Raw genomic sequence first — 120,559 nt, 5'->3', positions numbered from 1 at the left:
GATGTGCATGCGAAATGGGGGCGGCTGGTGGTTTTAGAAGCACAAAGGGCCGAGACATGCCTGACCGGGAGGCAAGGACTGGAAGTGCTGCTGAGGGGTGCACAGCCCAGGATGCTGCAGTTTATAGCAGCACAGACAGAAAAGGAGATAGTGTGGCCTGGAGAGCTCACTGAAGAACAGACTGCAATCTCTCTGCTCTGAGACAGAGGGTGGGAAATGATCTCTTCTGCTCTGACTCTCAGAAGAGACTCAGAGCTGCCAGGGAAAGCTGCCAGAGAACAAAAGCCCCAAAAAACTGGTTCCCACAAAGACCATCCCCCACCACAGGGGGCAGGGCATCTTTGCCCAAACAGGATTGCCTGAGTAACAGCATGGCAGGCTCATGAAAGAAATTGAAGAAGACACAAAAAGATGGAAAAATATTCCATGCTCATGGATCGGAAGCATAAACATTGTTAAAATGTCTATGTTACCCAGAGCAATCTATACCTTCAATGCCATCCCAATCAAAATTCCAATGACATTTTTCAAAGTGCTGGAACAAATAATCCTAAAATTTGTATTGAATCAGAAAAGACCCAAATCACCAAGGAAATGGTGAAAAAGAAAAACCAACCTGGGGGCATCACGTTGTCTGATTTCAAGCTGTACTACAAAGCTGTGATCACCAAGACAGCATGGTATTGGCACAAAAACAGACATATAGACCAATGGAGCAGAATAGAGAACCCAGATATCAACCCTCAACACTATGGTCAAATAATCTTCGACAAAGCAGGAAAAAATATGCAATGGAAAAAAGACAGTCTCTTCAATAAATGCTGCAGGGAATATTGGACAGCCACATGCAGAAGAATGAAACTCAACCATTCTCTAACACCATTCACAAAGATAAACTCAAAGTGGGTGAAAGACCTCAATGTGAGACAGGAATCCATCAAAATCCTAGAGAAGAACATACGCAGTAACCTCTTTGACATTGGCCACAGTAACTTCTTTTAAGATACATCTCCAAAAGCTAGTGAAACAAAAGCAAAAATGAAAATTTGGGAACTCATCAAGATAAAAAGCTTCTGCACAGCAAAGGAAATAGTCAGCAAAACAAAGAGGCAACCCACAGAATGGGAGAAGATATTTGCAAATGACATGACAGATAAAGGGCCGGTATCCAAGATCTATAAAGACCTTCTCAAACTCAACACCCAAAAAACAAATAATCAAGTCAAAAATTGGCAGAAGATATGAACAGACACTTCTCTGAAGAAGACATACAAATGGCTAAGAGACACATGAAAAAATGTTCATTATCATTAGCCATGAGGGAAATCCAAATCAAAACCACATTGAGATACCACCTTACACCAGTTAGAATGGTAAAAATGGACAGGGAAAGAAACAACAAATGTTGGAAAGGTTGTGCAGAAAGGGGAATCCTCTTATACTGTTGGTGGGAATGCAAGTTGGTACAGTCAATTTGGAAAACAGTGTGGAGGTTCCTCAAAAAATTAAAAATAGAGCTAACCTATGACCCAGCAACTGCACTCCTGGGCATATACCGCAAAGACACAGATGTAGTGAAAAGAAGGGTCATATGCACCCCAATGTCATAGCAGCAATGTCTGCAATAGCCAAACTGTGGAAAGAGCAGAGATGCCCTTCAACAGATGAGTGGATAAAGAAGATGTGGTCCATATATACAATGGAGTATTACTCAGCCATCAGAAAGGATGAATACCCATCTTTTGCATCAACATGGATGGGACTGGAGGAGATTATGCTAAGTGAAATAAGTCAAGCAGAGAAAGTCAATTATCATATGGTTACACTTATTTGTGGAACATAAGGAATAGCATGGAGGACATTAGGAGAAGGAAGGGAAAAATGAAGGGGGAAATCAGAGGGAGAGATGAACCATGAGAGACTATGGACTCTGAGAAACAAACAGGGTTTTAGAAGGGAGGAGGGTGGGGGATTTGTTAGCCCAGTGATGGGTATTCAAGAGGGCACATACTGCTTGGAGCGCCTGGTGTTATATGAAAACAATGGATCGTGGATCACCACATCAAAAACTAATGATGTATTGTATGGTGACTAACATAACATAATAAAATTTTATGGAAAGAAATTTTTATCAACAACTGTATGCCAACAAATGGAGCAACATGGATGAAATGGGTGCTTTCCTAGAATCCTATAAACGACCAACACTGAAACAGGAAGAAATTGACAACTTGAATAGACCAATAACCAGTAATGACACTGAAGCAGGGATCAAAAACCTCCAAAAAACAAGAGTCCAGGGCCTGATGGATTCCCTGGGGAATTCTACCAAACATTCAAAGAAGAAATAATACCTATTCTACTGAAGCTGTTTTTAAAAATAGAAACAGAAGGAAAGCTTCCAGACTCATTCTATGAGGCCAGCATTACCTCAGTCGCCAAACCAGGCAAAGACACCATCAAAAAGGAGAATTTCAGACTGATATCCTTGATATATATGGATTCCAAAATCCTCAACAAATCCTAGCTAATAGGATCCAACAATACATTAAAAGGATCATCCACCACGACCAAGTGGGATTTATCCCTGGGATACAAGGGGGTTCAACATTCTCAAATCACACAATTTGATAGAACACATTAATAAGAGGAGAGAGAAGAACCATATGGTCCTCTCAATTGATGCAGAAAAAGAATTTGACAAACTACAGCATCCTTTCCTGATTTAAACTCTTCAGGGGGTGGAGCAAGATGGCAGAGGAGTAGGAGACCTGGATTTCGTCTGGTCCCAGGAATATAGCTGGATAGGGATCAAACCATTCTGAACACCTATGAACTCAACAGGAAATCGAAAAAAAGAATAGCAACAACTCTCTGAACAGAAAAGCGACTACTTTCTGGAAGGTAGGATGTGTGGAGAAGTGAATCTGAGGCGATATTCGGGAGGATAGACAAATGATAGAGCGGCAGAGCACAAAATCAGAATTTTTAGAAGTCTGCTCCGCTGAGGGACGTCACTCCAGTGGCTAAGCAGGGGTGGGGGTGGGGGTGGGGGGTGGAACCCTCACGGGACAGTGTGATCTCAGGACCCTTGGGGTCACAGAAAGACCGGGGGTGCCTGAGTGCGGCAGAGCTCCCAGGTATGGGAACGGGGAAGCTGGCTGCCTAGATGGAGCTGAGGAGTGGGCTCTCAGCTCAGGGTTGCCATAAACCATGATCTGCGGCACAGTTGGGCCACTGCTTCTCCAGCAGGGACCCAACAAGCGACCGATCCAGGGAGACTCCCTTTCCTCTCCTGGGAGGAGTGGCGCGGGAGCGCACTGCAGGGATCTGCTGGGTTTGGAGAATCCAAACCAGGTCGGGTGCCAGAGATAGAAACGCTCCCTCACAGGCCGGGTGAGCACAGAGTGCGCTGGAGACCGGGGAGATGGGAGTGACTGACTGCTTTTCTCTGGGGGCTCACTGAGGAGCAGGGCCCCGAGTTCTCGGCTCCTCTGGGTTGGAGATTGGGAGGCTGCCATTTTCACTCTCATCCTCCAAAGCTATTCGGAAAGCTTGCAGGGAACAAAAGCTCCTGAGAACAACCAAGCAGATTACTTAGCCTGGACCGGCAAGGGCGGGGCAAGTCCGCCTCTGGCAAAGACATTTGGGAACCACAGCAACAGGCCCCTCCCCCAGAAGATCAGCAAGAACAGCCAGCCAAGACCAAGTTTACCAATCAATGAGAACGGCAGGACTCCAGCGCTAGGGGAATTCTGCACATAGAATTCATGTCTTTTTTACCATGATTCTTTAGTCTTTCAAAGTTAATTTTTTTAACCGTCTTTTTTTTTCTTTTTCCCTTTTTCAACCAACATCTTATCAATCCCTTTTTTTTATTCTTATGTTAATCCCCATACATTACATCATTAGTTTTAGATGAAGTGTTCCATGATTCATTGTTTGTGCATAACACCCAGTGCTCCATGCAGAATGTGCCCTCCTCAATACCCACCACCAGGCTAACCCATCCTCCCACCGCCCTCCCCTCTAGAACCCTGTTTGTTTTTCAGAGTCCATCGTCTCTCATGGTTCATCTACCCCTCCGATTTCCCCCACTTCATTCTTCCCCTCCCGCTACCTTCTTCTTCTTCTTTTTTTCTTAACATATATTGCATTATTTGTTTCAGAGGTACAGATCTGAGATTCAACAGTCTTGCACAATTCACAGCGCTTACCAAAGCACATACCCTCCCCAGTGTCTATCAACCAGTCACCCCATCCCTCCCATCCCACCCCCCACTCCAGCAACCCTCAGTTTGTTTCCTGCAATTAAGAATTCCTCATATCAGTGAGATCACATGATACATGTCTTTCTCTGTTTGACTTATTTCACTCAACATAATACCCTCCAGTTCCATCCACGTCATTGCAAATGGCAAGATCTCATTCCTTTTGATGGCTGCATAATATTCCTTATCAATCCCTTTTTTTAAAAATCTTTTTTATTTTTCATTTCTAGAGTCATATTCTATCCCTTCATAGTAGTTACCCTTATTTTTGGTATGTATATATAAGTTATCTCTTTAAAATTTTGAGACACACTTTCTTCTAACAGATCAAAATATACCCTAATCTCTAGTGTATGGTTTTGTTCTGCTCTCCTGCCTGATCACATTCTCTCCCTTTTTTTTTAATCCTCTTCTTTCAACCAACTTCTTATTAATTCCTTTTAGAAAATCTTTTACAGCTTTCATCTTTACAGTCATATTCCATCCCTTCATCATATTTACCCTTCTTTTTGTATATATATAAGTTTTTCTTTCTTTAAAATTTTGGGAGGCACTTTCTTCTAACAAACCAAAATATGCCCAAAATCTAGTGTGTGGCACTGGTCTTTGCACCAGCCTGTTCATAGTTGATCATATTGGCTTTTTTTTTGTTTTGTTCTGTTTTTGTTTTTATCTTTTTCTTCTTCTTTTTTCTTTCTTTCCCTTTCTTTTACCCCAGCTTCAGGTCTTTTCTGATTTGTTTAGAGTATATTTTCTGGGGACATTGTTACCCTGTTAGCATTTTGTTCTCTCATTCATTTATCCTCCTCTGGACAAAATGACAAGATGGAAAAAATCATCTCAACAAAAAGAACAAGAGGCAGTACCGACTGCCAGGGACCTACTCAATACGGACATTAGTATGATGTCAAGATACTAGCTGGGCTTGAAAAAAGCATGGAAGTTATTAGAGAAACCCTTTCTGGAGAAATAAAAGAACTAAAATCTAACCAAGTCAAAATCAAAAAGGCTATTAATGAGGTACACTAAAAAATGGGGGCTCTAATTGCTAGGATGAATGAGGAAGAAGACAGAATTTTTTTTTTAAATATGGAATGCTTCACGAATTTGCGTGTCATCCTTGTGCAGGGGCCATGCTAATCTTCTCTGTATCATTCCAATTTTAGTATATGTGCTGCCGAAGTGAACACAGAAGACAGAATTTGTGAAATAGGAGACCAAATGATGGAAAATGAAGAAGGTGAGAAAAAGAGATAAACAACTAATGGATCATGACGGCAGAATTTGAGAGATAAGCGATACCATAAGATGAAACAACATTAGAATAATTGGGATCCCAGAAGAAGAAGAAAGAGAGAGAGGGGCAGATGGTATACTGGAGCAAATTACAGCAGAGAACTTCCCTAAGTTGGGGAAGGAAACAGGCATCAAAATCCAGGAGGCACAGAGAACCCCTCTCAAAATCAATAAAATTAGGTCAACACCCTAACATCTAATAGTAAAACTGACGAGTCTCAGAGACAAAGAGAAAATCCTGAAAGCAGCTCAGGAGAAGAGATCTGTAACCTACAATGGTAGAAACATCAGATTGGCAAAAGACCTATCCACAGAGACCTGGCAGGCCAGAAAGGACTAGCATGATATATTCAGAGCCCTAAATGAGAAAAATATGCAGCCAAGAATACTATATCCAGCTAGGCTGTCATTGAAAATAGAAGGAGAGACAAAAAGCTTCCAGGACAAAGAAAACTAAAGGAATTTGCAAACACAAAACCAGCCCTACAAGAAATATTGAAAGGGGTCCTCTGAGGAAAGAGAGAGCCTAAAAGCAGCATAGAGAGGAAAGGCACACAGACAATATACAGTAATGGTAACCTTAAAGGCAATACAATGGCACTAAATTCCTATCTTTCAATAGTTACCCTGAATGTAAATGGGCTAACTGCCCCAATCAAAAAACACAGGCTATCAGATTGGATTAAAAAAACAAGACCCTTCGATATGCTGTCTGCAAGAGACTCATTTTAGACCCAAAGACACCTCCAGATTGAAAGTGAGGGGGTGGAAAACCATTTACCATGCTAATGCACAACAAAAGAAAGCGGGGGAGGCAATCCTTATATCAGACAAATTAGATTTTAAACCAAAGACTGTAATAAGAGATGAGGAAGGACACTATATCCTACTTAAAGGGTCTATCCAACAAGAAGATCTAACAATTGTAAATATCTATGCCCCTAACATGGGAGCAGCCAATTATATAAGCCAATTAACAACAAAAGCAAAGAAACACACCAATAACAATACAATAATAGTGGGGGACTTTAACACCCCTGTCACTGAAATGGACAGATCATCTAAGCAAGAGATCAACAAGGAAATAAAGACTTTAAATGACACACTGGACCAAATGGACTTCACAGATATATTCAGAACATTCCATCCCAAAGCAACAGAATACACATTCTTCTCTAGTGCACATGGAACATTCTCCAGAATAGATCACATCCTAGGTCACAAATCAGGTCTCAACCGGTACCAAAAGATTGGGATCATTCCCTGCCTATTTTCAGACGACAATGCTTTGAAACTAGAACTCAATCACAAGAGGAAAGTCGGAAAGAACTCAAACACATGGAGGCTAAAGAGCATCCTACTAAAGAATGAATGGGTCAACCAGGAAATTAAAGAAGAATTTTAAAAATTCATGGAAACCAATGAAAATGAAAACACAACTGTTCAAAATCTTTGGGATACAGCAAAGGCAGTCCTAAGAGGAAAGTATATAGCAATACAAGCCTTTCTCAAGAAACAAGAAAGGTCTCAAGTACACAACCTAACCCTACACCTAAAGGAGCTGGAGAAAGAACAGCAAATAAAGCCTAAACCCAGCAGGAGAAGAGAAATAATAAAGATCAGAGCAGAAATCAATGAAATAGAAACCAAAAGAACAGTAGAACAGATCAACGAAACAAGGAGCTGGTTCTTTGAAAGAATTAACAAGATTGATAAACCCCTGGCCAGACTTATCAAAAAGAAAAGAGAAATGACCCAAATCAACAAAATCATGAATGAAAGGGAGAGAAAACAACCAACACCAAAGAAATACAAACAATTATAAGAACATATTATGAGCAACTATATGGCAGCAAATTAGATAACCTGGAAGAAATGGATGCACTCCTAGAGATGTATCAACTACCAAAACTGAAACAGGACGAAATAGAAAACCTGAACAGACCTATAACCACTAAGGAAATTGAAGCAGTCATCAAAAATCTCCCAACAAACAAAAGCCCAGGGCCAGATGCCTTCCCAGGGGAATTCCACCAAACATTTCAAGAAGAATTAATACCTATTCTTCTGAAACTGTTCCAAAAAATAGAAATGGAAGGAAAACTTCCAAACTCGTTTTATGAGGCCACCATTACCTTGATCCCAAAACCAGACAAAGACCCTATCAAAAAGGAGAATTACAGACCAATATCCTTGATGAACATGCATGCAAAAATTCTCACCAAAATATTAGCCAATAGGATACAACAGCACATTAAAAAGATTATTCACCACGACCAAATGAGATTTATCCCTGGGTTGCAAGGTTGGTTCAACATTTGCAAATCAATCAACGTGATACAATAACAAAAGAAAGACCACGAATCATATGATCCTCTCAATAGATGCAGAAAAAGCATTTGACAAAGTACAGCATCCTTTCTTGATCAAAACTCTTCAGAGTATAGGGATAAAGGGTATGTACCTCAATATCATAAAAGCCATCTATGAAAAACCCACAGCAAATATCATTCTCAATGGGGAAAAACTGAGAGCTTTCCCCTTAAGGTCAGGAACACGGGAAGGATGTCCACTATCACCACTGCTATTCAACATAGTATTAGAAGCCGTGACCACAGCAATCAGACAACAAAAAGAAATAAAATACATCCAAATCGTCAAAGAAGATTTGCACATGATATGATACTTTATGTGGAAAACCCAAAAGACTCCACCCCAAAACTGCTAGAACTTATACAGGAATTCAGTCAAGTGTCAGGATATAAAAATCAATGCACAGAAATCAATGGCATTCCAATACACCAACAACAAGACCAAAGAAAGAGAAATTAAGGAGTCGGTCCCATTTACAATTGTACCCAAAACCATAAGATACCTAGGAATAAATTTAACCAAAGAGGCAAAGGATCTCTACTCAGAAAACTATACAATACTCACGAAAGAAATTGAGGAAGACACAAAGAAATGGAAAAACGTTCCATGCTCATGGATTGGAAGAACAAATATTGTGAAGATGTCAATGCTACCTAGAGCAATCTACACATTCAATGCAATCCCTATCAAAATACCATCTACTTTTTTCAAAGAAATGGAAGAAATAATCCTAAAATTTGTATGGAACCAGAAAAGACCCCGAATAGCCAGAGGAATGTTGAAAAAGAAAGCAAAGCTGGCGGCATCACAATTCCAGACTTCAAGCTCTATTACAAAGCTGTCATCATCAAGACGGTATGGTACTGGCAGAAAAACAGACACATCGATCAATGGAACATAATAGAGAGCCCAGAAATGGACCCTCAACTCTATGGTCAACTAATCTTTGACGAAGCAGGAAAGAATGTCCAATGGAAAAAAGACAGTTTCTTCAACAAATGGTGTTGGGAAAATTGGACAGCCACATGCAGAAGAATGAAACTGGACCATTTCCTTACACCACACAGAAAAATAGACTCAAAATTGTTGAAAGACCTAAATGTGAGACGGGAGTCCATCAAAATCCCAAAGGAGAACACAGGCAGCAACCTCTTTGACCTCAGCCACAGCAACTTCTTCCTAGAAAAATCGCCAAAGGCAAGGGAAGCAAGGGCAAAAATGAACGATTGAGACTTCATCAAGATAAAAAGCTTTTGCACAGCAAAGAAACAGTCAACAAAACCAAAAGACAACCGACAGAATGGGAGAAGATATTTGCAAATGACATATCAGATAAAGGGCTAGTATCCAAAATCTATAAGGAACTTCTTAAACTCAACACCCAAAGAACAAAGAATCCAATCAAGAAATGGGCAGAAGACCTGAACAGATATTTTTCCAAAGAAGACATCCAAATGGCCAACAGACACATGAAAAAGTGCTCAACATCACTTGGCATCAGGGAAATCCAAATCAAAACCTCAATGAGATATCACCTCACACCAGTCAGAATGGCTAAAATTAACAAGTCAGGAAACAACAGATGTTGGCGGGGATGCAGAGAAAGGGGAACCCTCCTTCACTCTTGGTGGGAATGCAAGCTGGTGCAGCCACTCTGGAAAACAGTATGGAGGTTACTCAAAAATTGAAAATAGAGCTACCCTATGACCCAGCAATTGCACTACTGGGTATTTACCCCAAAGATACAAATGTAGGGATCTGAAGGGGTACATGCACCCCGATGTTTATAACAGCAATGTCCACAATAGCCAAACTGTGGAAAAGCCAAGATGTCCATCGACAGATGAATGGATAAAGAAGATGTGGTATATATATACAATGGAATATTATGCAGCCATCAAAAGGAATGAGACCTTGCCATTTGCAACAATGTGGATGGAACTAGAGGGTGCTATGCTGAGCGAAATAAGTCAATCAGAGAAAGATATGTATCATATTATCTCACTGGTATGAGGAATTCTTAATCTCAAGAAACAAACTGAGGGTTGCTGGAGTGGTGGGGGGTGGGAGAGATGGGGTGGCTTGGTGATAGACATTGGGGAGGGTATGTGCTGTGGTGAGCACTGTGAAGTGTGCAAGACTGTTGAATCACAGATCTGTACCTCTGAAACAAATAATGCAATATATGTTAATAAAAAAAGAAGAAGAAGAAGATAGTCAGAGGGGAAGAATGAAGGTGGGAAATCGAAGGGGGAGACGAACCATGAGAGACGATGGACTCTGAAAAACAAACTGAGGGTTCTAGATGGGAGGGGGATGGGAGGATGGGTTGGCCTGGTGATGGGTATTAAAGAGGGCACGTACTGCATGGAGCACTGAGTGTTATATGCAAACAGTGAATCATGGAACACTACATCAAAAGCTAATGGTGTAATGTATGGTGAATAACATAACAATAAAAAATTAAGTAAAAAAACCTCTTCAGAGTATACGGATAAAGCGAACATTCCTCAAGTTCATAAAATCCACCCATGAAAAACCCACAGCAAATATCATCCTCAATGGGGAAAAGCTGAGAGCTTTCCCTTAAGATCAGGAACACGTCAAGGATGCCCACTCTCATCACTATTGTTCAACATAGTACTAGAAGTCCTAGCAACAGCAATCAGACAACAAAAAGAAATGAAAGTTTTCAAATTGGCAAAGAAGAAGTCAAACTCTCTCTTTTCACAGATGTGACATGATACTTTATGTGGAAAACCCAAAAGACTCCACCCCTACATTATTAGAACTCATACAGCAATTCAGTAATGTGGCAGGATACAAAATCAATGCACAAAAATCAGTTGCTTTCTTATACACTAGCAATGCAACTATAGAAAGAGAAATTAGAGAATCAATTCCATTTACAGTAGCACCAAAAACCATAAGATACCTCGGAATAAACCTAACCAAAGAGGTAAAAGATCTATACTCTTCAAAGATATCTATATATCTATATCTATATATATCTATATATCTATATATATAGAACACTCATGAAAGAAGTTGAAGAAGACAAAAAGATGGAAAAATATTCCATGCTCATGCATCGGAAGAATAAACATAGTTAAAATGTCTAAGCTGTCCAGAGCAATCTATACTTTCAATGCCATCTCGATCAAAATTCCAATGACATTTTCAAAGTGCTGGAACAAACAGTTCTAAAATTTGTATGGAATCAGAAAAGATCCCAAATCGCCAAGGAAATATTGAAAAAGAAAAACAAAGCTGGGGGCATCACGTTGCTCGATTTCAAGTTGTATTACAAAGCTGTGATCACCAAGACAGCATGGTACTGGCACAAAAACAGACATATAGTCCAATGGAACAGAATAGTGAGCCCAGATATCGACCCTCAACTCTATGGTCAAATAATCTTCAAAAAAGCAGGAAAAAATATGCAATGGAAAAAAGACAGTCTCTTCAATAAATGGTGCTAGGAAAATTGGACAGCCACATGCAGAAGAATGAAACTCGACCATTCTCTAACATGATACACAAAGATAATCTCAAAATGGATGAAAGACCTCAATGTGAGACAGGAATCCATCAAAATCCTAGAGAAGAACATAGGCAGTAACCTCTTTGACATCGCCCACAGCAACTTCTTTCAAGATACATCTCCAAAGTCTAGTGAAACAAAAGCAAAAATGAACTTTTGGGACTTCATCAAGATAAAAAGCTTCTGCACAGCAAAGGAAACAGTCAACAAAACCAAGAGGCAACCCACAGAATGGGAGAAGATATTTGCAAATGACACTACCAATAAAGGGCTGGTATCCAAGATCTATAAAGACCTTCTCAAACTCAACATCCAAAAAACAAATAATCAAGTCAGAAAATGGGCAGAAAACATGAACAGACACTTCTCCAAAGAAGACATACAAATGGCTAAAAGACACATGAAAAAATGTTTATGATCATTAACCATCAGGGAAATTCAAATCAAAAGCACATTGAGATACCACCTTACACCAGTTAGAATGGCAAAAATTGACAAGGTAAGTTACAACAAATGTTGGAGAGGTTGTGGAGAAAGGGAACCATCTTACAATGTTGGTGGGAATGCAAGTTGGTACAGCCACTTTGGAAAACAGTGTGGAGGTCCTCAAAAATTAAAAAATAGAGCTACCCTATGACCCAGGAATTGCACTCCTGGGTATTTACCCCAAAGACACAGATGTAGTGAAAAGAAGGGCCATATGCACCCCAATGTTCATAGCAGCACTGTCTGCAATAACCAAACTGTGGAAAGAGCCAAGATGCCCTTCAACAGATGAATGGATAAAGAAGATGTTGTTCATATATACAATGGAATATTACTCAGCCATAAGAAAGGATGAATACCCAACTTTTACATCAACATGGATGGGACTGGAGGAGATTATGCAAAGTGAAATAAGTCAAGCAGAGAAAGAAAATTATCATATGGTTTCACGTATTTGTGGACATTAGGAGTAGGAAGGGGAAAATGAAGGGGGGGAAATCAGAGGGAGAGATGAAGCACGAGGGACTATGGACTCTGAGAAACAAACTGAAGGTTTTAGAGGGGAGGGGGGTTGAGGGATGGGTTAGTCCAGTGATGGGTATTAAGGAGGTCACATATTGCATGGAGCCCTGGGTGTTATAAGCAAACAATGAATCATGGAACACTACATCAAAAACTATTGATGTATTGTATGGTGACTAATGTAACATAATAAAATTAAATTAAATTTAAAAAACAAATAAACCAAGCCGGAGATGAGAAGTAATAAAAATTAGAGCAGAAATCAATGAAATAGAAAGCAGAGAAACAGATATTCGAAAGCATTAGAACAGATATTCGAAACTAGAAGCTTGTTATTTGAAATAATTAATAAGATGGATAAACCTCTGTCAGACTTATCGAAAAGAAAAGTGAAAGGACCCGGATTTATAAAATCATGAATGAAAGAGGAGAGATCACGACTAACACCAAGGGAATGTTGAAAAAGAAAAACAAAGCTGGGTGCATGATGTTGCCTGACTCAAGCTATATTACAAAGCTGTAATCACCAAGACAGCATGGCATTGGCACAAAAACAGACACATAGATCAATGGAACTGAATAGAGACTCCAGAAATGGATCCTTAACTCTATGGTCAACTAATATTTCACAAATCAGGAAAGACTATCCTATGGAAAAAATACAGTCTTCTCAATAAATGGTACTGGGAAAATTGAACAGCCACATGCAGAAGGATGAAACTGAGCCATTTTCTTACACCATACACAAAGATAAACTCAAAATGGATGAAAGACCTAAATGGTGAGACAGGAATCCATCAAAATCCTAGAGGAGAACACAAAGAGTAACCTCTTCGACCTCGAGTGCAGCAACTTCTTGCTAGACACGTCTCCAAAGGCAAGGTAAACAAAAGCAAAAGTGAACTATTTGGGCCTTCATCAAGATAAAAAGCTTCTGCACAGCAAAGGAAACAATCAACAAAACTAAAGGGCAACCTATGGAATGGGAGAAGATACTTGCAAATGACATGATAAAGGGGTGGTATCCAAGATGAATAAAGAACTTATCACACTTAACACCCAAAAAACAATCCAGTCAAGAAATGGGAAGAAGACATGAACAGACACTTCTCCAAAGAAGACATACAAATGGCCCTCAGATACATGTAAAATGCTCAACGTCTCTTGTCATCAGGGAAATACAAATCAAAACTACAATGAGATACCACCTCACACCAGTCAAAATGGCTAAAAGTAACAAAACAGGAAACAACAAATGTTGGCAAGTATGTGGAGAAAGGTTAACCCTCTTATACTGTTGGTGAGAATGCAAGCTGGTACAGCCACTCTGGTAAACAGTATGGGGGTTCCTCAAGAAGTTAAAAATAGAGCTACCCTATGACCCAGCAGTTGCACTACTAGTAATTTACCCCAAGGATACAGATGTACTGAAAAGAAGGGGCACATGCACCCCAATGTTCATAGCAGCAATGTCCACAATAGCCAAAGTGTGGAAGGCGCCGAGATGCCCTTCAACAGACAAATGGATAAATAAGCTGTGTTGTATATATACAATGGAATATTACTCAGCTATCAGAAAGGATGAATACCTCCCATTTACACTGACATGGATGGAACTGGAGGTTGTTATGCTAAGTCAAATAAGTAAATCAGAGAAAGATAATTATATGGTTTCACTCATATGTGGAATATAAGGGATATTGCAGAGGACAAAAGTGGTGGTGGGGGGAAATGAATAGGAAGAAATCAGAGAGGGAGATAAACCAAATGAGACTTTTGATTCGGGGAAACAAACTGAGGGTTGCGGAAAGGGAGGTGGGTGGGGGAATAGGGTAATTCAGTGATGGGCACTAAGGAGGGCTCGTGGTGCATTGAGCACTGTGTGTTATAAGCAACTAATGAATAATTGAACATTCTATCAAAAACTAATGATGTACTATACCTTGCCTAATTGAATTTAAAGAAAAAAAAGAACATACATAAAAATTAATTCAAAATGGTTCAAAGACCTAAATGTAATGGCTAAACTATAAAACCCTAGAAAAATAGGAGAAATTGGATCCATGAAAAATTCATTAAATTGGATTCAGCAATGATTTCATGGCTATGACACCAAAAGTACAGACAACAAAATAAAAACTAGATTGAAATATATCAAAATTAGTTCTGTGCATTAAAGGACACAATCAACAGAGTGAAAAGATGAAGTAGGAGAAAATATTTGCAAATCATGTATCTGTTATGGGGTTAATATCCAGAATACATAAAGAACTCCTACAACTTAATAAATCAACAGCAATCACCACAACAACCTTTTAATGAGCAAAAGTTAGATAGATGATAGATAGATGGTGATGATAGATAGATAGATAGATAGATAGATAGATAGATAGATAGATAATTGATAGATGATTGATAGATGATAGATAGATGATAGATGATAGATAGAGATAGATAGATGATAGATGATAGATAATAGATAGATGATAGATAAATGATAGATGATAGATGATAGATAGATGATAGATAAATAAATAATAGATAGATGTTAGATAAATGATAGATGATAGATTGATAGATGATAGATATAGATAGATAGATGATAGATGATAGATAGATGATAGATAAAAGATAGATGATAGATAGATAATAGACGATAAATGATAGAGAGATGATAGATAGAGATAGATGATTGATAGATGATAGATAGATAGATAGATAGATAGATATAGATAGATTGATAGATAGATAATCTCCAAAGATATACAAATGGCTAACAACCATATGAAAAGATGCTCAATACCACTAATCATTAGGGAAATGCAAATCAAAACCACAATGAGATACCACCTCACATGCATTAGAATAAATATTATTTTTTTAAAAACAGGTATGCTTCCTGTTTCCTCCTTTTTTTAATTTAATTTTATTATGTTATGTCACCATACAATACATCATTAGTTTTTGATGTAGTGATCCACCATTCATTGTTTTCATATAACACCCAGTGCTCCATGCAGTACGTGCCCTCCTTAATACCCATCACCGGGCTAACCCATCCCCCCACCCCCCTCCCCTCTAAAACCCTCAGTTTGTTTCCCAGAGTCCATAGTCTCTCATGGTTCATCTCTCCCTCCGATTTCCTCCCCCTCATTTTTCCCTTCCTTATGTTCCACAAATAAGTGAAACCACGTAATTGACTTTCTCTGCTTGACTTATTTTACTTAGCATAATATCCTCCAGTCATATATACAGAAGAATGAAACTCGGCCATTCTCTAATACCACACACAAAGATAAACTCAAAATGGATGAAAGACCACAATGTGAGACAGGAATCCATCAAAATCCCAGAGGAGAACATATGCAGTAACCTCTTTGACCTCCAAACTGAGCTGTTTGGAGCACAGCTGGGCCTCAGGATTCCTGCTGTCAGCCATCTCAGAACTCTTCCTTCAGGGCCTCTAGACACGAAACATGGCAGAACTACATTTCCCGCTTGGCTACTGCGGCTGTAGAGGTGCAATCTTTCTTCCGAAGAGGCTGCCAGCCTCTATGTCCTCCTTTGTCCATGTCTTTGAGGGCACGTACTGCATGGAGTACTGGGTATTATAAGCAAACAATGAATCGTGGATCACTACATCAAAAACTAATGATGTATGGTGACTAACATGACATTAAAAAAAACTAATGATGTACTATACAGTGGCTAACCAAAGAAAGAAAGAAAGAAGAAAGAAAGAAAGAAAGAAAGAAAGAAAGAAAGAAAGAAAGAAAGAAAGAAAGAAAGAAAGAAAGAAAGAAAAAGAAAAGAAAAGAAAAGAAAAGAAAAGGCAAGGCAGGTGCTCATTCTCTCAGCACTCCTTGTAAGCAGGGGGTGGAATTTAATCGAATCATGGTCCACAGGATCTAAGGGGAAATCTGAAGGTTTGGGAAAGATTTATCTCCCTAATAATAAACATGTGAGGAGAAATTGTGTTGGTTTGCAACCTTGGGAATTCCAAGGGTGAACTCTGAAAATGGTCCTTGTGCACGGAGGGCAAGGAGAGACTAAAGAAAGAGATAGGCTGTTCCTGACTGGTAGGTGGCAGGATTAATAAACAATGGAACTTACAGAGGTTGTTTTAGGTGCCCATAGGACAAGTAGATCTCCACTCCCACCTGCCAGGATTTTAAAAGTTTATATACAGGTCTTGGACTCTCCAGCTGGCTGCACTGGCCAGAACACCATTACTGACACCAACATACCTCCAAGTACCAGTGGATTATGGGGTGTTGGGATATCAGTTTCCTCTTTTAACTAATTTTTAAAAGATTTTATTTATTATTTACTTATTTATTTAATTTGAGAGAGAGTGTGTATGAGCAGGGGGAGGGGCAAAGAGAGGGAGAGAGGGAATTTCAGGCAGACTCCACATTGACTGCAGAGCCCAACATGGGGCTCAATTCCACAACCCTGAGATCATGATATGAGCTGAAATCTAGAGTCAGACACAACTGACTGAGCCACCCAGGCACCCTGTTAACTAATATTTTTTATAGCAATGATGTTCTGTCTCCTTTCTGATCATAACAGTTATGCATGTTGATAATTCTCTTTTTTAAGATTTTATTTATTTATTTGAGAGAGAGAGAATGAGATAGAGAGAGCATGAGAGGGGGGAGGGTCAGAGGGAGAAGCAGACTCCCTGCTGAGCAGGGAGCCCGATGCGGGACTCGATCCTGGGACTCCAGGATCATGATCTGGCCGAAGGCAGTCGCTTAACCAACTGAGCCACCCAGGTGCCTGATAATTCTCTTTTTTAATAGAACAAAGTGAATGATGCCAGAATATCTAAAAAGTGCCATAAATGAGTGAAAATTCTATTTTATTTATTTATTTATCTTCAGAATATAAGACTTTATTATCTCTTCAATTTTTTTAAATTTTATTTTATTCTTATGTTATGTTAGTCACCATACAATACCCTCAATACCCTTAATACACATCACCAGGATAACCCATCTCCCCACCCCCATCCCCCCTAAAACCCTCAGTTTGTTTCTCAGGGTCCATAGTCTCTCATGGCTCATCACTCCCTCCGATTCCCCCCATTCATTTTCCCCTTCCTTCTCCTAATGTCCTTCATGCTATTCCTTATATTCCACAAATAAGTGAAACCATATGATAATTGACTTTCTCTGCTTGACTTATTTCACTTAGCATAATCTCCTCCAGTTCCATCCATGTTGATGCAAAAGATGGGTATTCATCCTTTCTGATGGCTGAGTAATATTCCATTGTATACATGGACCACATCTTTATCCATACATCTGTTGAAGGGCATCTCAGCTCTTTCCACAGTTTGGCTGCTGTGGACATTGCTGCTATGAACATTGAGGTGCATGTGGCCCCTCCTTTCACTATATCTGTGTCTTTGGGGTAAATACCCAGGAGTGCAATTCCTGGGTCATAGGGTAGCTCTATTTTTAACTTTTTGAGGAACCTCCACACTGTTTTTCAAAGTGGCTGCACCAACTTGCATTCCCACCAACAGTGTAAGAGGGTTCCCCTTTCTGCACAACCTCTCCAACATTTGTTGTTTCTTGCCTTGTCTATTTTTGCCATACTAACAGGTGTAAGGTGGTATCTCAGTGTGGTTTTGATTTGAATTTCCCTGATGGCTAATGATGATGAACATTTTTTCATGTGTCTCTGAGCCATTTGTATGTCTTCTTCAGAGAAGTGTCTTTTCATGTCTTCTGCCCATTTTCTGACTTGAGTATTTGTTTTTTGGGTGTTGAGTTTGAGTTCTTTATAGATCTTGGATACCAGCCCTTTATCTGTAGTGTCATTTGCAAGTATCTTCTCCCATTCTGTGGGTTGTCTCTTTGTTTTGTTGACCGTTTCCTTTGCTGTGCAGAAGCTTTTTACCTTGATGAAGTCTCAAAAGTTCATTTTTGCTTTTGTTTCACTAGACTTTGGAGATGTATCTTGAAAGAAGTTGCTGTGGGCGATGTCAAAGAGGTTACTGCCTATGTTCTCCTCTAGGATTTTGATGGATTCCTGTCTCACATTGAGTTCTTTCATCCATTTTGAGATTATCTTTGTGTATCATGTTAGAGAATGGTCGAGTTTCATTCTTCTGCATGTGGCCGTCCAATTTTCCCAGCACCATTTATTGAAGAGACTGTCTTTTTTCCATTGCATATTTTTTCCTGGTTTGTCGAAGATTAGTTGACCATAGAGTTGAGGGTCCATATCTGGGTTCTCTATTCTGTTCCATTGGTCTATATGTCTGTTTTTGTGCCAGTACCATGCTGTCTTGGTGATCACAGCTTTGTAATATACCTTGAAATCAGGCAACGTGATGCCCCCAGCTTTGTTTTTCTTTTTCAACATTTCCTTGGTGATTTGGGGTCTTTTCTGATTCCATACAAATTTTAGGATTGTTTGTTCCAGCACTTTGAAAAATGTCATTGGAATTTTGATCGGGATGGCATTGAAGGTATAGATTGCTCTTGGTAGCATAGACATTTTAACAATGCTTATTCTTCCGATCCGTGAGCATGGAATGTTTTTCCATCTTTTTGTGTCTTCTTCAATTTCTTTCATGAGTGTTCTGTAGTTCCTAGAGTATCGATTCTTTACCTCTTTGGTTAGGTTTATTCCTAGATATCTTATGGTTTTTGGTGCTATTGTAAATGGAATCGTTTCTCTAATTTCTCTTTCTACAGTTGTGTTGTTAGTGTATAAGAAAGCAACTGATTTTTGTGCATTGATTTTGTATCCTGCCACATTACTGAATTGCTATATGAGTTCTAGTAATTTGGGGGTGGAGTCTTTTGGGTTTTCCACATAAAGTATCATGTCATCTGCGAAAAGAGAGAGTTTGACTTCTTCTTTGCCAATTTGAATACATCATATTTCTTTTTGTTGTCTGATTGTTGTTGCTAGGACTTCTAGTACTATCTTGAACAATAGTGGCGAGAGTGGGCATCCTTGACATGTTCCTGATCTTAAGGGAAAGGCTCTCAGCTTTTCCCCATTGAGGATGACATTCGCTGTGGGTTTTTCACAGATGGATTTTATGAACTTGAGGAATGTTCCCTCTATCCCTATACTCTGAAGAGTTTTAATCAGGAAAGGATGTTGTATTTTGTCGAGTGCTTTTTCTGCATCATTTGAGAGGACCATATGGTTCTTCTCCCTCCTCTTATTAATGTGTTCTATCACACTGATTGATTTGAGAATGTTGAACAACCCTTGCATCCAGGGGATAAATCCCGCTTGGTCGTGGTGGATGATCCTTTTAATGTATTGTTGGATCCTATTAGCTAGGATTTTGAGGATATTGGAATCCATATTCATCAGGGATAACTGTCTGAAATTCTCTTTTTGATGGGGTCTTTGCCTGGTTTGGGGATTAAGGTAATGCTGGCCTCATAGAATGAGTTTGGAAGTTTTCCTTCTGTTTCTATTTTTTGAAACAGCTTCAGGAGAATAGGTATTATTTATTCTCTGAATGTTTGGTAGAATTCCCCAGGGAATCCATCAGGCCCTGGACTCTTGTTTTTTGGGAGGTTTTTGATCATTGCTTTGATCCAGTTACTGGTTATTGGCCTATTCAGGTTGTCAATTTCTTCCTGTTTCAGTCTTGGCAGCTTATAGGTTTCCAGGAAGGCCTCCATTTCATCCAGATTGCTCAGTTCATTGGCATATAGTTGTTGATAATAATTTCTAATAATTTTTTCTATTTCCTTGGTGTTAGTCGTGATCTCTCCTCTTTCATTCATAATTTTATTCATTCGGGTCCTTGCTCTTTTCTTTTGGATAAGTCTGTCCAGTGGTTTATCGATCTTATTAATTCTTTCAAAGAACCGGTTTCTAGTTTCATTGATCTGATCTACTGTGTTTCTGGTTTCTAAGTCATTGATCTCTGCTCTAATCTTAATTATTTCTCTTCTAATGCGTGGCTTAGGCATCATTTTTTGCTTTTACTCTAGTTCTTTAAGGTGTAGAGTTAGTTGGTGAATTTGGGATTTTTCTTTTTTGAGTGATGTTTGGATGGCTATGTATTTCCCCCTTAGGACTGCCTTTGCATTATCCCATAGATGTGTTTTTGTTCTCATTGATTTCCATGAATTTTTTAAGTTCTTCTTTGATTTCCTAGTTGACCCAAACATTCTTGAGCAGAGTGGTCTTTAGCTTCCAAGTGTCTGAATTTCTGCCATATTTTTCCTTGTGATTGAGTTCCAGTTTTAAAGTGTTATGATCTGAGAATATGCAGGGAATAATCTCAGTTTTTTGGTATCGGCTGAGACCTGATTTGTGACCCAGTATGTGGTCTATTCTGGAGAAAGTTCCTTGTGCACCTGAGAAGAATGAGTATTCTGTTGTTTTAGGGTGGAATGTTCTATATATATCTATGAGGTCCATCTGGTCCAGTGTGTAATTCAAAGCTCTTGTTTCTTTGTTGATTTTCTGCTTACTTGATCTGTCCATTGCTGAGAGTGGAGTATTGAGGTCTCCTACGGTTAATGTATTGTTATCAATATGACTCTTTATTTTGGTTAACAGTTGTCTTTTGTAGATGGCTGCTCCCATGTTGGGGCGTAGGTATTTACAATTGTTAGATCTTCTTGTTGGATAGACCGTACAAGAATAATATAGTGTCCTTCTGTGTCTCTAACTACAGTCTTTAGCTTAAAATCTAATTTGTCTGATATAAGAATCGTTACCATAGCTTTCTTCTGAGGTCCATTGGCATGGAAGATGGATCTCCATCCCTTCACTTTCAGTCTGGTTGTATCTTTAGGTTCAAAATGAGACTTTTGTAGACAGCATATGGATGGGTCCTGTCTTTTTATCCAATCTGCAACCCTGTGCCATTTTATGGGAGCATTTAGGCCATTCATGTTGAGAGTGATTATTGAAAGATATGAATTTATTGTCATCATGTTGCCTGTGAAGTACTTGTGTTTATAGATATTCCCTGTAAATTTCTGTTATATATCACTCTTGGGGTCTTTCTTCTTTTATAGAACCCCCATTAATATTTCTTGCAGGGCTGGCTTAGTGGTCACATATTCTTTCAGTTTCTGCTGTTCTTGGAAGCCCTGCATCTCTCCATCCATTCTAAATGACAGCCTTGCCAGATAAAGTATTCTTGGCTGCATGTTCTTCTCATTTAGTACCCTGAATATGTCTTGCCAGGCCTTTCTGGCTTGCCAGGTCTCTGTGGATAGGTCTGACATTATTCTGATGTTCCTCCCTCTGTATGTAAGGAATCTCTTCCCCCTAACTGCCCTTAGGATGATTTCCTTGGTTCTAAGATTTGCGAGTTTTACTATCACATGCTGGGGTGTTGGCCTGTTTTCCTTGATCTTGGGAGGGGTCCTCTCTGCCTCTCGGACATGAATGTTTGTTTTATTCCCCAGATTAGAGAAGTTCTCAGCTATGATTTGCTCAAATATATGTTCTAGTCCTCTCTCTCCAACCCCTCAGGGATTCCAAGAATTCTAACATTGGAACGCTTCATGTTGCCACTTATTTCTCTGATTCTATTTTCATGGATTCTGGGTTGTTTTTCCCTGGCCTCCCCTTTTCCCTTTTTCTCTATTTTGTCTTCTAGGTCGCTAATTCTTTCTTTGCCTCCCTTACCCTAGCTGTTAGATTATTTAGATTGGATTGGATCTCATTGATAGCATTTTTAAGTTCTGCCAATTCAGCTTTCATTTCTGCCCTTAGAGACTCTATGTTGCCATTAATTGATTTCTCCATTCTAGCTATTGTCTTCGCAATTGCTACCCTGAATTCCATCTCCAACATCTTGGTTATATCTGAATCCATTTGTAAATCTGTGGCATAAGTTATAATCTCTGATCCTTTCCTATTTTGGGGGTTCCTCCTCCTAGTCATTCTGTTGAGGGGTGGTTGAGGGAATGTATAGAGTCCAAATTATTGACCAGAACCCAAGAAAGATGCACCTGTTTTCTAGGGACCCTAGGGTTGCTGGCCTCTTTTTTTCCCAGCCTGTCTTCTGGGGGAGGGGCCTGCTGTGCTGTTACTCAGGCAACCCTGTTTGGGCAGAGATGCCCTGCTCCCTATGGTGGGGGATGGGCTCAGTGAAAACCGGTTTGGGGGGGCCTTCGTTCTCTGGAGTCTTTCCCTTTTCCCTTTCTGTGTCTCTTGGAGAGTCAGAGCAGAAGAGACTTACCAACCCTCTGCCTCAAAGCAGAGAGATCGCAGTCTGTTCTTCAGTGAGCTCTCCAGGCCACACTATCTCCTTTTCTGTCTGTGCTGCTATAAACTGCAGTCCTGGGTTGTGTGCCCCTCAGCAGTGCTCCCAGTCCTCACCTCTAGGTCAGGGCACATCTCTGCCCTTTGTGCTTCTAAAACCTCCAGCCACCCCCAGTTCACACCCATGGCCCTGCTGCTCTGGGTTTCCATCCAGGGGGCTGCCCTAAAGTCCTTTCCCTGCCGTTACTGCTCTGGGAGTCTGTGCCCAGTCCCCAGCGTAGAAGGCTATTGCTCACTGGTGGTGTAGGATCCCAATGGCTCGGCTCCCTCCCCCTGCCCTTTATCCCCCTATATCTGCCCACAGAATCACAGCTCCCTGCTTTATACCTCCAAACCAAGCACCTGTGATACTCTGTTTGTAAAGATCCAGAACTATCTTCTTACATCTCAGGCTGATTTCATGGGTGTTTAGAGTGGTCTGGTAGATATCCAGCTCATTTCCGGGGACTGGTCTGGATAGGGTCCCCTAGTCCTCTGCCATCTCCACCCCCCTCCATCATTCTATTCTCTTCAATTTAAGGTAGAGCTACACCAGTCTAGATCAGTTTCCTTAGCAAGATTACACATCTCAAGAATCTTCATTCTACTTCCTTATACTTTTCTCCATTTTTCAAAATGCGTAATGTAGTAAATAGGATTAAGTGTGGCTATTACAGCATGACTTAAACAAGAGATAAGTTATTTCTCTCACATAAAGTCCAGAGGTAAGTAGTTGCAGTGCCTTCTCTGTCTGAACAGCAACAGTCATCACAGGTTTGGAAGGACATTCACACTCACAGGACCCAATAGGCCTCATGGGACTGAACCCAGGACCAGACTCACTTAACTTCATAGGAAACAGCACAGCAGCATGAAGCTTGTTTCAACAGGAGGCTTTACTCTGGCGCCCAAATGTCAGTTCAGGTGTAAGGAGACAAGATCATTTGGGTGGGTACAGAAGCTATGCTGGCTTAGAAACTTCAGGCTTCTCAAGAACCAACATCTCTTGAAACAGCCATGAGTGTAGCTTTCAAGAATTTTTGTAATAAGAAACACAGTGCTTGGGCGCCTGGCTGGCTCAGTCAGTAAACCATGCGACTCTTGATCTCAGGGTTGTGACTTTAAGCCCCACGATGGACATGGAGCCTACTTAAAAATACAAACAAACAAACAAAAAATACATGGTGCTTAAGTCCAAAGTCCATATTTTCCAATGGGCATTTATAGCTGTCATAGTCTTCCTGGTTTAGACACAGTTTACCAATAAGGGGTCTTTTTTTTTTTTTTAAGTAGACTCCACATACAGCATGGAGCCCAACACAGGGCTTGAACTCACAACCCTGAGATCAAGAGTCAGACACTTAACCAACTAAGCCACCCAGGCACCTCAATAAGGGGTCATTTTTAATCACAAACAATATTGCCTAACATCACAGTTGATATTCTATTATTACCCTCTCTAGTAGATTTCCAGAGAAACAGTACTAAAAGGTAAACTTGAAGTCACTTTACCAGGGGGCAAAAGAAAGGATATATTAACCCTTATTCTTGGCAGTCCAGGGCAGCATCACATCAGGATCCAATCTTCTATATAGTTGCTCTGCCACTCATGGCTTCTGTTGCCAAGGTTTCTTTACAGTCCAAAAAGCCTGCTGAAGCTCTAGCCACCACATCCATGTTCCAGAAGGAAAAAAGAGATGAACTGGCCCATCTCCCTTTATGCCTTAAAGTTTAAGGAAACTTTCCAGAAGCATCCATCACTCAACACTTATAATTCCATGTCACTGGCCAGAACTTAGTCATATGGTTACATATATACATATATGTGCACATTGCTAATCTGAATAATTCTGGGATTGTTACAAAATAAAAAAGAAAGAACAGATACTGGACCAGGTAATTCGCAATATGGGTCAGACACAGGATGATGGAAGAAGGAAGAGATTTACTGGCTTTGAAGAGAAGAGGACCATAAACCAAGGAATGTAGGCAGCCTCTTGAAGCTGGAAATGGCCCTCAGATGACAGCAAGAAAATGGAACACTGATCCTTCAGTGGCAAAGAATTGAAATCTGCCAATAACTGAATGAACAAGGAAACAGAGTCTCCCCACCCCCAACCTCAATAAAGAAATGAAGTCCTGCCACCTTGATTTTAGCCCAGTCCATGTCAGAAAGTCAACTTACAAAACTATAAGATACTACACTGTGTCATTTTAAGCCACTAAGTTTCCAGTGATTTGTGATGACTGCAATAAAAAACTTACATACTTACCTTAATAAAACTTCCATTTAAAGAAATTTAAAGAAGGGTCCCTATATTCATTTATACCAGATTTTTAAAAATTTAATTCATATCAGGTCCTTAATGACTCTGGTATATTAAGCTGTGCTATAATCAGAAATGCATGTATAGCCATCAAAACTAGTAAAATAATGAGCTGAAAGCTACACAGTCGATTATTTTATATAAAAACTCCCAAAAGTTCATCACTAGTTATGAGAAACATTTCATCTAGGAGTGATTTCCAGGCAGTATCTTGAGTTTCCATAAAAACATAACCTTCTGTCTCAGAAGAAGGGATATCAATAAGAGCACCAGAATTCTCTACTTCCCTGTTCAGTGATTTCGCCTGTTCATAACACAGGTTTGAATTATCTTTCATTTGAATGTCTTCCAACTCCAAAGATTTATCTGAGCCTGGAGCCACAATGTCGTCATCTTCATTTTCATACAGAAAGCTACAAATCATATTGGGTCTAAAGGAGAAATCATTGTCCTTGATTTGCAGCCATTCCACACCACCCATTGCCTTTTTTTATTATTATTATTTATATTAATCACCATATATTACATCATTAGTTTTTGATGTAGTGTTCCATGATTCATTGTTTGCATATAACACCCACTGCTCCATGCAGAACGTGTCCTCTTTAATACCCATCACCAGGCTAACCCACCCCCCAGCCCCCTCCCCTCTAGAACCCTCAGTTTGTTTCTCAGAGTCCATAGTCTCTCATGGTTCATCTCCCCCTCCAATTTCCCCCTCTTCATTCTTCCCTTCCTGCTATCTTCTTCTTCTTCTTCTTCTTTTTTTTTTTTAACATATAATGTATTATTTGTTTCAAAGGTACAGGTCTGTGATTCAACAGGCTTACACAATTCACAGTGCTCACCATAGCACATACCCTCCCCAATGCCTGTCACCCAGCCACCCATCCCTCCCACCCTCCACCACTCCAGCAAGCCTCAGTTTGTTTCCTAAGATTAAAATTCCTCATATCAGTGAAGTCATATGATACATGTCTTTCTCTGATTGACTTATTTTGTTCAGCATAATACCCTCCAGTTCCAGCCAGGTCATTGCAAATGGCAAGATTTCATTCCCTTTGAAGGCTGCATAATATTCCATTGTATATATATATATATATATATATATATATATATATATATATATATATATATATATATATACTACGTCTTCTTTATCCATTCATCTGTCGATGGGCATCTTGGCTCCTTCCATAGTTTCGCTATTCTGGACATTGCTGCTATAAATATCAGGGTGCACGTACCCCTTCAGATCCCTACATTTGTATCTTTGGGGTAAATACCCAGTAGTGCAATTGCTGGATCGTATGGTAGCTCTATTTTCAACTTTTTGAGGAACCTCCATACTGCTTTCAAGAGTGGTTGCACCAGCTTGCATTCCCACCAACAGTGTAGGAGGGTTCCCCTTTCTCCACATCCCTGCCACATCTGTCGTTTCCTGACTTGTTAATTTTAGCCATTCTGATTGGTGTGAGGTGATATCTCATTGAGGTTTTGATTTGGATTTCCCTGATGCTGAGCGATGTTGAGCACTTATTCATGTATCTGTTGGCCAGTTGGATGTCTTCTTTGGAAAAATATCTGTTCATGTCTTTTGCCCATTTCTTCACTGGATCATTTGTTCTTTGGGTGTTGAGTTTCATAAGTTCTTTATAGATTTTGAATACTAGTCCTTTATCTGATATGTCATTTGCAAATATCTTCTCCCACTCTGTCGGTTGTCTTTTGGTTTTGTTGACTGTTTCTTTTGCTGTGCAAAAACTTTTTATCTTGATGAAGTCCCAGTAGTTCATTTTTGCCCTTGCTTCCCTTGCCTTTGGTGATGTTTCTAGGAAGAAGTTGCTGTGGCTGAGGTCAAAGAGGTTGCTGCCTGTGTTCTCCTTTAGGATCTTGATGGACTCCCGTCTCACATTTAGGTCTTTCAACCATTTTGAGTCTATTTTTGTGTGTGGTGTAAGGGAATGGTCCAGTTTCATTCTTCTGCATGTGGCTGTCCAATTTTCCCAACACCATTTGTTGAAGAAACTGTCTTTTTTCCATTGGACATTCTTTCCTGCTTTGTCGAAGATGAGTTGACCATAGAGTTGAGGGTCCATTTCTGGGCTCTCTATTATGTTCCATTGATCGATGTGTCTGTTTTTCTGCCAGTACCATACTGTCTTGATGACGACAGCTTTATAATAGAGCTGAAAGTCCGGAATTGTGATGCCGCCAGCTTTGCTTTCTTTTTCAACATTCCTCTGGCTATTCGGGGTCTTTTCTGGTTCCATACAAATTTTAGGATTATTTCTTCCATTTCTTTGAAAAAAGTAGATGGTATTTTGATAGGGATTGCATTGAATGTGTAGATTGCTCTAGGTAGTATTGACATCTTCACAATATTTGTTCTTCCAATCCATGAGCATGGAACGTTTTTCCATTTCTTTGTGTCTTCCTCAATTTCTTTCGTGAGTATTGTATAGTTTTCTGAGTAGAGATCCTTTGCCTCTTTGGTTAGATTTATTCCTAGGTATCTTATGATTTTGGGTACAATTGTAAATGGGATCGACTCCTTAATTTCTCTTTCTTTGGTCTTGTTGTTGGTGTATAGGAATGCCACTGATTTCTGTGCATTGATTTTATATCCTGCCACTTGACTGAATTCCTGTATGAGTTCTAGCAGTTTTGGGGTGGAGTCTTTTGGGTTTTCCACATAAAGTATCATATCATGTGCAAAGAGTGAGTTTGACTTCTTCTTTAAAGATTCAGATGCATTTTATTTCTTTTTGTTGTCTGATTGCTGTGGCCACAACTTCTAATACTATGTTGAATAGCAGTGGTGATAGTGGACATCCCTGCCGTGTTCCTGACCTTAGGGGGAAAGCTCTCAGTTTTTCCCCATTGAGAATCATATTTGCTGTGGGTTTTTCATAGATGGCTTTTATGATATTGAGGTACATACCCTCTATCCCTATACTCTGAAGAGTTTTGATCAAGAAAGGATGCTGTACTTTGTCAAATGCTTTTTCTGCATCTATTGAGAGGATCATATGATTCTTGGTCTTTCTTTTATTAATGTATTGTATCACATTGATTGATTTGCGGATGTTGAACGAACCTTGCAGCCCAGGGATAAATTCTATTTGGTTGTCATGAGTAATCCTTTTAATGTACTGTTGGATCCTATTGGCTAGTATTTTGGTGAGAATTTTTGTATGCATGTTCATCAAGGATATTGCTCTGTAATTCTCCTTTTTGATGGGGTCTTTTTTTTTTTATATTGAAACGAAAATATTATTTTAATTTATTTTATTTTTTTAAATTTTATTATGGTATGTTACTCACCATACAATACATCATTAGTTTTTGATGTGCTCCACGATCCATTGTTTTTGTATAACAGCCAGTACTCCATGCAGTACATGCCCTCCTTAATACCCATCACCGGGCTAACCAATCCCCCCTCCACCTCCCCTCTAAAACCCTGTTTGTCTCTCAGAGTCCATCTTCTTTCATGGTTCATCTCTCCCTCCAATTCCCCCTCCTTCATTTTTCCCTTCCTTCTCCTAATGTCCTCCATGCTATTCCTTATGTTCCACAAATAAGTGAAATATGAAAATTGATATGATAATTTTCTTTCTCTGCTTGACTTATTTCACTTAGCATAATCTCCTCCAGTCCCATCCATGTTGATGTAAAGGTTGGGTATTCATCCTTTCCGATTTCTGAGTAATATTCCATTGTATATATGGACCACATCTTCTTTATCCATTCATCTGTTGAAGGGCATCCTGGCTCTTTCCACAGTTTGGCTAAGGCGGACATTACGGCTATGAACACTGGGGAGCATATGGCCCTTCTTTTCACTACATCTGTGTCTTTGGGGTAAATACCCAGAAGTGCATTTGCTGGGTCATAGGGTAGCTCTATTTTTAAATTTTTGAGGAACCTCCACACTGTTTTCCAAATTGACTGTACCAGCTTGCATTCCCACCAACAATGTAAGAGGGTTCCCCTTTCTGCACAACCTCTCCAACATTTGTTGTTTCTTTCCCTATCCATTTTTGCCATTCTAACTGTTGTAAGGTAGTATTTCAATGTGGTTTTGATTTGAATTTCCGTGATGGCTAATGATGTTGAACATTTTTTCATGTGTATCTTAGCCATTTGTATGTCTTCTTTGGAGAAGTGTCTGTTTATATCTTCTGCCCACTTTTTGACTTGATTATTTGTTTTTTGGGTGTTGAGTTTGAGAAGTTCTTTATAGATCTTGGATACCAGCCCTTTATCGGTAGTGTCATTTGCAAATATCTTCTCCCATTCTGTGGGTTGCCTCTTGGTTTTGTTGACTGTTTCCTTTGCTGTGCAGAAGCTTTTTATCTTGATCAAAAGTTCATTTTTGCTTTTGTTTCACTAGCTTTTGGAGATGTATCTTGAAAGAAGTTGCTGTGGGCGATGTCAAAGAGGTTACTGCCTATGTTCTCCTCTAGGATTTTGATGGATTCCTGTCTCACATTGAGGTCTTCCATCCACTTTGAGTTTATCATTGTGAATGGTGTTAGAGAATGGTCGAGTTTCATTCTTCTGCATGTGGCTGTCCAATTTTCCCAGCACCATTTATTGAAGAGACTGTCTTTTTTCCATTGCATGTTTTTTCCTGCTTTGTTGAAGATTAGTTGACCATAGAGTTGAGGGTCCATATCTGGGTTCTCTATTCTGTTCTATTGGACTATATGTCTGTTTGTGCCAGTACCATGCTGCCTTGGTGATCACAGCTTTGTAATATAGCTTGAAATCGGGCAACATGATTACCCCAGCTTTGTTTTTCATTTTCAACAATTCCTTGGTGATTCGGGGTCTTTTCCGATTCCATACAAATTTTAGGATTGTTTGTTCCAGCACTTTGAAAAATGTCATTGGAATTTTGATCGGGATGGCATTGAAGGTATAGCTTGCTCTGGGTAGCATAGACATTTTAAAAATGTTTATTCTTCCAATCCATGAGCATGGAATGTTTTTCCATCTTTTTGTGTCTTCTTCAATTTCTTTCATAAGTGTTTTGTAGTTCCTAGAGTATAGATCCTTTACCTCTTTGGTTAGGTTTATTCCGAGGTATCTCATGTCTTTGGTACTATGTAAATGGAATTGTTTCTCTAATTTCTCTTTCTACAGTTGCATTGTTAGTGTATAAGAAAGCAACTGATTTCTGTGCATCGATTTTGTATCCTGCCACATTACTGAATTGCTGTATGAATTCCAGTAATTTGGGGGTGGAGTCTTTTGGGTTTTCCACATAAAGTATCATGTCGCCTGCGAAAAGAGAGAGTTTGACTTCTTCTTTGCCAATTTGAATACATCATATTTCTTTTTGTTGTCTGATTGCTGTTGCTAGGACTTCTAGTACTATGTTGAACAATAGTGGCGAGAGTGGGCATCCTTGACATGTTCCTGATCTTAAGGGAAAGGCTCTCAGCTTTACCCCATTGAGGATGGTATTCACTGCAATATTCTGCTTGTAGAGATCCAGATCTTCTTACAATCCAGCTGGTTTTGTGGATGCTCAGAGTGGTCTGGTAGATATCCAGCTCAATTCCGGGGACCAGTTGAAATAGGGTCCCCTACTCTCCGCCATCTTTCCTTCCTCCTTGATGGGGTCTTTGTCTGGTTTGGGGATCAAGGTAATGCTGGCCTCATGAGTTTGGAAGTTTTCCTTCCATTTCTATTTTTTGGAACAGTTTCTGAAGAATAGGTATTAATTCTTCTTGAAATGTTTGTTAGAATTCCCCTGAGAAGCCATCTGGCCCTGGGCTTTTGTTTCTTGGGAGATTTTTGATGACTGCTTCAATTTCCTAATGGTTATACTTCTGTTCAGGTTTTCTATTTCTTCCTGGTTCAGTTTTGGTAGTTGATACATCTCTAGGAATGCATCCATTTCTTCCAGATTATCTAATTTGCTGCCATATAGTTGCTCACAATATGTTCTCATAATTGTTTGTATTTCTTTGGTGTTAGTTGTGACCTCTCCTCTTTCATTCATGATTTTATTTCTTTGGGTCATTTCTCTTTTCTTTTTGATAAGTCTGGCCAGTGGCTTATCAATCTTATTGATTCTTTCAAAGAACCAGCTCCTAGTTTCATTGATCTGTTCTACTGGTCTTTTGGTTTCTATTTCATTGATTTCTGCTCTGATCTTTATTATTTCTCTTCTCCTGCTGGGTTTAGGCTTTATTTGCTGTTCTTTCTCCAGCTCCTTTAGGTGTAAGGTTAGGTTGTGTATTTGAGACCTTTCTTGTTTCTTGAGAAAGGCTTGTATTGCTATATACTTTCCTCTCAGGACTGCCTTTGCTGTATCCCAAAGATTTTGAACAGTTGTATTTTCAGTTTCATTTGTTTCCATGAATTTTTTTAATTCTTCTTTAATTTCCTGGTTGACCCATTCATTCTTTAGTAGGATGCTCTTTAGCTTCCATGTGTTTGAGTTCTTTCTGACTTTCCTCTTGTGATTGAGTTCTAGTTTCAAAGCAGTGTGGTCTGAAAATATGCAGGGAATGATCCCAAACTTTTGGTACCGGTTGAGACCTGATTTGTGGCCTCGGATGTGATCTATTCTGGAGAATGTTCCATGTGCACTAGAGAAGAATGTGTATTCCGTTGCTTTGGATGGAATGTTCTGAGTATGTCTGTGAAGTCCATTTGGTCCAGTGTGTCATTTAAAGTCTTTATTTCCTTGTTGATCTTTTGCTTAGATGATCTGTCCATTTCAGTGACAGGGGTGTTAAAGTCCCCCACTATTATTGTATTGTTGTCGATGTGCTTCTTTGCTTTTGTTATTAATTGGCTGCTCCCATATTAGGGACATAGATATTTACAATTGTTAGATCTTCTTGTTGGATAGACCCTTTAAGTAGGATATAGTGTCCTTCCTCATCTCTTATTACAGTCTTTGGTTTAAAATCTAATTTGTCTGATATAAGGATTGCCACCCCAGCTTTCTTTTGTTGTGCATTAGCATGGCAAATGGTTTTCCATCCCCTCACTTTCAATCTGGAGGTGACTTTGGGTCTAAAATGAGTCTCTTGCAGACAGCATATCGAAGGGTCTTGTTTTTTATCCAATCTGATAGCCTGTGTCTTTTGATTGGGGCATTTAGCCCATTTACATTCAGGGTAACTATTGAAAGATATGAATTTAGTGCCATTGTATTGCCTTTAAGGTGACCATTACTGTATATTGTCTGTGTGCCTTTCCGCTCTATGCTGCTTTTAGGCTCTCTCTTTCCTCGGAGGACCCCTTTCAATATTTCTTGTAGGGCTGGTTTCGTGTTTGCAAATTCCTTTAGTTTTTGTTTGTCCTGGAAGCTTTTTATCTCTCCTTCTATTTTCCATGACAGTCTAGCTGGATATAGTATTCTTGGCTGCATATTTTTCTCCTTTAGGGCTCTGAATATATCATGCCAGTCCTTTCTGGCCTGCCAGGTCTCTGTGGATAGGTCTGTTGCCAATTTAATGTTTCTACCTTTGTAGGTTACAGATCTCTTCTCCTGAGCTGCTTTCAGGATTTTCTCTTTGTCTCTGAGACGCGTAAGTTTTACTATTAGATGTCAGGGTATTGACCTAATTTTATTGATTTTGAGGGGGTTTTCTGTGCCTCCTGGATTTTGATGCCTGTTTCCTTCCCCAAATTAGGGAAGTTCTCAGCTACAATTTGCTCCAATATACCTTCTGTCCCTCTCTTTCTTCTTCTTCAGGGATCCCAATTATTCTAATATTATTTCATCTTATGGTATCACTTATCTCTCGAATTCTGCCCTCGTGATCCAGTAGCTGTTCATCTCTCTTTTTCTCACCTTCATTTTCCATCATTTGGTCTTCTATATCACTAATTCTCTCTTCTGCCTCATTTATCCTAGCAGTTAAAGCCTCCATTTTTTATTGCACCTCATTAATAGCCTTTTTGATTTTGACTTGGTTAGATTTTAGTTCTTTTATTTCTCCAGAAAGGGTTTCTCTAATATCTTCCATGCTTTTTTCAAGCCCAGCTAGTATCTTTAAAATCATCATTCTGAACTCTAGTTCCGACATCTTACTAATGTCCATCCTAGGTAGGTCCCTGGCAGTCGGTACTGCCCCTTTTTCCTTTTTTTGAGGTGATTTTTTCCATCTTGTCATTTTGTCCAGAGGAGAATAGATGAATGAGAGAACAAAATGCTAACAGGGTAACAACGACCCCAGAAAAATATACACTAAAAAATTAGAAGAGGGGCGCCTTGGTGGCTCAGTCGTTAAGCAGCTACCTTCAGCTCAGGTCATGATCCCAGAGTCCTGGGATCAAGTCCCATATCGGGCTCCCTGCTCAGCGGGAAGCCTGCTTCTCCCTCTCCCACTCCCCCTGCTTGTGTTCCTGCTCTCGCTGTCTCTGTCTCTGTCAAATAAATAAATAAAGTCTTTTTAAAAAAAAAATCAGAAGAGACCTGAAACCAGGAGAAAAGAAAGGGAAAGAAAGAAAAAAGAGAAGAAAAAGAAAAAGATAAAGAAACAAACAAACAAAACAGAATATGATCAAATATGATCAGGCTGGTGCATAGATCTGTGCCACACACTAGATTTTGGGAGTATTTTGGTTGTTAGAAGAAAGTGCTTCCCAAAATTTTAAAGAAAGAAAAACATATATGTACAAAAGTAAGGGTAAATATGATGAAGGGATGGAATATGACTGTAAAGATGAAAATTATAAAAGATTTTACAAGAGGAATTGATAATATAAGAAGTTGGTTGAAAAAAGAAAGAAGAGGATTTAAAAGAAAGGGGGGAGAATGTGATCAGGCAGGAGACTAGAACAAAGCCATACACTAGAGATTTAGGGTATATTTTGGTGTGTTAGAAGAAACTGTATCCCAAAATTTTAAAGAGAGAATAACTTATATATATATATATATACCAAAAATAAGGGTAACTGCTATGAAGGGATAGAATATGACTCTAAAAATGAAAAATAAAAAAGATTTTTTAAAAAGGGTTTGATAAGATGTTGGATGAAAAAGGGAAAAAGAAAAATTAAAAAAAGAAAAAGAACAAAAGAGAGTTAAAAAAAATTAACTTTGAAAGACTAAAGAATCATGGGGGAAAAGCCATGAATTCTATGTGCAGTATTCCCCTAGCACTGGAGTCCTGCCGTTCTCATTGATCAGTAAACTTTGTCTTGGCTGGCTCTTCTTGCTGATCTTCTGGGGGAAGGGCCTGATGCCATGGTTCTCAAATGTCTTTGCCTGCAGCGGAATTGCCCCACCCTTGCCGGGTCCGGGCTAAGTAATCTGCTCCGGTTTGCTCTAGGCAGCTTTTGTTCCCTGCAAGCTTTCCGTTCAGCTTTGGAGGATGAGAGTGAAAATGGCAGCCTCCCAATCTCCGCCCTGGAGGAGCCGAGAGCTCTGGGTCCCCACTCCTCAGGGAGCCACCAGAGAAAAGCAGTCAATCACTCCTGTCTCCCTGCTCTCCAGCACAGGCCAGGCTCACCTGGCCTGTGACCGAGCATTTCTATCTCTGGCACCCGACCCTGTGTGGAGTCTCCAAACCCAGCATATCCCTGTAGTGTGCTCCCGTGCTGCTCCTCCCAGGGAAGGAAGGGGTGTCTCCCCGGATCTGCCACTTGCTGGGTCCCTGCTGGAAGAGCAGTGGCCTAACTGTGCCACAGATCATGGTTTATGGCAACCCTGAGCTGAGAGCCCACTCCTTGGCTCCGTCTCTGCAGCTGGCTTCCCTGCTCTGATACCTGGGAGCTCTGCCACACACAGGCACCCCTGGTCTTCCTGTGATCCCAAGGGTCCTGAGACCACACTGTCCCAGTGAGGGTTCCACCCCCCACTTAGCCTCTGGAGCGATGTCCCTCAGCGGAGCAGACTTCTAAAAGTTCCAATTTTGTGCTCTGCTGCTCTATCACTTGCCAGTAGCGGCTGTCGGAGGCCCCCTCCCCCACGAGCTATCTTCCCAAATATCACCTCAGATTCACTTCTCCACACGTCCTACCTTCCAGAAAGTCGTCGCTTTTCTGTTCAGAGACTTGCTGCTATTTTCTTCGATCTCCTGTTGAGTCCGTAGGTGTTCAGAATGGTTTGATCCCTATCTAGCTGAATTCCTGGGACCAGACGAAATTTAGGTCTCCTATTCCTCCGCCATCTTGCTGCTCTCATTCCTGTTAGATTTCTGGTTGATTAGAACAGGATGTAACTCAGATGATGAGATTGGGAGGGCCAGGTCTAGAGCAGCTTTTCTGTTCTCAACATTGGGGTGCCCAAATGCTCAAGTGTCCATAACCTAGGGTAAGCCACATGAACTTTTCCCATGCTGAACCTAGCTATCCATGGCTTTAATGGTCATATTTTTAGGACCTTTCCAGTCAGCAGTTTGATAGGCATCCTGTGTAGTTTGATTGACAGAAAAAGAATACCCATGCCCAGTATTACTGATAGTGTGTGCCACAGGCCAGATTTCTACGTCAATATTGGTAATATCAGATGAATTAAGAATACTAGTCTTAACTTGTTTTTCCTCAATGTACTGTTTTAGGGTCCTCCAATTCCCTCCCTGGAGTGGTGGTACTATGGCAATCCCGATAAGCTAAAGAAGGGCAGCTGCCCGCTCACTCACAGTTATATTGATTCCTTTGTCAGTATATGAGTGCATCCATTGTAGAAAAGTATTCCATCAGTTGCCCATCTTGTGACAAGACACCATAGGAGCAGCAGAAGTCTAAGATCAAAAAGACAGATATTTAGTAGGAACTTGTATGGGAAGGTCTTCCCCTTCTATAATAATTACAGTTGTCTGCTCTTTAGACGTTAATGTAGCTGCAGCTTTAGGAATTTGACCTGGTTATGTATACCATACATATTGGCAAGGGAAAGCAATATTGTCAGGTGTGAGGAGATTAACTGGGGGCAGGAAATGCCAGACCCCCCATTGGGATCCCCATCTTCCCCCCTCTTTTTATGGTGCTTGTTCCTTTTCAGGTATAGTGTATTTCCATAGGTCCAGCTTGCCACAGGACAACAGAATCCCAGTGGAGATTGAGCAAACCACACTAAGCAGCCAGTGACCAGGTTAACCACCTTCAGCAGATGTCTCTGACCCTATGCTGAGGTGTTAGGAGAAGGTAATGTCACCTGCCGGGTCCTTTGTCCCCAGAAAGGCAATTCCACTTCTCTCAGATGTGCTCCAAGAGGGAGAACTGTCTCTCTCAGTGCATCTCAGGAGATCCTCATATTGTGCCTTCTGCACCCCCTCCCCCCGCCAAGGTACCTGCCTGCCTTCTCTACAGGAGCACTGCAGCATCCTCAGGGCTCTATACCAGGCACAGCATGGACTTCTAAAATTCCAGTCTTTGAGTGCCACTGTTTGAAAAAACTCATGAAAATCAGCCCCTCTCATTTTCCCAGTCAATGGCTTCAGGGAAGTTTTTTCCTTGTGCAATCACCTCTTCACTCCTCTCTCTGTCTCTCTGTCTCTGTCTCTCTCTCTCTCACCAACCTAGGATCCCTCCCCTCTGCAGTACCTACAATCCATTTCTCCCCAAAACCATGTCTCTGCACCTCCTACCTTCCACAGTGTGGCCTCTTCTCTCCCTCCAGTTGTGCAGTCTGTTCTGTCAGTACTCAGATCAATTTTGTGGGTATTCAGAATGATTTAATATTTATCTAGCTGAGTTGGAGGGGTGAGGCAAGCCTCCTACTACTCTGCCACTTTAGCTCCTCAATCCTCTAGTGTATTTTTAATTTCAGTTATTGAGTTCTTCATTCTGATTAGTTCTTTTTCATATTTTCTATCTTTATTGAAGGTCTCACTGAGATCCTCCACTCTTTTCTCAGGTCCAGTATCTTTATGACCATTACTTTGAATTCTTTTTCAGGCATTTTGATTATCTCCATTTCATTTAGCTATTTTGCTGTGGTTTTGTCTTGTTCTTTCATTTGGGATATATTCTTATGTCTACTCATTTTGTCTAATCCTCTGTGCCTGTTTCTATGTATTTGGAAAGTCAGTTACATCTCCTGGTCTTAAAAGTAGTGGCCTTATGAAGAAGAGGTCCTGTGGTGCCCTGTCACACAATGTCTCCCGTTCATTAGATCCACAAGCTTCAGGGGTGTCTCCTATGTGGGTCTTCCTGGTGTTGTGGATGAGCCTCCTTTGCTCAGTCCACTTGGCTGCAATGGCCCACTTTGCCTGTTGTGGACCAAGTTTGGTCTCTGTGTTATTAAAGGGTTAGCCTGGAGCAGCCATAAGATTGTAATTGGGTGGTGTCGGCCGTCAGACCAGATGCCTGCCCCCAGTCTATAGGATGAGGCTGAAGTAGCACTTAGCTTCAAGGGCTCTCCCTGTCCTGCCCTCTGAGAGTTTTGCTGGTGGACAGGGCTGGTAGTCAGACCAGTTGCCTTTCCCCAATCCATCTGCTGAGACTACAGATACACTGATCATCAAGGCACTCTCTATATATTGCCAGGTCTCAGGTTCAGCTGTTGAGGCTGTGGTTTAAATGGCATGTGTGGTTATCTTTCCTTCTTCCCAAAGCACAAGACACTTTGGAGTGGCACCAGTTCCTTCCAGGACTGCTTGCAGAATGAGACATAGCAAGAGCCACTTCGGAGGGCCTCCTGCTAACTGATATAGTTTGAATGGGACAGATCTGAAGGAGAATGTGGGGGGCAGGGAATATGGTGTTACCAAGGTAAATGGAGAGTGTCTGTGCTTGTTCCCACAAGTGTCCGGATATTTAGGCTGTGAAAGTGGGCAGGGAAATGGTATCCAGCAGCTTTTTTGTTCTTGGAAGTCTTCTAAAGATCCCTGCCTCTCCGGCACACATTCTGAGATTAGCAAATAAATCTCCGTCATATAGCCCTAGACACTTTTCAAACTTCTGCTTCTACACAGTATCTTAGCAGTGTTGTTTGTTATGTTGTCTCTTTAATGACTGGCACTCGGGTACTTATTGCCCTCTGACCGTCCCAGAGCCAAACCCACTAATTTTTAAAGTACTCAGAAATAAGCCCCACTGGTTGTTTAAAAAAAAACTTACAAAGTTGAGCCCACACTGGTTTTCTTTTATTATTATTATTATTATTATTATTATTATTATTATTATTATTATTATATTATTATTATTATTATTATTATTATTATTATTTTATGTTAGTCACCATACAGGACATCATTAGTTTTTGATGTAGTGTTCCATGATTCAGTGTTTGCATATAACACCCAGTGCTCCATGCAATACATGCCTTCCTTAATACCCATCACCAGGCTAACACATCTCCCCATACCCCTCCTCTCTAAAACCCTCAGTTTGTTTCTCAGAGTCCATAGTCTCTCATGGTTCATCTCCCCCTCTGGTTCCCCCCCCTTCATTTTTCCCTTCCTTCTCCTAATGTCCTCTATGCTATTCCTTATGTTCTACAAGTAACTGAAACCATATGATAATTTTCTTTCTCTGCTTGACTTATTTCACTTAGCATAATCTCCTCCAGTTCCATCCATATTGTTGCAAAAGTTGGGTGTTCATCTTTTCTGATGGATGAGTAATATTCCATTGTATATGTGGAACACATCTTCTTTATCCATTCATCTGTTGAAGGGCATCTCAGCTCTTTCTATAGTTTGGCTATTGTGGACATTGCTGCTATAATCATTGGGGTGCATGTGACCCTTCTTTTCCCTACATCTGTATCTTTGGGGTAAATACCCAGTAGTGTAATTGCTGGGTCATGGGGTAGCTCTATTTTTAACTTTTTTTTAAATTTCTTTCTTTCTTTTTTAAATTTTATTAGGTTATGTTAGTCACCATACAATACATCATTAGTTTTTGATGTGGTGATCCACAATCCATTGTTTTCTTATAACAACCAGTGCTCCATGTAATACATGCCCTCCTTAACACCCATCACTGGGATAACCAATCCCCCCTCCCCTCTAAAACTCTGTTTGTTTCTCAGAGTCCATAGTCTCTCATGGTTCATCTCTCCCTCCGATTACCCACCCTTTCATTTTTCCCTTCCTTCTCCTAATGTCTTCCATGCTATTCCTTATGTTTCACAAATAAGTGAAACCATATGATAATTGACTTTCTCTGCTTGACTTATTTCACTTAGCATAATCTCCTCCAGTCCCATCCATGTTGATGTAAAAGTTGGGTATTCATCCTTTCTGATGGCTGAGTACTATTCCATTGTATATATGGACCACATCTTCTTTATCCATTCATCTGTTGAAGGGCATCCTGGCTCTTTCCACAGTTTGGCTATTGTGGACATTGCTGCTATGAACATTGGGATGCATATGGCCCTTCTTTTCACTACATCTGTATCTTTGGGGTAAATACCCAGGAGTGCAATTGCTGGGTCACAGAGTAGCTCTATTTTTAACTTTTTGAGGAACCTCCACACTGTTTCCCAAAGTGGCTGTACCAGCTTGCATTCCCACCAACAGTGTAAGAAGGTTCCCCTTTCTGCACAATCTCTCCAACATTTGTTTTTTCTTGTCAATTTTTGCCATTCTAACTGGTGTTAGGTACTATCTCAATGTGGTTTTGATTTGAATTTCCCTGATGGCTAATGATGTTGGACATTTTTTCACGTGTCTGTTAGCCATTCATATGTCTTCTCTGGAGAAGTGTCTTTTCATGTCTTCTGCCCATTTTTTGACTTGATTATTTGTTTTTGGGGTGTTGAGTTTGAGAAGTTCTTTATAGATCGTGGATACCAGCCCGTTATCTGTCATTTGCAAATATCTTCTCCCATTCCATGGGTTGCCTCTTTGTTTTGTTGACTGTTTCCTTTGCTGTGCAGAAGCTTTTTATCTTGATGAAGTCCCAGTAGTTCATTTTTTCTTTTGTTTCCCTTGCCTTTGAGAACGTATCTTGGAAGAAGTTGCCGTGGCTGCTGCCGAGGAGGTTCAATTTTTGTAAATCAATCAATGTGATAGAACACATTAATAAGAGGAGAGAGGAAAACGATATGGTCCTCTCAATTGATGCAGAAAAAGCATTTGACAAAATACAGCATCCTTTCCTGATTAAAACTCTTCAGAGTGTAGGGATAGAGGGAACATTCCTCAATTTCACAAAAACCATCTATGATAAACCCACAGTGAATATCATCAATGGGGAAAAGCTGAGACCTTTCCCTTAAGATAAGGATCATGACAAGGATACTCACTCTCACCACTATTGTTCAACATAGTACTAGAATTCCTAGCCACAGTAATCAGACAATAAAAAGAAACAAAAGTATTCAAATTGGCAAAGAAGAAGTCAAGTCTCTCTCTTCACAGATGCCATGATACTTTATGTGGAAAATCCAAAAGACTCCACCCCCAAATTACTAGAACTCATACAGCAATTTAGTAATGAGGCAGGATACAAAATCAATGTTATGTACAGACAGAAATCAGTTGCTTTCCTATACACTAACAATGTAGCTATAGAAAAAGAAATTAGGGTATTGATTCCATTTACAATAGCACCTAAAACTGTAAGATACTTTGGGATAAACCTAACAAAAGAGGTAAAGGATCTATACTCTAGAAACTACAAACACTTCTGAAAGAAATTGAAGAAGACACAAAAAGATGGAAAAACATTCCATGCTCATGGATCGGAAGAAGAAACATTGTTAAAATGTCTATGCTGCCCAAAGCAATCTATACTTTCAACACCATCCTGAATAAAATACCAATGGCATTTTTCAAAGTGCTGGAACAAACAATCCTAAAATTGGTATGGAACCACAAAAGACCCTGAATCGCCAAGGAAATGTTGGAAAAGAAAAACAAAGCTGTGGGCATCACGTTGCCTGACTTCAAGCTATATTACAAAGCTGTGATCACCAAGATGTGATCACCAGCATGGTATTGGCACAAAAACAGACATATAGATCAATGGAACAGAATAGAGACTCCAGAAATGGACCCTCAACTTTATGGTCAACTAACCTTTGACAAATCAGGAAAGAATGTGGAAAAAAACACAGTTTCTTCAATAAATGGGGCTGGGATAATTGGACAGCCACGTGCAGAAGAATGAAACTGGACCATTCTCTTACACCATACACAAAGATAAACTCAAAATGGATGAAAGACCTCAATGTGAGACAGGAATCCGTCAAAATCCTAGAGGAGAACATAGGCAGTAACCTCTTCAACATCAGCCACAGCAACTTCTTTCAAGACATGTCTCCAAAGGCAAGGGAAACAAAAGAAAAAAATGAACTTTTGAGACTTCATCAAGATAAAAAGCTTCTGCACAGCAAAGGAAACAGTCAACAAAACAAAGAGGCAACCCATGGAATGGGAGAAGATATTTGCAAATGACATTACAGATAAAGGGCTGGTATCCATGATCTATAAAGAACTTCTCAAACTCAACACCCCAAAAACAAATAATCAAGTCAAAAAATGGGCAGAAGACATGAACAGACACTTCTCCAAAGAAGACATATGAATGGCTAACAGACACATGAAAAAATGTTCATCATCATTAGCCATCAGGGAAATTCAAATCAAAACCCCAATGAGATACTACCTTACACCAGTTAGAATGGCAAAAAATAACAAATGTCGGAGAGGATGTGGAGAAAGGGGAACCCTTTTATACTGTTGGTAGGAATGCAAGTTGGTACAGCCACTCTGGAAAACAGTATGGAGTTACCTCAAAAAGTTAAAAATAGAGCTATCCTGGGCGCCTGGGTGGCTCAGTTGGTTAGGCGACTGCCTTCGGCTCAGGTCATGATCCTGGAGTCCCAGGATCGAGTCCCACATCGGGCTCCCTGCTCAGCAGGGAGTCTGCTTCTCCCTCTGACCCTCCTCCCTCTCATGCTCTCTGTCTCTCATTCTCTCTCTTGCAAATAAATAAAATCTTAAAAAAAAAAAAATAGAGCTATCCTATGACCCAGGAATTACACTACTGGGTATTTACCCCAAAGATACAGATGTAGTGAAAAGAAGTGACACATGCACCCCAATGTTCATAGCAAAAATGTCCACAATAGCCAAACTGTGGAAGGAGCCAAACTGCCCTTCAACAGATGAATGGATAAAGAAGATGTGGTTCACATATACAATGGAATATTATTCAGCCATCATAAAGGATGGATACCCACCATTTGCATGGACATGGATGGAACTGGAGGGGATTATGCTAGGTGAAGTAACTCAAGCAGAAAAATACAATTATTATATGGTTTCACTCACATGTGGAACATAAGGAATAGAACGGAAGACTACAGGGGAAGGGAGGGATATCTGAGGGGGTAGAAATCAGAGAGGGGGATGAACCATGAGAGACTATAGACCCCAGGAAACGAACTGAGGGTCTCAGAAGGGAGGGGGGTGGGGAGATGGGGTAACAAGTGTGATGGGTATTAAGAAGAGCACATGTTGTGATGTGCACTGGGTGTTATACATAACTAATGAATCACTGAACACTACCTTAAAAACTAATTATGTACTATACAGCGGCTAACTGAACATAATAAATAAATAAATAAATAAATAAATAAATAAATAAATAAATAACACAACACAATAGCAAATCTGTAAATATGCAAAGGGAAAATATGTGAAAATAACACCTGTTGCTTTCATTTTACACAAGAACCCACTCCAGTCCTTGGAGTCCATGGACAACCTTTAGGAAGATAATACGAAGGATATAGCAAGTTTTCTATGAAAGTCACCATTTGTGATGAGCACTGGGTGTTACACACAACTAATGAATCATTGAACATGATACCAAAGACTAATGATGTACCCTATGTTAGCTAATTGAATTTAAATAAAATTTTTAAAAAATGAAAGTCACCATTTCGAATGTGTGAGATGTATTATGGGTTAAAAACTGCTTCTTGCAGTTTTTTTCTCTAAAACTTACCACTTAGGAGACCACCAGAGACCACCAGTGATTCATGGAACACATTTTGAGAAACAACAATCCAAAGCTGGGTTCTCATAAAGTCTATTCTGGAGCCCTACTTAAAGCTACTGCATAATATTTGGTCCTTCTGGAGACTCCAAAGGGATTTTGGACCCTATGATGATGAAAGGAGACACTTTTGGGTGCCTGTGAAGAGCCATTTTCCAGCTTCCCCTATAATCACATGATCAACTGCCTCCCTTTCTGTGTTTCTAATTAGAACATCCACATGACCCAAACCCCTTGGAGGTGGCAGGAGCAGTGGGATCACTCCAGGGCAGAGAATGGCCTGCTATGTGTTGACACCCAGCTCAGTGCCAGGCACCACTTTGAGCTTTATGCTAAGATGGGTGGCATAATAGCAACAGTGACCATATTGGGGGCAGCAGATCTCTGATATAGGACTTCAAAGTGCCTGCCAATCACTAACCATATGCAAACAATGTCCCCTTCACGACCTCTTAAGATTTGTAAGAAACACCAGTGTATTGCTTCACTCTAAAGACCTTTCCACCTGAGGCCATTTTCTTGTCCTATCCCCACCTGCCACAGCCCCATTAGCTCCCCATCAGTGATAGCTTTGAGAATTGAGTGAGTAGAATAAGAAGTCAGGTTACCCCAATATAGGGACGTAATAACCTCCCCTCTATTTAACTTTCTTGTCCTGGCCCCAGGATTCAGGGCTGGCCAGCACCCAACATTGGTTAAGGCACACCATGGGCATCATTGTACAGGACCCACATCCCTAAAAGGCCCGAATTTTAGATCTTTGACTTATTTCCCAATAAATGTACATATGTTGGTTTTGTGTAATGTATTAATTTGTTAAGGCAAACATTTACATACACATTTTTTATAATTATGTCTCAGCATTTCTTCATTTACTGTATTTGCAATCTCAAAAAATGGAAGTGTCCTGGGCCTCTTGATCTCTGAGAGTTGCTAGAGCTAGGTGAGCCAAAGTGGCATTGGGGCAATACTCCTGCTGGGTTCTATTTCTCCCTCCCAGCTAGCAATGCTGACAAAGCCTGAAAGCCAAGTTTACAAATTCCAATGTGTAGACATTTTATTCCCAGTTCAGTTTGGGAAATCTGGACTGAAATCCTTGACACAAAGTGCTGATAGTGACAGTATTTTACTAGGAATAAGGGTGATAGGGAAGCACAGAACAAATCATGGTATGTACATCAAAGCCCACCCTCTAGAAATGGAACAGGAATCCTAATATCAATCTGGAGAGTTCAGATGTCAACCTGAAAATTATACGGAGCCACTAAAGATAGATGAGGATTGTGGCTTGTTTAGTACTGTATTTTAGAAAGATCATGGGTGGCAAGTGAAGCAAGAGAGACTGGAGCCTGAAGCTATTGTTCATGTATTTCTAAGTAGAAATCCAAATCAACTCCACCCAGGGGCATGGTTAGGGTCCTGTTCTGGGGTTTCCAGTTACAGCCTTGACAAGACAAATGGCCCTTCCCAGGCAAGGCACTTTGTGTGGATATATTGCATCCTCCCAAAGGAGAAAGCAGCCTCACGTGGAACATTTCTCCCCCTGCAGACCTAACTTAGTTGGGAGTAAGAGGGCCAGGAAACCTCTCAGAGGATAACAGGTCCAAGGGACAATAGGAGGTAGTTTCTTATTGGGCAACTTGAGGGTCTGAAGTCCCATTTTCTGGGACAGACTGCCCATTGGTTTCCACCATCATTTCCTTATACTGACGTTTGAAGAAGCCAACCTGTGGGGGAGGAAGGAAAAGAGAATTAGGAAATCCAGTGGAAGAGAGGAAAAGGGATGGCTGGGGGGAGAGGGATCACCATTTCTGGAATGCCTACTATGTTCAAGCACTGCACTAGAATCTTTAGATACACTGGGTCATTTAGTGAACCGGGTGGAATCACCTTCAGCATGAGAAATCAAGGCCCAGCCTTGAACAGACACTGCCTACAGTCACAGACAGAATCATTGTTGGTGTCAACACCTAATCCAGGCCACTGTTTTTATGTTATAATTTGCCATGAAGGGAAACATGTAGCGAGGAAGATGAGAGTACAAAAGACAGGAAGAAGAAGAGAGTGGAAAAGACAGGGAGAACAATTAAAGGAGGCCTGAGAATCAGATAGGAAGGCATGGACATGGGGGACAGTTGGGGACCAGTGATGTCATAGATGAATGGGGATCTCTCACATGCAGTGACTTAGCAAGAATGTGCACCTATATCCAAGGTGAGCTCTTTGTTACATTATAGAAAGAATGGGATCAGGGTGCCTGGGTGGCTCAGTTGGTTAAGCAACTGCCTTTGGCTCAGGCCATGATCCCGGAGTCCTGGGATCGAGTCCCACATCGGGTTCCCAGCTCAGCAGGGAGTCTGCTTCTCCCTCTGACCCTCTCCCCTCTCATGCTGTTTCTCTCTCACTCTCTAAATAAATAAATAAATAAATAAATAAATAAATAAATAAATAAATAAATAAATAAAATCTTTAAAAAATAATAATAAAAAAGAAAGAATGGGATCAAATTGCTGGTGGTGTCAAGAGCAGAATGGAAACACTCACCTTGTACAGGATGGCTGTGATGAGAGCCAGCAGTAGCAGCCCTCCCACAGAGCTGCCCACAATAATGGGGATGGGGTTGTAGACCTCATACTTCTCCAACACCGTCTCCACCTGGAGTGGAGGTGACCTCATCAGAAAGAACCAGAACTCTTGCTACCCCAGATTCTTCCTAGGTTTACCAATTTTAACTCCCTCCCCTCCTTCCCTTTCTCCAAAGGGTGGGACATAGAAACACTCATGGGCTTAGGGATAACTCTTCTGCTGATGGACCTTCATCCTCCCTCCCTCCAGACTTCTGAGCCTCCCACACAACACTGGAGATTTAGGATTAGGAGCCCTCTTACGAGGTTGGCCACTCCTACCACACAGTCACTACCTGAGCTCTCAAGAATGCCTCCTGTCCTGGAAGCTGGGAATACACGGATCTGTTGAATGTGATTTCAGCCACAGTCGTTACCAATACCTTCTTCTGCAATGTCTGCAAGACAGAGGGGCAGAACTGGGGATTAGCTCTGGGAAGGCTCAGAGTTCAAGTAAAGTCCTGGTTTGAGGGTGGCCACAGACACATCTGTTACCACCTGAATTCAAGGGAGAGACACTGCTGTTGGGCCCACACACCTGGCTGACCCAACCAAAACTGAGGTTGCCCTTCAGAATGAAGTCAAGTTCCTCCTGAATGCCAAAGGAGGGGAGGTCACAGCAGAACCTCAGACAGTCAGCAATGGAGCAGTCCTAGGAACAGAGAAGTAACATTAGGCCATAGAAAGGTGGTTTTAAAGGCAGAAGACAGCATTAAACTGACTGATATGCGAGGAGCAGCCACATTTGAATTCAAAAGGGCTATTCGGCAGACAGCCATCTGAGTGTAATACTGATTCTTGAATTAAATTCCTCTCATGTGTGGCTTAAAGTGGAAATGTCCCGGAGCCCTCCTTACCAGCACAGAATTTTTCTGAATGTGGGTCAGGAAGTCAGACTCTCTGTGCACTATTCTCTCTGAAGAACACTGAATGGAGGGATTCTAGGAAAAGACACAGCAAGCATCTCAGTGGGGCCATCAAGGATTCATGAGGGACAGAGAGAATCCAGGTAAAGGGCATGAGCTGTACACAGTCCTGGAGTACCTGGGGGTGGAAGACCTCTAATTCTCTCCACACAGGTACCCCATTCAGCTCCATAGGCACGGAGAAGATGATGCTGATAGGCAGGTCCCTCTGTCCCAGGTTGTTCACCTGCACAGAGGGCAATGAGGGCAAAGACCATGCCAAAACCCACATCCCTCCCTAATTGCTGGCTCCCAGCCCCCTGCCACAGCCCCTGCTCTTGAGTCAGCATCACCTACCTGGTATCTATGCTGAGCCTGGCTGCTTTCCTCCTGGTCTGAGGCTGAGAAGTTGAGGTACTTGGTGGACTGTTCATGGCTGGTGAGAGAAGAGGCATGGATGGATTTGAAGTTCCATGGGGGCCTCCTAAGAGGTTCTGGCTAGCAGCATGACAGGATAGGTAGTCAGTGGGGCCTTGGGGTAGCCCGCAATGAAGTCTATGGTTGATGTTGGATAATGGGAGTGTTTATGAAGCAGGGCTGGGCTTCAAGCTGGGTGTAAGGTTCTTGCAGAAGCTCCCAACAGAGGAAACTGCCCAGGGGACTGGGCAGAGACTACAGTGAAAGGGACCCAGAGCTATGCCATTGACTCATTGGAGGCAGGGGCCGGGCCATCCGCTTTCATGGGCACAGAGGATACCGGATATGCATGTGAGACACAGAAGAGCTTTAGAGAGACTTGGGCTGATGCTGTTGACAAATGTGTTTACCCCTGTCTGGCCTCCCACAGGCCTTCTCTCCTGTCCTGTTCCCTTGGCTTTTCTGGCACTGGGGCTTAGAGGTGAGGGAAGGTCTAACAGTAGACTGTTGACTGGATCTCAGTGTAACAATTCCTCCTGAGACCTTCTCAGACCCATGTGTGGAGACCCAGTGGCCAGCTTGGCCACTTGAACAGGTGGGTGGTCTCACCTCTGCCCCTTCCTGCTCCACTGCCTAAGTACCTGTCCTTTGCCTGTACAGTCCAAATTCTAGACCACTTTTACTCTGAACTCTCATCCCTCCTCTGTGAGGAATTCCCCCAAAATGCCCCAGACTCATCCTATGGGCCTCTCAGAATGTCCCCACCCATAGAGTCAAATCAGCAGAGCACAGCTTAACTGTAGAGCCACATACATCTAGATGTAGTGTGCCCTGCTTATGGGTCCCCAGTGCACACTCTAGCAAGCAAGCTCAGAGCATGCACCTGGCTGGGCTGCTGAGAGCTCCTGGTGTGGAGGTATGAATTAGAGTGTGAGACTGGGAAGGGAGAGGATGTCCAATGAGTCACAAGGGCAGAACTAGTACAGGGGAATGTACCCAGACTAAGCCACATGGACTTGTTGTACATCATGAGTGTACACATTGCACAAGGGCAGGTTGTTATGTCCGGTTTTGATTATACATAATAATGTCAAATGAATTTATAGAAAGCAACTATAGCCCTGTGCTTAGAACATAGCAAATGCTAGGAAAGTATTTACTGAAAGAGGGTATATGCTCAAATATATGATTTGACTCCTGAATTTTAAACACCTCATCTATTATCCCTCCTGGAACGGCATTTTAAGGTCTTTTTCTTTTATCTAGCTTCTCCCTGATACTCAGCCTCTGCAGCAAGCAGCTCATTTCTACCTATACCTCCCAAAGGGGACTGGGAAAGGAAGAATAGCAGTTCTAAAAGCCCTATAGGGGGCGCCTGGGTGGCTCAGTTGGTTAAGCGACTGCCTTCAGCTCAGGTCATGATCCTGGAGTCCCGGGATCGAGTCCCGCATCGGGCTCCCTGCTCGGCAGGGAGTCTGCTTCTCCCTCTGACCCTCCTCCCTCTCATGCTCTCTGTCTCTCATTCTCTCTCTCGCAAATAAATAAAATCTTAAAAAAAAAAAAAAAATTAAAAGCCCTATAGGGTGAAAATCTGTTTCTTGCAATGAGGAATTGTCTCACCCAAATGCCAAGGGCTCCTTTGAGACTCACTGGCTAAGCTCAATGCTATGGACTCTTCAACATTCAGCTGAAGCCTCCCCTGAAAGGAGTCTCTAGCTGCTCTTGGAAATTCATAATAGCCTTAGGGTACAGAACCACAGAGAGGTCCTTGATGAGATTCTGCCTTGGATCAAGGTAACCTCACTCCCCAACAAAGTTGTAAGAACCTCAAGACAGGAAAATGTCTCATATTTCTCAGGAAACCCAGGACAATCTTGGTGCTTTTAAGAAAGACTTCTAAGAACCATAACCTCAGGGCACCCAAGTTGCTCAGTCGATTAAGTGTCTACCTTCGGCTTGGGTCCTGGGATCAAGCCCCGCATGGGGCTCTCTGCTCAGTGGGGAGCTTGCTTCTCCCTCTCCCTCTGCCTACACTCTGCCTACTTGGGCTCTCTCTCCATGTGTCAAATGAATAAATAAAATATTTTTTTAAAAAGAACCATAATCTCTATTAAATGTATGATGTAATGATAATATCACAATTATTATTATAGCTAGCCCACAATAAACACTCCATACTTGATTAGTAAGTGTTAGCAGTATCATCTACCAATAGAAAAGGTAGTGATAAAACCTGAATGTCCCAGGTGTTCAACTGCTGCAGGGACTGAAAACCTTGCCTAGACCGATCAGAATGATGGAGAGGTCATGGTATGGTACCTGCTGATCACGGTGTAGATGGCATACTTCACCATGAGCTCCATCTGAAAGGTGCTCTTGCTGGTCCTGGGAGTGTTATTTTCACTGGAGAAAGAGGAGGAGCCTAGTTGGCAAGGACCCCAGAGGAGGAGGCTAGGGGGCAAGGAGGTCTAAATACCCCCAGCTCACCTGCTCACATTAGCTGTCAGAAGCAGCCGGTCTCCCAGCATGGCCTTGGGGGAGACATCAAAGGTGACCAAGAAGGTGACCTGAGGAAGAGGCAGTAATGAAGGAGGTCACCAAGAAGTGAGGTAGGGTGGGGGGAAGGGAGCTGGGGGTGGACAGAAGAAAGGCTGACCTGGGCACCCTCAGGGAGGATGAAGTGGTTGATGCTGCAGCGGGTGCTCTGAATACCCTGGCCCTGGGCTGGGGTGCCATCACAGGTCAGGTGTGGGGAGTGTGGCTGCAGCTGGCTCCAGGCAAGGGCAGATGAAAAAAAGGCAGGTGAGCATTTGTTCACGTTCCGAAGAGACTCCATGAAGTAGTGACAGTTTCCTGGTATCTACCTTAAGATTATGTTTTTTAGGGCGCCTGGGTGGCTCAGTTGGTTAAGCGACTGCCTTCAGCTCAGGTCATGATCCTGGAGTCCCGGGATCGAGTCCCGCATCGGGCTCCCTGCTTGGCGGGGAGTCTGCTTCTCCCTCTGACCCTCCCCCCTCTCGTGCTCTCTCTCTCTCAGTCTCTCTCTCAAATAAATAAATAAAATGTTTAAAAAAAAAAAAAGATTATGTTTTTTAAAAAATCCTCAGACTGGGCGCCTGGGTGGCTCAGTTGGTTAAGCGACTGCCTTCGGCTCAGGTCATGATCCTGGAGTCCCGGGATCGAGTCCCGCATCGGGCTCCCTGCTCAGCAGGGAGCCTGCTTCTCCCTCTGACCCTCCCCCCTCTCATGTACTCTCTCTCTCTCTCATTCTCTCTGTCTCAAATAAGTAAATAAAATCTTAAAATAAATAAATAAATAAATAAATAAATAAATAAATAAATAATCCTCAGACCTAAAAAAATAAAATAAAAATCCTTAGACACTATCTGGTAAAACTTCATCCTAGTAGAAATGCCAGATTTATTAGAGTTTACCCCTTTTTTATTTACTGTTCTTTAAAAAAAAAAAAAAAGCATTTTATTATGGAAATTTTGAAACATACTCAAAAGTAGAGAGAGACTAGGTAAGTCAACCCCCCCCATGTTCCCATCACTCAATTTAAATTACCAACACTTTTCTACTCTTGTTTTATTCAGCTCTTTGCCACTTTTTTTCTGAAAAATTTAAAGCACGTTCTGAATATCACATCATTTTGTCCAGAAATACCTCAATGTATGCCACCAACAGATAAGGGTATTTTTGTGCATTTCTTTTTTTTTTAAATTTTTTATTTAAATCCAATTTAGTTAGCATATACTGTATTATTAGTTTCAGGGGTAGAATTAGGTCATTCATCAGTTGCATATAACTAACCCAGTGCTCATTACATCAAGTGCCCTCCTTAATGCCAATCACCCAGTTACCCCAACCTCCCCACCAACCTCCCCTCTAGCGACCTGTTTGTTTCCTATAGTTAAGAGCCTCTCATGGGAGGGAGACAAACCATAAGAGACTCTTAATCTCAGGAAACAAACTGAGGGTTGCTGGAGTGGAGGGGGTGGGAGGGATGGGGTGGCTAGGTGGTGGACACTGGGGATGGTATGTGCTATGATGAGCACTGTGAATTGTGTAAAACTGTTGAATCACAGACCCATACCTCTGAAACAAATAATCCATTATATGTTAATTTTAAAAAATAAAAATAATAATTATAATTGGGAAAAAAGCAGCCTTTCATGATTTGCTTCGCTCTCTGTTTTCATCTTATTTTATTTTTCCTTTCCTTCCCCCATATTCATTGGTTTTATTTCTTAAATTCCACATATAAGTGAAATCATATGGTATTTGCCTTTCTCTGACTTATTTCGCTTAGCATAATACCCTCTAGTTCCATCCACATCATTGCATATGACAAGATTTCATTCTTTTTGATGGCTGTGTTATATTCCATTATAAATATACCACATCTCCTTTATCCATTCATCTGTCACTGGACATCTGGGCTGGCTCTTTCTATATTTTGGCTATTATGGACATTGCTGCTATAAACATTTGGGTGCAAGTGCCCCTTCAGATCACTAGGTTTGTATCCTTTGGATAAATACCTAGCAGTGAAATTGATGGGTCAACTTCTTGAGGAACCTCCATACTGTTTTCCAGAGTAGCTATACCAGTTTGCATTTCCAACAACAGCGAAAAGAAGGTTCCCCTTCCTCCACATCCTCACCAACATCAGTTTTTTCCTGACTTGTTAATTTTAGTCAGTGTGCCTGGTGTGAAGTGGTATCTCATTGTGGTTTTGATTTGTATTTCCCTGATCCAAGTGACGTGGAGCATTTTTTCATGTGTCTGTTGGCCATTTGTATGTCTTCTTTGGAGAAATGTCTCTTCATGTCTTCTGCCCATTTCTTGACTGGATTTTTTGTTTCTTGGGTGTTGAGTTTGATAAGTTCTTTATAGATTTTGGATACTAGCCCTTTATCTGATAAGTCATTAATGAAAATCTTCTCCCATTCCATAGGTTGTCTTTTAGTTTTGTTGACACATGTATTTTTTTTTAAACATACATATTTAACTTTATTACATCATTTTAAGGGGTGCATGGGTGGCTCAGCTGGTTAAGCATTTAACTCTTGTTTTCTACTCAGGTTATGAACTCAGGGTCCTGGGATTGAGCCCCAAGCTGGGTTCCACATTCAGTGGGGAGTCTGTTTGAGGATTTCTCCCTCTGCCCCTGCCCCCACTCATGTTTGCTCTCTCACTCTAAAATAAATAAATAAATTTAAAAAAATAAGTAAAATCTATGAAATAATATTTTAAAAGGCTTGATTTTTAAAAATCCTGCCCAAACAGGATTGCCTGAGTAACAGCATGGCAGACCCCACCTTCAGAAGACAGACTGTGAGAACAAGAGGCCGACATCCCTAATGTCCCTATAAAACAGGTACATCTTGCATCAGTTGTGTTCAATAATTTAGACTCTATACATTCCCTCAACCACCCCTTAACAGAATGACTAGGAGGAGGAAAGACTCAGAGACTGTGACTTCTGCCACAGATTTACAAATGAATACAGATATAACCAAAATGTTGGAAATGGACTTTAGGGTAACAATTATGAAGATGATACCTAGAATGGAGAAATCAATTAATGGCAACATAGAGTCTCTAAGGGCAGAAATGAAAGCTTAACTGGCAGAACTTAAATGCTATCAATAAGATCCAATCTAATCTAGATAATCTAACAGCTAGGGTAAGGGAGGCAGAAGAACGAATTAGTGATCTAGAAAACCAATTGATAGAAAAGAAGGAAAAAGACAAGGCCAGGGAGAAACAACTCAAAATTCATGAAAACAGAATAAGAGAAATAAGTGACATCATGAAACGTTCCAATGTCAGAATTATTGGGATCCCTGAGGGGGTGGAGAGAGACAGAGGACTAAAAGATATATTTGAGCAAATCATAGCTGAAAACGTCCTTAATGTGGGGTATGAAACAAGCATTCGTGTCCGAGAGGCAGAGAGGACCCTTCCCAAGATCAAGGAAAACAGGCCAATGCCAGGGATGTAATAGTAAAACTCACAAATCCTAGAACCAAGGAAACCATCTTAAGGGCAGTTAGGGGGAAGAGATTCCTTACATACAGAGGGAAGAACATCAGAATAACGTCAGACCTATCCACAGAGAACTGGCAAGCCAGAAAGGGCTGGAAAGACATATTCAGGGTATGAAACGAGAAGAACATACAGCCAAGAATACTTTGTTCGGCAAGACTGTCATTTAGAATGGATGGAGAGATGCAGAGCTTCCAAGATCAGCAGAAACTGAAAGAATATGTGACCACTAAGCTGGCCCTGCAAGAAATATTAAGGGGGAGTCTATAAAAGGAGAAAGACCCCAAGAGTGATATACAACAGAAATTTACAGGGACAGTCTAAAAAAATAACATCTTCACAGGCAACATGATGACAATAAATTCAAAGCTTTCAATGATCACTCTCAACGTGAATGGCCTAAATGCACAGGGTTGCAGATTGGATAAAAAGACAGGACCCATCCATATGCTCTCTACAAGAGACTCATTTTGAACCTAAAGATACACCCAGACTGAAAGTGAAGGGATGGAGATCCATCTTCCATGCCAGCAGACCTCAAAAGAAAGCTGGGGTAGCAATTCTTATATCAGACAAATTAGATGTTAAGCTAAAGACTGTACTTAGAGACACAGAAGGACACTATATCATTCTTAAACGGTCTATCCAACAAAAAGATCTAACAATTGTAAATATCTATGCCCCCAACATGGGAGCAGCCATCTACAAAAGACAACTGTTAACCAAAATAAAGAGTCATATCGATAACAATACATCAACTGTAGGAGACCTCAATACTCCACTCTCAGCAATGGACAGATCATCTAAGCAGAAAATCAACAAGGAAACAAGAGCTTTGAGTGATACATTGGACCAGATGGACCTCATAGATATATACAGAACATTCCACCCTAAAACAACAGAATACTCATTCTTCTAGAGCACACATGTAACTTTCTCCAGAATAGACCACATACTGGGTCACAAATCAGGTCTCAACCGATACCAAAAGACTGAGATTATTCCCTGCATATTCTCAGACAACAATGCTTTAAAACTGGAACTCAATCACAAGAAAAAATTTGGCAAAAATTCAAACACTTGGAAGCTAAAGACCACTCTGCTCAAGAATGTTTGGGTCAACCAGGAAATCAAAGAAGAACTTAATTCATTGAAATCAGTGAGAATGAAACCACATCAGTCCAAAACCTATAGGATACTGCAAAGGTGGTCCTAAGGGGGAAATACATAGCCATCCAAGCCTCACTCAGAAAAATAGAAAAATCCCGGATTCACCAACTAACTCTACACCTTAAAGAACTAGAGAAAAAGCAACAAATGATGCCTAAGCCACACATTAGAAGAGAAATAATAAAGATAGAGCAGAGATCAATGAATTAGAAACCAGAAACACAGTAGATTAGATCAACAAAACTAGAAGTTGGTTCTTTGAAAGAATTAATAAGATCGATAAACCACTGGCCAGACTTACCCAAAAGAAAAGAGAAAGGACTCAAATTAATAAAATTATGAATGAAAAGGGAGAGATCACAACTAATACCAAGGAAATAGAAACAATTATTAGAAATTATTATTGACAACTATATGCCAATAAACTGAGCAATCTGGATGAAATGGAGGCCTTCCTGGAAACCCATAAGCTGCCAAGATTGAAACAGGAAGAAATTGACAACATGAGTAGGCCAATAACCAGTAATGAGATTGAAGCAGTGAGCAAAAACCTCCCAAAAAACAAGAGTCCAGGGCCTGATGGATTCCCTGGGGAATTCTACCAAACATTCAGAGAAGAAATAATACCTATTCTACTGAAGCTGTTTCAAATAATAGAAACAGAAGGAAAACTTCCAGACTCATTCTATGAGGCCAGCATTACCTTAATCCCCAAACCAGGTAAAGACCCCATCAAAAAGGAGAATTTCAGACCGATATCCCTGATGAATATGGATTCCAAAATCCTCAACAAAATCCTAGCTAATAGGATCCAACAATACATTAAAAGGATCATCCACCACGACCAAGTGGGATTTATCCCCGGGATGCAAGGGTGGTTCAACATTCGCAAATCAATCAATGTGAAAGAACACATTAATAAGAGGAGGGAGAAGAACCATATGGTCCTCTCAATTAATGCAGAAAAAGCATTTGACAAAACACAGCATCCTTTCCTGATTAAAACTCTTCAGAATATAGGGATAGAGGGAACATTCCTCAAGTTCATAAAATCCATCTATGAAAAACCCACAGTGAATATCATCCTCAATGGGGAAAAGCTGAGAGCCTTTCCCTTAAGATCAGGAACACGTCAAGGATGCTCACTCTCACCACTATTGTTCAACATAGTACTAGAAGTCTTAGCAACAGCAATCAGACAACAAAAAGAAATAAAAGGTATTCAAATTGGCAAAGAAGTCAAACTCGCTCTTTTCACAGACGACATGATACTTTATGTGGAAAACCCAAAAGACTCCACCCCCAAATTACTAGAACTCATACAGCAATTCAGTAATGTGGCAGGATACAAAATCAATGCACAGAAATCAGTTATTTTCTTATACACTAACAATGGAACTGTAGAAAGAGAAACTAGAGAAATGATTCCATTTACAATAGCACCAAAAACCATACGATACCTCAGAATAAACCTAACCAAAGAGGTAAAGGATCAATACTCTAAGAACTACAGAACACTCATGAAAGAAATTGAAGAAGACACAAAAAGATGGGGAAATATTCCATGCTCATGGATCGGAAGAATAAACATTGTTAAAATGTCTATGCTACCCAGAGCAATCTTTACCTTCAATGCCATCCTGATCAAAATTCCAATGACATTTTTCAAAGTGCTGTAACAAACAATCCTAAAATTTGTATGGAATCAGAAAAGACCCCAAATCACCAAGGAAATGTTGAAAAAGAGAAACAAAGCTGGAGGCATCACGTTGCCTGATTTCAAGCTGTATTACAAAGCTGTGATCACCAAGACAGCATGGTATTGGCACAAAAACAGACACATAGACCAATGGAACAGAATAGAGAACCCAGATATGGAACCTCAACTCTATGGTCAACTTATCTTTGACAAAGCAGGAAAAAACACGCAATGGATAAAAGACAGTCTCTTCAATAAATGGTGCTGGGAAAATTGGACAGCCACATGCAGAGGAATGAAACTCGACCATTCTTTAACACCATACACAAAGATAAACTCAAAATGGATGAAAGACCTCAATGTGAGACAGGAATCCATCAAAATCCTAGAGCAGAACATAGGCAGTAACCTCTTTGACATCAGCCACAACAACTTCTTTCAAAATACATCTCCAAAAGCTAGTGAAACAAAAGCAAAAATGAACTTTTGGGACTTCATCAAGATAAAAAGCTTCTGCACAGCAAAGGAAACAGTCAACAAAACCAAGAGGCAACCCACAGAATGGGAGAAGATATTTGCAAATGACACTACCAATAAAGGGCTGGTATCCAAGATCTATAAAGAACTTCTCAAACTCAACATCCAAAAAACAAATACTCAAGTCCAAAAGTGGGCAGAAGATATGAAAAGACACTTCTCTGAAGAAGACATACAAATGGCTAAGAGACGCATGAAAAAATGCTCATCATCATTAGCCATCAGGGAAATTCAAATCAAAACCACATTGAGATACCACCTTACACCAGTTAGAATGGCAAAAATGGACAGGGAAAGAAACAACAAATGTTGAAGAGGTTGTGCAGAAAGGGGAACCCTCTTACACTGTTGGTGGGAATGCAAGTTGGTGCAGCGACTTTGGAAAACTGTGGAGGTTCCTCAAAAAGTTAAAAATAGAGCTACCCTATGACCCAGCAATTGCACTCCTGGGTATTTACCCCAAAGACACAGGTGTAGTGAAAAGAAGGGCCATATGCACCCCAATATTCATATCAGCAATGTCCGCAATAGCCAAACTGTGGAAAGAGCCAAGATGCCCTTCAGCAGATGAATGGATAAAGAAGATGTGGTCCATATATACAATGGAATATTACTCAGCCATCAGAAAGGATGAATACCCAACTTTTACATCAACATGGATGGGACTGGAGGAGATCATGCTAAATGAAATAAGTCAAGCAGAGAAAGTCAATTATCATATGGTTTCACTTATTTGTGTACATAAGGAATAGCATGGAGAACACTAGGAGAAGGAAGGGGAAAATGAAAGGGTGGGAATCAGAGGGAGAGATGAGCCATGAGACACTATGGACTCTGAGAAACAAACAGCGTTTTAGCGGGGAGGGGGGAAGTGAGATTGGTTAGCCCAGTGATGGGTATTAAGGAGGGTACGTACAGCATGGAGCATTGGGTGTTATATGAAAACAATGGATCGTGGATCACCACATCAAAAACCAATGATGTATTGTATGGTGACTAACATAACATAATAAAATTTAAGAGAGAGAGAGAAAGTGAAGGGATGGAGAACCATCTATCATGTTAATGAACATCGAAAGAAAGCTGGAGTAGCCATACATATATCAGATAAATTGGATTTGTGGGGGGTTAATTTAAATTCAATTTAGTTAACATATAGTGCATCATTAGTTTGAGGGGTAGAATTTAGTGATTCATCAGTTGCATATAACACCCAGTGCTCATTAAATCAAGTGCCCTCCTTAATACCTATCACTCAGTTACCCAATCCCCCACCAGCAACCCTCAGTTTGTTTCCTATAGTTAAGAGTCTCTTATGGTTTGCCCCCCTCTCTGTTTTCATCTTATTTTATTTTTCCTTCCCTTCCCCATGTTCATTGGTTTTGTTTCTTAATCTCCACAAATGAGTGAAATCATAGGGTATTTGTCTTTCTCTAACTGACTTATTTCGCTTAGTATAATACCCTCTATTTCCATCCATGTTGTTACATATGGCAAGGTTTCACTCTTTTAGATGCTGAGTAATATTCCATTGTGTGTGTGTGTGCGTGTGTGTACACATATACATATATCACATCTTCTTTATCCATTCATCTGTCACTGGACATCTGCGCTCTTTCCATATTTTGGCTATTGTGGACATTGCTGCTATAAATATTGGGGTACAGGTCCCCTTCAGATCACTATGTTTGCGTCCTTTGGATAAATACCTAATAGTGCAGTTGCTGGTTGTAGAGTAGTTCTATTTTTAACTTTTTCAGGAATCTCCATACTGTTTTCCAGAGTGTCTACACCAGTTTGCATTCCCACCAACAGTGCAGGAGGGTTCCCCTTTCTTCATATCCCTGCCAACATTTGTTATTTCCTGAGTTATTCATTTTAGCCATTCTGACTGGTGTGAGGTGGTATCTCATTGTTTTGTATTTCCCTGATGCTGAGTGATGCTGAGGACTTTTTCTTTTTTTTTTTTTTCTTTTTATTTTAAGATTTTTATTTATTTATATGACAGAGAGAGACAGCGAGAACAGGAACACAAGCAGGGGGAGTGGGAGAGGGAGAAGCAGGCTTCCCGCTGAGCAGGGAGCCCGATGTGGGACTCGATCCCAGGACCCTGGGATCATGACCTGAGCTGAAGGCAGACGCCTAACAACCGAGCCACCCAGGCGCCCGCTGAGGACTTTTTCATGGGTCTGTTAGCCACAGACAAACTAGATTTTAAACAAAAGATTGTAATAAGAGATGAAGAAGGACACTATATCATAATAAAAGTGTCTATCCAAAAAGAAGGTCTAAGAATTATAAATATTTATGCCCCCAACTTGCTAGCAACCAAATATATAAATCAATTAACAATAAACATAAAGAAACTCATTGCTAATAATACAATAATAGTGGGGGACTCTAACACCCCACTCACAGTAATGTACAAATCATCTAACAGAAAATCAATAAGGAAACAGTGGCTTTGAATGACACACTGGACCAGATGAACTTAATAGAGTCCGTGTTATATTCAGAACATTTCATCCTAAAATAGCAGAATACACATTCTCTTTCAGTGCACATGGAACATTATCCAGAATAGATCCCATACTGGGTCACAAGTCAGCCCTCAACAAGTACAAAAAGACTGAGATCACACTGTGCATATTTTCAAACTGCAACACTATGAAATTTAAACTCAATCACAAAACACCAAGTGGATCACCCTATTTGTCCACCTGAGAGATTATATTGCACCCCCACCACCTTTTTTTTTCTTTTATTCCTTTCTTTTTTTGGTTTCTGACCTCTTCGGATTTGTCTAGTGTGTATTTCACTTGGATTGTGGTTGATATTTTTGATTTTGTACTCTCGTTCATTCATTCCATCTGGGCAAAATGACTAGAAGGAGGAATTCGTAAAAAAAGAAAGAACTAGATTTAATGGTTCTTTGCCACAGAAATAATTGATACAGATATAAGTAAAATGTCAGAGCTGGAATTCAGGATAACAATTATAAAGTTAGAGCTGGGCTTGACAAAAGCATAAAAGACACAAGAGAATCTCTTAGTACAGAAATGAAATCTAATCGGGCCAAAATTTAAAAATGCTTTAAGTGAAATACAGTCTAAATTGGATGCTCTAACAGCTAGGGCAAATGAGACAGAAGAGAGAGTCAGTGACATAGAAGTCAAGTTGATAGAAAGGAAGGAAGCTGAAGAAAAGAGAGAAACTAACAGATCATGAGGGGAGGCATCAAGAAATCAGCAATACTATAAATGAAACAATATTAGAATTATTGGGGTCCCAGAGGAAGAAGAAAAAGAGAGAAGGAAAGAAGGAATATTTGAGCAAATCATAGCTGATAACTTCCCTAATCTGGGGAAGGAAAAAGGCATTCAAGTCCAAGAGGTAGACAGAACCCCTCTCAAAATCAATAAAAACAGATCTACACCCAACATATAGTAATGAACCTTGCAAATTTCAGAGATAAAGAGAAAATCCTGAATGCAGCTCGAGGCAAGAGCTCCTAAATCCTACAATGGTAGAAACATTAAACTGGCAGCAGACCTATCCACAGAGACTTGGCAGGCCAGAAAGCACTGGCATGATATATTCCGTATACTAAATGAGAAAAACATGCAGCTAGGAATACTTTATCCAGCATGGCTGTCATTCAGAATGGAAGGAGAGATAAAGAGCTTTCAGAACAAACATAAACTAAAAGAATTTGTGATCACTAAACCAGCCCCACAAGAAATATTAAAGGGGATCCTGTAAGTGAAGAGAGAGCCCAAAAGTAATACAGGCCAGAAAGAAACAGAGACAATCTACAGAAAGAGGGACTTTACAGGTAATACAGTGGCACTAAGTTCATATCTTTCAATAGTTACTCTGAATGTAAATGGGCTAAATGCTCCAATCAAAAGACACAGGATATCAGATTGGATAAAGGAGCAAGACCCATTCATATATTGTCTACAAGAGACTCATTTTAGACCTAAAGACACCTCCAGATTGAAAGTGAAGGGGTCGGGATGCCTGGGTGGCTCAGTCAGTTAAGCGGCTACCTTCAGCCCGGGTCATGATCCCAGGGTCCTGGGATTGAGTACATCGGGCTCCTTGCTCAGCAGGGAGCCTGCTTCTCCCTCTCTCTCCCTCTGCTTGCGCTCTCTCTGTCAAATAAATAAAATCTTAAAAAAAAAAAAAAAAAAGAAAGTGTAGGGGTGGAGAACAATTTATCATGCTAATGGACCTCAAAAGAAAGCTGAGGTAGCAATCCTTATATCAGACAAATTAGATTTTAAACCAAAGACTGTAATAAAGGATGAAGAGGGACACTATATCATACACAAAGTGTCCATCCAACAATAAGATCTAACAATTATAAGTATTTGTGCTCCTAACTTGGGAGCAGCCAATTATATAAACCAATCAATAACAAAATTAAAGAACTACATTGATAATAATACTATAATATTAGGGGACTTTAACACCTACTCAAAGCAATGGACAGATCATCTAGGCAGAACATCAAGAAGGAAACAAGGGCTTTGAATAACACACTGGACCAGATGGACTCCACAGATATATAGAAGATATCATCTGAAAGCAACAGAATACATGTTCTTCTCCAGTGTGCATGGAACATTCTCCAGAATAGATCACATCTTGGGTCACAAATGAGGTCTCAACCAATATCAAAAGATTGGAATTATTCCCTGTGTATTTTCAGACCACAATGCTTTGAAACTAGAACTCAATCACAGGAGGAAATTTGGAAGGAACTCAAACACATGGAAGTTAAAGAGCATCCTACTAAAGAATGAATGGATCAACCAGGAAATTAAAGAAGAATTTAAAAAATTCATGGAAACAAATGAAAATGAAAACACAACTGTTCAAAACCTTTGGGATGCAGCAAAGGCAGTCCTAAGAGGGAATTATATAGCAATACAAGCCTTTCTCAAGAAACAAGAAAGGTCTCAAAGACACTACCTAAACTTACACCTAAAGGAGCTGAAGAAAGAACAATAAACAAAGCCTAAACCAAGCACGAAAAGACAAATAATAAAGATTAGAGCAGAAATCAATGAAACAGAAACCAAAAGAACATGAGAACAGATCAATGAAACTAGGATCTGGTTCTTTGAAAGAATTAATAAGATCGATAAACCCCTAGCCAGACATATCAAAAAGAGAAAGGACCCAAATAAATAAAATCTTGAATGAAAGGGGAGAGATCACAACCAACACCAAGGAAATACAAACAATTTTAAGAACATATGAGCAACTATATGCCAACAAATTAGGCAATCTGGAAGAAATGGATAAATTCCTAAAAACTTATGAACTACCAAAACTGAAACAGGAAAAAATAGAAAGCCTGAACAGACCCATAACCAGCAAGGAAATTGAAGCAGTAATCAAAAATCTCCCAACAAACAAAGTCCAGGGGCAGATGGTTTCCCAGGGGATTTCTACCAAACATTTAAAGAAGAGCTAATACTATTCTTTTGAAGCTGTTCCTTTTTTTTTTTTTTTTTTTTTTTTTTTAGATTTTATTTATTTATTTGACAGAGAGAGACATAGTGAGAGAGGGAACACAAGCAGGGGGAGTAGGAGAGGGAGAAGCAGGCTTCCCCGCGGAGCAGGGAGCCCGATGCGAGGCTTGATCCAAGGACCCTGGGATCACGACCTGAGCCGAAGGCAGACGCTTAACAACTGAGCCACCCAGGCGCCCCGAAGCTGTTTCAAAAAATAGAAATGGAAGAAAAATGTCCAAACTCATTCTATGAGGCCAGCATTATCTTGATCCCAAAACCAAAGACTCCACCCAAAAGGACAATTACAGATCAATGTCTCTGATGAACATGGATGCCAAAATTCTCACAAGATCCTAGCCAATAGGATCCAACAGTACATTGAAAGGATTATTCACCACGACCAGTGGGATTTATTCCTGGGCTGCAAGGTTGGTTCAACAACCACAAATCAATCAGTGTGATACATCACATTAATAAAAGAAAAGACAAGAACCATATGATCTTCTCAATTGATGCAGAAAAGGCATTTGGCAAAATACAGCATCCTTTCTTGATTAAAACTCTCCACATTGTAGGGATAGTGGGAACATACCTCAATATCATAAAAGCCATTCTAAAAAAATCCTACAGCGAATATCATTCTCAATGGGGAAAAACAGAGCTTTCCCCCTAAGGTCAGGAACGGGACAAGGATACCCATTCTTACCACTGTTGTTCAACATAGTACTAGACAACAGACAACAAAAAGAAATAAAAGGCATTCAAATTAGCAAAGAAGTCAAACTCTCACTCTTCACAGATGACATGATACTCTATGTGGAAAACCAAAAAGACTCCACCCCAAAACTGCTAAAATTCATACAGGAATTCAGCAACGTGGCAGGATATAAAATCAATGCACAGAAATCCATTGCATTTCTATACACTAACAATGAGAAAGAGGAAAGAGAAATTAAGAAATTGATCCCATTTACAATTGCACCACAAACTATAAGATACCTAGGAATAAACCTAAACAAAGAGGTAAGGGATCTGTACTCTAAAAACTACAGAACACTTATGAAAGAAATTGAGGAAGACACAAAGAAATGGAAAAGCATTCCATGCTCATGGATTGGAAGAATAAATATTTTGAAAATGTATGTGCTGCTCAGAGCATTCTACACATTCAATTCAACCCCTATCACAATACCATTGACATTTTTCACAGAGCTAGAAAAAACAATCCTAAAATTTGTATGGAGCCAGAAAAGACCCCAAATAGCCAAAGGAATGTTGAAAAAGAAAACTAAACCTGGTGGCATCATAATGCAAGACTTCAAGCTGTATTACAAAGCTGTAATCATCAAGACAGTATGATAGCGGCACAAAAGTAGACATAAGGATCAATGGAACACCATAGAGAACCCAGAAATGGACCCTCAACTCTAAGGTCAGCTAATCTTTGACAAAGCAGGAAAGAATATCCAATGGAAAAAGGACAGTCTCTTCAATAAATGGTCCTGGGAAAAGTGGACAGCCACATTATGAAGAATGAAACTGGACCATTCTCTTACACCATACACAAAGATAAACTCAAAATGGATGAAAGTTCTAAATGTGAGACAGGAATCCATCAAAATCCTTGAGTAGAACACAGGGCAGCAACCTCTTCCACCTCAGCCACAACTTCTTCCTAGACACATCGCCAAAGGCAAGGGAAGCAAGGGCAAAAATGAACTATTGGGACTTCATCAAAATAAAAAGCTTTTGCACAGCAAAGGAAACAGTCAACAAAACCAAAAGACAACCAACAGAATGGGAGGAGATATTTGCAAATGACATATCAGGTAAAGGGCTAGTGTCCGAAATCTATAAAGAATTTCTCAAACTCAACACCCAAGGAACAAATAATCCAATCAAGAAATGGGCAGAAGATATGAACAGATATTTCTGCAAAGAAGACATCCAAATGGCCAACAGACACATGAAAAAGTGCTCAACATCACACGGCATCAGGGAAATACAAATCAAAACCACAATGAGATATCACCTTACACCAGTCAGAAGGGCTAAAATTAACAAGACAGGAAACAACAAATGTTGGTGAGGATGTGGATAAAGGGGAATCCTTTTACACTGTTGGTGGGGTTGCAAAATGGTTCAGTCACTCTGGAAAACAGTATGGAGGTTCTTCAAGAAGTTAAAAATAGAGCTACCCTATGACCTAGCAATTGTGCTGCTAGGTATTTACCACAAAGGTACAAATGTACTGATTTGAGGGGTACCTGCACCCCAGTGTTCATAGCAGCAATGTCCACAATAGCCAAACTGTGGAAAGATCCAAGATGTCCTTCAACAGATGAATGGATAAAGAATATGTGGTATATATATACACTGGAATATTACTCAGCCATCAGAAAGGATGAATACTTACCATTTACATTGACGTGGATGGAACTGGAGGGTATTATGTTGAACAAAAACAGTCAATCAGAGAAAGACAATTATCATATAGCTCCACTCATATGTGGAATATGAGAAACAGCACAGAGAATCATAGGAGAAGCAAGGGAAAACTGAATGGGACGTCATCAGAGAGGGAGAAAAACCATGAGAGACTCTTAACTATAGAAAACAAATGGAGGGTTGCTGCAGGGGAGGTGGGTAGGTAATGGGATACCTGGGTGATGGGCATTAAGGAGGGCACTTGGTGTAATGAGTACTGGGTGTCATATGCAACTGAGGAATCAGTGAATTTTAGTCTTGAAATTAATAATATAGTATATTTTAACTAAATTGAATTTTAATTTTTAAAAAAAGGAAAAAAAATCTCAAATACACAACCTAACCTTACAAGTAGAGGAGCTAGAAAAGGAACAGTAAATATTAAAGATTGGAGCAGAAAAAATGATATAGAAACAAACAAACAAAGAAAAAAAAAACAGTAGAACAGATCAGTGAAACTAAGAACTAGTTCTTTGAAGAATAAAATACCTAGCCAGACTTATCAAAAAGAAAAGAGAAAAGACCCAAATCGATAAAATCACAAATGAAAGAGGAGAGATCACAACCAACACCATAGAGATACAAACGATTATAAGAGAATACTATGAAAAATTACATGCCAACAAACAGGGCACTCTGGAAGAAATGGGCAAATTCCTAGAAACTTACAAACTACCAAAACTGAAACAGGAAGAAAGAGAAAATTTGAACAGACGCATAACCAGCAAAGAAATTGAATAAGTAATCAGGCAACATGATGCCCCCAACTTTGTTTTTCTTTTTCAACATTTCCTTGGCGATTCGGGGTCTTTTCTGATTCCATACAAATTTTAGGATTGTTTGTTCCAGCACTTTGAAAAATGTCATTGGAATTTTAATTGGGATATTATAGATTGCTCTGGGTAGCATAGACATTTTAACAATGTTTATTCTTCCGATCCATGAGCATGAAATGTTTTCCCATCTTTTTGTGTCTTCTTCAATTTCTTTCATGAGTGTTCTGTAGTTCCTAGAGTATTGATCCTTTACCTCTTTGGTTAAGTTTATTCTGGGGTATCTCATGGTTTTTGGTGCTATTGTAAATGGAATTATTTCTCTAATTTCTCTTTCTACAGTTCCATTGTTAGTGTATAAGAAAGCAACTGATTTCTGTGCATTGTTTTTGTATCCTGCCACATTACTGAATTGCTATATGAGTTCTAGTAATTTGGGGGTGCAGTCTTTTCGGTTTTCCACATAAAGTATCATGTCATCTGCGAAAAGAGAGAGTTTGACTTCTTCTTTGCCAATTTGAATAACTTTTATTTTTGTTGTTGTTGTTGTCTGATTGCTGTTGCTAAGACTTCTAGTACTAAGTTGAACAATAATGGCGAGAGTGGGCATCCTTGACGTGTTCCTGATCTTAAGGGAAAGGCTCTCAGCTTTTCCCCATTGAGGATGATACTCGCTGTGGGTTTTTCATAGATGGATTTTATGAACTTGAGGAATGTTCCCTCTATCCCTGCACTCTGAAGAATTTTAATCAGGAAAGGATGCTGTGTTTTGTCAAATGCTTTTTCTGTATCAATTGAGAGGATCATATGGTTCTTCTCTATCCTCTTATTAATGTGTTCTATCACATTGATTGATTTGCGAATGTTGGACCACCCTTGCATCACGGGGATAAATCCCACTTGGTTGTGGTGGATGATCCTTTTAATGTATTGTTGGATCCTATTAGCTAGGATTTTGTTGAGGATTTTGGAATCCACATTCATCGAATCATGGATCACCACATCAAAAGCTAATGATGTGTTGTATGGTGATTAACATAACATAATAAAATAAAATTTAAAAAAAAGAAATTAATTAGTAATCAGAAATCTCCCAAGAAACAAGAGTCCTGGGCCAGATGGCTTCCCAGGGGAATTCTACCAGACATTTAAAGAAGAGTTAATACCTATTTTCCTCTAACTGATCCAAAAAATAGAAAAGGAAGGAAAACTTCCAAACTCATTCTACAAAGCCAGCATTACCTTGATTCCAAAACCAGATGAAGATCCCACTAAAAAGGAGAATTACAGGTCAATATTCCTAATGAACATGGATGCAAAAATTCTTAATTAAATTCTAGCAAATAAACTTCAATAGTCCATTAAAAGAATTATTCCTCACAATCAAGTGGGCTTTATTCCTGGGCTGCAGGGTTGGTTCAATACTTGCAAATCAATTAATGTGAGACAGTACATTAATAAAAGAAAGGCTAAGAACCTTATGATCCTCTCAATAGGTGCAGAAAAAGCATTTGACAAAATTCAGCATCCATTTTTTTTTCAGCATCCATTCCTGATAAAAAAAAAAAAAACAACAACAGAGATACATGGAACATACAAAGTAGAGATACATGGAACATACCTCAACATCTTAAAGGCCATATACAAAAGACCCACAGCTAATATCAATCTCTGCGGGGAAAAACTGAGATCCTTTCCCCTATGGTTAGGAACAAGGTAAGACACTCTTACTATAACTATTTGTTTCTAGTGTTTTGTGGTGTGTGTGTTTTTTTTTTTTACATCCTCTCCAATGGAATTTTATTTTTTTAATATTTTATTTAAATGCAATTAGCCAACATATAGTGTGTCATTAGTTTTTGGTGTAGTGTTCAATGATTCATTAGTTGCATATAACACCCAGTGTTCATCACATCACATGCCCTCCTTAATGCCATACCACCCTGAATGCACCCAATCTCATCTCACCATGACTATTTAACATAGTACTGGAAGTCTTCGCCTCAGCAATCAATAACAAAAAGAAATAAAAGGCCTCTACACTGGCAGGGAAGAAGTCAAACTTTCACTATTTGCAGATGACATGATACCATGTAGAAAATCCAAAAGAGGGGCTCCTGGGTGGCTCATTCGTTAAGCGGTTCAGGTCATGATCCCAGTGTCCTGGGATCGAGCCCCACATCAGGCTCCCTGATCAGTGGGAAGCCTGCTTCTCCCTCTCCCACTCTCCCTGCTTGTGTTCCTGCTCTCGCTATCTCTCTCTCTGTCAAATAAATAAATAAAATCTTTAAAAAAAAAAAAAAAAGAAAACCCGAAAGACTCCACCAAAAAATTGCTAGAAGTAACACATGAATTCTGCAAAGTTGAAGAACATAAAATCAATGTGCAGAAATCTGTTGCATTTCTATACACTAATAATGAAGCAGCAGAAAGAGAAATGAAGGAATTGATCCCATTCGCAATTGCACCAAAAACAATAAGATACTTAGGAATAAACCTAACTAAAGAGGTAGAAGATCTATACTCTGAAAACTATAGAACACTTATGAAAGAAACTGAGGAAGACACAAAGAAATGGAAAAGTATTCTATGCTTATGGATTGGAAGAACAACCATTGTTAAAATTTCTATACACCCAAAGCAATCTACACATTTAATGCAATCCTATCAAAATACCACTAGCATTTTTCACAGAGCTAGAGCAAATAATCCTAAAATCTGTATGGAGCCAGGAAAGATCCTGAATAGCCAAAGCAATCCTGAAAAAGAAAAACAAAACTGGAGGCATCACAATTCCAGATTTCAAGCTATAATACAAAGTTGTAGTGATCAAGACACTATGGTACTGGCACAAAAACAGACACATAGATCACTGGAAACGAATAGAGAACCCAGAAATGGACCCACAACTATAAGGTTAACTAATCTTCAACAAAACAGGAAAGAATATCTAATGGAAAAAAGACAGTGTCTTCAATAAATGGTCCTGGGAATAGTGGACAGCAACATGCAGAAGAATGAAACTGCACCACTTTCTTACATCATACACAACAACAAACTCAAAATAGATGAAAGACCTAAATGTGAGACAAGAAACCATCAAAATCCTAGAGAAGAACACAGGCAGCAACCTCTTTGACCTCAGCCATAACAACTTACTAGACATGTGGCCAGAGGCAAGTGAATCAAAAGCAAAAATGAACTATTGGGACTTCATCAAGATAAAAAGTTTCTGCACAGCAAAGGAAACAATCAACAAAACTAAAAGGCACCTATGGAATAGAAGATATTTGCAAATGACATATCTGATAAAGGGTTAGTTTCCAAAATCTATAAAGAACTTATAAACTCAACACCCAAAAAATAAATAATCCAATCAAGAAATGGGCAGAAGACATGAATAGACACTTTTCCAAAGAAGACAGTGGTTAACAGACACACTACATCAAAAACTAATGATGTGCTATATGCTGGCTAACTGAACATTAAAAAAAGAAAGAAAGAAAATATGCTCAACATCACTCAGCATCAGGGAAATACAAATCAAAACTATGATGATGTACTGTTCAACAATTCATTAGTTGTGTATAACACCCAGTGTTCATCACAACACATGCCCTCCTTAATACCCATCACTCAGCTACCCCATTCTTCCACCCCCCTCCCTTCTGTAATCCTCAGTTCGTTTCCCAGAGTCCAGAGTCTCTCATGGTTTGTCTCCCTCTCTGATTTCTATATGCTGGCTAACTGAACATAATTAAAAAAACAAAAACAAAAACAAAACATGATGAGATACCACCTCACACCTGTCAGAATGGCTAAAATTAACAACACAAGAAACAATAGGTGTTAGCAAAGATGTAGAGAAAGGAGAACCCTCTTGCACTGTTGGTGGGAATGCAAACTGGTGCAGCCACTCTGGAAAACAGTATGGAGGTTCTTCAAAAAGTGAAAAATAGAAATACCCTCTGATCCAGCAATTGCACTACTAGGTCTTTACCCAAATGATACAAAAATACAGATTCAAAGGGGTACATGCACCCCGATGTTTATAGAAGCATTATCAGCAATAGCCAAACTATGGAGAGAGTCCTAATGTCCATCAACTGATGAATGGATAAAGAAGATGTGGAATGGAATGGTCCTGGGAAATGGAATATTACTCAGCCATCAAAAAGAATGAAATCTTGCCATTTGCCACAACAATGGTTGGAGCTAGATTGTATCATGCTAAGCGAAATAAGTCAGAGAAAGACAAATACCAATACCAATGATTTCACTCATATGTGGAATTTGAGAAACAGAACAGATTAACATAATGGAAAGCAGGGGAAAAGGACAGAGGGAAACAAACCAGGAGAGACTCTTAGCAAGAGAGAACAAACTGAGGGTTGATGGAGGGAGGTGGGTGGGGAATGGGCTAGATGGATGATGGGTATTAAGGAGGGCATTTGTTATGATTAGCACTGAGTGTTGTAAGTAATTAACCACTGGATTCTACTCCTGAATACAATATTGCAGTGTATGTTAACTAACTAAAATTTAAATTAAAGAATTTTTTAATTAAAATAGAATAAAATAAAATGATCAATATGATGTTATGGGACAAAACATATCTGGACATTCAAAAGAAACTTCAAAGCTGGAGAGTGCATTGGGAATGCCTTTCAAAAATTGTTTAAAACCACCTTTAAAGATTTTAACAGCAGAGACAAAAGCAAGAAATAAAAGAGCACCAGAAAATGAAAACAGCAGGTTGCCTTGTTAGCTGCTGCCTTAACTCAAGGAAAGCTAATACCAGGCCAAGGACCACTAGAGGATGAGATCAACACCAGGTAAGAAATTCAGGTTTCTTGGACCCTGAAGGATACCCTGATTTAGGGTCTCATCAATGTGCCTATTGTAAAAGAAGAGGGCCATTGGAAAAGAGAATGCCCCAGGCTCATGAGGTCTCTTAAGGACAGAGTCCCATAATGCCCAACAGATGCCTGACTTGGTTGATAGTCACCAAGAATGAAGGGGCCCAAGGGCTCCTTTAAACCTTGTAAATCCTGTCGTCATATCCCACAAGGAACCCGAGTAACAATGGCAATTGGAAATAAACTCATAGACTTTTTGGTTAATACCAGGGCCACATATTCAGTACTGAACACTTGGCTCTCTCGGCCCACAAATCAAACTATAGCTGTACCAGGAGTTTCAGGAGAAGTATTGACTAAAACCTTCCTACAACCACCAGACTGTCAAATGGTACAAACTCACCTTAAACACAGCTTTCAGAATATGCCTAAATGTCCCATCCCTTTACTGGGATGTGATCTGTTAACTAAACCGAATGCTGAAGTCAGTTTTGCACCTGGACACTGGATATAAAGGTACCACCAGAGCAAGCTTATGCCTTTCAAGCATTGCTTCTACATCAAGGTAAAGAAGCTCTATTAGAGCTCCCTGAAGAAATCATCTGAGAGAGGGCGCCTGGGTGGCTCAGTTGGTTAAGCGACTGCCTTCAGCTCAGGTCATGATCCTGGAGTCCCAGGATCGAGTCCCGCATTGGGCTCCCTGCTCAGCAGAGAGTCTGCTTCTCCCTCTGACCCTCCTCCCTCTCATGCTCTCTGTCTCTCATTCTCTCTCTCTCAAATAAATAAATAAAATCTTTAAAAAAAAAAAAAAAGAAATCATCTGAGAGGTTAAGATCAGATGTTTGGGCAGATGGGAAGCCAGAACGAGCAAAATCAGGGACACTTGTAAATGTTAAGTTTTGTGATGGGGTTAAGATTCCAAACCTCAGACATTAAAGAACAAACTAAAAGAGGAATTCAGCCCTTTGTCTTAGAATTTGGCCTCATCCACCTCTGCCAATCCCCATACAATACCCCTATTTTACCTGTTCAGATTTAAGGGCCATAAACCAAATTGTAGAAGATATCCACCTGGTGGTAACTAATCTATATACTCTCTTAACAATCTTGTCTGGGGAGTTTCAATAGTTTACTGCTCTTGGATTTAAAAGACACGTTCTTTTGCATCCCTCTCAGTTCAGACTCCCAGAAACTGTTTGCATTTGGAAAGACCCTGAGACTAAGAATAAGCAGCAATATTGCTGGATGGTCCTTCCCCAAGGCTTTAAGAACTCCCTCGTCATTTGGGGGAAAGTCTTAATCACGGACTTAAGACACCTCCAATTATAAGGAGGAACCCTTGTTGTTAGGTTGGTTGCCAGCGAGACTAGAGAAGCCTCAGACCAAAATGTGATTTTGACCCTAAACTTTCTGGATAAGTAAGGCCATAAAGTCTCAGAGAAAGGCCCAAATCTCTCAAATATCAGTTAAATATCTGGGCTTCGAACTGTCACAGAGACAAAGGAACCTGCTCCCAACAGGAGGGAACATTAGTGAGGGTCACAGTGCTCACTACTAAAAGACAGTTGCATAGATTCCTAGGTATGGCTAGATTTTGCCATATCTGGATTCCTGATTTTGGACCCATCACTAAACCCCTCTATGAAATCCTTAAAGGAGGAAACAATGAGCCTCTTGAATGGACTAGAGAATGCCATAAGGCACTCCAAGTTATTAAAGAAAAGCTACTCACAGCTCCTGCTTCAGGCCTTCCAGATAACAGAAAGCCCTTTGATTTCTTTGTCCATGAGAGGCAGGGGATCAGTTTGGGGAGTACTAACTCAAAATCTGGACAACATAAAAAGACCTATTGCCTATTTTTCAAAATAATTAGATCTAATAGCTAATTGTCTGAGAACAATAACAGCCGCTTGTCATCAATTACAAGAAGTAGAAAAATCTGCTTTGGGGCCACCTACCACACTGCATACGCCACATAATGTCTCCCCCTACTGGAACAAAAGGGTGGCTACTGGCTCATCTCTAGAATATTAGGCAAACAGAATGTCGTATCAGACAATCCCAAAGTTACTTTGAAAGTGGTCTCAACTAATGAATCATTGAACATTATATCAAAAACTAAGCCAGTGATGGGTATTAAGGAGGGCACATACTGCATGGAGCTCTGGGTGTTATACAAAAACAATGAATCATGTATCACATCAAAAACTAATGATGTAGGGCGCCTGGGTGGCTCAGTTGGTTAAGCGACTGCCTTCGGCTCAGGTCATGATCCTGGAGTCCCGGGATCGAGTCCCACATCGGGCTCCCTGCTCAGCGGGGAGTCTGCTTCTCCCTCTGACCCTCCTCCCTCTCATGCTCTCTGTCTCTCATTCTCTCTCTCGCAAATAAATAAAATCTTAAAAAAAAAAATTTAAAAAACAACAACAACAACAACAAAAAAACTAATGATGTATTATATGATGACTAACATAATAAAAAAATTTTTTTAATAAAATTAAATAAATTAAAAATTAAATAAATTAAAAAACTAATGATGTACTATCCCTTGGCTAATTGAATGAATAAAAAAAAAAGAGTAGTCTCCATCTTGAACCCAGCCACCTTGCTCCCCACCAACACATGACTGTATACAGATAATTAAACAAGTTTATTCCAGCCTGATTCGATGGATCTGCCATTAGAAAATCATGACCTTGAGATGTCCATAGACGGGAACAGTGCAGTATGGATCAAGGACAATAAAGAACTGGGTACGCAGTGGTGACCCATCAGCAAACATTAGAAGTAGAAGCCCTCCCACCGGGAATCTCCACTCAGAAAGCTGAAACCATAGCTCTCATAAGAGCCTCCATTTAGATAAGGACAAGATGTGACTGTTTTTACTGATTCTAAATATACCTTTTTGGCAGTCCATGCACATGGAGCCATTTGGAAGGAAGGAGGGTTGTTAACTTCAGGAAATAGGGAAATTAAACAGGCCAAAGAGATTTTAGAAGTACTAGAAGCTGTTTTGGAACTCAAGGAGGTAGCTATTGTCCACTGCTGGGGACACCAGAAATTGGATTGATTGCCCAAGAGAACAATCAGGCAGATCAAACTGCCAAATTGGCAGCCCAGATGAAGACTCCAAAACCCTCTATAATGGCTTTAGTACCAGACATAGACTTAACAACATATCAACCCTAATATTCCTCTGAAGACTTAAGAAGAGCTAAGGGATGGATATTTGGACATAATGCTGGCACTGAAACTGGGTGGAAATATAATGAATAAGGAATAATCTTTATCCTAGGACATCTTATGGAGGGGATAATTAGTGATATTCACCAAAGCACCCATTCTGGGCAAAATGCTGCTCTTCAGTGGATCCAAAAATATATTATGGATCCAAATATTCAAAGAACTATTTAAAATATGGTCCAAAAATGTGACATTTGTGCTGCAAAACAATCCTAGGGCTGAACTTCCACCAGTCCTAAAAGTATTATATAAGTTACAGGCACCAAACCTGGAGAAGACTGGTAGAAAGACTTTTCCATGATGCCAAAAACAACAGATAATTTTCAATATTTGCTAGAATTTGTAGACAAGTTTACAAGAATGGTTTTTCATGCCATTCAGAGTTTTCAGAAGCTATCAAAACAATTTAACTTGGGAAAAATTCTGGCCAATTGTCCCACTTCAGGTAAGAGTAGCCCCTAAAATTGGGCTTGGTTTCATCACCTATGAAATGTTTTATGAAGGACACTTTCTACATTCTTTTCATGGCTTAGAGTTACTAATGGGGCTCATGTTAGGGAATTGGATACTATCAGGTACATTCAATTTTGGGGAAATAGTCTAAGTGCTATACATAAGTTTGCATCTAGCAGGTTGATGCAGTCCACAGATGTACTCTTATACTACTTGAATCCTGAAGACCTGGAGGACCAACTCCAACCTCAGTGGACAGGACCTTATTAGGTGCTGTTGACCACCATTCTTCAGTGAAACTGAAGGGAATTAAGCCATAGATTTATCACACTCAAATTAAGCTTGTTCCACAAGAATCCACAGGTTTTCTATGCCCTTTCAGCAAGAAGAACATGGGAAAGAACGCTGCTTGGACCAGCTAACCTGTGACAACCTGAAACTGCTATTTAGGAGAGCTGGTCTGAAGAAAACAAAAGTAACAAATAACCTATGACCTATTAATAGTTTATACACTATGAATGTTATTACTTTTTCTGTTTGCATTTTCCTATTGGTTATAACCTCTCAAGCTTGGAAAGATAATTCTATGATTAGGATTTCTCAAACATTAGCCAAGGCTGGCAATCTTTCTTGCTGTTGGATATGTCACCCTACACCCCATTCAGTCTACAATGGCAGTGACCAAATAGTAATGTCTGTAACCAACTTTTCTCTTGTTCCTAATTTTTCAATACATCTAAATTGATGCATTCCATTAGCTTCTAGTCAGGTTAATCAAGCCAGCCTCCCTCACTGCTCCCATCCTTGTTTTCACCTAGCTAACCCAAAACATGGATCTCAGTGATTGGAATCCACCCCAAGAAGCTTGTAATTCTTATGTTTACAATATAATCATAACAGTTAATAATTTCACCTCTTGTAAACTTAAATGACCCTTTTTCCTTTCACCACCTTTCAGAGATTTTTGGGAAATATGCTATTTTAACAAAAGTCACTCATCTTGTCCTGCTCTTCTCTGTACAATACTGCAAACTAAAAGAACTTGACCACATGAGGCCCCCACACTCCTTCCTGGATAACCTCTTACCAATTACACCAAACTTAACTATATTCTTCTTGGTTTCAAATGATACTTTCAATGATTCTTCAAAGTGAAAGTATTAACCCCTATAAATTAAGAGGAGCGCTATGTGAACCCCCATGTTATATTTTTGTCTGTGGATATCAACACTTCCCTTGGTGATATGAATTATTAAATGCCCGGAACATGGAAGGTACTTGTCTTTTAGGATGTTTGATCATCCCTTTTTTTCATATATAATTCTAATAAAATCAGCCATTGGACCAATACTCTCAACTATTCTACAGGTTAAAGAGAAATCACAAAATATTATGATTATCTTCCCAGAAATCAAGAAGATGGAATTTGGTACATGTTTGCGAGAACATTACTGCCATGGTGGGGGATGGCATCATGTGAACATACAGTTAAAATTTTTTCAATAACTTTAGGAATTATAGCAAATGAAACTGCCCACGCCAAGCAGCCCAACAAAAGGTCTTAGACTCTTTGGCCAGAATAGTTTCAGATAATATAATTGCTTTAGATTATATTTTAGCAGAGCAGGGTGTTTGTGTAGAAGCTAATTCATCCTGCAGCACATATATTAATATTTCCTCAGAAATTGAAGTTTGTCTTCACAAAATAAGAAAATGAGATATGTGTTACAATAAATGTCCCCTGAAGTCAAAGATTCAGATTTTGACTGGTTTTCAGGGTTATTTTCTTGAATCCTCCAAGAAATTAAGTCAATTTTCCTAGGACTGCTCATATTTGGAATATCCATATTCCTAACTTTGCTACTTAATCACAAAATGTGGTATAAAATGTTGAACAAAAACAAAAACCAAAAAAAAAGTACAAAAATGGTAATGCAGAATGTTGGCTTACAAACTGGAACAAAGGAATATTTCCAAATGAGTACAAAAAGTTTCCATTCATCTAACCTGATCTCCATACTATTTCAGCAGGAATTAGCTAGAGCAGTCATCTTCCCAATTCCCTCAATAATGAGGAATGATCAAAAGACAGTGGGGAGGATTTGGAACAAGATGGCAGAGGAGTAGGAGACCTAAATTTCGTCTGGCCCCAGGAATTCAGCTAGATAGGGACTAAACCATTCTGAACACCTACGAACTCAACAGGAGATCGAGGAAAAAAATAGCAGCAACTCTCTGAACAGAAAAGCAAACACTTTCTGGAAGGTAGGACGTCCAGAGAAGTGAATCTGAGGCAATATTAGGGAAGATAGACAGCGGGGGAGGGGGCCTCCGTCAACTGCTACTGGCAAGTGATAGAGCAGCAGAGCACAAAATTGGAAATTTTAGAAGTCGGCTCTGCTGGGGGACGTTGCTCCAGTGGCTAAGTGGGGGGTGGAACCCTCGCTGGGACAGTGTGGTCTCAGGACCCTCGGGGTCACAGAAAGACCGGGGGTGGCTGAGTGTGGCAGAGCTCCCAGGTATCGGAGCGGGGAAGCTGGCTGCAGGAGCTGAGGAGTGGGCTCTCAGCTTGGGGTTGCCATAAACTGTGATCTGCGGCACAGTCGGGCCACTGCTCTTCCAGCAGGGACCCAACAAGCGGCAGATCCGGGGAGACACCCCTTCCTCCCCTGGGAGGAGCTGCACAGGAGCACACCACAGGAATCTGCTGGGTTTGGAGACTCCACACGGGGTTATGAGCCAGAGATAGAAATGGTCAGTCACAGGCTGGGTGAGCACGGAGTGCAGCCAGAGGCCAGGGAGACAGGAGTGATTGACTGCTTTTCTCTGGGGGGGTCACTGAGGATTGAGGGCCCCAAGTTCTCAGCTCCTCTGGGGCAGAGATTGGGAGGCTGCCATTTTCACTCTCATCCTCCAAAGCTGTACAGAAAGCTTGCAGGGAACAAAAGCTCCTGAGAGCAAACCCAAGCAGATTACTTAACCCGGGCCCAGCAAGGGCAGGGCAATTCCACCTCCGGCAAAGACATTTGAGAACCACGGCAACAGGCCCCTCCCCCAGAAGATCAGCAAGAACAGCCAGCCAAGACCGAGTTTACCGATCAATGAGAATGGCAGAACTCCAGCGCTAGGAGAATACAGCACAAAGAATTCATGGCTTTTTCTCCCCTGATTCTTTAGTCTTTAAAAGTTAATTTTTTAAATTTTCCTTTTTTTCTTTTTCTTTTTTTTGAAATTTACTTTTTCCCTTTTTCAACCAACATCTTATCAATCCGTTTTTTAAAAAATCTTTTTTATTTTTCATTTTTAGAGTCCTATTCTATCCCTTCATAGTAGTTAAACTTATTTTTGGCATATATATATATAAGTTGTTCTCTCTTTAAAATTTTGGGATACAGGAGAGAGGGGAAAGATGGTGGAGGAGTAGGGGACCCTATTTCAACTGGTCCCTGGAATTGAGCTGGATATCTACCAGACCACTCTGAGCACCCACGAAACCAGCCTGAGATGTAAGAAGATCTGGATCTCTACAAACAGAATATCGCAGGCGGTTGATTTTGAGGTAGGAAGTGGGGAGCCGTGATTCCGCGGGCACATATCGGAGGATAAACGGCAGCGGGAGGGTGCCTGGCAGTGGGGATCCTGCACCGCTGGTGAGTGACAGCCTCACACGCTGGGGACGGAGCACAGACTCACAGACTGGTAGCAGCAAGGAAAGGACTTTAGGGCAGCCCCCCGGGGCGGAAACCCTCAGCGGCGAGGTCATGCCTCGAACTGGGGGCGGCTGGCGGTTTTAGAAGCACAAAGGACAGAGACGTCAGGACCTGGAGGCAGGACTGGGAGCGCTTCGGAGGGACGCACAACCAAGGATGCTGCAGTTTATAGCAGCACGGGCAGAAATGGAGATAGTGTGGCCTGGAGAGCTCACTGAAGAACAGACTGCAGTCTCTCTGCTCTGAGGGAGAGGGTTGGAAACGGTCTCTTCTGCTCTGATTCATGGAAGAGACGCAGAAAGCTGACAGGGAAAACTGCCAGAGAACAAAAGCCCCAAAAACTGATTCCCGCTGAGCCCATCCCCCGCCACAGGGGGGCAGGGCAACTCCGCCCGAACAGAGTTGCCTGAGTAACAGCGCAAGAGGCCCCTCCCCCAGAAGACAGACTGGGAAAACAAGAGGCCAGCAACCCTAAGGTCCCAAGAAAACAGGTGCATCTTGCTTGGGTTCTGGTAAATAATTTGGACTCTATACATTCCCTCAAACACCCATCAACAGAATGACTAGGAGGAGGAGCCCCAAAATAGAAAACACTCAGAGATTATGACTTATGCTTCAGATTTGCAAATGGATGCAGATATAACCAAGATGTAGGAGATGGAATTCAGGCTAGCAATTGTGACGACAATGGCTAGAATAGAGAAATCAATTAATGGCAACATAGAGTCTCTAAGGGCAGATATGAAAGCTGAATTGGCAGAACTTAAAAATGCTATCAATGAGATCCAATCCAATCTAGATAATCTGACAGCTAGGGTAAGTGAGGCAGAAGAATGAATAAGCGACCTGGAAGACAATATAATAGATAAAAAGGGAAAAGAGGAGGCTGGGGGAAAACAACTCAGAATCCATGAAAATAGAATCAGAGAAATAAGTGACACCATGAAGTGTTCCAATGTCAGAATAATTGGAATCCCAGAGGGAGTGGAGAGAGAGAGAGGACTAGAAGATGTATTTGAGCAAATCGTAGCTGAGAACTTCCCTAATCTGGGGAATGAAACAAACATTCGCATCCTAGAGGTAGAGAGGACCCCTCCCAAGATCAAGGCAAACAGGCCAATACCCTGGCATGTAATAGTAATACTTGCAAATCTTAGAACCAAGGAAACCATCTTAAGGGCAGTTGGGGGAAGAGATTCCTTACGTACAGAGTGAGGAACATCAGAATAACGTCAGACCTATCCAGAGAACTGGCAAGCCAGAAAGGCCTGCCAAGACATATTCAGGGTACTAAAGGAGAAGAATATGCAGTCAAGAATACTTTATTCGGCAAGGCTTTCATTTAGAATGGATGGAGAGATGCAGAAGACCGGCAGAAGCTGAAAGAATATGTGACCACTAAGCCGGCTCTGCAAGAAATATTAAGGGGGGTTCTATAAAAGGAGAAAGACCCCAAGAGTGATATACAACAGAAATTTACAAGGACAATCTATAAAAACAACGTCTTCACAGGCAACATGATGACAATTAATTCATATCTTTCAATAATCACTCTCAACGTGAATGGCCTAAACACTCCCATAAAATGGCACAGGGTAGCAGATTGGATAAAAAGACAGGACCCATCCATATGCTCTCTACAAGAGACTCATTTTGAACCTAAAGATACATCCAGACTGAAAGTGAAGGGATGGAGATCCATCTTCCACGCCAGCAGACCTCAAAAGAAAGCTGGGGTAGCAATTCTTATATCAAACAAATTAGATTTAAACTAAAGTCTGTAATTAGAGACACAGAAGGACACTATATCATTCTTAAAGGGTCTATCCAACAAGAAGATCTAACAATTGTAAATATCTATGTCCCCAATGTGGGAGCAGCCAACTACATAAGCCAACTGTTAACCAAAATAAAGAGTCACATCAATAACAATACATTAATTGTAGGAGACCTAAATACTCTACTCTCAGCAATGGACAGATCATCTAAGCAGAAAATCAACAAGGAAACAAGAGCTTTGAATGATACATTGGACCAGATGGACCTGATAGATATTTACAGAACATTCCACCCTAAAACAACAGAATACTCATTCTTCTTGAGCACACATGTAACTTTCTCCAGAATAGACCACATACTGGGTCACAAATCAGGTCTCAACCGATACCAAAAGACTGAGATTATTCCCTGCCTATTGTCAGACCATAATGCTTTAAAACTGGAACTCAATCACAAGAAAAAATTTGGAAGAAATTCAAACACTTGGAAGCTAAAGACCACTCTGCTCAAGAATGTTTCGGTCAACCAGGAAATCAAAGAATAACTTAAACAATTCATTGAAATCAATGAGAACGAAAACACATCAGTCCAAAACCTATGGGATACTGCAAAGGTGGTCCTAAGGGGGAAATACATAGCCATCCAAGCCTCACTCAGAAAAATAGAAAAATCCCAGATTCACCAACCAATTCTACACCTTAAAGAACTAGAGAAAAAGCAAAAACAATGCCTAGCCATGCATTAGAAGAGAAATAATTAAAATTAGAGCAGATATCAATGAATTAGAAATCAGAAACACAGTAGATCAGATCAACGAAACTAGAAGTTGGTTCTTTGAAAGAATTAATAAGATCGATAAACCACTGGCCAGACTTATCCAAAAGAAAAGAGCAAGGACCCGAATGAATAAAATTATGAATGAAAGAGGAGAGATCACGACTAACACCAAGGAAACAGAAACAATTCTTAGAAATTATTATCAAAAACTATGGGGCGCCTGGGTGGCTCAGTCATTAAGTGTCTACCTTTGGCTCAGGTCATGACCCCAGGGTTCTGGGATCAGCCCCGCATTGGGCTCCCTGCTCGGCAGGAAGCCCGCTTCTCCCTCTCCCACTCCCACGCTTGTGTTCCTGCTCTTGCTAACTCTGTCTCTGTCAAATAAATAAATAAAATCTTTTAAAAAAAAGAAAGAAATTATTATAAAAAACTATATGCCAATAAACTGAGCAATCTGGATGAAATGGAGGCCTTCCTGGAAACCCATAAGCTGCCAAGACTGAAACAGGAAGAAATTGTCAACCTGAATAGGCCAATAACCAGTAACGAGATTGAAGCAGTGACCAAAAACCTCCCAAAAAACAAGAGTCCAGGGCCTGATGGATTCCCTGGGGAATTCTACCAAACATTCAGAGAAGAAATAATACCTATTCTACTGAAGCTGTTTCAAAAAATAGAAACAGAAGGAAAGCTTCCAGACTCATTTTATGAGGCAGCATTACCTTAATCCCCAAACCAGGCAAAGACCCCATCAAAAAAGGAGAATTTCAGACCGATATCCCTGATAAATATGGATTCCAAAATCTTCAACAAAATCCTAGCTAACAGGATCCAACAATACATTAAAAGGATCACCAATCATGACCAAGTGGGATTTATCCCCGGGATGCAAAATTCACAATGTTGCAATGTTCAACATTCGCAAATCAATCAATGTGATAGAACACATTAATAAGAGGAGGGAGAAGAACCATATGGTCCTCTCAATTAATGCAGAAAAAGCACTTGACAAAACACAGCATCCTTTCCTGATTAAAACTCTTCAGAATATAGGGATAGAGGGAACATTCCTCAAGTTCATAAAATCCATCTATGAAAAACCCACAGTGAATATCATCCTCAATGGGGAAAAGCTGAGAGCCTTTCCCTTAAGATCAGGAACACGTCAAGGATGCTCACTCTCACCACTATTGTTCAACATAGTACTAGAAGTCTTAGCAACAGCAATCAGACAACAAAAAGAAATAAAAGGTATTCAAATTGGCAAAGAAGAAGTCAAATTCTCTCTTTTCACAGACGACATGATACTTTATGTGGAAAACCTAAAAGACTCCACCCCCAAATTACTAGAACTCATACAGCAATTCAGTAATGTGGCAGGATACAAAATCAATGCACAGAAATCAGTTCCTTTCTTATACACTAACAACGCAACTGTAGAAAGAGAAATTAGAGAAACGATTCCAATTACAATGGCACCAAAAGCCATAAGATACCTCGAAATAAACCTAACCAAAGAGGTAAAGGATTGATACTCTAGGAACTACAGAACACTCATGAAAGAAAGAAGACACAAAAAGATGGAAAAATATTCCATGCTCATGGATCGGAAGAATAAACATTGTTAAAATGCCTATGCTACCCAGAGCAACCTTTACCTTCAATGCCATCCTGATCAAAATTCCAATCACATTTTTCAAAGTGCTGGAACAAACAATCCTAAAATTTGTATGGAATCAGAAAAGACCCCAAATCGCCAAGGAAATGTTGAAAAAGAAAAACAAAGCTGGGGGCCTCAAGTTGCCTGATTTCAAACTATATTACAAAGCTGTGATCACCAAGACAGCATGATACTGGCACAAATACAGACATATAGACCAATGGAACAGAAGAGAGAACCCAGATATGGAACCTCAACTCTATGGTCAAATAATCTTTGACAAAGCAGGAAGAAATATGCAATGGAAAAAAGACAGTCTCTTCAATAAATGGTGCTGGGAAAATTGGACAGCCACATGCAGAAGAATGAAACTCGACCATTCTTTAACACCATACACAAAGATAAACTCAAAATGGATGAAAGACCTCAATGTGAGGCAGGAATTCATCAAAATCCTAGAGGAGAACATGGGCAGTAACCTCTTTGACATCACCCATGGCAACTTCTTTCAAGATACATCTCCAAAAGCTAGTGAAACAAAAGCAAAAATGAACTTTTGCGACTTCATCAAGATAAAAAGCTTCTGCACAGCAAAGGAAATGGTCAACAAAACAAAGAGGCAACCACAGAATGGGAGAAGATATTTGCAAATGACACTACCGATAAAGGGCTGGTATCCAAGATCTATAAAGAACTTCTCAAACTCAACACCCAAAAAACAAATAATCAAGTCCAAAAGTGGGCAGAAGATATGAAAAGACACTTCTCTGAAGAAGACATACAAATGGCTAAGAGATGCATGAAAAAATGCTCATCATCATTAGCCATCAGGGAAATTCAAATCAAAACCACATTGAGATACCACCTTACACCAGTTAGAATGGCAAAAATGGACAGGGAAAGAAACAACAAATGTTGGAGAGGTTGTGCAGAAAGGGGAACCCTCTTACACTGTTGGTGGGAATGCAAGTTGGTACAGCCACTTTGGAAAACAGTGTGGAGGTGCCTCAAAAAGTTAAAAATAGAGCTACGCTATGACCCAGCAATTGCACTCCTGGGTATTTACCCCAAAGACACAGATGTAGTGAAAAGAAGGGCCACATGCACCCCAATGTTCATAGTAGCAATGTCCACAATAGCCAAACTGTGGAAACAGCCGAGATGCCCTTCAACAGATGAATGGATAAAGATGTGGTCCATATATACAATAGAATATTACTCAGCCATCAGAAAGGATGAATACCCAACTTTTACATCAACATGGATGGGACTGGAGGAGATTATGCTAAGTGAAATAAGTCAAGCAGAGAAAGAAAATTATCATATGGTTTCACTTATTTGTGGAACATAAGGAATAGCATGGAGGACACTAGGAGAAGGAAGGGGAAAATGGGGGGGGGGAATTGGAGGGAGAGATGAACCATGAGACACTATGGACTCTGAGAAACAAACAGGGTTTTAGAGGGGAGGGGGAAGGGGTGATTGGTCATCTGGTGATGGGTATTAAGGAGGGCACGTACTGCATGGAGCACTGGGTGTTATACGAAAACAATGGATTGTGGATCACCACATCAAAAACTAATGATGTATTGTATGGTGACTAGCGTAACATAATAAAATTTTTTAAAAAACTTTGGGATAGAGGGGCACCTGGGTGGCTCAGTCGTTAAGCATCTGCCTTTGGCTCAGGTCATGATCCCAGGGTCCTGGGATCGAGCCCCGCATCAGGCTCCCTGCTCTGTGGGAAGCCTGCATCTCCCTCTCCCACTCCCCCTGCTTGTGTTCCCTCTCTCTGTCAAATAAATAAATAAAATCTTTTTTAAAAATAATAAATAAATAAATAAAATTTTGGGATAGAGTTTCTTCTAACATACTAAAATATACCCTAAATCTCGAGTGTATGGCTTTGTTCTAGTCTCCTGCCTGATCACATTCTCTCTTTTTTTTATTTAAATCCTCTTCTTTTTTTTTTTTTCCACCTACTTCTTATCAACTCCTTTAATAAAATTTTATCATTTTTATCTTTACAGTCATATTCCATCCATTCATCATATTTATCCTTATTTTTGTACTTATGTAAGTTTTTCTTTCTTTAATATTTTGAGAGGCACTTTCTTCTAACACACCAAAATACACCCAAAATCTAGTGTGTGGCACTGATCTATGCACCTGCCTGATCATATTTGATCATATTCTGTTTTGTTTGTTTGTTTGGTTGGTTTTTTTGTTTTTATCCTTTTCTTTTCCTTTTTTTTTTTTTTTTTTTTTTCTTTTTTCATTCTTTCCCTTTCTTTTCCCCCGGTTTCAGGTATCTTCTGATTTCTTTAGTGTATGTTTTTCTGGGGTCGTTTTTACCGTGTTAGCGTTTCGTTCTCTCATTCCTCTATTCTTCTCTGGACAAAATGACAAGACGGAAAAAATCACCTCAAAAAAAAGTACAAGAGGCAGTACCAACTGCCAGGGACCTATCAAAACAGACATTAGTAAGATGTCAGAACTAGAGTTCAGAATGGCGATTTTAAAGATACTAGCTGGGCTTGAAAAAAGCATGGAAAATATTAGAGAAACCCTTTCTGGAGAAACAAAAGAACTAATATCTAACCAATCAAAATCAAAAAGGCTATTAATGAGGGGCAATCAAAAATGGAGGCTCAACTGCTAGGATGAGGCAGAAGAGAGAATTAGTGATATAGAAGACCAAATGATGGAAAATAAAGAAGCTGACAAAAAGAGAGATAAACAACTACCGGATCACGAGGGCAGAATTCGAGAGATAAGTGAGACCATAAGACGAAAAAACATTAGAATAATTGGGATCCCAGAAGAAGAAAGAGAGAGGGGTAGAAGGTATATTGGAGCAAATTATAGCAGAGAACTTCCATAATTTGGGGAAGGAAACAGGCATCAAAATCTAGGAGGCACAGAGAACCTCCCAAAAAATCAACAAAAATAGGTCAACACCCTGACATCTAATAGTAAAACTTATCAGTCTCAGAGACAAAGAGAAAATCCTGAAAACAGCTCAGGAGAAGAGATCTGTAACCTACAATGGTAGAAACATTAGATTGGCAACAGACCTATCCACAGAGACCTGGCAGGCCAGAAAGGACTGGTATGATATATTCAGAGCACTAAATGAGAAAAATATGCAGCCAAGAATACTATATCCAGCTAGGCTGTCATTGAAAATAGAAGGAAAGATAAAAAGCTTCCAGGACAAACAAAAACTAAAGGAACTTGCAAACACGAAACCAGCCCTACAAGAAATATTGAAAGGGGTCTTCTAAGCAAAGAGAGAGCCTAAAAGTAACATAGATCAGAAAAGAATACAGACAATATACAGTAACAGTCACCTTACAGACAATACAATGGCACGAAATTCCTATCTTTCAATAGTTACCCTGAATATAAATGGGCTAAATGCCCCAATCAAAAGTCACAGGCTATCAGATCGGATAAAAAACAAGACCCATCGATGTGCTGTCTGCAAGAGACTCATTTTAGACCCAAAGGCACCCCCAGATTGAAAGTGAGGGGGTAGAAAACCATTTACCATGCTAATGCACAACAAAAGAAAGCTGGGGTGGCAATCCTTATATCAGACAAATTAGATTTTAAACCAAAGACTGTAATAAGAGATGAGGAAGGACACTATATCCTACTTAAAGGGTCTATCCAACAAGAAGATCTAACAGTTGTAAATATCTATGCCCCTACCATGGGAGCAGCCAATTATATAAGCCAATTAATAACAAAAACAAAGAAACACATCAACAACAATACAATAATAGTGGGGGACTTTTACACCCCTGTCACTGAAATGGACAGATCATCTAAGCAAAAGATCAACAAGGAAATAAAGACTTTGAATGACACACTGGACCAAATGGACTTCACAGATATATTCAAAACATTCCATCCCAAAGCAGCAGAATACACATTCTTCTCTAGTGCCCATGGAACATTCTCCACAATAGATCACATCCTAGAACACAAATCAGGTCTCAACTGGTACCAAAAGATTGGGATCATTCCCTGCACATTTTCGGACCACAATACTTTGAAACTAGAACTCAATCACAAGAGGAAAGTCGGAAAGAACTCAAATACATAGAGACTAATGAGCATCCTACTAAAGAATGAATGGGTCAACCAGGAAATTAAAGAATTTAAAAAATTCATGGAAACCAATGAAAATGAAAATACAACTGCTCAAAATCTTTGGGATGCAGCAAAGGCAGTCCTACGAGGAAAGTATATAGCAATACAAGCCTTTCTCAAGAAACAAGAAAGGTCTCAAGTATACAACCGAACCCTACACCTAAAGGAGCTGGAGAAAGAACAGCAAATAAAGCCTAAACCCAGCAGGAGAAGAGAAATAATAAAGATCAGAGCAGAAATCAATGAAATAGAAACCAAAAGAGCAGTAGAACATATCAACGAAACAAGGAGCTGGTTCTTTGAAAGAATTAACAAGATTGATAAACCCCTGGCCAGACTTAACAAAAAGAAAAGAAAAATGACCCAAATAAATAAAATCATGAATAAAGAGGAGAGATCACAACCAACACCAAAGAAATACAAACAATTATAAGAACATATTATGAGCAACTCTATGCTAGCAAATTAGATAACCTGGAAGAAATGGATGCATTCCTAGAGATGTATCAACCACCAAAACTGAACCAGGAAAAAATAGAAAACCTGAACAGACCTATAACCACTAAGGAAATTGAAGCAGTCATCAAAAATCTCCCAAGAAACAAGAGCCCAGGGCCAGATGGCTTCCCAGGGGAATTCTACCAAACATTTCAAGAAGAATTAATATCTATTCTTCTGAAATTGTTCCAAAAAATAGAAATGGAAGGAAAACTTCCAAACTCGTTTTATGAGGCCACCAGTACCTTGATCCCAAAACCAGACAAAGACCCCATCAAAAAGGAGAATTACAGACCAATATCCTTGATGAACATGGATGCAAAAATTCTCACCAAAATACTAGCCAATAGGATCCAACAGTACATTAAAAGGATTATTCACCACGACCAAGTGGGATTTATCCCTGGGCTGCAAGATTGGTTCAACATCTGCAAATCAATCAGTGTGATACAATACATTAATAAAAGAAAGAACAAGAACCCTATGATCCCCTCAGTAGATGCAGAAAAAGCATTTGACAAAGTACAGCATCCTTTCTTGATCAAAACTCTTCAGAGTATAGGGATAGAGGGTACATGCCTCAATATCATAAAAGCCATCTATGAAAAACCCACAGCAAATATCATTCTCAATGGGGAACAACTGAGGGCTTTCCCCCTAAGGTCAGGAACATGGCAGGGATATCCACTATCACCACTGCTATTCAACATAGTATTAGAAGTCCTAGCCACAGCAATCAGACAACAAAAAGAAATCAAAGGCATCCTAATCAGCAAAGAAGAAGTCAAACTCTCACTCTTTGCAGATGATATGATACTTTATGTGGAAAACCAAAAGACTCCACCCCAAAACTGCTAGAACTCATACAGGAATCCAGTCAAGTGGCAGGATATAAAACCAATGCACAGAAATCAGTGGCATTCCTATACACCAACAACAAGACAGAAGAAAGAGAAATTAAGGAGTCGATCCCATTTACAATTGCACCCAAAACCATAAGATACCTAGGAATAAATCTAACCAAAGAGGCAAAGGATCTATACTAAGAAAACTATAAAATACTCATGAAAGAAATTGAGGAAGACATAAAGAAATGGAAAAATGTTCCATGCTCATGGATTGGAAGAACAAATATGGTGAAGATGTCAATGCTACCTAGAGCAATCTACACATTCAGTGCAATCCCTATCAAAATACCATCTACTTTTTTCAAAGAAATGGAAGAAATAATCCTAAAATTTGTATGGAACCAGAAAAGACCCCGAATAGCCAGAGGAATGTTGAAAAAGAAAAGCAAAGCTGGTGGCATCACAATTCCGGACTTCAAGCTCTCTTACAAAGCTGTCATCATCAAGACAGCATGGTACTGGCACAAAAACAGACACATCGATCAATGGAACAGAATAGAGAGCCCAGAAATGGACCCTCAACTCTATGGTCAACTAATCTTTGACAAAGCAGGAAAGAATGTCCAACAGAAAAAAGACATTCTCTTCTTGGAGTCCCAGGATTGAGTCCCACATTGGGCTTCCTGCTCAGCAGGGGGTCTGCTTCTCTCTCTGACCCTCCTCCCTCTCATGCTTTCTCTCTCTCTCTCAGTAAATAAATAAAAATCTTAAAAAAAAAAAAAAAATCTTGCCTGACACCATGATAACAGAATATTGATTTAGTTGTCTTGCAGAGACTCATGGCTTCACTAAGAAAATGACCAAAACCAGTCAGGACCACTGACTGTCTCTGAGCATGCACAAGTGTCCAGTGGATGAACTTTTGACATAGAAGGTCCTAAAACCCCTTGGATCATGTTAAGGATGCCATTTTCTGGTTATGGATTGCATGAAAACACATACAGAAGCTTCTAGTAGGCATAGATAACAAAATCAACCCTCCCTTACTTATTAATTTCCCTTATCTGATTCTGATGTCATATAGCTCCTCTCCCCTATAACCAGACCCTTTTTTATTTGCCTTAAAAATCTCTGACTCTCCCACTTAGAGGGGTAGATTTGAGGTTGGCTTTCCTGTCTCCTGGTTTAGCTGGCTCTTCAATAAACCGTTTCCTTGCTTCATATTCAATGTCTCAATGATTGGCTTTGCTGTGCATCAGGTATAAAGACTTAGGTTTGGTTACCAAAGTATGCAAAACCCTGGTCTAGAGTTACCAATAAATTCAACTCTTTCTTATACAGAAGAGTGTTTTAAAATATTTGAAGGTCAAGTTATGCTTTCTTTAAAAGGAATATTGCCCGGTGATGGGTATTAAGGAGGGCATGTTTTACATGGAGCACTGGGTGTTACACGCAAACAATGAATCACGGAACACTACATCAAAAACTAATGATGTACCGTATGGTGACTAACATAACATAATAGAAAAAAGAATACTGAGGGCGCCTGGGTGGCTCAGTTGGTTGAGCAACTGCCTGCAGCTCAGGTCATGATCCTGGAGTCCCGGGATCGAGTCCCGCATCAGGCTCCCTGCTCAGCAGGGAGTCTACTTCTCCCTCTGACCCTCCCCCCTCTCATGTGCTCTCTCTCTTCTCTCATCCTCTCTCTCAAATAAATAAATAAAATCTTTAAAAAAAAAAAGAAAAAAGAATACTGACATGATGTGGAATACAAAGAAATTTAAGGCAAGGTCCCCTCTCTCTTCACATTAGTAGGCTTGTGAGAACTCATTCCTGATAGTCAGTGTCTCTAAAATGCAATACCCAGAGTTGAACACAGTATGAGCCAAGGCAAGCCCTAGAAACATGATCATATCCATCCAACCATGACCAGCCCAGACCTCTTGGCTTACAAGAGGCTCCTAAGCAATGGCAGCACCTGCCTGAGCTTTGAACCCAGCACAGAATTTCTGCTGATCACCAGCCATCACTGTTTTCTTCCCCAGAAAGAAATACCTTGGAAAAGATGGCAGAGAAGTAGGGGACTCTATTCCAACTGGGCCCCGGAATTAAGCTGGATATCTACCAGACCACTCTGAATACCCACGAAATCAGCCTGAGATGTAAGAAGATAGATCTGGATCTCTACAAACAGAATATTGCAGGCATTTAGTTTTGAGGTACGAAGCAGGGAGCTCTGATTCTGTGGGCAGATATGGAGGATAAACGGAAGGGGGAGGGAGCCTGGCCATGGGGATCCTACACCGCAGGTAAACGATAGCCTCCCGCGCTGGGCATGGGGCACAGACTTGCACACCAGTAGCAATGGGGAAAGGACTTTAGAGCAGCTCCCCGGAAGGAAACCGAGAGCGGCCAGGCCACATGGGAACTGGGGGTGGCTGGTGGTTTTAGAAGCACAAAGGGCAGAGACATGCCCCAACCTGAGGGGAGGACTGGGAGTGCTGCTGAGGGGCTCACAGCCCAGGATGCTGCAGTTTATAGCAGCACGGGCAGAAACGGAGATAGTATGGCCTGGAGAGCTCACTGAAGAACAGACTATGATCTCTCTGCTCTGAGGCAGAGGGTTGGAAACTGTCTCTTCTGCTCTGACTCTCAGTAGAGACAGGAAAGCCACCAGGGAAAGCCTCCAGAGAACAAAAGCCCCAAAAAAACTGGTTTTCACTGAGCCCATCCCACACCAAAGGGGGCAGGGCAAATATGCCCAAACAGGGTTGCCTGAGAAACAGCACAAGAGGCCCCTCCCCCAGAAGACAGACTGGGAAAACAAGAGGCCAGAACCCTAAGGTCCCTAGAAAACAGGTGCATCTTGCTTCGGTTCTGGTCAATAATTTGGACTCTATACATTCCCTCAACCACCCCTCAACAGAATGACTAGGAGGAGGAACCCCCAAAGTAGGAAAGACTCAGAGATTATGATTTATGCCACAGATTTACAAATGGATTCAGATATAACCAAGATGTCAGAGATGGAATTCAGGCTAGCAATTGTGAAGACAATGGCTAGAATAGAGAGATCAATTAATGGCAACATAGAGTCTCTAAGGGCAGAGATGAAAGCTGAATTGACAGAACTTAAAAATGCTATCAATGAGATCCAATCTAATCTAGATAATCTAACAGCTAGGGTAAGCGAGGCAGAAGAACGAATAAGTGACCTTGAAGACCATTTAATAGAAAAAAGGGAAAAGAGAAGGCCAGGGAAAAACAACTCAGAATCCATGAAAATAGAATCAGATAAATAAGTGGCAACGTGAAGCGTTCCAATGTCAGAATTATTGGGATCCCTGAGGGAGTGGCGAGAGACAGAGGACTAGAAGATATATTTGAGCAAATCATAGCTGAGAACTTCCCTAATCTGGGGAATGAAACAAACATTCCCATCCTAGAGGCAGAGAGGACCCCTCCCAAGATCAAGGAAAACAGGCCAACACCCTGGCATGTAATAGTAAAACTCACAAATCTTAGAACCAAGGAAACCATCTTAAGGGCAGTTAGGGGGAAGAGATTCCTTATGTACACAGGGAGGAACATCAGAATAATGTCAGACCTATCCACAGAGACCTGACAAGCCAGAAAGGGCTGGCAAGACATATTCAGGGTACTAAATGAGAAGAACATGCAGCCAAGAATACTTTATCCGGCAAGGCTGTCATTTAGAATGGATGGAGACATGCAGACCTTCCAAGACCAGCAGAACCTGAAAGAATATGTGACCACTAAGCCAGCCCTGCAAGAATATTAAGGGAGTTCTATAAAAGGAGAAAGTCCCCAAGAATGATATACAAGAGAAATTTACAGGGACAATCTATAAAAACAACATCTTCACAGGCAACATGATGACAATTAATTCATATCTTTCAATAATCACTCTCAACGTGAATGGCCTAAACGCTCCCATAAAACAGCACAGGGTATGCTCGGCGGGAAGCCTGCTTCTCCTTCTCCCACTCCCCCTGCTTGTGTTCCCGCTCTCACTGTGTCTCTCTCTATCAAATAAATTTAAAAAATCTTTAAAAATATATAAAAAAATAAAAAGATCCTGTATCCTTTAAAAAAAAAAAAAGGGCACAGGGTAGCAGACTGGATAAAAAGACAGGACCCATCCATATGCTCTCTACAAGAGACTCATTTTGAACCTAAAGATACATCCAGACTGAAAGTGAAGGGATGGAGATCCATCTTCCACGCCAGCGGACCTCAAAAGAAAGCTGGGGTAGCAATTCTTATATCAGACAAATTAGATTAAACTAAAGTCTGTAGTTAGAGACACAGAAGGACACTATATCATTCTTAAAGGGTCTATCCAACAAGAAGATCTAACAATTGTAAATATCTATGCCCCCAACATGGGAGCAGCCATCTACATAAGCCAACTGTTAACCAAAATAAAGAGTCATATCGATAACAATACATTAATTGTAGGAGACCTCAATACTCCACCCTCAGCAATAGACAGGTCATCTAAGGAGAAAATCAACAAAGAAACAAGAGCTTTGAGTGACACACTGGACCAGATGGACCTGATAGATATTTACAGAACACTGCACCCTAAAACAACAGAATACTCATTCTTCTAGAGCACACATGTAACTTTCTCCAGAATAGACCACATACTGGGTCACAAATCAGGTCTCAACTGATACCAAAAGACTGAGATTATTCCCTGCCTATTGTCAGACCATAATGCTTTAAAACTGGAACTCAATCACAAGAAAAAAATTGGCAGAAATTCAAACACTTGGAAGCTAAAGACCACTCTGCTCAAGAATGTTTGGGTCTGGGTGCCTGGGTGGTTCAGTTGGTTAAGCGACTGCCTTCGGCTCAGGTCATGATCCTGGAGTCCCGGGATCGAGTCCCACATTGGGCTCCCTGCTCGGCGGGGAGTCTGCTTCTCCCTCTGACCCTCCTCCCTCTCATGCTCTCTGTCTCTCATTCTCTCTCTCGCAAATAAATAAAATCTCTAAAAAAAAAAAAAAAAAAAAAAGAATGTTTGGGTCAACTAGGAAATCAAAGAACTTAAACAATTCTTGGAAACCAATGAGAACGAAAACACATCAGTCCAAAACCTATGGGATACTGCAAAGGTGGTCCTAAGGGGGAAATACATAGCCATCCAAGCCTCACTCAAAAAAATAGAAAAATCCCGAATTCACCAGCTGACTCCACACCTTAAAGAACTAGAGAAAAAGCAACAAACGATGCCTAAGCCACAAATTAGAAGATAAATAATTGAGATTAGAGCAGAGATCAATGAATTAGAAACCAGAAACACAGTAGATCAGATCAACAAAACTAGAAGCTGGTTCTTTGAAAGAATTAATAAGATAGATAAACCACTGGCCAGACTTATCCAAAAGAAAAGAGAAAGGACCCAAATTAATAAAATTATGAATGAAATGGGAGAGATCGTGACTAACACCAAGGAAATAGAAACAATTATTAGAAATTATCATCAACAACTATATGCCAATAAGCTGAGCAACCTGGAAGAAATGGATGCCTTCCCGGAAAACTATAAGCTGCCAAGACTGAAACAGGAAGAAATTGACAACCTGAATAGGCCAATAACCAGTAACAAGATTGAAGCAGTGATCAAAAACCTCCCAAAAAACAAGAGTCCAGGGCCTGATGCATTCCCTGGGGAATTCTACCAAACATTCAAAGAAGAAATAATACCTATTCTCCTGAAGCTGTTTCAAAAATAGAAACAGAGGGAAAGCTTCCAGACTCATTCTATGAGGCCAGCATTACCTTAATCCCCAAACCAGGCAAAGACCCCATCAAAAAGGAGAATTTCAGACCGATATCCCTGATGAATATGGATTCCAAAATCCTCATCAAAATCCTAGCTAATAGGATCCAACAATACATTAAAAGGATCATCCACCATGACCAAGTGGGATTTATCCCCAGGGTGCAAGGGTGGTTCAACATTCACAAATCAATCAATGTGATAGAACACATTAATAAGAGGAGGGAGAAGAAGCATATGGTCCTCTCAATTGATGCAGAAAAAGCATTTGACAAAACACAGCATCCTTTCCTGATTAAAACTCTTCAGAGTATAGGCATAGAGGGAACATTCCTTGTGTTCATAAAATCCATCCATGAAAAACTCACAGTGAATATTATCCTCAATGGGGAAAAGCTGAGAGCCTTTCCCTTAAGATCAGGAACACGTCAAGGACGCCCACTCTTGCCACTATTGTTCAACATGGTACTAGAAGTCCTAGCAACAACAATCAGACAACAAAAAGAAATAAAAGGTATTCAAATTGGCAAAGAAGAAGTCAAACTCTCTCTTTTCGCAGATGACATGATACTTTATGTGGAAAACCCAAAAGAATTCACTCCCAAATTACTAGAACTCATACAGCAATTCAGTAATGTGGCAGGATACAAAATCGATGCACAGAAATCAGTTGCTTTCTTATACACTAACAATGCAACTGTAGAAAGAGAAATTAGAGAATGATTCCATTTACAATAGCACCATAAACCATGAGATACCTCAAAATAAACCTAACCAAAGAGGTAAAGGATCAATACTCAAGGAACTACAGAACACTCATGAAAGAAATTGAAGAAGACACAAAAAGATGGAAAAACATTCCATGCTCATGGATCAGAAGAATAAACACTGTTAAAATGTCTATGCTACCCAGAGCAATCTATAGCTTCAATGCCATCCTGATCAAAATTCCAATCACATTTTTCAAAGTGCTGTAACAAACAATCCTAAAATTTGTATGGAATCAGAAAAGACCCCAAATCACCAAGGAAATGTTGAAAAAGAAAAACAAAGCTGGGGTCATCACGTTGCCCGATTTCAAGCTATATTACAAAGCTGTGATCACCAAGGCAGCATGGTACTGGCACAAAAACAGACATATAGACCAATGGAACAGAAGAGAGAGACCAGATAGGAACCCTGAAGTCTATGGTCAAATAATCTTTGACAAAGCAGGAAGAAATATGCAATGGGAAAAAGACAGTCTCTTCAATAAATGGTGCTGGGAAAATTGGACAGCCACATGCAGAAGGATGAAACTCGACCATTCTTTAACACCATACACAAAGATAAACTCAAAATGTATGAAAGACCTCAATGTGAGACAGGAATCCATCAAAATCCTAGAGGAGAACATAGGCAGTAACCTCTTTGACATTGCCCACAGCAACTTCTTTCAAGATACATCTCCAAAGGCTAGTGAAACAAAAGCAAAAATGAATTTTTGGGACTTCATCAAGATAAAAAGCTTCTGCACAGCAAAGGAAACAGTCAACAAAACCAAGAGGCAACCCACAGAATGGGAGAAGATATTTGCAAATGACACTACAGATAAAGGGCTGGTATCCAAGATCTATGAAGAACTTCTCAAACTCAACACCCAAAAAACAAATAATCAAGTCAGAAAATGGGCAGAAGACATTAAAAGACACTTCTCCAAAGAAGACATACAAATGACTAACAGACACATGAAAAAATGTTCATCATCATTAGCCATCAGGGAAATTCAAATCAAAACCACATTGAGATACCACCTTACACCAGTTAGAATGGCAAAAATGGACAAGGGAAGAACCAACAAATGTTGGAGAGGTTGTGCAGAAAGGGGAACCCTCTTACACTGTTGGTGGGAATGCAAGTTGGTACAGCCACTTTGGAAAACAGTGTGGAGGTGCCTCAAAAAGTTAAAAATAGAGCTACCCTATGACCCAGCAATTGCACTCCTGGGTATTTACCCCAAAGACACAGATGTAGTGAAAAGAAGGGCCACGTGCACCCCAATGTTCATAGTAGCAATGTCCACAATAGCCAAACTGTGGAAACAGCCGAGATGCCCTTCAACAGATGAATGGATAAAGAAGATGTGGTCCATATATACAATAGAATATTACTCAGCCATCAGAAAGGATGAATACCCAACTTTTACATCAACATGGATGGGACTGGAGGAGATTATGCAAAGTGAAATAAGTCAAGCAGAGAAAGTCAATTATCATATGGTTTCACTTATTTGTGGAACATAAGGAGTAACATGGAGGACATTAAGAGAAGGAAGGGAAAAATGAAGGGGGGCGGATAGGAGGGAAAGATGAACCATGAGAGACTATGGACTCTGAGAAACAAACTGAGAGTTTTGGGGGGAAGTGGGGGGATGGGTTAGCCTGGTGATGGGTATTAAGGAGGGCACGTACTGCATGGAGCACTGGGTGTTATACGAAAACAATGAATCATGGATCACTACATCAAAAACTAATGATGTACTGTATGGTGACTAACGTAACATAATAAAATAAAATAAAATAAAAATACCTTGCTAGCTGCCACACGTCGATAAGACAGCCCTGGTGGATAGAAGAAGGTGACTATGGTTCCATAGGAGTCCTCACCATCATTCCACACCTTCACTTTCATATTTATCTCCCGGGTACTCCCCACCAACAGCATCTTCAAGCTAGGTGTTGGAGCAGAGGGCAGGAGATGATTCTGGGACTGAGGCTAGAAAGGGTCTGGGGATGAAACACAGAGTGGGGAGGTAGGGGAGAAATAGGGGACAGGATGTTTTTCTGAGCACAGGCTAGAAATGTTAGGGAAAGCCAGAGCAAGGGCTCCAGATTCCAGAAAAGGAGCCGGGGAACCAGGGCAGGTCTAACAGAGTGGTAGCTCACCCTGAGATGCCAAAGGAGATGCCAAGGTCATCCTGGCAGACATGGTCAGCTCCACAATTCTTCTCAAAGGGGAGCTAAGAGGGAAGGCAAAGCAAGGTTTTCCCCAAGATCTAGAGTCCACACCCTCCACTCCCTTCTGGAAGATTCCAATACCAGGACTTACAGAGGCTGTGTAGTATCTCTGAGCATCCACAGCCAACATAGGCCGGAGGCTTCCAAAGGAAGGGATAGGCTTGCCCACCAGGGAGAAGTTGAGACGCAAGGTGATGGGGGTCACTGAGTCCTCCACACAGGCCTAAAGGATGGACATTGAAGACAGCAGTGGCAAGGAAATGCATCTTCACAGTCACTAGCTATGTCCTGTTCCCTCATCTGCAAAATGGGGTCATAAGGATACCCAGTTGTGCTCAATTGCTACAATTCCACCATTTAGAACCTCTGCTTTGCCTGATTTCTGCCTTGAATTCCTTCCCCACAGCATCCCACATGGCTCACTCATTCTATTCAGGATCTTCCCAAACTTTACCTGATCCAAGAGGTCTCCCAACACCTTCTCTACTCTCCTCCCTGACTTTATCTTTTTTCATAGAATTCATCACTACCTGACATCTATTATCTAGGAACTTGATTTTTTTGGCCTTCTCTCAGAGTTTCCTGTGGGCATGACTGTTTTGTCCACTGTTGCGTCCCCAGTGCCTAAGACAGGACCTATCTCAGAGAAGCAGCTCCTAAAAGAATCCCAGTGCATCACCCCATAGTTCTCTGAAGCAGTGGTACTCTCCTAAAATCCAACTGTGTAGCCTCAGCCATTGCAGGTGATCCATCCATTTACTCATTTGCTCACTCACTCATCAGCTAACCAGTGTTATGCACCTCCTGCATGCCAGGTCCTGTGGTAGGGCTAAGCCACAGTGAGAATCAGAACACACCCTGTTCCTTCCCTGCCCAGCCCATCGCCAGCCGCAGGATCTCTGCCATCCCCAGGACTCTGAGGTCCCCTTACCAGGAGGAGCAACTTCACAGTCTCACAGTACTGTCCCAGCCCAAGGACTCGGACACGAGTCAGATTCCAGGTCTTTGTCTCCTCAAAGATGGCACGAGGACTCTGGCGGCCTGGGTCGAGGGTCAGGTCAAAGGTCACAGAGCTCTGGAGGTTACCTGTAGGGGAAAGGAGGAGATAAGGAGGGCTGAGAGAGCTAGAAACTCCCCAGGTGGACAAGGGTCAAGGCAGGAGACAGGAGCCCTGAGTTAAGGGACTCTAAGGGCCAGGGTATCTTGGGTCAGAGAGGCAAGGACTCACCCAGCCGATTCTTGGGACTTCCATAAATATGAAGACAGACATTGGCGTCGCCCAGTGCATTGACAGAGGAGGTCTCCTCCCGACACTCAAACAGAGACCTGGCTATCTCTGCAGGTTTGAATCGGATGGTCATCCACACCCTGAGTACAGGTCTGGTCCTAAGGGCAGAACACTGAGTTGAGGGCAGGTCCTTGGTCCCAGAAGGGCAAACTGGGATGGGGGTGGGGAGGCTGAAATCCTAGGCAGACTTAGAATGATCTGGAAGTGTCTGAGGAGGACTTTCTCACCTGAGCAGCAGCACCTGCCCATGGGCCCCCACGGCCAGGTCCACCAGTCCATCCAGGGTAAGGTCCTGACCCCCACTCAGTGACTGCCCAAAATACTGGAGGCTGGGGGAGAGCTGGGAGGCTGAGATCCTCTGGACAGAGAGGGAAAGGCAAGTCAGGTTGAGGGTGATGGAAACAAGTTGGAAATCAGCAACAAAAGGAACAGTGAGGTAGGAATGTGGGAGACAGAAAGAAGAGCTCAGTAGTGAAAAGATGTCACCAGAAGTGCCTAAAAAGAGGAGGTGGGGTGGGGAAATGATGACCAGAGAAAAGATCCCCAAGACAAAAATGAAGAAGTGGTGATTGAGAGTTTGGTCTGGTGACCTGTGTCTCATTCATTCATTCTTCTACTTAGTCTCAGGTCCAATTCTGGCTCTGCTCATGAGCCATGAGGCCTTGGGCCAGGATCCAATCTTACTGTGCCTCAGTTTCCTCATCTTTCACATGGGGATAATAATATCTTAGAGTTTAGCTGTGAGTAGTAAATGAATTAATGCATATAGTTCTTTGAACAGCAAAAGTCACTAGTCACTGATTATGATGAGTATTAGAGCTAGAAGGGACCTCAGAGCTCATCTAGCCCCACTTCCCACTTTGCAGACAGTGCCTAGGCCACACAGCCTTTAAGAGGCCAACTCCAGACCTGAAATCAGATCCTCTGACCCCAGGCCCCAGGCCCCTTTTTGCTTCTGAGGACCACCCTATCTCTTCAGAGGACAAAGAGGGAAAAAGTTGGGATGGGAAGTGGCTGTATCCATAAGAAAATTCTATGCTCTGGAAACTTGCCTCCCCTGTGGGTTCCTTCTCTTTTATTTCCATTGCTCCTATGATGACCAACCCCTTGGAGAATGTGCCCTTTAAAATTTCTAGGCACTGCTGGACTGGCAGACATGAAGCATAGTAATAATAAAACGAAAGAGAAATCTAAGGACATCTGGAAAAGAAGAGGTAGGTAGAGATAGCACAAACCCAGTCAAGTAGTCTCATGCTCAGGAAAACTGATCTCACTGCCATATCCTCAGGTTGGTGTGTGGGCCCAGTGGGAACAAGGCAAGTCTTTCCCAGTCAAGTAATGTGGTGGGATACATCATAGTGGGAAGTAAGAAAATCATGGTGGACCAGCAAATCTGGAAAGGCCTCCTCTTAGAGTCAAGCCTTTCAGGTATAATTCAAGTGATATTTGCAGTTGAGGGTGTTCATAGATATGCTTTTAAACTGCTGCAGCCAGGGGAAGTTAAAGCAGTTGGTCTGGAATGAATGCAGTTTCTTGACATCAGGTGTTATTGTCAACAAAGCTTTTCATTCTCTTCCTAAAGTTCCAAGTTCTTTAAAACCCCTTCAATTGTTAAACTGTATTACACTATGTATATACTCTGTATGCACTAACTCATTTAATCCGCACAGCAGCAGCCCAGTGAGGTTGGTTCTCTTACTACTACCATTTTACAGATGAGGAAACTGAGCACAGATAGGTGTGTAATGACTAAGATCCTGTAGCTAGGAAGTAACAGAACTGCAGGGATCTTCTTTGACATTTCTAACAACGTTTTCAGATATAATTCATATACCATACCATTTACTCTTTTAAAGCATACAATTCAGTGGTTTTAAGATGTTCTCAGAGTTATGCCACTATCACCAAATCAATTTTAGAACATTTTCATCACCTGCCAAAAAAATCCATACCCCTTATCACTCACCCCCATGTCCCTCATTTTTCTCCACCACCAGCACCTGACTACCCCTTATATACTTTCAGTCTCTATCTATTTACCTATTTACATTTCAGATAAATAGAATCATACAATATGTGCCCTTTATTTTCTGGCTTCTTTTACTTAGCATAATGTTTTCAGGGTTCATTCATGTTATAGCAAATACTAGTTCTTCATTCTTTTCATGGCCAAATACTATTCCATTGTATGTATATTTATTTACGATGGAATTTATGTGTTCATCAGTTAATGGACATTTGGATTGTTTCCACCTTTTAGATATCATCAATAATGCTACAGTGAACATTCATGTATAAATTTTTGTGTGGACATAGGTTTTCAATTCTCTTGGGTCATACAGTATACAATTGCTGGTCATACAGTAACTCTACATATAACTTTTTGAGAAACGGCCAGATGTGTTCCAAAGTAGCTGCAGCATTTTATATTCCCACCAGCAAAGTTTGAGGGTACCAAATTTTCCACATCCTCACCAACACTTGTTATTATCTGTCTTTTTTATTCTAGCCATCCCAGTGGGTGTGAAATGGTGACTCATTGTGGTTTTGATTTGCTGATGACTGATGACTAATGATATTTAGCATCTTTTCATGTGTGTATTAGTCCTTTGTATATGATCTTTGGAGAAATGTCTATTCAGATCCTTTACCAATTTTTTAATTGGGGCTTTCTTTACATTTTGCCAAGGGAAGAAGCCCTCCCTTTTCAGGGAACTTTCCCCATCGAGACAGACATCTGGCAGGACTGCTGATGGCATGAGTGAATGGTCATATAGCATCCAGGGAGAAGAAGGGGTGAGTAGACAGGCAGACTGAGGCAGCCAGACCTAGACAGGCAACAGGGAGCCACCAAGAAACCAAGAACTGGGTTAGAAGTCAGGAGATTGGAACCTACCTCATCACCTTTCCTGATCCACTATAAACCTTGGACAAGTCAAATCATTGATATTCTCCATGCCCCAGATTTCATTTCTAAAGTGGGTCTGTTAATGCCTGGCCTATGTACCTTGTAAAGCCACTGGGGGATTAAAAGGCCTAAGTGGAGATGTCACTCAAGAATCAAGTCCTCGTACAAAGCAGAGAACATACCAATGTGTTCATTTCTAAAATTCCACAGATATTGCTTGCTGCCTACAAGGTGTCAGTGCTGGGCAAAGGAAGTAAGATGAGGTAAAGGAGAATTTTCTAGGTGGCAGAATAGAAAACAAGGAGAAGCAAAGAAGAAGTTGTAACAACCGGACCTGTGACTGGGCCTCACCTGACTGTGGGAGGTGCTGATGCCCAGTCCTGAGATTCCATGAAATAAGTAGACAGCACCCCGGCTCTCCTGCTCTCCTGGGGCCCCAATGGCCACGTCTGTCAGCTTGTCCCCATTCACATCCCCCAGCACTGTCAGGGCTGCCCCAAAGCGGCCCCAGGGGTGGCCCTGCTCCCCACAGAGAATGACCTCACACTGCCACTTAGCCCTCTGCAGAACAAAACCAGTGTCAGGTCCCAACCCAGGCAACCCCTCCACCCCACACCCAGGCCTCACCCAGCCCAGCTCTCATCAGACACTCACCCCCTGGGGCAAGGGACACACAGACACCTGGCCCCCCCGGGTCGGCTTGTAGTAATAGGGAGCCCCAATGAGGACAAGGTCAGAGCTGCCATCTCCATCCACATCCACAGTGCAGAGGGAGGCCCCAAAGTAGGAGCCAATCTGCAGGGCAGAGCCTGAAGTCATCCTGCCTGCCCCTGCCAGAGGCACTCCCTTCTGGGACAGGACCCACTTCTCCACAGCCACCAGAACCTTCCCCCCACAGGCTCCCAAACCCCTTCATCTCCTCCCCCTCTGCCCCTGGAGACCCTGCCATCCTCATGTTCCACTCTGGCTTCCTCAACACCCAACCTGAGTCCCTGCGACTTCAGCCTTTGGCCTCCATTGCCCAGACGTCTGGGTGAAGATGACAGCCTTCCCGGTATGTTGATGGCGGGGGGCCCCCAGGATCAGGCTCTGGACCCCCTTCCAAAGAGCCAGCTCAGTGGAGTAACCTGAGGAGGGCAGGCCTCAGCACAAAGGCTTCCTCCCCACCCTTGAGCTCCTGCCCTTCCCAGGCAGCTTATCTCCCACCTGTGCCCGCAACCTCAGCCTTTTCTCACCCAGGTAAGAGTCCCTCATGTCCACATTCTCTTGAGACATGTTGATGAAAGTGGGGCTCATATTTGGGGGGTACAGGAAGGCACCTCCAGACCAGCTGAAGCTCCCCACAGCCCCCAGAACTGGTCCATCCTGGGAGGAAAAGATTCCAGGGCTGAGCAGGCCTTAGCCAAAAGAAGACAGCCTATTCCAAAGCAATGCCTGCTACCGACTCTGCTCATTATTTGGAATTCTCTTCCTCCACTCACTTATCTAACACCTTTCCTCCCACTCCTCCCTCCTCCTACATCAATGGCCTGAAAGGGACCCCACTCACAGGTGTGAACACAGCGCTGAAGCCCTCCTGGGACATCTCCAATTCAAAGGAACTACTGCTTATGGTCTGCGTACCTGGGGGAAAGCATGACACCTGGGTTCCAGAGGGAAAGATAGGCTTTGCCAAGTCTGAGAAGGACACCTCAGCTTTAGAGGATCTAATGTTGGAGATTAATACCCAAAGGGATGTGTTGGTGCCCATGGCATGGGGGCCAGATTCAAGAAGGGAAAGCATTTATGGGTGAGGGTTTCTGAAGTGAATACTTTCATCTGTAACTTACCCTCAATGGCAAAGATCTTCTCTTTCAGTTGGTTTTGAATGTCTCTCAAAGCATCAAAATTCTCCACTTTAAAAATGTACTCATGGGAGGGCTTCGATGCAATGTCATTTAATTCTTTCCAAGAATGTTTCTTTTGAAAAGCCAATCCCACCTGTCCCCAGTAAAGACCAACTCAGTGAAAACAATCATAAATCTAATATGCCTAGCATTTGTTGGATGCTGATATCCTCCAATAACCCCACAAGGTCAATGTTATTACACTCAGTGTACAGATAAGAAAAATGAAGCTCAGACAGCATCGAGGAGTTTAGGGAAAAGGATCAAGGTCCCCAGACTGGAACACAACTTTCATCCTGAAGGTAGTAGAAGCTGGGAGATCTGGGGGTTTTGTCCTAGAAAGGGAAGTTGCCTTAAGAGGAAGCAAGGGTAGGAAGTGGTGGCAAGGCATGTCCACATCCTACCCCAACTGCATAACGGATGATACCCGCAGCTTCAGCCATAGGGATGACATCCTCATAACCCAGGGGGTCGCCTTTTTTTTGCCCGTCGGTGATGACAATGAGGATCTTGGAGGCATCTTTTCGGGCCCCTCTTGAGGTACTGAACAGTTGGTTTCTGTCAGAGAAGAGGATCCAGAGACCTATGAACAGACCTGCTGCTAGCCCTTGATGCCTTTTGAGAAGAAGGAGATGCCCCTTTCTCTTGGAGGCCCTGGTCCCACCCATAGGCCCCCACAGACCGAATCTCAGTCCCAACCTGTCCCTCTCTCATGGAGACTGATGAGGCCTAAAGGAAGACCCAGATGCTTTAGGGAAGGACCTAGGAGAAGTCAGGACTCACGTGACTATTTGGATGGCTGTGGCTGTGTGAGTATACCCTCCCAGCTGGCGTACAGAATCCAACAGGACTAGTGGGTTTGAGCTGTATGTGAAGTCTTTGAAAGTGAAGTGCACCTGGAAATTGCTGGAAAACTGCATCAGGGAGAACTGGGAGAATTGCAGAGGGCTGGGAGCCAAGGCCACTTGACCAGAACCCTGGGCACTCTACCCACAAACCTCCCACAGGGGCCCTGCACACTTGCCTTCCCTCCCCCAAAGGCACACCTGGGTGCTAGGTCTCTGGAACTGATTCATCACAGCCTCCACGAAATTCAGCATCTTTTTAAAATCACGGAAGGAGATGCTGCTCGAGCCATCGATCAGGAACACGATATCTTGCTCTTGCCTGGGACACTCTGGGAAAAGAGGTGGCACCAGTCCTCCAAGGAACACTCCCAGAGCCTAGGACCCCAGCCTCCTGGCCATAAGAATTCACCGCCCCCTGACCCAGGGGCTTCCCCAATCCCTGCCTAAAACAGGGCCCTTTGGCCTCCTAAAGTCCTTAAAGAGGCTACATTTGTGACACAGCTGCTCACATCTGTGTAGCCAGCCTGGTTTATAAAAAAGTGAAGGTTTTTTCAGACAATTCAGATGGTAAGAAGCTGGGGGCCCCTCCTTCTACCTTGGCTGTCTGTGTCCCTTTCCCAAGCCTTACTCTACCTCTTCCCCCACATCTCCATGATCTAGCAATGAAAGGGGACTGCTTCAGCCCCTGGCCAGAGTCTGTCCTCATTAGCCAGTGCCACACTGTACTTTTGTTAAATATTTTTAATGTCACCCCTGGCAACAGCCACACACTGGCCCTATTCTGTTCTCAGCTTAAATATGGGCCCCTAGGCCCCTCCTGAGTGAATTCAGAATTGGTTAAAAAAAAGGAAGCTCTCCCAAATCTCCAAAAGGAGACCTCCCAGCTTCCCCTTTCTGTTCCAGAGGTTCTACCTGGGTGTTCTGAAGGGAGCCCAGGCTCCTATGGGTGAAGTCTAGAGTCTAGAAGGTAGTGGGAAGGCACTCCATTCAGTGGCCAGATGTCAATCTCCCCAGGGGCCTGAGTGTAAATGTGAAACCAGGGAGGGGCTTAGGTCTGCCAAGGCTGGGTCTAAAAAGCTCACTGTTCTTACCTCCTTATCTCCCATCCTTATCAACACTAGGGAAACCAGGCCCTAGGCCTCAACCTGCACACACAGACACACACACGCATACACATGTACATATATACATATGTGCATATGCATGCATGTATGCACATATACATATGTATACATGTGTGCACACATGCATTCGTGCATACATATTCACATATACATACACATATATACAGATGCATGCTTATATACACACATACTCATGTATACACTTGCATGCAAGTATACATGCAGACACATGCATGCACATATATATGCATATGCACAGATATATGCATCCATACACACACACACACACATACCGCTCAGACTGTCTGCACCCTCATCACCCATTCCTACAAAGCAATTGGTTATACCCCAGGGTGTATTGGGTCAAAATAAATCCCCTTCTCCCTAAAAATAATAGCAGCTAGCATTAATTGAGCCATCACCATGTGCCATGCACTGTGCTAAACCCTGGCCATGGATCATCTTAGGTCACTCTCAGGGTTGGGTGTGTCATTATCCCCATCTGACAGATGAAGAAACTGAGGCTCCAAAAGGGTAAGGTCATAGGAAAGTGGGACAGAGACAGGGCAAGGTGTAAAATCAGGCAGTGACTTCCCAACCCACATTTGGTACCACTGTCCCACCCAGGAATATTTTTTTCCAGATCTCTCTTTTTTTAGCCACTTTTGGCCCCACTGCACTCCCAGTCACAAGTGTGTGTGCTCCTCAAAGGAGCTAGCGGCCGCCAACACTCACCCTGCAGGGCAGCCGGGAGCCTCTGGGCTTGCCAGGAAGAGGAGCCCAGCAGGAAGCAGAAGCCAGTCAAGTACATGTTCTCCTGGCATGTATGGTGCACTGTGGGGCCACAGGCCTAGGGACAGAGGCGCCTGATGGGAGGGGCTGCTCCTGCTTCCATCCCATTCTCCTATCCCAGTACCTTCACCCTCCCCAAGACCCCTAGCCCCACCAGCCCCAGGTTCCCACTCCTTCCCTCAGGACAGCTCCACAACCCAAGGCAACTCACCAGCAACTGAGAGGGGTTAGTGGAGGCTGCCAGGGACAGGCCCAGGGACATGTTCACAGCTTCTGGGGGAACTGAGGGGACAGATATGTGCATGGTTACCCTGAAGACAGAGGAAGCTGTATAAGATCTGGGCAGGGGTCACCCCAAGACAAGGAAATCTGACCGGTGAAGGGTTTTCAGGTCTTGATGGAGCCATGGGGGTACAGGGGTGTGATGGGCAGGGAGGCCATGAGGGGGTCAAGAAGCCTGTCTAAGGTTAAGGGTCTCAGACAGAGCTGGAGCTGCGAAGTGGGTCTTCTGTGCTTCCCAAAGTTCCCCAGAGCGTGGGAGTCTGGACCTGGGTCCCAAGGAGAGGCAGTGACTCACTCTGCAGGTGGATGGGCTCACACTTGCCCATGCTGTAGTCACACTGGTAGAGGCTGCCTGTTTGGTTGGCAGCCTTTATCTCCTGAGGGGCTCCAACCACCACCCTGGAGGGAGACAAAGAACACTGCAATTAAAAATGTAGACAGCAGAGCCAGACTGCCGCTTCACTTCTCTAATCCTCAGTTATCCCATCTACAAAGTGGAGATTAATAACACTGTAAGTTCCATATGGGAGGGATTTTTGTCTGTTTTGTTCTCTGATGTATGCCTGGCTCCTGAAACATTTAGTAGTAGGTGCTCAATAAATATTTGTTGAATGGTTGATACCTACGTACCTCATAAGGTTATTGTGAAGACTAAACCAATGCTCACCTAAAAATGCAAATCAAAACTACAATGAGATACCACCTCACACCAGTCAGAATGGCTAAAATCAACACAAGAAACAACAGGTGTTTATGAGGACATGGAGAAAAAGGAAACTTGTGCACAGTTGGTGGGAATGCAAACTGGTGTGGCCACTGTGGAAAAGAGTATGGAGGTTCCTCAAAAAGTTAAAAATAGAAATACCCTCGGGCGCCTGGGTGGCTCAGTTGGTTAAGCGACTGCCTTCGGCTCAGGTCATGATCCTGGAGTCCCGGGATCGAGTCCCGCATCGGGCTCCCTGCTCAGCGGGGAGTCTGCTTCTCCCTCTGACCCTCCCCCATCTCATGCTCTCTCTCTCTCAAATAAATAAATAAATAAATAAAATCTTTAAAAAAAAAAAATAGAAATACCCTATGATCTAGCAATTGTCCTACTGGGTATTTACCCAAATAATACAAAAATACTAATTTGAAGGGATACATGCACCCTGGTGTTTATAGCAATGTTATTTACAATAACCAAGAGATGGAAGCAGCCAAAGTGTCCACCAATTGATGAATGGATAAAGAAGATGTGGTATTTAGAGATAGGTATAGATAGAGATATTATTCAGCCACATAAAGAATGAAATCTTGCCATTTGCAATGACATAGATGGAGCTAGAGAATATTATGCTGAGTGAAATAAGTCAGTCAGAGAAAGACAAATACCATATGATTTAACTTATATGTGGAATTTAAGAAACAAAGCAAACAAACAAAGGGAAAGAGAGACAAACCAAGAAACAGACTCTTAATTATAGAGAACCAACCAATGGTTACCAGAGGAGAGGGGCATAGGGGGATGGGTAAAATAAGTGATGGGGATTTAAGAGTGCGTTTGTCATAATGAGCACCAGGTGATGTATGGAATTGTTGAATCACTATATTGTACACCTGAAACTAATGTAACACTGTATGTTAACTATACTGGAATTTAAAATAAAATAGATCAGTGCCCACATAAAGGGTGCTTGGCACAGTGCTGGGCACTTAGTAAGTGCCTGATAAATACTAGCTGTGATTATCGAGATGGCATGCCAGCACCTGCTTTTAGTCCAACTCTTCATAGCACTGGGGGAATTGCCATACCAGACAGAGGATAAGAGGGTCCTGGGAAAGGACAGGACCCTATGCATGGAGAGGAGTTGATGAGAACCAAAGGCCAGTCACCACGCAGTCTTTACCAGGTATTGCCATACTGGACCACGCTGTGTCCAAATCCAGCACTGTCCATAAGGAAGGTTTTTGGCTGGTCCGTGTCCAAGTTGAAGCAGAGAGAAGAAGACAAGGCTGGGGAAGGGGGTGAGAAAAGAAACTCTGGAGAAGGGTCTTCCTCCTGTTCCATCTCCCCAACGCCTGCTCTCCCCTATAGGCCCAATGACCCAGCATCTCCTGGACTTCTGAACTCCCAGGATCAGGCCTCCCTCAGCCCTGCTTCTCTCCTGCAGGCAGTCCAGAGACAGCTCTTCACCCATTGACCTGCTCGCAAGTTTCAATTCTCCATTTTCACAGAGCAACACACAAGCTCTAAAGACACTCCTTTGCTACCCTTACTACTGGGGGCTTCCAGGAAGAAGAATCCAGGAAAATTGGGCCAAAGTGACACTGTGAATAGAGCACAAGTTTGACTTGTTCTGCCTACTTGGGAAATCTCTGGATTGTTCAGGCAACTGGCTCCTTTTCTAACATCTCTTGAACTCCCCTAAAATTAGTTCTTCAATATACTCTTCCTCCAAAAACTCCGGATCCCAAACCCTATGTAATTCCAGATCCCCCTCTTAATGTCTGGGTCTAAAACATGTCCAGTCTCAGCTCTCTCTCTCTGAACCCCAATCTTCTCATATCCCTTCATTGGGGCCCATGACTTACCCATCAACAGAAAGAGGGATGTTCTGGTCCTGGTCATGACTGGAAGGTCAGACATGGGCTTCTGAGCTCCTCAACCACTGAGGGAACAGCTGAACCAGGGTGCAGAGGAAGCATGTAAGCAGAGAGCTGGTCAGGAGGCCAGAAGCAGGGAGGGAAGTTGTCAGCATGACTCAGAGGTGGAGGGCGGAGAATAGGACTAAATTAAACAGAAAAAATGGTCAAGGCAGCCCACACATGCTGTGTCCCAGGGTCTTTCTTTTTTCTTTTTAAGATTTTATTTATTTACTTGACAGACAGGGAGAGAGAGCACAAGCAGGGGGAGTGGGAGAGGGAGAAGCAGGCTCCCTGCTGAGGAGGAAGCCCAATGCAGGGCCTGATCCCAGGACCCAGGATCATTACCTGAGCTGAAGGCAGACGCTTAACCAACTGAGCCACCCAGGCGCCCCTCCAGAAGTCTTTCTAACCAGAGATGTCTTGGCTTGCTTCTTTTGCCTTACCAAACTAGGTTTAGGTGGATACAAATCCCCTGCCCTGCACCACCTCTCCAAGGTTCTCTAGTTGTACTGGCAGAAGGTTCCTCTTGACCTTGAAACTTCTGTTCACCTGGGGAGGGAAAACTGACAGATACCAGGGTAAAGTTAGGGTCCTAATGAAGACCCTGATGGGAACCCTCCACTTCAGACCTGGAAACCTCTGGGCTAGAAGTCAAGCATCCAGGCCTTATGAGAACAGAGTGAGTATTCAGTCATTTACTCAACATGCTAATTTGAAGCTGATTATGTGCCTCTCTATTTTTTTTAAAGATTTTACTTATTTATTTGACAGAGAGAGACATAGCGAGAGGGAACACAAGCAGGAGGATTGGGAGAGGGAGAAGCAGGCTTCCCGCTGAGCAGGAAGCCCGATGCGGGGCTCGATCCCAGGACCCTGGGATCATGACCTGAGCTGAAGGCAGACATTTAATGACTGAGCCACCCAGGTGCAGTGTACCTCTCTATTAACAAAGAGATAAAACACAAACACAAGCCCTGGGGTCAGTAGAGAGGGCAGATGTGCAAACAGCAAGATGTTATGAAATGAGAAGCCCACTGACAACAGAATAGCTTACCCAAATTAGAAGGGTGTGGATTTCCGGAAAGTCTTCCTGGATGGGCACTTGAGCTGACTCTTGAAGGCAACTGACTATAGGGGAGTGTATTTCAGAAGGGGTAACCAAATGTAGAAGAGGCATAGGAGTGGGGGGCCTCTTGGGAAACCGATGAAGGGAAACCAGAGAGTGGGAGGTAGGAAGTGGCAAGAAATGAGGTCAATACCATGGGGGAATGGGGAAGGGAAAGCAGGCCCCAGGTCTGGAAAGCCCCTTAAGGCATGTTTATTTTATCCTGAGGGCAGAGGGAAGAATTGAATTAAATTAGGAAGACTGAGATCTTCAAATTTACATTAGAAAGCTAGAAAGAGGGGCTGTATGGATCAGGTTTCATTGGGAACTAACTGGAGACAAATCAGTTAAGAAGGAGGTAATGGGGCCCTGTGGGGTGAGCTAGTGGGGGGGGGTTGGGATGGACTGGAAGTTGACTGGTCCCTAAGGGGAGGACTGTGGTGATGGAGGGGCAGTGGGCTAGGACAACTTTGGTTTTTAGAAAACCAAAATTTAGTGTTTAAGAGCTTGGAATCTTTCAACCTCTCTAGGTTCCAGTTTCCTCATCCACAAAATAGGGGTGATAATAAAAGTACACACGTCCCTGGGCACCTGGCTGGCTTAGTCAGTGGAGCACATGACTCCTGATCTTGGGGTTGTGAGTTCGAGCCCCACGCTGGTGTAGAGACTACATCAAAAACGAATGATGTACTATACAGTGGCTAACTGACCAAATAAATAAATAAATAGATAGATAGATAGATAGATAGATAGATAAATATTAACCCTCAGATTCACCAAATAAAAAAAAGATTATTTAAAAATAAAATCTTCAAAAAAAAGTACACACCTCCTATTGTTGCTGGGAAGGTTGAGTTAGTAAGTGTGAAATGCTGAGAAGAATGTGTAAGAGCTTCTGTTATTGGCTATTATCAATGCTATGCTGTGATGATTATTGTGTTAGTAAGAGGGGACTGAAGACCTTCCAAGAGGAGATGTCCTAGAAGAGGGTTGAATGAATGGGGCTAGATCTCAGGAGAAAAGTCTGGGTTGGAGATGAGTTTTAGATCCATCAGAAGTGTTGGATGAGATCCTGATGGGAGTGTAAAGAGGGAAGAGAAAGATAGGCAGAGGAGGGGGAGAAAGCCTGTGTTGGCAGCAGAGCAGGAGCCAAAGAATATTGAGAAGAAAGGAGTCCTCAAAGAGGGAGAAAGAAGCCAGGAGGAGAAAAAGGGGGAGCATGATAGAAGGGCTGCCTTGAGAGGAGTATAAACAGCATCACAAGCTGCCAGATGTCAAGTGAGGTAAGAAATGAGGAAGTCCCCAATTCTGACAACAGAGGCTGCCAGGGACCCTCGAGTTGGCTGTGCCAGAGTAATGGGAGAGGATCTGGGAATGAGGAAGGTGGGCAGCAATGTCACCTGGAGATAAGGAGCCCTGAAAAGACCTCCAATACAATATGGCTGGAGAAAATCCCTGAAATTCTTGGAGATGAAGAAAATTTGAGGGAGAAGGAAATGGTGACAGAGAAAACCAATAAAGAGAAAGGAGAAGTGACACAGATTCCAAAGAGAATAGAAGACAAACCAGAAAGGACTCAAGTCAGAAGATGTCTGTGAGACTAAGAGCTCACAGGCAGGGTGAGTACCAGAGAGGACCCCAGCCTTCAAAGGTGCCCTGAATCCTGACCTTTCCATTGCTTCCTTTCCTCAGGCTTGGGTTCCACCCTTGGTGGGTGAGAGTACACAAGACAAGAATATTGGACAAATAAGACTTCATTTCTTCTTTCAAGCTGCCCAACATACTTCCATGATACTTCAGAGAAAAGCCAAGCAAGATAAGACATCTCACCTTTAGCAAAAATAACTTAAACCATAAAAGTGTAGAACAGAATATGTCTTTAACTCAACCCATCCATTTTACAGATGAGAGCAGGGAGGCTCCAGCCAGGAACTAAAATTCACAGACCCTTTCCATTTCAGTGAATCATGGTGTGACACTTCCAGAAAAAGGATGGCAACTGAGGGAGATAATATAAGCAAGGAAGAAGTGGACACCCAAGTCCCCTAATCTCCTCAGCCCAGTGGGACCATGAGTCAGTCACATCCAGCTCTGTCCATCTGGCACCCCAAAGGTGTTCAGAGGGAGAGGGTCTGGGGAAGTTTGGAGGGCAGCCAGCCTTTCCCACTGCTGGCATTCCTCACTCAATAAGTTTCTGCTCTGTCCCTGAGCCTAGATGTGCTGACTGAAGGAGATTCTGGCAGGGCGGTGGGGCAGGAGGGGCTGCATCTGATCTGTCACATACTTAGGGGGAGGGGGTTTGTTAGTGGAGAAACAAGGACAGAAGCTGTTTTAATTCAGGTCTGATTTGCCTCAGCTAAGTAGAACTGAATAATCTTGGGTCTGTCTCCCACGTTTCTTTTCCATGGAAAGAGAACAGAAATCTGGTGGGTGGAAACCCTCATATTTTTCAGTCCATTTCCACCCCAACCTTACCCTTGGGGCCCGAACGGATTTTCCCTAGAGTTTCTGCCCTTCCTCCTACTACATGAAATCTGTCTCACTTCTCTGTCTTTGAAGGACATTGCCCACCTCACCACCAGATTTTCTCAAAACAGAATTTATTTTAATTCTATAGTGTAGAAACACACATGCATACTCAGGTTCTCAGGAAGAGGCTGTCCTCCAAAAGCAACCGGTTTTTGCTGAACTCCCGGAGCTCTAAGCATAGAGTTCTATTATGATGGATGATTTGAGAGTGCTAGAGGATTTTAGCCTGTGGTTGGGAAGCTTGGAACATGGACAAGAGAAGCAGGCATAGGGTGATAACATCTTGGTGGCAGAACAAAAGAGCTGAGGTAATACTAACATATCATTGTACACTTTATGTCTGTTAGCTCACTGAATCTTCACAACAGTCCTATGCGGGTAGGGAGTTTCTATTATCCCCATTGAGGGATGCAAAATTGAGGCACAGAGAAGTTGAGTCATTTGTTTCAAGTTGCCCAGCTAGTACCAGGTAAAGACAGATTTCAAGGCACCAAAATCTTGACCACACTGCTAATGATCTTACTTCCTCCTCTCTATCCCATCTGCTGCCTGGGCAGCATTTGTTCATTCAACCATTCATCCCACACACAGGAGCTGCTCATGTGACCCAGGCTGTGGGCTAGTTGCTGGGGAAGCAAGACAAGCAGGAAAGGGTGTTGACCTTCAAGGAGATCATACCCTACAAGGGAGACAATATTTTCATGCATTCAAATCACAAGTTTTACTAGGCAGCAGGATGACTTGAGTGGCTCAGGGAGGCAGTGATTAACTCTGCTTTGATGAGTCTCAGAAGGAGATGCTTGGGGGGAAAAATGCCTTGATACACCAGGGATTGAGGTAGGCACTATAGACTTCAATATAGGGACAGTGTCCTGGCCCCTCTATCCCCAGCATTCAGCACAACACTGGACACACAGGAAGCACCCAATCAATACTTGGTACCTGCATGAAGTTAAACAATGGCAGAGCTAATACCAGGCAAGGGAACAAGTCTATTTGTACAGAAGATCCAACAGTTCTGGTCTCAGTCACTGTTGCAGCTCAGCTATGTGCCTGGGAAATAGCACTTGCTCCTGTTTGTTGCTGCAGGTTTTATAAGCTAAGGGCAAGGGTGAAAATTAACAATCAGTCTTCCTTAGTGAAAAATAAAAGGTGACACCCTCTCAATGAGAGCTCATTGAGAGCAGACACTCATTTCTCTTTGTCTTTCCAAGGATGGCCATTAGGACTGGAGTAGATATAACCAGGGCTCAAACATGTCTGTTGGGCATGTGGATGAATGAGTGTGATAAGAGGGTAGATGAGGGGGTGCCTGGGTGGTTCAGTTGGTTGAGCATCTGCCTTCGGTTCAGGTCATGGTCTCGGGATCCTGGATCGAGCCCCACATTGGGCTCCCTGCTCAGTGCTGAGCCTGCTTCTCCCTCTCCCTCTGCCATTCCCTCTGCTTATGCTCTCTCTCTCTCTCTCTCTCTCTGTCAAATAAATAAATACAATCTTAAAAAAAAAGAGTAGATGAGTTTGTGTGTGGACAGGTGAGCAGGTGACTAGGTAAATGGAAAGGTGAGTGGATGGGTGGGTAAGTGGGGTGGATGGGTATGTGGAAAGGGAGTCTGCACAGATTTGAAGTTAATGGACCAAGTGTTGAGCCCAGATCACCCTGGGATCTGCTCAATAATTGTATAAATCAGAAGGCTGCCTCAGAACAAGGCAGAAGCAGCCTTTCTAGGAGGCAAACTAACTTGAATTAGGGCAAATTTTGGATACAATAGGGATTTGTTTAGGTTGAGTAAAAGGCTTTAGGAAATAAGTAGAGGAATGTTAGGGAGCACAGCAAATGTGTACCTGGTGGATAAGGAAAATCCTGGGGCAACAGTGAAGGGAAGAGGAAGGAGCACTGACTTGGCTCATGTACAGACATTGGCAAAACCCCTGGGAGAGCCAAAGTGTTGCTCTTGCTCTAACTCCCACTGCTGGTAAGTGATTTAGCTGGAATGAGAAGAACATAATACTTAATTTGTACTTAAGTTCTGTGAAATAGAGGCAGAAGAGAAAAGGAGAAACAAAGACAAATCACTGGGAGACGGGGGAAAAGAAGAGGAAATGATGTAGTCAGAGTAAGGGGGGGTAGGGGCTGAAGTGTTGATAACTGGTCTATCTCCTTCTGTGTTTCCCTTGGAGAGAACATTCATACTTTCTATCTGAAGGCTCCACAATGCTGTCCCAGTCCCCAGCCTTAGATTCAGCTCACAGAGGTGAGCAGGCCAAGCTGGGCTGGAGTCCAAGCTATGGAAGGTCTGCCTGACCTTGGTCAAGTTAACATAACCTCACTAATCATCAATATCCTCTTCCACAAAATGGGAACAATAATATCCACCTCACTGGGCAGGTGTGAAGAATTTCTTGAGAACTGGATTGGCCTTCAGGACAGGACTTATCCAGCCCTGTCTGAACTAGAGTCTGGTCAGCATACTCCTTAAAAATATATGAAACCTTGAGCAATGGGCTGATTCCACCTGAGCTGCAACACGTAGATCAAGATGCCCTTAAACCAGAAAAGATAGCAGTCTTCTGCCTACTCCACTCTGTTTGTAACTCAAAAACAATTCTAAATGAAAAAGTAAGTGCAAGAAACGTCCTTGAAGTTCTGGTTTGCCTTCCAATACTACTTTGATATTTCTTTGGGACTGACAAATATTATACCCTTTTCAAAAAATTATTCCCTCATTTTTTTTTGATGCCTTGACTTTAATGGAGCCTTAAGCACAGGAGCTGTGGGAGTTCTGGCTCAGAGCTGCTATCCCAGGTTAAGTATTACCAGTGCCCCTTTCCTTCTCCAAGGTTGTCCTGCCTAAACATACAGTCAGCTGGGATAGGCAGCCTGAGTTTAAGCAACATGGGAAATAACCTAATGGGTGTCATAGACTTCTCGACCAGCATTCCCCCAAAAGTCACCCCTCTCCCATACACACATATATCCACTTTCCTTTCTAAGTCTGTACAAGACAGCATTTGTAAAAAGCTGCAAGCTCCCTCAAAAGCAGAAAACGTAAATGCATTTACAAAAAAGCAGAGGGAATAAGTTCCCTTGCTACTACTGCAAGCTATACATCTGTCATTCATTCATTTGCAAGGATCCATTGAGCACCTGCTCAGTGCCAGGTATAGTACCCAGGGCAAAGAAACAAATAAACTCAAGCATTTTTTCAGATAGTGATAAAGGTTATAAAGAAAACAAAATGGAGGGCGGAGCAAGACGGCGGAGGAGTAGGAGACCTGGATTTCGTCTCCTCTCAGGAATTCAGCTGGAGAGGGATCAAACCATTCTGAACACCTACAAACTCAACAGGAGATTGAAGAAAAGAAGAGCAACAACTCTCTCATCAGAAAAGCGACCACTTTCTGGAAGGTAGGACGTGCGGAGAAGTGAATCCGAGGTGATATTTGGGAGGATAGACGGCGGGGGAGGGGCCTCCGTCGGCCGCTTCTGGCAAGTGATAGAGCCGCGGAGCACAAAATCGGAACTTTTAGAAGTCGGCTCCGCCGAGGGACGTCACTCTGGTGGCTAAGCGGGGGGTGGAACCCTCCGGGACAGTGTGGTCTCAGGACCCTCGGGGTCACAGAAAGACCGGGGGTGCCTGAGTGTGGCAGAGCTCCCAGGTATTGGAGCAGGGAAGCCGACTGCAGAGGCGGAGCCCAGGCGCGGGCTCTCAGCTCGGGGTGGCCATAAACCGGGATCCGCGGCACAGTCGGGCCGCTGCTCCTCCAGCAGGGACCCAATGAGCGCAGATCCAGGGAGACTCACCTTCCTCCCCCAGGAGGAGCCACGCGGGAGCGCACCGCAGGGATCTGCTGGGTCTGGAGACTCCACCCGGGGTCGGGTGCCAGAGATAGAAACGCGCGGTCACAGGCCGGGCGAGCACGGAGTGCGGCCAGAGACCGGGGAGCCAGGAGTGACTGACGGCTTTTCTCTGGGGCCTCACTGAGGAGCGGGGCCCCAAGTTTTCGGCTCCTCCGGAGCGGAGATTGGGAGGCCGCCATTTTCACTCTCCGCCTCCAAAGCTGTACGGAAAGCTCGCGGGGAACAAAAGCCCGGGAGAGCAAACCCGAGCAGATTACTTAGCCGGGAGGGGGCAAGGGCGGGGCAATTCCGCCTCCGGCAGAGACATTGGAAACCACGGCAACAGGCCCCTCCCCAGAAGATCAGCGAGAACAGCCAGCCAAGACCAAGTCTACCGATCAATGAGAACAGCAGAACTCCAGCGCTAAGGGAATACTGCACATAGAATTCATGGCTTTTTTACCACGATTCTTTAGTCTTTCAATTTTTTTTTAACTGTCTTTTTTTCTTTTTTGAATTTTTCTTTTTCCCTTTTTCAACCAACATCTTATCAATCCCTTTTTTAAAAAAAAAACATTTTTATTTTTCATTTTTAGAGTCATATTCTATCCCTTCATAGTAGTTACCTGTATTTTTGGCTTATATATATAAGTTGTTCTCTCTTTAAAATTTTGAGATAGTTTCTTCTAACAGATTAAAATATACCCTAAATCTCTAATATATGGTGTTTTCTATTCCCCTGCCTGATCACATTCTCTCCCTTTTTTTTTTCTTTTTTTAAATCCTCTTCTTTCTTTTTTCAAACAACTTCTTATCAATGCCTTTTATAAAATTTTTTATAATTTCCATCTTTACAGTCATATTCCATCCCTTCATCATATCAACCCATATTTTTGTACATATATAAGTTTTTCTTTCTTTAAAATTTTGGGAGGCACGTTCTTCTAAAAGACCAAAATACATCCCAAATCTAGTGTGTGGCACTGATCTATATACCAGCCTGATCATATTTGATCACATTCTGGTTTTTTTGTTGTTGTTGTTTTGTTTTGTTTGTTTTTGTTTTTATCTTTATCTTTTTCTTTTTCTTTTTTTTTTTCTTTTTCTTTTTTCTCTCTTTCCCTTTCTTTTCCCACCGCTTCAGGTCTTTTCTGATTTGTTTAGAGTATATTTTCTGGGGACGTTGTTACTCTGCTAGCATTTTGTTCTCTCATTAATCTATTCTCCTCTGCACAAAATGACAAGACGGAAAAAATCACCTCAACAAAAAGAACAAGAGGTAGTACCGACTGTCAGGGACCTACTCAATACGGACATTAGTACGATGTCAGATCTAGAGTTCAGAATCATCACTTTAAAGATACTAGCTGGGCTTGAAAAAAATATGGAAGTTATTAGAGAAACCCTTTCTGGAGAAGTAAAAGAACTAAAATCCAACCAAGTAGAAATCAAAAAGGCTATTAATGAGGTGCAATCAAAAATGGGGGCACTAACTGCTAGGATAAATGAGGCAGAAGAGAGAATCAGTAATATAGAAGATGAAATGATGGAAAATAAAGAAGCTGAGAAAAAGAGAGATAAACAACTACTGGATCACGAGGGCAGAATTCGAGAGATAAGCGATACCATAAGACAAAACAACATTAGAATAATTGGGATCCCAGAAGAAGAAAAAAGAGAGAGGGGGGCAGAAGGTATAATGGAGCAAATTATAGCAGAGAACTTCCCTAATTTGGGGAAGGAAAAAGGCATCAAAATCCAGGAAGCACAGAGAACCCCTCTCATAATCAATAAAAATAGGTCAACACCCCGACATCTAATAGTAAAACTTACAAGTCTCATAGACAAAGAGAAAATCCTGAAAGCAGCTCGGGAGAAGAGAGATGTAACCTACAAGGGAAGAAACATTAGATTGGCAACAGACCTATCCACAGAGACCTGGCAGGCCAGAAAGGACTGGCAGGATATATTCAGAGCACTAAATGAGAAAAATATGCAGCCAAGAATACTATATCCAGCTAGGCTGTCATTGAAAATAGAAGGAGAGATAAAAAGCTTCCAGGACAAACAAAAACTAAAGGAATTTGCAAACACAAAACCAGCCCTACAGGAAATCTTGAAAGGGGTCCTCTGAACAAAGAGAGAGCCTAAAAGCAACATAGACCAGAAAAGAACACAGACAATATACAGTAACAGTCACCTTACAGGCAATACAATGGCACTAAATTCCTATCTTTCAATAGTTACCTTGAATGTGAATGGGCTAAATGCCCCAATCAAAAGACACAGGCTATCAGATTGGATTAAAAAACAAGACCCATCGATATGCTGTCTGCAAGAGACTCATTTTAGAACCAAAGACACCCCCAGATTGAAAGTGAGGGGGTGGAAAACCATTTACCATGCTAATGCACAACAAAAGAAAGCTGGGGTGGCAATCTTTATATCAGACAAATTAGATTTTAAACCAAAGACTGTAATAAGAGATGAGGAAGGACATTATATCCTACTTAAAGGATCTATCCAACAAGAAGATCTAACAATTGTAAATATCTATGCCCCTAACATGGGAGCAGCCAATTATATAAGGCAATTAATAACAAAAGCAAAGAAACACATCGACAACAATACAATAATAGTGGGGGACTTTAACACCCCTGTCACTGAAATGGACAGATCATCTAAGCAAAAGATCAACAACGAAATAAAGACTTTAAATGACACACTGGACCAAATGGACTTCACAGACATATTCAGAACATTCCAAAACTGAACCAGGATGAAATAGAAAACCTGAACAGACCTATAACCACTAAGGAAATTGAAGCAGTCATCAAAAATCTCCCAAAAAACAAAAGTCCAGGTCCAGATGGCTTCCCAGGGGAATTCTACCAAACATTTCAAGAAGAATTAATACCTATTCTTCTGAAACTGTTCCAAAAAATAGAAATGGAAGGAAAACTTCCAAACTCATTTTATGAAGCCAGCATTACCTCGATCCCAAAACCAGAGAAAGACCCCATCAAAAAGGAGAATTACAGACCAATATCCCTGATGAACATGGATGCAAAAATTCTCACCAAAATACTAGCCAATAGGATCCAACAGTACATTAAAAGGATTATTCACCACGACCAAGTGGGATTTATCCCTGGGCTGCAAGGTTGGTTCAACATCCGCAAATCAATCAATGTGATACAATACATTAACGAAAGAAAGAACAAGAATCATATGATCCTCTCAATAGATGCAGAAAAAGCATTTGACAAAGTACAGCATCCTTTCTTGATCAAACTCTTCAGAGTATCATAAAATATCATAAAAGCCATCTATGAAAAACCTACAGCGAATATCATTCTCAATGGGGAAAAACTGAGAGCTTTCCCCCTAAGGTCAGGAACGCGGCAGGGATGTCCACTATCACCACTGTTATTCAACATAGTATTAGAAGTCCTAGCCACAGCAATCAGACAACAAAAAGAAATCAAAGGCATCCTAATCAGCAAAGAAGAAGTCAAACTCTCACTCTTTGCAGATGATATGATACTTTATGTGGAAAACCCAAAAGACTCCACCCCAAAACTGCTAGAACTCATACAGGAATTCAGTCAAGTGGCAGGATATAAAATCAATGCACAGAAGTCAGTGACATTCCTATACACCAACAACAAGACAGAAGAAAGAGAAATTAAGGAGTCGATCCCATTTACAATCACACCCAAAACCATAAGATACCTAGGAATAAATCTAACCAAAGAGACAAAGGATCTGTACTCAGACAACTATAAAATACTCATGAAAGAAATTGAGGAAGACATAAAGAAATGGAAAAATGTTCCATGCTCATGGATTGGAAGAGCAAATATTGTGAAGATGTCAATGCTACCTAGAGCAATCTACACATTCAATGCAATCCCCATCAAAATACCATCCACTTTTTTCAAAGAAATGGAACAAATAATCCTAAAATTTGTATGGAACCAGAAAAGACCCCGCATAGCCAGAGGAATGTTGAAAAAGAAAAGCAAAGCCGGCGGCATCACAATTCCGGCATTCCAGCTCTATTACAAAGCTATCATCATCATGACAGCATGGTACTGGCACAAAAACAGACACATAGATCAATGGAACAGAATAGAGAGCCCAGAAATGGACCCTCAACTCTATGGTCAACTCATCTTTGACAAAGCAGGAAAGAATGTCCAATGGAAAAAAGACAGTCTCTTCAACAAATGGTGTTGGCAAAATTGGAGAGCCACATGCAGAAGAATGAAACTGGACCATTTCCTTACACCACACACAAAAATAGACCCCAAATGGTTGAAAGACCTCAATGTGAGACAGGAGTCCATCAAAATCCTAAAGGAGAACACAGGCAGCAACCTCTTCAACCTCAGTCGAAGCAACTTCTTCCTAGAAACATCGCCAAAGGCAAGGGAAGCAAGGGCAAAAATGAACTATTGGGACTTCATCAAGATAAAAAGCTTTTGCACAGCAAAGAAACAGTCAACAAAACCAAAAGACAACCGACAGAATGGGAGAAGATATTTGCAAATGACATATCAGATAAAGGGCTAGTATCCAAAATCTATAAAGAACTCATCAAACTCAACACCCAAAGAACAAAGAATCCAATCAAGAAATGGGCAGAGGACATGAACAGACATTTTTCCAAAGAAGACATCCAAATGACCAACAGACATATGAAAAAATGCTCAATATCGCTCCGCATCAGGGAAATCCAAATCAAAACCTCAATGAGATACCACCTCACACCAGTCAGAATGGCTAAAATTAACAAGTCAGGAAATGACAGATGTTGGCGGGGATGCAGAGAAAGGGGAACCCTCCTACACTGTTGGTGGGAATGCAAGCTGGTGCAGCCACTCTGGAAAACTGTATGGAGGTTCCTCAAAAAGTTGAAAATAGAGCTACCATATGATCCAGCAATTGCACTACTGGGTATTTACCCCAAAGATACAAAAGTAGGGATTCGAAGGGGTATGTGCACCCCAATGTTTATAGCAGCAATGTCCACAATAGCCAAACTGTGGAAAGAGCCAAGATGTCCATCGACAGATGAATGGATAAAGAAGATGTGGTATATATACAATGGAATATTATGCAGCCATCAAAAGGAATGAGATCTTGCCATTGGCAACGACGTGGATGGAACTGGAGGGTATTATGTTGAGTGAAATAAGTCAAACAGAGAAAGACATGTATCATATGATCTCACTGATATGAGGAATTCTTAATTGCAGGAAACAAACCGAGGGTTGCTGGAGTGCGGGGTGGGGTGGGAGGGATGGGGTGACTGGG

General features: G+C 41.5%; 1 protein-coding gene and 1 non-coding gene across 5 annotated transcripts; both read right to left on the bottom strand.

The window, feature by feature from the left end:
- Nucleotides 1-5,354: 5,354 nt before the first annotated feature.
- LOC135364623 (U6 spliceosomal RNA) lies at nucleotides 5,355-5,461 on the bottom strand. The gene has a single exon (XR_010412070.1). It is a non-coding gene; the product is annotated as a U6 spliceosomal RNA (small nuclear RNA).
- Nucleotides 5,462-44,132: 38,671 nt separating this feature from the next.
- ITGAX (integrin subunit alpha X) lies at nucleotides 44,133-107,842 on the bottom strand. Of its 4 annotated transcripts, none has more exons than XM_045875406.3 (30): nucleotides 107,712-107,842; nucleotides 107,027-107,132; nucleotides 105,436-105,539; nucleotides 105,070-105,140; nucleotides 104,802-104,916; nucleotides 103,141-103,271; nucleotides 102,878-103,023; nucleotides 102,499-102,652; nucleotides 102,038-102,188; nucleotides 101,758-101,831; nucleotides 101,444-101,573; nucleotides 101,193-101,335; nucleotides 100,863-101,003; nucleotides 100,560-100,769; nucleotides 97,528-97,658; nucleotides 97,241-97,398; nucleotides 96,944-97,098; nucleotides 96,104-96,235; nucleotides 95,941-96,014; nucleotides 95,585-95,726; nucleotides 49,625-49,735; nucleotides 49,456-49,535; nucleotides 49,288-49,371; nucleotides 46,909-46,987; nucleotides 46,691-46,798; nucleotides 46,504-46,587; nucleotides 46,185-46,298; nucleotides 45,943-46,044; nucleotides 45,567-45,677; nucleotides 44,133-44,749 (listed from the first exon to the last, which is right to left on the bottom strand). In XM_045875406.3, the coding sequence occupies exons 1-30, from the start codon at nucleotides 107,764-107,766 to the stop codon at nucleotides 44,651-44,653; spliced, it is 3,495 nt and encodes a 1,164-aa protein (XP_045731362.2). In that variant the 5' UTR covers nucleotides 107,767-107,842; the 3' UTR covers nucleotides 44,133-44,650. The 4 variants fall into 4 exon arrangements, with proteins under 4 accessions (XP_045731362.2, XP_064449087.1, XP_064449088.1 ...); XM_064593017.1 differs by having other exon boundaries at nucleotides 102,878-102,990; XM_064593018.1 differs by lacking the exon at nucleotides 100,560-100,769.
- Nucleotides 107,843-120,559: the final 12,717 nt, after the last annotated feature.

This window comes from Mirounga angustirostris, unplaced genomic scaffold (genome assembly GCF_029215605.1).
Source record: "Mirounga angustirostris isolate CCGP_5_RB_7025 unplaced genomic scaffold, mMirAng1.0.hap1 SCAF_5, whole genome shotgun sequence".
Classification (NCBI taxonomy): domain Eukaryota; kingdom Metazoa; phylum Chordata; class Mammalia; order Carnivora; family Phocidae; genus Mirounga; species Mirounga angustirostris.
The sequence above is the reverse complement of the archived record's forward strand: the minus strand, read 5'-3'. Positions and strand labels throughout refer to the sequence as shown.

Excerpts from the sequence above, each read along its gene's own strand:
- ITGAX (XM_045875406.3), bottom strand. The coding sequence starts at position 107,766 with ATGTCTGACCTTCCAGTCATGACCAGGACCAGAACATCCCTCTTTCTG. Across the intron at positions 104,917-105,069 it reads CTAACCCCTCTCAGTTGCTG|GCCTGTGGCCCCACAGTGCA; the intron begins GTGAGTTGCCTT and ends CTCTGTCCCTAG. Across the intron at positions 49,372-49,455 it reads CTGACAGCTAATGTGAGCAG|TGAAAATAACACTCCCAGGA; the intron begins GTGAGCTGGGGG and ends CTCTTTCTCCAG.